This window comes from Ostrinia nubilalis, chromosome 12 (assembly GCF_963855985.1).
Source record: "Ostrinia nubilalis chromosome 12, ilOstNubi1.1, whole genome shotgun sequence".
NCBI classification, from domain to species: Eukaryota; Metazoa; Arthropoda; class Insecta; order Lepidoptera; family Crambidae; genus Ostrinia; species Ostrinia nubilalis.
The window spans coordinates 13,835,230-13,958,073 of NC_087099.1; the positions used below are offsets into that span (position 1 = coordinate 13,835,230).

Here is a 122,844-nt window from a genome sequence, read left to right on the forward strand (position 1 = left end):
AGTCGAATAGTGAAGGGTTCGGATTGGTCGAATCGTCATCCGAGGAACGCTCGACTATTAGGCTGGTTTTAGAATCGCGCTGACAGCTTGCTGATCTTCGGCGCTGACTGATCAATATGTGTAATTGAAGGGAACGTTCCTGAGTGACGCTGATCGCTCGGCGCCGACGCTTCATAGATTTCGGCTGTCAGCGCTGACGGTCAGCGTGACTCTAAAACCAGCCTTAGAGATTAGTAATTTTTGAATCCCTACTACTACAGTAACTTCCCGCCACCAGAAATATGATGTTCCAAAGTGTTGGTACGGCAAGGTATTATCAATTTGGTACGTCTATAAGTCCTAACATACCTACTTAAGAAATAGATGAGGTGACTCTTGTATATTCTTCCGTAGATTACGATTAACATTTAAAAACCAAAACAGAAGATTTGAATTTGATTAAGAGACTTGCAATAGTGATTGGTACGAGTACAAGAGATCAGAATGAGTAGTGTCAAGGACAGGAATTAAAAAGAAATAAAAAACAAAATAAAGATGTCAGACTTTCAAAAAACGCAATACGCGGCTTTTCATTTTTGCTCTCTTCGTAACAAATTATAAAGATAATCAAATAGTCCGTTTAGAACCTACTGTAATAAACTTTAGTTACGTATGATTCAAGTGCTCTACCACCTTGTTCGTTGATTAATTAACTACTGGATACCTTAATCTGGGTTCAGCATAATCCCAGTCGTTAGGAACTTGACTGAGCAGCCTCTCGCTCTGGCGCCTCCTGCGTGAGAGGGACGAGTGAACTCATCCAGAATCGCAGAAGTGATGACAAGTAAGTCCCGGCTATTAATCATGCAATTTGGTTGATGGATCGTATCGGGGTATGTGAGCTATTAGGGTCTAAAATGACCTTCTAACAGAAATTGTACATGACTAATGTAAAGGGAGCTAGTGACACTACTGATACCAAAAATTTTGAAATAGATTCAATAATTTTCTAGGAATGAAACTTCAATAAGTTAAATAGCTGACTGGGAGAAAATACAGGAGAAGGATGTCTACGTCGAGCAGATTCAAGTTAATGAAAGTGGTTGTGACACTACTGCCAAAAACTTGGAAGTAGATTCAAACTTTTATAGGAATGAAAGTTCAATAAATTAAACTGAGTGAAAATGCAGAAAGAAGTCTGATGAAGAAATGTCGAGCAGTGGACAACTGTACAGCAAGAGGCTCAAAATAATCATGATGGTGAAAACACCAATGATAACCAGGTTAAGATAGAGGAGTGGGTCCACTGCCATTGTTCTAATGTCTACACCGAGCTGCTAATTTTCGTCTTTCCTTACTCAATTTATTTCAATATTGCGAGTCTAAGAGAAAAATATTTTTGAGATGTTAAATATTTGTCCCCGAGGACTATTAGAGGGAATGGGAGGGAATTAAATTTTCCCGGCTAGGAGAGGTAAATAAGAAAAGTGGCTAAATTGTACCTACTTTCAATAAACCTGCTAAGGTTGATCTGTGTTGTTATTAATTTCGCAATACGTATTTGGACTTTTTCTTTTTTATATTTGGACATTTTGAAATTCAGAGAAAGCGCGGCGCTATCGGTTTAGGTACGCGTTGCTTTCGCCTACGTGATTTATGCCCGTTTTCACCATCAATCCCTAATTTTTAAGTGACCCCTATGGTAACACATAACAGGAATTTTGTTTTCATAGTGGTCACATAAAAATTTGGGATTGATGGTGAAAACGGGCATTAGATTTTTTTAGATTGCTAACTATGTTATTAATGTGGGTGGTAAATGTTGTTATGGACGTATTTGGACTTATTTCTTTTTAGTTTGCATTTTAAAATATGCTCCATATTTTCTTATAATCTTGTCTCTGATGCTATGTATTATTAATGATATTTACGTTCTGTACAAATGAAAATTGAGAGGGCACTTTAGAGTTAATATTTTAGCAAGCTATCTACTCAAAGTAAATAGAGTAGCACTTAAGAAAAAGTAACGAAAGTTACAAAATAAATATGTAAGTAATGTAAATTGGATTTCAAGTCTCATGATTTTTTTCCATTTACATTTATTACTATTGAAAAGAAGAATCCCTTTTAATATTAAGATTTATTTGTACAGTCTGCGTATGATACCTAATGTAGCCAAGAACAAGAAGTTCGCAACGCATTTTAAGGTTCCGTAGCCAAATGGGAAGAACAGAACCCTAATAATAGATTCGTCATGTCTATCTGTCTGTCTGTCCGTCCGTATGTCACGGACTAGAAATCTAGTAAGAAGAGTTTTTTAAAACAAATAAAAAAAAAAAAGTTACTACTCCTTTCTTCATGAACGCGTAGAGGTATTAAATTGAAATTCATATCTAATACTCAGGTCTATAGTACCTTCAAACTGTAACAATATCAAAGTTATAATATACGTACAGGTTTGTATGGAACCCTTGATGCGCGAGTCCGACTCGCACTTGGCCGGTTTTTTGCAATTGAAATAATGTGTTGTCAACTTTTTGGTAACTTTGGCTTTGAATATACTATACTAGCTTTTGCCCGCGGCTTCACCCGCGTGAAATTTAGTTTGTCACAGATCGTCTTAAATTATAGCCTATACTTATGTTCTTCTGGGTTATAAACATTAATACTGTAAAGTTTCGTCAAAATCCGTTCAGTAGTTTTTGCGAGAAAAAGTAACAAACATCTCCGGACATCCAAACTTTCGCATTTATAATATTAAATAGGATAAAATACATACTCGATTTAAAAGCCACATTTTTATGGATAGATAGAGGAGGTTTAACCCGAACTATTACTATGTATTTCCAATTCTAACCCTGCCTACAAGTCAATCTGTTCGCAGATCCCTTTGTACCCCGATTCATCCCATTGTCGGCTCCCACATGCAGCCTGACGCGATTGTTCGGCACCTGGGCCCATTGTACCTCAGATTGATTGGATCTAGATCTTAGTTAAGCGCAAATTCAAATTCAAATTCAAATAATTTATTTGTGAAACACAGGTAAGGAGTATGATGTACAAACAAAATATGTGTTCAAGCCGTGATCAGCCTTGTCGGCATACAAATGTTAAAGCGTGATTTTAAGTATAATATTATGTTAAAGAAAAGTAATAATGAGCAAATTAAATGTCAAAATCATAAATGTCAGTTAAATAAATTGCAAGATTAAAATAAATTAATGCAGGGCAGTCAATCGGATATTAGAGTCAATATTGTCAAGGAAGAAATGGTATGTAATGACATGCGATGCAGGTAAATAGGTACCTCTAGTACTCAATTATGGATTAGTGATGGGCATTTAATTTCATTTATAGGTTGGCAGTTAGTCTTCTTTTGTCTGTAGTGATGGTAGACCGTATTTATAGAAAGACTAGCGGCCGCCCGCGACTTCATACGCATGGATCCCGTTTTACGGGTGGAGTTTCGTAAAATCCTTTCTTAGCGGATGCCTACGTCATAACATTTAACTGCATGCCAAATTTCAGCCTAATCCGTCCAGTGGTTTGGGCTGTGCGTTGATAGATCACTATGTCAGTCAGTCTGTCAGTCACCTTTGAGATATACATAACATAATATATTTTGATAAAAAATAGTGGCCCAAATTATATCCATTTACACAGTTACAAATGGTTTCAACACTTTGTCATTAAATCAATACATTTTTACATTGATTTAAATGTTGTTGACTAAGGAAGTCAATAGAGACTTTCTGGACAAATTAAAAGACAAAAACTCACACTGACTACAAATGATTCTGGCTGCCTAACTACACAGTAACCACTACTCCCAACCATTGAGTTCCATCAGCAATCACTATTGACCTTCATCCAATGAGCTAGCTCTATATTTACGCAACCTTGACCATATCCCCCATATTTCAAAATTTCCATTCCCGGTTCAACCCTTCCCGTGCCGATAGCTAAACCCATACATAAACATATCCTTTTAAAATTCCGGCCCATGATCCGGGATGAATCCGGAAAAAATGTGAAATATCGGAGCAACTGATTTCTGATTATCTCCGGTTTTGGAGTCGGGGCACGCGCCGCCACGTATCGCGCCTGAACAAACATGCGCCATTCAAAAATAATATTTGACGTTATTGATATTAAAGCGACTATTGATAATCCGCTTTAGCGAACATGATAGTGCAGGTTTGAGTGAAAAATTCCAACTGATATTACAAAATTTTCAATTTAGCTTAGCTCAGGGTTTCGATATTCCTAAAATAGCTTATTAAATTATAGACTAGGTATTTGTTGTTCTGATTTAAAGTATCTCATCAAACTTTACCCCGAAGCAGTGTAGGGTTAACATTATTTTGGTCGGTAAATTGGAGCCTATATTAACTAATGTCTAAACCGAAATTCGGCAATAAATTCTCAGCTATTATTCGCATAAACGTAACAAACAGAGTTACTTTCGCATTTATAAGAACATGATTAGGGTTCAATATTATATGGGTGCCATGTGGTGCCATGCTCTGTGAATAAAAAGTACGTTCATTAGGCATCGTATCCCGCAGTCAAACTTGGCGAGGCTACGAAATCAGCTACGTCAGAAAAATACTTGTACGGTTGGCAGCTACAGTGGAGTAATTGATTTAACGCATTGAGAGCAAGATTTTTTAGTCTCAGACTGAATTGAATTGAAAGAGTCTAGGTTGGAAAAGAATTAATAATACTTTAGTGCTTTATTTTTGATTAGCTTTAAGGATGAAAAGCTTAATGACTGGGTTCAGACTTTGCTTCTGAGTGAAACAACTACAGATTATTCCCAGAAAGTTTAGTAAAAACATAACAAGTTCAATGTTTTCCTCACATTCGTATACTTTAAGAATAGCTTAAAAGTGATGATTTTCTCTCGTGACCTTTAACTGGATTTTTATAAAGCCAATGGTTGTGGATCGAATCACGCAAAGGACTTAGTATTATGAGCTCAAGGATCTGTATATTTGTCTCTATGATTTATGTTTATATTTTTTATGTACTCAGGACGGTTTTATGTAGTTTGATACAAAAAATATAGACTGTATTAGATTGTTTAAAATGATATTGCCTATTTTACTGACCGTACGAGTAACAGATAAAAGATTTGAAACAGATTTGGCACACAACCGAAGGCAACATTTTTCAGTCGTTATCTGTAAACTTATCATCGTTGTTCAGAGAGTTCTGTGAACTACTAGACAGGCTGTATTGCTCATGAACATCATTCATTCATCATCATCATTTCAGCCACAGGACGTTCACGCTGAACATAGGCCTTCCCAAATGATTTCCAGATTGGGTTTGATAGAACCTACCTAGGTACATAGATTGGCCCACTCGTAGAGCATCCTAGAGCATCCACTAGGATTTTGTTTGAGATACGTATCAAATTAAATTAATAACTCATAAAAGTAGATTGCGAGCAAGCGAACGGTGTACATGTGTTTTGTAAATATTCAACTAGAACACTTTTACGTTTAATGAGACTGTTATAACGTCATTATTTACGTTCACATATTTTTATCATTTAAATACGAATTAATTTTAGATGACCTGTGCAAGTATTTTCCATGCTACTTTATTTTGAAGAGTTTGTCTAGTAGTGTACTTAGAAGGCTATGTCGTAGCTATCAGGGAGCTTCCACGAAGAGAGATTGTATAGGAAAAGTTTTGCTCGACTGCAAATAAAACACAAGGTTGTGTTTTGTATGTGGATGTATGACTGTCATTGTATTTTGAAAGTCGTATCTTTAAATATTGAAAAGCTGATTTTTATAAGTCATCACACAACTAACATTTTAACAGTAGATTTATAATACTCTAGACATGCATCTCACCTGTGGAAAGTGATGATCAGGCCGAAGATGGAAGCGAGCTTCACCCGGAATCTGAAGATTCCTCTGTGTGTGGTTGAACCACACAGCAGCTGGCTATCTTACCTCCAACTGTTGAAACACAACAATGCTATTATAACATAGTATTTGTTATAGCAACCGACTTAGGTAAAAGAGTGGTAGCTAGTCAGATGGTCCAAGAATAATTATGCCCGTTTTCACCATCGATCCCTATTTTTAAGTGACGCCTATGGTAACATATAAACAAGAATTTTGTTTTCATAGGGGTCACTGGAAAATTAAGGATTGATGGTGAAAACGGGCATAAATCAGGTGAAACGCTTATTGCAATCAAAACTTATATCAACTCTTGACTTTTCTTAAAGAAAGGATGTGAAAATTCGAAAAGATAGTTCCAGAATTAGAATTTATTCGCTAGGTCTGCTCTTTTCAACTTATAAATTGGCGATATTAAAAAGTGCAGGAACAGTCTGGCGCTGCACTGGTACTTACACGTTTCCAATTAATATAATTAGTCCGTTAAGAGGGCCGGAGGTCTGGTTTCTGGGACCCAATTCCCTATTACTAATATTTTTTTAAGTTTTGTTATATTCTAGGTTAGACTGTTTTGACCTCTCGCCCATGATGAAAATGTTGTATTAGAAAAAGAGATGTATTTATTATGTTGTCCTTATTGCATACTTATTACTACGAGTAATATTTAATTATTAGAAAAAGAAGAACAGATGATTTAGTTAGTTTGTTACCTAAATTTTATTTCAAAACTCAGGAAGATTATTAATCAACTTTGAACCGAAAATGAGAGAATTGACTGGAAACTTTATTTTTTAATAAATACATTTTAGGAGCTAAATGACTGATTTAGTATTTACGAAGTCTTATGCCCGTTTTCACCATCAATACCTAATTTTAAGTGACCCCTACGCAAACAAAATTTCTGTTATTTGTCACCATAGGGGTCACTTAAAAATTAGTCCCAAATCCTCAGAATCAGACCTGTAAGTAAAAAGTAGTTCCATTCCTAGGTAGAAATAGACTCTAGGAAACACCGCCCAACTTTCAGATATCGGAAGCTCCTCGAACACCGAGTTTCTTTAGTGAAATAGTGAATCTTGAGCGCAGCTCTATAATTAGTGCGGTGGACTAAGTTAATTAATGAACTGCATTCCTTGATGTTTGTTGATTTAATTAAGGTTATCTGGTACCGAATGCTTAGTTTTAAGTCTGCCATCGTTGTTTTTGCTTTTACTATGCTTCGATAAATACGAGTAGAAGACAAATCAAATGTCTTTCGACCTTAACTGTTATTACAAAATTCCTGTCAAGTTTAGTAAGTTTTGTTTCAAGACGGTGCACGGTGGTATACAGTATGGTATTGGTTGAGATAAGCATCAAGTCTAGTTCAATTTTATTCTTTCCTAACACATGCAGCCGACAAGTTATAGGGCTTCTTAAAATAAGATCTAATAAGTTAATGTATTCATCAAGTCAAAATATTTGACGAGATAGAACAAAACAAAGCTTGACGAATTATAATAACGGGTATCTAAGATCTCCAAACTTGAACAATGGTTAGCCAAATTGCTTATAAGGTTTTACAAACTGTTGCATACCAATTTACTGCACTTTGGCGAAGCAAAGCACCATAAAATTGCTCAGCAGGATAAAACTGAAACTGCCCTACAATTTCAGGTCTCTAGTTGGAGCGGCCACAATATTGACTTGCAAATGCCTGTTATTAGCGCGAACTAAACGGAGTTGAACTACTGTTGGATGAAATAAACAGGTATTTGTGAAGATATAAATGCTAAGAAATTATCGGGAACATAGCTATTATTATTTGTGTTTTGAAATTTTTTTATGGGACTAAAAGAACATTGTCTTTATTACGTGCCCATTTGGTTTCGTTCGTTCGTTCGTTAAAGCCAAATGACATCCACTGCTGGACAAAACTAACAAGAAAAAATGATTTCTACAACGTAGACGAGGAGGAAAGGGGGAAATTTTTATAAAACTGTTTTTTATTGTGACCAGATTGTCACTCGACACATAGAAGTCTTTGATTTCTTTAAAATTTCCTTAGAGCAAGAAACCTATTATGTTTTTTTCTCATTTTTTTTATCAGCCATCCTATTTAAATTAGTCTATATAGGTAAGTCCAGTTTCTCTCTTATTCTTTCTTAGCTCACGTAGATCACGTATCCGTGACGTCATACATCACGCCATGCAATAACCGCGATGCTATTTCATTCGGCGTGCCCGGGCAGTTTTCCGTTTATGGACACATGACGTCAGAGGCAAGCGCTGCGTCATCGTCTACAGAAGAATTTAATAAGACGGGGATGTGTCCAATAAGATCAATGGGTCACGTAGTGTGTGGGTTTGACCCGGCGCATAATGAAAATTAATATTCCGGGTAACGTAACTGAAAGTAAAAGTATAAGCATGTGGATAAATATGGAGAACTACGCATGGATCCCGTTTTACCCCCTTAGGGGTGGAGTTTCGTAAAATCCTTTCTTAGAGGATGCCTACGTCTTAACATCTACCTGCATGCCAAATTTCAGCCCGATCCGTCCATTGGCTTGGGCTGTGCGTTGATAGATCACTATGTCAGTCAGTCAGTCACCTTTGAGTTATATCTATTTAAATTAACACGGCCAAGAAGTGCCACTATCATAGTATCACTGAACCATCATAGTTACATAAGTCATCATTATCATCATCAATAATTCATCATCTTTGAACTTTCTTCAAGCAATTTCGTGTATGCTTCCTTCAAACAATTCTATTTCGCTCTATTCGGGACAGCTGGTCTTTTACAAAATAATTAAATGGACGATAATATAATCACGAAGTAGTAGGGTTAATGAAAGTCTTAGGCTGAGTTGCACCATCTTACTTTAACTTTAACAAAGGTCAAAAATCTGTCAAACTCCATACAAAATACGCCGGTTATTGTTATAGTTACGGTCAAAGGAAGTTGGCGCAACTCAGCCTTCCATTTGCAAAATAAATAAAAATGACCTACAACGAGTCTGAAACGTATCATTATAAAAAGGTTTATCACTAGACTCTAAAAGCTTTTTTGCAAGTCTATGTTACGAATGAAAAGATTAATTCAGTTCAGTTTTCGGTCTTTTTTCGGTCCCGACCTTTAAAAACAATGACTTTCAGAATTACAGCTATGTCAATGCTTAAAAATGTCCCGGTATTGCTATAAAATGTCCTTTTTCCATCAGCCCATAACGAATTAGGCCCATTTGTCTTTCAGAAGGGTAGAAAGGGTACATTTGCAGAAGTGACTACCCACCGAGATAAATAAACCGTATAGCGATTGGAGTAAGGTCGAGAATACAATAATGAGACACGGGAATGGCTGTATGTCACACCGAATTGTAATGTCACACGGTGACGATGCAAAATGTTACTGGGTTAATTATAAGGTACATAATAACGGAATGCATGTAACTTGTTTGTGGCGCCGCAATTAGGGAAGCTGCTCGAGGGAGTGTGATATATTCCAAGCATTTGTAAGTAATTGTGTGTGGCATGTTCTTATTATTATGAAAGAGGAAGAGAGAGTTGAAAAGAGAGAAAAAAATGGATAAGAAATTGTATTGAATTCGTTTTGCAAATCTGATGAACTGTGGCAACGGCAAAGAAGATTATCGTGCTAAGACATTAATTGCCATTTTCTCTCAAAAATCTTTTGCTGAATTACACCACCTAACTTGAACTGTAAAGTTATAGTTACGGTTAAAGTTAAACACTGGTTATGTTAGATAACCAGTGTTTTTTGTATGAAATTTGACAGATTTTTGACGTTTGCTAAAGTTAAAGTAAGATGGTGCAACCCAGCCTTTATTTTTTATTTTTAGCCGTCCGTTCAAGGATACCAGCCGGGCTAGGATGCGCGCCGTGATATACTTTATCGACGTCAAAATGTATGGGCAAAGTCGATAAAATGGCGTGATAACCACTTATCGCGGCGCGCATCTTAGGCCTACAGGACCTATCAATTTTGTCTTTCAGGTAAGATTACCAGTGGGCTTAATGTGAGTTTACACCAAAGGTCCTCACTGGTGAGCGCGTTAAAAAAACGAATGAAAATTTTAGTTCTTGAAAGTTTCCGCTAGGGGCGCTGTACAATCCGTCATAAAGATAAACTACACTGAAATGTCCCTCCGACGACATTGACAGAAGGGCGACCATCTTCGTCAATCTTCGTTAAACTACATGGTTTCCACCGTGGCAAAAGTCGGAACCAGCGATCCGCTATTGACGGTGCCCCCACCCCCCTGTCAGTGTCAGTCAAAAAAAGGACATTTCAGTGTAGTTCATCTATACATTTAATTTTAATGTCACGCGCTCACTAGTGACGACGTTTGATGTAAACTCACACTACGCCCCCTGTACACTTCTATGTAACCGTGTTACTCGCTAACTGAAAAACTACGAAAGGAAACTTTCACAAATGTCACAGAGACTACTAATGAAACTTGTAACAATAGGTCACATGCATGAAAGCCTTCTGGATTAAACTTGTGTTTTCTTCAATTCTTTTACATTGAAAAGACTGGATGTTTGTCGCAAGAAAGGAAAAATGTTCTTTAATTGGACGCTAATGGATTTAAATTGAAATGTTGGTACAGACAATTAAATTACAAGAGTAATTAATCAGGACTTAATTCGTTTCTGTATTTTTTTATCACTTATATAGAAGAAGTCGTAGTCGTAGTACTAATATTATAATGTCACTGTTTAACATCCGAGTTACCAATTGAATAATGATATACTCGTAATCTAGTTGTAAATAATGACACTTATACACACTCGATCAAATTAATAAAAAAGTATACTAGTTACAGTTAAACAGCTGCTATGGAGAGGGCTAACTGAAACAAACTAAAGTCACTGACACAGCGCGACGGATTAGCAAGCTGAAGTAGTAATGGGCAGGGCACATAGTACGCAGAACTGACGGCCGATGGGGCAGTGGTTCTGGAGTGGAGGCCGCGCACGGGAAAACGCAGCGTGTGACGTCCACCCACAATTCAGGTGGACCGACGACATAATAAAGGTGGCAGGAAGGCGTTGGACGCAGGCCGCTACCAACCGGGCAACATGGAAAGCATTGGGGGAGGCCTATGTTCAGCAGTGGATGTTCTATGGCTGAGATGATGATGATGATGATGATGATGATGATGATGATGAAACAGCTGAACAATAATGGTCAAAATCCAACACAAATTGCAGTTAAGTTGCAGACTAAGATATCAGCCTTCTGTATATTCTTTCCTCTAGAACCATGGAATGAATTTACAAATCCCTATCCCAGAATACTAAACAAAATCGCAGATACGTCTACTAAACTAATCTCCCACCGAATGACGCGCTAAATACCCCGCATATTTCACAGCGAGAGAAGCTGCATGTTTCAATAAATCTAAATAAAACTAACACCAGGTAAGCCTTGACAAATGCCCGCGTTCCGTTCCACGGATAAGTAATGACATCTCCGAGTTATAAATTATATCTCGGTTTGTAAGGGCGGAAAGGAACGGCGAATCCATGTATGTATTGTATGGCTGATGGATGTATTTTGGGTTTAATATATGGTGATATTTGTCATTGCAGGGGTTGCGTTGTTTGTTCAATTGAAATTAAAGCGGTTGTGTAGAAACGATGTTAGTGGCTTTTTCCGTTCAAACGCTACTGTTATAAGTGCCTTTTTCCTGTGATGCGGATTTCTTTATTTCATACATGTTTTTTCTATTTCGCGGGATACAAGCTTGTGGATTGGCTGCGGGCACATAATACGAAATATTTGTCCTGCGTACAACCTGCAGCGTCATTTTACACGTACGTGGGCCAGATACGCACGCATGTCGAAATCCGCATCACAGAAAAAAGGCACTAATAGTAGAAAAAGATAAATATGAAGATTTAACTGGATGGTTAAAAGACATGAGGCTATAATAGAGGATTTGAAAATGAAAATCATAGCCAATATTTTGACCGTTTACTACGTATCAGACCATTATTACTTAGTAAACAGATAATACAAGCTTGGAACTGCTATCATTTTGTTAACCTACGGAAAAGAGATGTGTTTAACTTTAACTGTGTATATGCCTATACTAGCTTTTGCCCGCGGTTTCACCCGCGTGAAATTTAGTTTGTCACAGATCGTCATAAATTATATTCTATATGTTAATCTGGGTTATAAACAATAATACTGTAAAGTGTTATCAAAATCCGTTCAGTAGTTTATGCGTGAAAGAGTAACAAACATCCAGACATCCAAACATCCAAACTTTCACATTTATATAAAACCCGTGAGCTCCAAAGCGTACAAACATAATATAATATAATATTAGTAGGATACGTAATTTACAGCAAAAACAATTGCTATCTCCACATCAGAAAACTACAGAAAATACAGAGAATAAAACAAAATATTCAATGTTAACTTCATTGCTTCGTCCGAGCCTCGTTTGTGGACACTCACAAATAGCCCTTCAGTTTTCTCAGCTGTAGCGAATTTATACTTGCCGGAGCAGAATTTTATATTCGCCTGAGTGCATTGTAGTAGGTTTCAATGCGTTGGATTGGCCATGGAAAAAGCATAGACATTAAACTATAGCTGGGTCATTCCATGACAAATGTTACCGAGGGTGAAAAACTAAATATGTTCTTTTCGCATTAAATCTGACGAATTTTGAAAGTATACATTCCAAATTATAATGTGCAACAAAAAAATCTGAAAGAAACAAGTAATTTTTAAGTTATTAGTCTTCAAAGTCTATACTTAAGTCAACTGTCTGAATGATCATTTTCTCTCTAATTATTAGTAATACGATTTAAAAAAAACTATCAATCTGTGAAACGTTTTGCCACTATATAATTCGAGGGTATTTATCATAGTATTGGTAGATAGCGTCATAGTCCCAAAAAAATTGATAATCATCAAGTTTTAAGTGTGTTTTCTTGTTACTTCGGCGATGTAACACCCGAAACAGAAAAACAGGTATTTGTTTTATTATTGTACCTTACACATGGATTAGGGTAACAATATTTGGTAAAAGTAAGGTCATGGTAGTAATGATTTCAAATACTAACTAATATCTGAGCATGATACTAATTTAGTATGTTTCTTTCTTGATTAAAAACTGTAACACCCGAAACGATTCGGGTATTACATTTTTATTTATATGTCGATATTGTGTGTATATTGCTTGGAGAAGTGAAAAAGTATTACTGTGAGGGTCCTTTGACCTCCCACTAGCGCTGGCATCGGAAAAGGAGTCATATTTCTCAATTTAAGCCTTTTTTGAAATGTGGACTTAACACTAAAATTAAGGTATTGCTAAAAAGTGTCGATGTTTGACATTTCCAATAAATATCGTAATTAGAAATTAAAGTAATGCTATTTCAAGCCAAAAACAATAGAAAAAGCTATATTCTGAGGAAAAATTTAACTTGAACTTTGTATATTTTTTAAAAAAAGCTGCTTCGTAATTTCAAACCAGAATTCGCTCTATTTGTGTTTATTTGTTGTACTCCTTATTTTGTAGTACCTAGAGACTAATAAAACACCGATTTTATCGATAAAACGCGTTGCATTTTCGTACTCGTAACACCCGAAACAGAACCATTGTAACACCCGAAACAAAGAAAAAAATTATAAAAAAATAGTAAAACGTTTTATTTAACAGTGATTGTATGTTACATGGTTTGTAAATTTCATACTTTAGAAGTCCTGTAAGTTTTAGGTATGATTCCTTAATAAAATTCGCTAAATTTCGAGTAAATGCAGCAACAGTCAGAACATAGAGGCATAATCTCGTAACGCCCGAAACGCACACTTTTCGACTTATATTTTCGTTATCCTACATTCTACGCTGTACAAACTTTATTATTTAAATAAAACAACTAAAAACGGACAGATTAAGGCACTAACATTATTAAAATACTATTTCAAAATACATGAAATTGTTGAATATGTGTGTACGAACGTAACACCCGAAACGATGGAATGACCCAGCTCTAAAATGAAAAATGACATTATTATGAATTATGAATATTTATTACTTTTGGGCTGGGTGCCTGGGTTGTAAGTTGTAACATCTGACTTTAACTATAACAAACGTCAAAAGTCTGTCAAACGACAAAAACACCGGTTAAAGTTATAGTTACAGTAAAGTAACGCAACTCAGCCTAATTATTTGTTCTCTACCCTACCTACAAATCAATATACACACGACAGCACATCAGGCTACCCATTTTTGTTGCAAACTCGCCCCTATTACAACTGAACAAGAACCCACAGTGGTTACGTGACGTGCCATCGTCTGTATATAACAGTTAAATACTCTACCTAGAGCATTTTCTTGAACATTTCTATGTAATCTAACGATCTTACGAATGCAAATGGTACAATACAGAAAGTTTGTTCAGTTTCCAAAGCACGTTTGATTCGTGAAAGGGATACACTAGAACATAATAGAGCGGCGCGTTGTTCCGTTACAAGTAAATGCTCTAGTTTATACTCACCTTGAGACTACTGAGGTTTTAAATCAGTGGTTCTTAACCGGTGGTCCGCGGACCACTGGTGGTCCCTGAAGGCATTCCAAGTGGTCCACGAAGACATCGTAATATACAATGTGACGTGACGTGATGAGTCGAGTCAACACAACGCAAACGGCGCACAGTGGGCGAGAAATCGACCTCTCCTTTCATAGGATTTTGAAAAAAAAATAAGTGGTCCCTGACAAGACAGAAATTAGTTAAAATGGTCCCTCGTGACTTAAAGGTTAAGAACCACTGTTTTAAATAATAGTGAGGATATGATTCTATAACACTGAGATGGAAACTTCTGTGGTTTTTCTTTCACCAACTCGAACACACGAAGATGTTTTACAAAGCCGTGGAGTAAGGATCTTCAGCTGCTTGTTAAAAGTTCGATCGTGCACATGTCAGTGCATTCACAAATACGTATTCGACTTTAGGAAATTACAAATTGTGGTAAAAGTACGAAGATATAAAAAAAATGTTTACTTACTTACTTAAATAAGGGCTGATTTTTCAATCCTCAGATATTGTCATTTTGACATATTTCCCATACTGAAACTGTCAATGTGCCAAACTTATTCTCCAATTAAAAGTTATCTGACGATTGAAAAATCAGCCCTAAATGAACTATACGTAGGTGACTAAACACACGATGATATTCTGCGGTGAAAACTAAAAAAAATGTAATATATTTGCGAAAATAGGACGAGTGAAGAATACAACAGCCACGTTGTACCCTAAAAACTATTGAAACATAGCTGACAAAATAATGATATTAGTTACTTACTTGGTGCTTCAGAAGTCTTTGTACAGAATCCATAGTTGCACGTACACTTTCACAAGCACCCACAGGGTCTAGGAGTCAGATTGTTACAGTTAAATCACTAGATATTCACTCATTTTCACTTTTTATAATTTTAATGCAACACGAAACACAGTTTGACCAATGAAATACACAAAAGATCTGTGGGAGGATCGCGCGTCATTGACAGCGAAGTGACGCGTAATTCAAAATTCGAACTACGCCTAATAAGTAAAGCGTTCCAAAATCAAATGATTGTTTCGACAGTTTCGATTCAAAATTTCGGTACTAGAGTCTATAGTCAATTGACATACTTTTTTTAGCTGTCAAAACGCACTCTATCTGACGTCACATGTCTACCTACTCAATTGACTAATTATTTAAGATTTTAAAGCCATTAAATATCAAAATAAACAACAAATAGAAAGCCTACTCAGCTTCAGGGCTAGATTAAAGGGTTTTTTTTTAAGAAGTTGTGTCTTAGAATTATTTCTTTTAATTATTGTGTCTATTACTAATTTTCTTATTTGTGTATTAAGCTTTTTGCAAACTTGCGTGTGTTTGTAACTGATACAAACTAGCGTTGAGCCAGGTGCTAGCATTACGAGAGAGTTTGGCTGCTTCTGCTATAGCAAATTAATGTCTAAACTATGATTTACTGTACCGCAGCTTTCGCCGGGGCAGCTGGAAACTTGAGCTTCCAAAAGCTGTCCGTGGAACTTTTCTGGGAAAATTCGAAAATATATTTGTGTTAGAAAACCTAATTTATGTGTTCGTGCTTTTGACGTACAGGAATATATTAATTTTTATTTCAAACCGAAAGGTTTTACTAATGTACATTAGTAAAACCTGTAGTACCTTATAATAATTAGTACCTACTCAATGTACGAAAATAATTATTTGGTAAACTTATCAAATTAGGTACACGTAAGCGTATTATTTTTACTTTCATTTTCTACACCTACATTAAATGTTTGTTAACAATTAATTTATGAAATGTTTTTAAATTTTCATAACACCTATTTTGTTTCTTGTCATCATAGTGTAATCAATAAGTTTACATAACAAGTCTAGAAGGTTTAAAAAGTAAAATAAATACTGTACTATTTTCTAAAACTCTGTTTTCTTTTTTGGATAATGGAGTTTACTTGTTACACTCAGATAAAAGAAAAAAAGTTTAGCAAAACAAATAACATTATTGCAGTATTTATAAAGACCAGGCTAAAGGTCGAAGGAGGGTCGCGTTATCACGTAGACCCATCAGGGTTGGGATATCGCAGGAGTGACTATGAAAGATTTAAGGATCGCATTAGCTGAAAGTCCCCGGTACACAGACGACTGCATATCAAGCTTGACACTGGCATCTTATGTAGTTGGAATAGAGGATCTTTTGCAACAAAAATGTATGGCTTGATGTGCTGTGGACTGTGTAAAAAAACAGGGGCTGTTGTTTGTATTCGGGGGTAATAATGCAGGCTTGTGAGAAAAAATTTGATCAACAACTGTTTTCTTTTTGTAAATTATTTTATATTGTTTTACTTCTTTTGTATCCAAGCAGACGGATCACCAGATGGTAAGTGATTACCTCCGCCAACAGACACCCGCAGCCCCGGGGTAGTTACAGGTGCGTTAAGTTATTGTTGTTTTCAAATCCAACAAATTCTTCTTCTTCTTTTCTTAGCTTGCATCTCACCTGATGGAAAGGATGATCAGACCGTAGGTTGGATGGAAAATCTTACCTCCAACTGTCAAAACAACGATGCTGCTAACTTACATGGTTATGGCGACAGACTTAGGCTGCTTAGGCTGAGTTACACTACCTTGCGCTTTTAACGGTTACTATAACTTTAACCGGGGCTTTTGACGTCTTTTAGTAAGATGGTACAACCCAGGCTTAGATAAGATGGAGGTAGATAGCCCGGCGGACTTAGAAAAACCCCTACCATCAACTAAACTGAGCAAATTTTTTCCCCCACTGTTAATAAAGGTCATACTTACCCACTATTTTGATACTCGAGGTCAAAGCTTTTATGCAGTACTGAGGCCCTTGAGGGCGTTTATACACGTCCCAAATATAGCTTGTCCTATCACAACTTCGGGACAACATATGGGATGGTGCTGAGAAGAAGTGGCGAAAACTAAATTGTAGTCTGTATAACTGACATGCTGGCTGTACTAAAAGAAAATTCTACTGACAGATATATGAGATGCTCATACGGCACAAAGAGAATTGGAAACCTTTTTATGAACTGGCAAAAAACTTTGAAAGTTGCTCAAAGAAAGTTATTGCAGAGGAAATTGGTCAAGTCCGGTACCCCAGTCAACGGGGTTCCTTTCAAATATTGTGAACTAGTGAAATGTTGAGTTGTCTGTATTCTAAGAAAATCTTTCTAAAAAGTAAACATTTGGCATCAAAAACCTTTGGTAACAAAACCTATAATTACACTTTTGAATTCATCTTCATTGTATTATTTTTCCTTCCAAACCATAGTTGATTGCATTTTAGAACTTACCTTCCTGCAACTCTAATAACATACCTGCTGGAGCTGCAGTTCATAACAAGGTGTGATCTGAAAAATCCACAACATTCAGAATAAGTAGGTATAGGTAAGTTCACTGTAGTAAATCTTTCGTCATCAAATTATAAAGAACTTTATGTAAATATTAGGCAGATTGAATACTTAGTGGTACAAGACTTATTATTATTCTGTGGTATTACACAATTAAACAAATATTTTAATAACGAACGAACCCAGATCTCTGTTTCAAGAGAGTCTACACTTCAACCAACTAACAGTACACCATGGGGGCTCTTTTATGGTTAATTTCCTCACTACTTCTAAAATCATACCTTACAGCTTCTATAAATTCGTTGGACAGCACACAGCATCCTTTTTATTCGTTCCCCCCATTAGGCAATACGTCTCTTCCACCGAACGAACACATCTCGGCGAATCTTTGTCTCAGTATAAAGGCTTTCTAAATAAATTTAACAAAGCCTTTGTAACGTTTCTATGCGTAACGAGGCGAAAACCGTCGCGGATTATATTTTCTGTTGATCCCTTACGGCATTGGACACGTAATGAAAATTGGGACAGTATACTCTGGGACGCAGTAGGTAAGCGTCTTAGGTTCGAATCCTGTTGAGGGCAATTTCAGTACCATAGATAAATTGAATATTTTCCTTCTTTGTAAACATAAGCTCCTTCTGGCGCTGTCGGGATAAAAGAAACTTTAGAGGGAACTTGAAGTAAACTTTTACGAAAACAGTAATAAAAATCTACCGTTAATATTCGATTGAATAAATACATACAAATAAAATAAAATTGCTAAACATGACCCGTCACTTTTCCGCTAAGAAGTCAAACTTGAAGGTCTTTTCATATTTCGTGGATTAATGAAAAACAATTGACTCCGTTTTCCAGAGGCTTGACCTACTAGATTTTCTTGACACATGATTTTTCTTATTTGTTTGTTTTTTTGCTGCCAGTAGAAGAAGGAAGAAGGTTTGAACATTTTTGCAATACGTTTATTTGCAACGTATTTTACCTGTGTAGTCTTGCTGATTTAACTTGTATTATGGATCCAATTGAACTCTGAAATAATTTATGTAGGTACTTTGAACGGCAAAACATGGATGATATAATTTTCTCTTTTCAAAATCAAATTATTTACCTACTTTATTTCGAAAACCAAATGTTTTTCCTCTAAACATATTTGGGATAGGTATTATTTATCTTTTTGAGGTCTAATTGGGTCAACATAATATTGGGTGATATGACATTTATTGGTAAGTAGGTATATTTATTTTTTCTTACTTATTGGATCGTAACACGTATTATGATTTATTTATAGGTTTTGGTTACTTAGATTAGATAGAAATATATATTCAGTAAAATCAAGTCAAATTGAGTCAATTATTGCCCCAGTTATAAAAGTTAGACCTAGAACTAAATATCGATCTACCTTAGTCCAGGCTAATGTTAGCAAAACTAGTGACGGTTCAGACTTAATTGCAAATCGAACTGTGGCTTACTTCCATTATTAGAATAGCACCATTTCAACGACTAAGGCCTGGTTTCCTCCACGGTAGAGCGGAGTGGAGCGAAAAAGTGTTTTGAAAAACCAATCAGATTTCATTATTTTCACTTCTACTCTCTGCTCCGCACAGCTCCGTTTCCTCCCTAAGAACGACGAGTAAGAGTTCGCCTCGAAGGTATTAAGGTAAGGTTAGGATTTGGTTTTCATTGATGGTAGGCAGTAGGTACTTACGAAAATAGGTGCTTGATTTCAACAGGTAAGCAGTAGTAATTTGTGCAATAAATTAGCTCTATGTTCGTTAGTTCGTTTCAGCCAAATGACGTCCACTGCTGGATAAAGGTCTTCCCCAAGGCTTTAAATAACAACCGGTCCTGCGCTGCCCGCATTCAAGTTCTTTCCACGACCTTCGCTAGATCGTCGGTCCACCTAGTAGGAGGCCTGCCCACGCTACGGCTTCCGGCCCGGGCCGTGGTTGCCACTCAAGAACTTAAATTGATGTACCACGTAAAACATCTAAGTAAAGTCCAAAACAATGTAGTTAGGACGTTTTTAAGCCAACGGAATTATAATGTAAGACAAGAGGCAATTTCAGATTCTAGTAAAGTCAATTTGTTGTTTCGATGAAGAAATATTACTGTAAAGTTTCATTCAATTTCGAAAACCAAATGAAGCCCGCGGCTTCACCCCCCTGAAATTTAGTTTGTCACAGATCGTCATAAATTATAGCCTATATGTTATTCTGGGTTATAAACAATAACACTGTATATTTTCATCAAAATCCATTCAGTAGTTTTTGCGTGAAAGAGTAACAAACATCCAAACTTTCGCATTTATAATATTAGTAAGATTTAATTTTGTTATAATTCTGTAATGTTTTACAACTTTACTTTTTTTCTTAATTTTATAAAACTTGCTAGGGTACTTTTATTAGGTATTTAAATAAATCACAAATTAGTTGAAAGAGTAATATTATAGTTGTTCAACTTAAGTATTAAAAAATATTTCTTAAGTTTTAGATTTTAATTTACAATTTAATAAATACTTTTTAAACTGTTTGCTTTTAGTTGTTATTTTGCTAGAAGTTTGTGTTGTGGAATGGTTTAGTAGTTGAATCATTTCAGCCACATAGGCTGAACATAGACTTTCCTCAATGATATTCACATCAACCGGTTGATAGCGGCTTCCTGCTACCTTTATGAGGTCGTCGGTCCATCGTGTGGGAATAAAAAAAAGACGAAGTAAAATCCAATCCACAATTTTATTTTACTTATACACATTCATAGACTATTAAAAAATAAAATAAAATAAAAGGTATTTATTTTAGGCATAGCCCATAAAAGTGTTAGTAACAAAGGTCTTATAAACTATGATTAGTAAATCACACAATAACCTATACATAATTATAGCCCCACCAGTTAAACAATGTAAGTTCACTTTAGGTTACAAAACTATTTAAAAAAAAAAGATTTTAAACGTCGCGTTAAGACCCGTGTCTTAAGTACTATTTGAGTAAAAAAATGAGGTCATGATGATCGCGCTGACCAAAGTCTCTCTACGAGTGCATTCCTCTCCGATTCCCCAGCAGCTAATGGGTTGTTTCTTCTTGTGGTACTTTCCACATGTGTATGTGACATAATCTGTAACATAATTTTGTTTTGGTAATTATATCTTACTAAAATTATACCTATTGAAATAGTGAAATGAATACAAATTAATATTAATAATATTTTCTGGGAAAACTTGTTAACAAAAAGGAAGTTTTAAGAATAAATAAATGTAGTACAAAATTAAAATGTACATGTAAGATGTAACTTATAAAAAAAGTAGCTTGTTGTAACGCACCCACCTGTCGAGTTATTTCACGTTGCTCCTCTTGTGGCGATAAAGGCGAAAAGGGCAACCTAGTTGCATTACAAATGTTGTGTAAAACTACACACGAATTTGTAATTAACCCAGCTGTTATAGGGTGGTAATGTAATTTTCTATCAACTAATAGACATCGCCAGCGCGATTTGAGAACCCCTATACATCTCTCTACAGTATTCCGAGTCCGACAATGCAGCTCGGTGTAGTACTCTTGCGGAGAGTCAGGTTCGGTATTTATTATCGGAGTCATTAGGGTCGGTCGAAGGGGATAGCCTGAATCACCTGAAAGGATTTTCATTAACATAGGTTGTACTAAATAAAAGCTAACTCAATAATATTTGGGTGTATCAAATATTGTGTAGATGTAGATACATACCTAAAAACCACAACGTTTCATTTTGATCCCGATGAAGTTGTTCCAAGTGGTTTTTAAGTGGGTGGTGATTCCAAATAAACGCGTCATGGCTTGCGCCCTCATGGCTTGCATTGCGCTATACTTAGAATATTTAAATCGGAATCACATATCTAAAACAAATATTTTTAACAAGTTAGTAATTTGAATTAATAGTCAATGGTAGGCACAATTAAATGATGATTAGATATATTCTGAAATTATGACAATAAATTATATGTCTATTAACAATTAATAAAGCAAATAGGTACTTACTATTTGAGCATTTAAGGAGTGATACCTCTTCCTATTAAAATACCTCTCCTCAAATTCTGCAGGCTTAGTAATAGCGATGTGAGTGCCATCTATACATCCCACAACTCCCGGAAACCCAAACTTCTCGTAGAACCTGGAAAATATCATGTTATAATGTAGATAGAGTAATGTGTTCAGAGTTAGAGAAAATCACTTAGAACTTGTTTTTGTAACTACTGACTGACAACATTGATTTTACCCGTTTTTTATAATATTCCGTTCTTCCCGAGTTTGTGGGAAATTAATGTATTTCCGCCGAAAATGATTATTATTTAAAGCTTGCGTCACAGCCCTCACGCAGTTAGATACACTAACTTGGTGCATTCTGTGGTGCGCACTTGCTCCTATAAAGCGTTGGTACGAACCAGACGCGTAAAAGATTAGTGCACTTAGTACCTTAAACAAAAATAAAAGGATTAAACTAACAATAAATCCTTGAAGGATGGTTATAGCAAGGAATCGTACCTACATCTCCCTTTTTTCTAAAATTTTAATTATTAAGGGGTACTTACTTTGGAGACAGTACTCATTCCTCCACGTCGAGATGGTAAATACGGTTCCAGCTCTTGTATGAGGTCCAGACACACACTTTTATTTAGGCGAAACAACCCGACGAACTCGGGCTCCGGTATCTCGAAGGCTATTTCCATGTTCCGAAGAGCCATACTTCGCCGACGATGTAAAATAGCCTCCGTAACACGGGCATGCTCCAAAAAGTTTTCATAAAGGCCTAAATCTGCCATAATTAAATTATTTATATAAATTCCGAAGGAGCTGAATTGTTAGATGTTGCTCTCGAGTAACTTCTTATGATTCTGCTAATTGACACATTAGCAATTCCTATTTTGTGGACCATTTTACGATTTCTCATACAAAACTGTCAAATGAATGAATTGCCGAATATGAATTGTATCCGAATCATAATATGAATTGCCGACAAGTGGCCATTTTGTGTTTTTAAATCTGAATCATATTATGAATCTAATAAGAATTGCTCAAAGCGGCCTTTTTAGGCCCGCAGGTAGCTACTTAATGACGTCATCAGTCAACCTCAACTTTGATGTTGACACAGATTTAACTAAAGTAAACAAAAAGAAGTCAAAGTTAAACTTAATTTTAATTGCTTGAGCATTCCAGAGAGATTTTCATTAAGTTGTAAGAAGAAAGTAAACAGCTGAATAATTAAAAAGTTAAGTTGACTTTGGGGATGATTACATCCTAATTAAAATAAAGTTTTTAAAAATAAAGTTCTTGGTTAATTAGTATTAGGTGTACAATTTGAAAGTTTTCAAATTTTATTTTTCATAAGAATTTAAGTGAGTTTTACTTTTTTTCTATGGGACAGGAGGCAAACGAGCAGATGGATCACCTGATTTTGATGAATTTTGAAAATCTTTATTTATTTGGGGGCTTTTGTCTTCTAGGACACGACAGCCCCATCGAACCTTAAACTAAATTTACAATTTATGATTTTGATGATGAGTAAAGAGAGTTATGTTTTGTAGTAAATATTACCATTACCTTGAATAAAAAAAAGTTCAGTGTTTTTATTTAGGTAGGTACTGCACATTGAAACAGCTTTGTGCTGTTAATCTTTAATGTTGATAACAAATTAATAACTTTCTATTAGTACCGTTATTTATCTTGCTGTCAATCTCAAGCCCCTTTGCTAACGAGCCTGCGCCTCAAAATGTTCAGACCTTTAATTAAAACTTTGATAGCATATTTTTATGAACAAGTGAAGCAGTATCGTTAAATAATATTAAGGGTAACAAGAAGGAAAAAAATCACTTGAAGGCAAGGTAGACGTTCAGTTTTTTGTTTTATATTTCGACCAATAAAGCGACAATTTCAGTACTGGCATCAAAAAGCTAAGGCTGGGTTGCACCTTCTTACTTTAACTTTAAAACCCAATATGTTTGTTTTTGTAAATGTTTTCTTTTGTCATATTTTCAGATTTAATCGAAGGTGTGAAATTCTTTCTTTTACTACTAATACCTACCAACAACTGCTGCGTTTTTTCTTTATCTTGAAATAATTTCATCATTTACTGCTTCTTATGCGTTATAATAATATTTTTCATTCATCATCATTTCAGCCACATGTGACATGACGTACACTGCTGAACATAGGCCTCACCCAATGATAATTACCGATTGGTAGTGGCCTGCATACAGCGTCTTCCTGCTACCTTTAAGAGGTCGTCGGTCCACATTGTGGGTGAAAGTCATACGCTGCGCTTTCGGTACGTGTATATTTTTAATTGTTTACTAAAGCCTCCGCGTAATTATATTGCTGTCGCGACTGTGCGACGCGCGCTCGCAGTGAGTGTGCGAGCGCGACAGCAACATTTACTAGCAATTACGCGCGAGCGATAAGGATGGGTAGCTTGGGGTCATTGGACAAAATTCTACGTGCTCACGGACCACGCTTTAGTAGGAATTATATAACTGCTATTTAATGTTACAGCAAGCCAAGGCAGTATAATGACCTCGTGCGATATCGATTGTCTAGTAATACTGCAAAGTAATCAACCTGCAAAGGCTAGATTGACGCGATAAAGACGTGGCAAGAAGTATTAGAATAGCAAAGTAGAAAACGTACAGTTAACTGGTACAGTTTTGTTTGAACTATACGGGTGGGTGTTATTACCTATGTACCATCGGGTTAGATACTGTGGTATACTAATATGCCGGCGTACTGTGTACCTCTACTTAAATATGTAGTTTATTTATGAGCATCCAGAAAAAAAATTTATTCAAGAAGTAAATGGCATTAAGAACTATACATTATAAGTATGTCATTTTGTCGTTAACATCATCATCATCATTGGAACATAGGTTTCCTTAATGATTTTCACATTTCCCGGTTAGTTTAGCGTCTATTATTCGTATATCTATGTCATTACTATACAAAAACATACACTTTTGAACTTTTGATCCTTCATTGACTGTATTTAACTCAACGCATATGAAGGTATATTGTTGTAACCATCTATCTAGGAATCTATCTATCCATGAAAATAATATCACAATAAAATTTAATGCTAGTAAAGTACCTATCAATAGTATAAGTGAAAACAATACTTATACTAAGGTATCTCATTCGTGCTTATACTCGTAGCTATGCGAAAAGTCGACGATATTTATTATACACTGAAACCTTTTACGACCCATAATATCCGGGGTATTATTGCCCCAGGATATTATTCCTAGAATGGTAATAACCGTGTTGATATTCATATTATCAGGGTATTGATATAGGATTTTGATAGCTGGTTATAGTATATTTTTGGTCCATAAACGCGTGAACTCAATGGAAACATTATCTTTGCGAATTCGGTTGGAGAGAATTTGCTCGCGAGCACTTTTCAGGTTAAAAGAACATTCGCTCACGAACCGGAAAGAATTGAATATTAAAATTCTATGTATGATTTTTATTTCTTAATTTTATTTTCAGTGTTATTGTAGGCAAGATAAGGAGTAAGAACATAAACACAAGTAAATTATTTACATACATTTATTAATCTATTATGTAGATACATAAATTTCATAGCAACATAACAAGATAAAATTTCATAGCTTAAATTGAGTAAACATTAAATAATTAAAATTGAGACAAATTAACAATGTAAAATATAAAAACTTAACAATTTTGTATGTAAAATGTAAAGGTTGTTACACACACTGAAACTACGGCCATTTAACAGTAATTTTTGAAAAATCTAACTATTTCTAATACTAGACGATTAAAATACACACGAAAATTAAATTCTAATAGAATACTATTTGTGTAGTCTAACAACCTCTCATTTCGTACATCATGAGATCAGTTGGTACAATACTCTTGGTGGTATAGCTTAATACTTAACATAGTATTGAAATTATCATAAAATAAGGTTGCATACAAAAGAACGTCCATAATTCGGGTAGCAAGTGGCGGAACAATATTATAGTAATACGAGTAGAATTATCATTAGATATGACTACAAGATATGCTATTTAATGTCGAAATAGTGAATAATCGATTCGTTGTCACAAGAATCTAAGAATTCGAGAAACACTAGTAAATGCTTGAGCTTCGAGTTATTAAAAGTTGAGAGATTCAAATTCACTTCGATCCGCTATTAAGAGAAATATTAGGAATTACACTATTCTGAACACAGACACACGTAAAATCAAATTTAGATATTGACATTGTGAGGCCTGACAGTGGATTAAGCGTTCAAGGCATGATTTTGCAGCATTTCTTTTTTGTAGAGCCCGTCCACTTTGGCAAAGGAGTACTTTGTGTGCAGCCTACGTGACACGTGATGAAGGTAGACGCAAATTTTTTTGCTGTACTGACGGTGCTTTTTGCTCGTTCGCCAATGTGACCGCGCTCTAAGGCCTAAAAGCCGGAACTGCCTTATACGGCCTTACTCTAAGTGGTGGCTGTTGCCTTCACTGGCCCTCATCTCCCTGGTTTTGTCGTGGGTTTCAAAAGGGGTAGTATGTCAACATCGGGGTGGATGGTTGGCTGCCTAAAAGCTAGTTCGCCCGAATATGAAGTTGCCGGCGGCGTTGGTGTCCTCGGTGGAGAAGTACTCCTTCCAGAGCTCCTGGAATTCCTCCCAGGATACGCTGCTCTTGCCCTGCAGGGAAATAATTGAACTGAAGTATGTTTTTACTCGTATGATCACGGGCCGGAAGACGTAGCGTGGGCAGGTCTCCCACTAGGCGGACTGACGATCTGTGAAGGTCGTGGGAAGAGCCTGGATACGGGCAGCGTAGGACCAGTCGTTATGGAAATCCTTGGGGGAGGCCTTTGTCCAGCAGTGGACTTTATTTGGCTGAACGAACGATGTTTTTATTTGATTTTGTCATGGGATGAACTGTAGATGATAAGGTATAGAGATATAAAATTATCAATTGAATCGAAGGTGATTTGGAACAAGATACGTTCCAAGATACGCTGACGTCTTCCAGTTGGAATATGGACTGGCTGCAGTGTTGCTGATGAGCTTTTTACCTCAGCTATGCACTCTTGGTTGTCGATGCCGTAAGAGGAGTACAATAACTACACACGCTGTATGTACAGCTGCTGTCAAAATTATACAAAGATGGCCAATTGGCCACTTTGCACTACTGGGGTCGAAACCGTAGGAGAAGCAGCCGGTAGTAGAGTACTTAAGCTATCTGTACAGATCCTGCCGTGACTTGCAGCTTATGCTATTCTTACCTTAGCCATCTTGCTGAAGGCCACCTTGCACTCTTGGGGGTCGATGCCATAAGAGGAGCAGACGGTGGTGAACTCATCGCAGTCGATGGAGCCGTCAGCACTAGCGTCCTCCAGTTGGAACATGAACTGGCTGTAGAGCTGTTGCTATGAGATTCTTACCTTAGCCACCTTGAACTACTGGTGTTGATGCCGTAAGATGAGCAGACGGTAATAGTCAGCATAAGCTATCTGTGTCTTCCAGTTAGAACATGAACTTGTTGTAGACTTGCTGCTATGGGCTTATTACCTTGGCCATCTTGCTGAAGGCCACCTTGCACTCTTGAGGGTCGATGCCATAAGAGGAGCAGACGGTGGTGAACTCATCGCAGTCGATGGACCCGTCAGCACTGGCATCCTCCAGTTGGAACATGAACTGGCTGTAGAGCTGCTGCCACTTGAGGGCTGCGGACGGGTTCAGGGCGTAGTCGTTCCACATGGACACCCACTCTTCGACGGAGACCTGGATAGAGGGTTTTTATGAGTCTTGAATTGTAAGACAAGCCCGTAGCATATCCTGGTAGATCGCTATGTATAGTGTAGTGGTTTTTACTGGACTAATAAGGCAGAGGCCGCTGGTCATATTATCTATTTGTATTGGTATGGGTGTTTTTAAGTACCTATATTTACAAAAAAAAAGTATAAATGTATGTTTATAACCGTTGCCGCGTCGTATGGTACCCATAGTACAAGCTCTGCGTAATTTGGGACTGGACGGCGCAGTGCATAATGTCCAAGAATATTTATTTAACTATATTATTATATCAGAGAACGAATTTACTGTACTGAGAAAATAGATATTAATGTTTATACAACAGCATTTTATGACAGTTATTTTGTCAGAAAAGTTAGTATCATCTAATTAATGAAACTTGATTTTGGCTCGTTCACTTCACTCTACCATCATGACTTGAATAATATCATTAATGAAAAATATTCCTTTCAATAGACTGAAAGAAACTAAACAATAACCTTAGCAATTCATTGTTTTGCTATTGTGTCCCTTGTAGATTTTCAAAGTATTAAGACTGAAATACATTTAATAACCACCCCACGTACGTAATTATTTGGATATTTCCAACGATATCAAAGATTGGATGAATCTAAACAAGATGTCTGCCCGTAAACATTAAAAGACAATTAAAACAAGCCCAAGAACAAATTATTGTCCAATTTGTTCAAATAAATGAGACAATCTCAGATCGTAAGGAGATCTTGTTACAAGATTAAGCTGGTACCTGAAAATGAGGATTTGTAGCGTCTTATATTACTAAATCTGAACGACAATCAACATTTCACAAGGATTTACCTAGAAAGAGAAATTTAAGATCCAGTAAAGCTTTTAAAAGCTCTAACACATAGTCGTCATGAGCTTAACGTGACACCGGGGCTAGGTACATCACACAGCAAACAGTGAATACGCCGACTTATGTGTCTTTAACATTGTCAAAAACTATTATACCTATAGCTGATGATTTTTCAAAATGCTTATTAAAAATTAAAAGATATTAAAAATTCTTATTCTTAAAAAATCTCCATTATTTTTTTCTAAAGTCAAAGTCGGGGCATGATATAAATTATTTAATAATATTTTTTTTTAGTTCTAAAAGGTTTAAATTGACTCAATAAACATTATTTATCTAATCTTCTTAATCAAGGATTTTTTTAAACGAAAACTCTGATACTCTAACCCATTTCGTGGAAGATAAACAACTGCCGCCTACTTAAAGTAATCAAGACATTTTAATAAAAAGGCTTGAACAAGAAGATACTTTGAAACAAAAATGGAAAAAGTTTAGAAAATTTCAAAGTTTTCCAAACGAAGTGTTGGGGATGGGACGGCTAAACGAGCCTTATTGTTTGAACATTTAATAAACATAATACTTTAAATTGCGTAGACTAATGCCCGTTTTCACTATGAATCCCTAATTTTTAAGTGACCCCTATGGTAACACAGGCATTTTGTTTTCATAGGGGTCACTTAAAAATTAGGGATTGATGGTGAAAACGGGTATAAAACTAATATCATAAAGAGATATTGCATTAATTAAAACTAAGAGTACAAAAATAAGAAAAAAATTCCGAGTTTACGAGTAAGTTGCTGAGTCGAACAGACAAAGGGACTATTAAGGGTTAATTGTTGACTGTGGAACCCTAAAAATAAGCCTACGGATAAAAGTACAAAAGTTACTAAAAAAACTTAATTCGTTATCCTTTTCATAGCCACTGAACAAAATAAAAAGTCTGTAGTAAAAATTATGCCTCGATTCAGCTTGAAAAGTATACATTCCCAATTTATTTACATCGCGATTTACTGCCCTATTGGACTGTTCATAAAATCGAGTGGCCTTTGTACTCAATTTTAACAATGCTACCTACCTACGGTATAACAATAACCGAATTACCCCACAAAAATGGTAATAAATTCACCGACGGCGACCTAACAATGGAAGTACCCCGTGATTAAGTATGCCTTTGACATACGGCGTATGGTTTTGTTTCATCCGTACAAGGTTAGAATTAGATTTTTTGTGAGCATTCGTTAAGGGAAGGTAAATAGGATTTCTGAAAACGCAAATAAAAGAAAAGTAATAAAACTGCGCAATAAATTTTTCACCGAATCATTCGTTCGAAACCTTCTAATCTCTGTCCCTGAAACATTATTTAAATTTTAACAAAGTCTAACCATGTCTAAAGATAATAACAAAATATTGGCTGATGGATAAAAAAAACCTGCAAGAAACTCACTTTTGACTATCCATTTACTAGTAGCATTAAAACAATTGAAAATATTTCTGGATATAAGATTCAAGAAATACCTAAAGGCCATACCTACCCCTTTTGTGAACTTACTCGTACTTCTATACCAAAAGAGACTATATTCCTAGATCATTAGTGATAATAACAAAAAATCTTTCAAGTAAACCTGTAAAAGTAACAACCTAGCTGATAGTGTGGTTAGATATAATTGAAGCAAAGAGGTATACATTCAAGCAAGAGCTGAAAATCAGTGTTCTGCTCTTTTTTAGAGCAGTGTCTACACTGAGCTCTCTGCTTTTTGATATCGTTACGGCATACTTACACCTTAGCGCAGGGTTTTCTTTTTTATTGCTTGTAATGTAACTACATATTTTTCTGTAACTCTTATTTTTTGCTTATAGTGTGTCATTGTGTTTTGCAAATAAACCCTTTATCTACCTATCTACATTAAGGTATTTACCTCTCACCACAAAATCAGGCTGTATAGTGACATACCAAACACAGCTGCTAACTACCGTCCCGTCAGCAGGTAGACGGGAAACCGCATTTCCTGAGAATTTCCTGGCTTGTGTCTTGTGTACAAGGATTTAGACGTTTGTATTCAATTTAGGAGGTAAACATGAACTGAAGGTATTGTCTTGAGTAATTGCAAGTAAAGCTAGTTAATCCTGCCTGAGACTGACACAACTTATTCTATCCAAAATACAGGTGTTGATTTCAATCTACGCCATATTTATTTGGGTGATCTAATATAATAGTCATAATTATGACTTAATCAACTCCCTAAATATGGCGAGGATTGAAATCAACATCCTGTATAAGGTCCTATACTTTAGTGATTCCCGTAGATGTTTAAACTATGGATAAAGTTAAAATATTATGAAAATATGAATGGATTATTATCAATTTCTAACAAAATCCTAAGTAGGAATAGTAATATTTAGTAATGTTCTTTCTCTGCGTCCAACAAAAATGTCCTGTATAACTCGTAGAGATGTTTCTTAGAAAGTAGAGTAGAGCCTAGGTTGTTTCGTAGCTAACATTGTTGTTCTTACCTGGCCATCCTTATTGGAATCAGCCCTCTTCCTCAGTCCGTCCCAAATCTTGATCATGATTTCGTGTGTTTCAGTGTGCTTCGCATCTCCTGGCTTCCAGCCTCGGAGGCTGCATATTTTCTGCACAAAAATCTTCCTTATTACTTATACAATAACACCATAATGATTCTACATATTTAAAAGTTCAGTAAGTACTGCTATACCACTGGGATGATGTGGCTTCTCGAGCAAGAAGCTTGAAGCAGACGACTGGCATGAAATCTTACAAGACCGAAGTAAATGGCGACATCTCCTATCAGAGGCGAACACACACTTTGGGTCGCTGAGCCATAGGAGTAAAGGACGTAGCACACTTATCAACCCGGAAAGGAATCGTAACCGTATCAACTCGAGGCGGTCAGTATTCTTTGTATGAAACTCCATACTGCAACGCACACTTATCCGCACCGTAACGTAAACGCCTCGCCTCGGGGCTAACAGCGCCCGAAAGGCGATGACAGCTCGCAAAAAGCGATACGGTATTGATCCCTTTCCGAGTTGATAAGTCTGCTATGATCTTTAAGTATGTAAGTATTATTTTCATAAGGTTTCTAAAGTTTTTTATTTCCATCCTAATACAGCTGACACTGGCTGGTAAACTTACCCGAAAATCAAATAAGATATAGGTAATAGAGTCTTATGTTTATTTTTAGAAGCATCTCTATCCACTACAGATAGTGACTAAACACAAAGGCTAAAAGCAATGGTAATGTCCATGTGATTGTATTATTTCCACAAAGTAACTAATGTAGGCCCGCCTTCTCATTTGTTTGGGCCATTGTGTGTGACATAGCAAAGGGCGGAAATGGAATGTCAGCCACTCATGTAAATGTGCACACCAGCATTCAGACATTTTGTTGAAAAATAAGACAATATTACATGACATGGAATGCTATAGTGCTTAACTTGAAGTGATGTTGCCTATGCTTATAAGTTAACGAAGAAAGAATGATTTTCATTAAAATTATTTAAAACTAGCGGCTGCCCGCGACTTCGTACGCGTGGATCCCGTTTTACCCCCTTCATCTATCTTACGCGGTTTAGATTTTTTCATAAAATGCTTTTTCCCGCTAACTCCCGTTCACGTAGGAATTTTGCAATATCCTGTTGTAACTAAGCTTTAAGTTTACTAAGGTACCTGCATGCCTCAAGCGTCTAACTTAAGCGGTTTAGATTTTTCATACAAAAGGATTTTCCCGCGAATTCCCGTTCCCGTGGGAATTTGGGGAATTCCTTGTTGTAACTAAGCTTTAAGTTTATTAAGGTACCTACATGCCAAATTTCAAGCGTCTAACTTAAACGGTTTAGATTTTTCATACAAAAGGATTTTCCCGCTAATTCCTGTTCCCGTGGGTATTCTTAAGTATACTATAACCTGCCCAAGAGTATGAAGAATAATTGTACAAAGATTCGTTAAAATCCGTCGAGTAGTTTTTGTTTCTATATTATGGAACATACAGACGGACAGACGGACAGACAGACAGACAAAAATTTTACTGATTGCATTTTTGGCATTAGTATCGATCAGTAATCACCCCCTGATAGTTATTTTGAAAATATATTTCATGTACAGAATTGACCTCTCTACAGATTTATTATAAGTATAGATTAAAAGAATCTGTGTTAGACATGCATTTTGAGACTCAATTAAAAGGGTTTTAAACATTGAATGTGACAAAAACAAAAATGTTTTAAACCAAGTACTAACAATCAAAATCTTACTCGAAATTAAACAAGACAAGATCATTATAAAAATAAGATAAATTTGTCCACAAAATAGAAAATTCTTATTCGAACAGCGTACCTACTCGCAAAAAATCTAGATAATTGGACAAAAGAACTTTTATCTGATAAAATGATGATAATAATTTACATTTTCTTTTATTATTAGCATGTACAAGTATTTTACAGTAAAACAGGTATTTTGTATTCCAAGAAAACACTGGATTTACCTAAAGGTTTGGGAAAATTTCCATGTTTTGTTTAAGCCAAAACAACCTCGTTTTTGCTAGTACCAAAACGACCTTTGGAACTTGTTTACTTACAATGTTACTACATGGTACCTGTTTATTTACTCTTTATGTAGCTCTGTTTGCTTTGTAACGCTTTTACATAAGTTACTGAAATTAGTTAAATGGGTTTGGTGTAGGTAGAGATAGACTGGGACTGGTAGAAAACAACTTGGATCGCAAAAAATATGGAAATAACATGTTTAAGTATGTGTATTAAGAACGCCCGTATTCACAAATGATGCTTGCTAAGTGAAGCAGTAAATCGAACGCACAGCATTGAATAGAGCTCTGTGATTTTTTCGTTTGTCACCCTTTGCGTCCACGCGCACTGTGAGACCTCATAGTGATGTTTGTGAATACGGACGAAAAGTACAGATTTGACGACGTGTAGGTAAATGTAGTAAATAGTAAGTAGAAAAGTCTCTATGCCAGACTAAAATAAAGGAAATTAAAGAGCAAAGCCGCAGGTAGAGCTAATTTTTAATAAATAAGTTTACCTCTATTGCCAGTTCAAAGTCTTTCCTTTCAATGGTTCCACTCTGGTTGACATCTGAAAAAGAGGGATTGCTCAAACGACGCCATTTTGATCAAAAGTAGTCTTTGTCGGCACATAAGTTTCATAATCTTGGCACCGACTCCAAAATTGTCAATCATGGTATATTAATTCGTCCTAATAAATAAGTAATTATTTTCCTACTCTTTAGTGCATGTTTTTTGGAGTCGGTTTTATTATTTGTTATTACTTTTCTTTATTTTACACTTTTCTTCTTTTCTTTATGTTACAATGTTAGTTACTTTATAAAAACGTTATTTTTACATTCTTCCTGTTAACAAACCCCTCAAAGAACTATTTATAAAGCCTGCAATCATACATTTCTATCGATACAGTTTGATACAAAGTACAAGTCACGGAACAAACTTGGCTAATACTTTACCAAAGAACACGTTGAACACGTACAGAAGCTTTTTTCGTCTGAACTCGGAGACCGACATTGTTTTATCTGGAACAAAAGATAATAAAGGTTATACGAATGATAGAAACTACTTTATAAACATTGGCTGTATCAATATTTTTCTAGTGTTTGAAAGAGTCTTGCACTATTGTGAAAAGAGGTGTATTGAATTGAACCTAATAGCATACCTACCTCCATTTAAACAATTAGATATGAAATCGTTTTAACTGACTTCAAAAAAGAGGAAATTCTCGATTTGGTTGCATGTTTCTTGTATTTTGTTAATAAATATTTTGAGTACTACTATTTTTGCAAAAATTACAATAAACACACGGCAAATAACAGTAGTAATAAAGATTGCAATTACCTAAAATGAAAAAAATATCGTGATATTATTATATTGATATTCATCATTACATAAGTATAATTACAACCTACATTAACTATATCCCAATCCTCACGTTCACCACATACCCATAATTTATAAACATATCAGGGGAGAACGTTATCACGGTAGGTAATAAATACATCACTGGTAATCTTTTAAATCCAGTCACAGTCACAGGTGTGTTCAGATAAAAGTACGGTTTTGTTCAGGCGACAATAATTCAGCTTGCGGATCGTATTGTAATCAAGTTGATGGGTTCACAATACATCAGATTTTAAATTTTTGTTGCAAAATAACACCTGTTTGAACCAGGTTAGATGTCACAGTTATTTAATGTTATCTTGATGAACCGTGGTAAGTAACTATGTCCATGGAAAACCGATTGATGTTCGACGAGTAGGTAGGCTCGTATTTTTCTAGTATAAATTAAACTATTACTAATATTAAAAAGAGGATAGATTTGATTGTTTGTTACTCTGTATTAAATAGGCTCCGAAATTACTGGACCGATTTGAAAAAATATCAGAAATACGAACTTTGGTCGGTACGAACTTTGGTCGGTACGAAATTCGCCAGGTCAGCTAATTTCAAGTAATTTGAATTTTCATAGACTACGAGTTTCAGTCTGTAACTTTTCACTTCGTACTTTGGTTTTAGGTTAAGTTTTGAGACAGTCTTAAGTCGAAAAAGAAGAAAAAAGAGCACTTTCGAGTTACTAGTTGAAGTAGCCTGGAGCTTCACGTACCGGACTAACGCCCGTATTCACAAACATTACTATGAGGTCTCACAGTGCGCGTGGACGCACAGGGTGACACATGAACCAATCACACGCCCATTTTCACAAATGATGCTCGCTTAAGTGAAGCAGCAAATTGAACGCACAGCGTTGAAACGAGCTCTGTTATTGGTTCGTGTGGTATGTGAGACCTCATGTAATATTTGTGAATACGGGCGTAAGACCTCTATTCAACGCTGTGCGTTCCATTTGCTGCTTCACTTAAGCAAGCATCGTTTGTGAATGCGGGCGTATGTCAATCGAGGTTGAGGATTTGAATCCCGATGAGGGTAAATGTAATGCAGTCTACACACCAAACCCGCCGACCCGGCGACATGAGTCGTCGACTTTTGACATGTTCTCAAAAGTAATATTAGTATGTAGAGTTCAAGTGGTCGACATGTTCCTTTTGAAATAAAACCACCGAAAGTCCGACACCAAGCCGGACTTGGTGTGTAAAGTCCTTTAAAACGTGCTGTGAGTAGGAGTCATCATCATCATCATTTCAGCCATAGGACGTCCACTGCTGAACATAGGCCTCCCCCAATAATTTCCACAAAGGCCGGTTGGTATAGCGGCCTGCATCCAGTGCCTTCCTGCTACCTTTATGAGGTCGTCAGCCCACCTTGTTCAGGAGTATTTTTCAGTTATTTTATTTTTCAGTTAAGGATGGCAATTATGGCATACTATTATTTCTGCAAAAATATTTTAGGAGCGTAAATTTTTCATGAGTTGCATACCATACTGCCACCCAAACATAAACTTCCAATTTCGGTCCAAGTAACGTTTTCTTTAGAATTTAATTATCGCGTGGAAAAATGCTGGAACGTCAATAAAAGTTTATTCCATGTTTTATGCCATGGAATTTATTGCTTAAGGCTCGCTCCAAATTGTCGGCCGGAAGTATGAGTGAAACGGAGGTGCTATAAGTGAGAAGCGGATGGACGAATGGCCGTCACAGGGTTGGCAGTTATGGTATTTTTTTATAAAGAAAAATATGTCAATAAAATGTGAATTCCAATATAATCAATATGACGAAAAATATACAGTTTGTGTGGACATGTACGATAGTGGGTTTTATTGATGGCATTTATACTTGTTTGTATACTTACTTATGTATGTTCATACGCTATTATTTATTCTTAAGTTTATAAACAAAAACCAACATTTAAATGAAAAAATAAATATTTTTTTTGTCACCCATTGTTCAAGATATTTTATGGTACAGAGATGTTCAACTAAAATGATAAAAAGAAGAAGCTTTTATCGCCATTGCTTATCAAATTCCTTTTGTAAAGTGTTTGTTACTCACGATAATAATTAACCTAACGCTACATCAAAGGTTTGTTAATACAATTATAATTTTGTAAACCGAAATTAACCAATTAAAGGGAATTTAGTCTATGGGCACTATGGAAACAACAAACATCCATTGAAACGGTATTTGGCAGCCCTAATGAACGATCAGGCGCACCTGTCGTGTGCCGGCGATCAACTTAATAAGCTCTGCTTAACAAAGCTTTTGCTACGCGTGCTTCCGGGCCTAGCCACAGTTAGACTATAACAGCCTGCACAGTGCGCACTTAAGCATTACTCCAAAAGGTATAGTTGTTGCAAATCACGAAGGCGAGTGAGCTTTACATGTGTAGTGGCTCGCTACTGTTAGTTTTTTAAAAGTTTTGATAGAAATTACACTATCGTTATGTGGATGTACAGTTGTACACGTACACACACAAGTAAAGATTTGAATAATAGTAAAGAAGAAGAAGGGATATTTTCTTTAGATGGCCTATTTAGCTAAATCGGCCGTCTTACACCAAAGCGTAGACGAACTTATTAAGTCTGATAAAAACATCATCTTTGAGTTATAATAACAACACACGCTGCAATGCGGTTTTGTGAACACCGATGCTTAATTTATTTATTTATTTAAGACTCACAAAACAAGTTACAGTCAAATTAAAATTAATTACCTAAAATTCGAATATCAATTCAATCTAATTTCACCAACAACGTATAAAATTTATTGTTGAATGGCCGTTATTGTTTAGCTGTGACATATCGTCAGTATTGAATTTCGATTAAAGGGCGATCCCGTTAGTGGTTTGGTTGGAAAATCAAAGGTGTTCTTAGTAATTACACGTATTTATTTCCTACATATCGATCATTCGACCGAAACAAATTCAGGTGGTACTTAAAAGAAAGCTGTATTTAGGTAATTTTAAGGAAGTAAGTAATATATTTGATTTTCTTAATTTTTTTTTATCGATATAAAATTTACCTTTTCAAGTTAAAAAATGTTAATCACATCGTTAAAATTGACCAAAGGCTAGACTAGACTTTGTATGATGAAGTGCTTGAAACAATTTGGTTTAATTACCGAAGTTAAGCGACCTAGAAAATATAAATAAAGATATTAATCATTATTATGTATTTAAAAAAGTCCTTTTGGACGTAATATTATGTACTAGGTACGCACTAGATTTCAGTACTCGCTCTGTTCAACTGAATTTTATTGTACCTACTGCAATGTACGTCTTACTTTAGCGTGACTTTGATGTTTTGGTCACAAAAGACTATAGATACTCTGTAAGAAATCTAGTGCAATAGTTTGGTTATACGACAGAATGTAGTTCATTTCATCCACGAAGACGCGCTCCACCAATTTTTGTTCGAGGGACGCGCGAGGTGCGGGGAGTTTGAACCGAGCAATCCGAGTATCATTATTATAGTAAATAATAAATAAATAAATAAATCTTTGGACAATTTCACACAGCGCCAGCTAGCCCCAAAGTAAGCAACTTAATGCTTGTGTTATGGGTGCTAGCTTAACGAATATACTACTTATATACCTACTTTTTTTTTTAAATACATACATATTATACATAGTAACACCCAGACCCGTCACAGAAATTAAAATTCATCATTTCAATTTCTGCCCGGCCGGGAATCGAACCCGGGAACTCTCGGCATAGTAGTCCGTTCTGAACCACTACACCAAACGGCCGACAATAGTGTGCATGTGCACTCATGGATGATTTAGCGTGTACCGATAACACTCAAACATTAGCGGAAGAATGGTGGGGCGCTTCTTCGTGGATGAAACGATCTATGCAGCGAACTTTGTTTTAATTCTTTCAAGAATGGAGCAAGAATTTCGCTTACGATAGCTTTTCTACTATTTAACCGAAGCAGTTTTTTCTAAAGATTTGCATCTGAAATCGGCCGTTTGGGCCCGTTAGATGTTGGTTTGTTGTTCTTTTATCGCCACCTTCGCCGACAAATTGTTTCGTGATCAAAGGGGTGTTTGCGAGTTTTATCGTTCGGAATGTTCCGCACAAAGGCTTATCCTATCTAAGTTCGTTTTATGTGACATAAGACCGGAATGCTTAGTTTTAGGGTAGAAATAATAGTGGTAAATCTTTTTTGTACATTTAAAAGTACCTATGATACCTATCATCTATGGTCTTTTCTATTTTGAGGTCACAAGCTAGACTTCATGAGCCTCTATGGTCGTGTCGTTACAATTACAACAAAGTCCCTTAGTTCTTCACCGGTTATATTTATTTATTTATTTATTTGTAATAGGTATACAAACAGTTTACAGTCTGGGCTTCATAGTGTAATGATTTTAGAATTAATATTGTATTTTATACGATTATTAGTTGCTTATAAATAGTTATTGTAATAATTTTGGTAGAATTTAAAAACCCATTATTAAAATTAAATACTTTACTTGATTACTTCCTGGAAATTGTTGCAGATATTAGAGTGGTTTTAGAATTTATTCTATATTATATTCAATTACATATTTCATGTTTATTCAGTTTATTATTTAATGTAATTATTTTAGAATTTTTATTGTATACGATTTAGTAATTTAGAATAAATTGTTATTTAAGTATTGATTTTGACTACTTCCGGGGCATGCTGTCGATAAGTCGTTTCGAGCCGGTTGACTTTGACGAATGGAAGGGGAAGTTGCCTTATCGCGGGCATGCCGCCGGACAGGCAGTTCGATTGGAGCATTTAAAGCAAGAAGTACTAACTTTAAGGTGTTATAATGTTGGAAATGTATAAATTAGTATCCTGAATAAATAAGTAATTGATCAACAAGTAACTTTTTTTAATAAATCGGAAGCGGGAATGTGATCCACATCTTCAGCTCACAAACAAAGGTATGTAGCAATATATTTTTAAAAGAACATTTATTTCGTACAAAAGATTATGATAGTATTAAACATTTTTTTTACTACATGTTCGAATTTTGTGTGCTGTATTGCGTCTCGTATATGGTCGGGGCTATTCTCTGGCGGAACGGACGTAATACGGAGCACATTTGTATTCAAATTATTATGTTCGTATATGATGGGGTCTACCCTCTGATGATACTAGCATAATGAAGTGTGTACCTGTAATAATATTTTAAAACCTACCGAAGTGCATGTTCGAATCTTGTGTGCTGTATTGTGTCTCGTATATGGTCGGGGCTATTCTCTGGCGGAACGGACATAACACGGAGCACATTTGTATTCAAATTATTATGTTCGTATATGATGGGGTCTACCCTCTGATGATACTAGCATAATGAAGTTTAGTGTGTAGGGGAGAGGGGGGCAGCTTTGGACAGGGGCAGCTTAGAACAAATGAATTTAAAAATCACTGGTTTAGGCTACAATGGTATAAATCATAATTTATATTGCCAGCACTGATGCGCATAGCCGTCACATCTAATTTTTAATATCTAACTGTAGGTTAACCGGCAAAAGTGGTTTTTTGTTTTTGACTGCCAATTTCGCACTTTTTTATTTTGGTTCTAAGGTTTTTGTGGACCTAGTTTTATAAAATAGTGAGTGGTTTGTTTACTATATGGAAGTTTAAATAGTTTCAATGAAGATTTGATAAGAAATTGAGATATAAAAGTATGTTCCGTTATTAAATTTATGTTTTTTTCTGGAAATATACCCATGGGGCAGCTTTGAACGAAATGGTTGGGGCACCTTTGAACTTTATAAATTTTCTTTTTTAAGTGGTATTATGAAACCTTAAGTTTTCTAATACTTCGTAGAAGGTTTTTACATAAAAAATAAGCAGATTGCTTTACTGTGACAGATAAAATTTCAAGCTGGGTGAAGTCCGGGCAAAAGCTAGTTTTAGTAATTGATTGATATTTTTTAAATTATGCAGTTTTGTCTTTGATGTGTCATTAAACAGAAAGTTTATTATTATTTAGTTAATTGATATATCTTATATTTACTTTTTTTTTTAAATAATATCCCTAAGTTTTGTGTTACTTTGTACAGAGTGATGTAAAATAAAATAAACATGTTAAATTGATCCCAAATGACACTGATCATTTAAAATTTTGTTTATTAATTATTTTAAAAATACACATTCATAAATATTCAGTTTTATTTCATTGAAAAAAATACTAATTCAAAACTGCCCCAGGCGTGTTCAAGGCTGCCCCGACTTCGGGGCAGTTTTGAACGTTTACAGGTCTGTGCAAAAATCTAAATATCTTAATAAGCGTTCATGAATAATTAAGAAGAACATCATTATTTTGTTGTGTGATAACCATGACCTCTATCTAGGAAGAAAAAATTAATGAAATCGTTCAAGTTTGGAAGATATTTAATAAAGTATGAAAATTGTTCAAAGCTGCCCCCCTCTCCCCTACCTGTAATAATATTTTAAAACCTACTGAAGTGCATGTTCGAATCATGTGTGCTGTATTGTGTCTCGTATATGGTCGGGGCTATTCTCTGGCGGAACGGACATAATACGGAGCACATTTGTATTCAAATTATTATGTTCGTATATGATGGGGTCTACCCTCTGATGATACTAACTTAATAAAATTAAATTTTATTTTACTTTTGACCGATTTAGTGTGTAGTCTATTTTCGTTAAGAACTAGTTAAGTGTGCTATGTCCTGATGAAGATAATTCAAAGACTAGTATATAGTTAGAATAATATTAGATTAGTAGTTCGCATAATATTAGAAGTCCCCAATTAAGGTACTCTAAATCTTCATAAATTTACTTCATATATTATAATGCGAAAAGTTTGGATGTCTGGATGGATGTTTGTTACTCTTTCACGCAAAAATAACTGAACGGATTTTGATGAAACTTTCCAGTATTAATCTTTATAGCCCAGAATAACATGTAGACTATGATTTATGACGGATCTGTGACAAACTAAATTTCACGCGGGTGGAGCCGCGGGCAAAAGCTAGTGAAATATGGATTGTTAATTGGCTAATTGCTCCTTCAGTTTATCAGGCTAGATGCGCCTTCAGTTTATCAAGATGCGTCTACAAAGTACTCGTACGGTTAGATGCGCCTACAATTACTCGTACAAAGTTAGATACGTTTCTGGTATAAAGCTAGATGCCACTTTTTATATTGTTGTAGAATTGATAAGATCTATCATTAGTTTATGAAGCGATTCTTGGTACGCTTCTTTTACTAAATATTTGTCTCGAAGCACTAGGCTCCTTAAGAACATTTTGACATTTGTAAGTAACTAATTTAATTAGTCTACACGAATAAAGATAACTTTGATTTTACGAACCGACGACTGCTTGTGCTAGTGATAAATAAGGTTCATAATTATTGTAGTATGCAGACGACAGACTTGTGTAGTTTTATTAGACGCTATTTTTGCAATGAGTACTCGAGGTATGATGAAAAGACACTTCATTTGTAAAATTCATAAATGCTATGTAGGATTCATTGGAGCTATGTATGTTCCACAACTAGTAGCGACCAGGCGTGGCCAGGTGTCTGATTTTTAAGTTAGCGGCCAGGTGTGCCGAAGGGCCAGGTGTGTCCTTGATTTTATATTAACGGCCAGGTGTGCCGATGGGCCAGGTGTGTCCTTGATTTTAACTTTAGCGGCCAGGTGTGCCGATGGGCCAGGTGTGCCGATGGGCCAGGTGTGCCGATGGGCCAGGTGTGTCCATAATTTTTAAGTTAGCGGCCAGGTATGCCGATGGGCCAAGTGTGTCCTTGATTTTAGTTATGAAGCGTTAGCGTTGTGCCCATAGTGGATAATTGTTTTCATTTTTTTTTTTAGCTTGATAGCTAGCTTTTAGCCTTTCCAGTTTCTTTTTCATAATGTTTTACCCACCTAATATTGTAGGTTAAGAGACGCACTAGGTGTGCTTGCCGACTTCGGGCAGGATTTTGCTGGTATGTTAAGCGAGCCATCCAGTCGTCGCAGTTGTGTATGAGGGTTGCACTGACTAAAATACAAACTGAACATCTTTATTTATAAAGCATAAGTAAAATTGTTACATGTAACAGTGGCAAAGCAAAGAAGAGCATACAATATTTGTCAAGCAATATATTTTTAGATTTTATTTTTGGTTTTGAATAGGAAATAAATCAAGAGCTTAATATGATATAAAAATTGAACATAACCCCATAAAATTTTAAGTTGATGCTTGTCATACACAGTTTATTTCGTCGAGAACTTTATTTCACAGTTGAGGACAATGACGTCTGAATATGGAGCCGGTACACCACCGGGGACGCCCGTCAGCCAACGATCAAATAAGCGAGCTAAGCGGATGAATTTGTCTTCGTTGTCGAAGTAAGGAGGCGTCACCACGACGGTCTTCTATGGGGTGAAGTTGCAAGAAGAGAATGCAAAGGGGCTCATCTTCTTCCAGCTATACCGAAGAAGCAGGTTAGCAGCTTAGATTCGTAAATACTCTCTAGTAAAGAGATTTTTTGGAATTATTTTATGTCTAGTAGTTATCATTCTTTCAATTACAGCTTTAATAATGTAATCCCTGAATTCAACTCTGCAAATAATTAGAATGAGAAATAAGTAGTACAATTTTCATTGCAAAAGTTAGTTAACCTAGCCAAAAGATAGATTGAGGCTTTGTTGATTTGATGGTAATCTATGCCTGAAGTGAGTGGCAGTGACTTTTTCCTAGCTAAAAGAATTATGAACGGTTGAGGAAATGCTGAATCTTGCTCCTTGAAAGGATGAAAACTTACGTGATGATTTTTATGACGAACTAGGATGGTTAAATAGGCGTGAAATAACAAAACCCAAAGACTTGCCCAGACTTTTGTTCTCATTAAAGCCAGTTTATTTCGCAAATAATCGATCATAGGATCAGATTCATCCAGCCCCAAAGATAAACAACTCAGGTTCTGAAAATACTCTATGGTATGTTTTAACTGCCACTCGTTAAATGTAGCTTAAGCAATCATTTAGAATACAAAAACGATGCGTGTGAGTTTAACTCCTATTCCTTCAATTTCAAACACTACTTCTCGTATTGGGAATGACTCTGGAGAAAAACCATGATTTTGAAGTCATTTAGTAAGAGAAATTTTGGTAAATGGAAAATCCATAAACGCGGGTTTAGATTTTTATAATGAGAGCACTCTTTTACGCAAAACTGACGCTGATGTACTTAGTTTGGCGAAGCATTTTGACAATATTTCAGTTGCAAAAGATTTAGTCAATTATCATTCTTACTTATAGATAGAACTAACATATAAGCATGAATGTTGATAAGATTGACGTTGTTGTAATGTTAGTGATCAATGATGTATAGGTATGTAGACCACTGACAAATGGTCGGAACTTCTCGGAACTGTCATTTCTCACGGGTTTGAATAATAGTTCTACACTAACATTCTATTAAGGTCCTAATCAGAATATTTTTGAAAACCACGAAGACTTTTTGGCACTTTTTGTTACTGATACAATAGAAATCACAGATACAAGCGTACTAATTCTGGTTTTACCGAGGATAGTTACAAATTTCTTAGTCTCCTCTTGATCAAAATAATTTCGTGGGCTTAATTCCCACAGGCAGTTGCGATATCATTGATATTTATTTATTTAAGGTTCGCAAAACAAGTGATATAATAGTGATAGAGGAATATAATGTAACTAGCGCCCTTCTAAGAGGTGGTTTCGTAAAATCCTTTCTTAGTGGATGCCTACGTCATAACATCTACCTGCATGCCAAATTTCAGCCCGATCCGTTGAGTGGTTTGGGCTATGCGTTTATAGATCACTGTCAGTCAGTCAGTCAGTCACCTTTGAGTTATATATATTTAGATTAACCGGAGGCCGAGTACCGGATGTTAAGTCTTTTTAATCCACAACGGCATAGAAGTCGTTGTTATTTAATATGTCTCCTTGTCCAACAATACCTCAGGCAAATATTTTTATAGCTAGAATAATGCCATAACCAAACCACGTTAAAGTTAATAAGAAATTATTTTTAGTGATCCCACGTAATGCTAGATGAGACATTTGTGTGCTAATCGTGATGAAATCGAGCATTACGGATATTCAAACACTCGTAAGAATACAACAGTATTGGTTTCCAAAACAACAAAAAAAAAGGTTAGGGCATACTTAAAGTGCGCTTATAATGAAGATAATATCCAACAAAAAAAAGAAATGTTGAAGTACAGTTTCGCACTTGAATGGATTATTTGGATTCCTCTGTGAGGACGAAAGACGGTAACACAACAGAATTATATTTTAGGTAAAACACACATCGTTACTGTCGTAGATGCATTTTCTAAAATGTTTTTGTGAAGGCCGTTCGCTATAGAACTGAAAACAAAAAGTGCAAAGATTCTGTCAAAGTTTGTTGGTCCCTATAAATTGACAGAAATTTTAGGAAATACGATACATAGGATAGCTACTGGTGTTCTAAGTTTAAAAAAAAATCATTATGATCCATACAAGCTTAGATTCATGTTGAGGCCTTAGAAAAACATAATTCTGATGTAGTAAAGTGATAAATAAATAATGAACAGTATGCTCTTTAGGTAGGCATATTATCATGCTCTCTGTGGGCAATTTAAGTTAATATTATAAGCGATAGGTATTATCTAAGGAAAGTTATTGTGTATAGACTGCTGTACCCAACAGTGTGTGCAAACATAATTCTGATGTAGTAAAGTGATAAATAAATAATGAACAGTATGCTCTTTAGGTAGGCATATTATCATGCTCTCTGTGGGCAATTAAAGTTAATATTATAAGCAATAGGTATTATCTAAGGAAAGTTATTGTGTATAGAATGCTGTACCCAACAGTGTGTGCAAACATAATTCTGATGTAGTAAAGTGATAAATAAATAATGAACAGTATGCTCTTTAGGTAGGCATATTATTATGCTCTCTGTGGACAATTAAAGTAAATATTATAAGTAATAGGTATTAGGTATATCTAAGGAAAGTTATTGTGTAAAGACTGCTGTACCCAACAGTGTGTGCATAGTACCTAAGTTACGTGGATTAGTTTACAAGTTTCCTAATGTACTGTAAATAATGAACGCATTGAACTGATAAACTCTACTGTCTTTCTAGGTATTACCCTAGACTGTAAATTACAATGGGGCCCCCATATTGCTGCCTTGGCGGGAAGACTTAGTTCAGCTGCCTTTGCGGTGAGAAAGATCAGAAACTTGACTGATGTTGAAACAGCAAGGCTTGTATATTTTAGTTATTTTCATAGTATTATGTCTTATGGTCTTTTACTGTGGGGCTCAGCAGCAGACATAGAATCAATTTTCATTTTACAGAAAAGAGCTGTTCGGGCAATATACGGTCTTAAACCACGTGACTCGCTTAGAGAAGTTTTTAAAGAAATCAATATATTGACTGTGGCTTCGCAATACATATTTGATAACATTATGTATGTCCGTAAACATATACATTTATTTACTAAGAAAAGTGACGTCCACTCATTTAACACGAGACATAAGAATAAACTTGCTGTTCCATCATTTAGGTTGCATAAGATAGGTAATTCATTCTTGGGGAAATGTATTACCATATTTAACAAAATACCACACAACCTTGTCGAATTGCCAATAAACAAATTTAAGATACATATAAAAAATACCCTTATGTCCAAAGGGTACTACAAGGTTCGAGACTATATTGATGACAAGGATGCGTGGTCAGTTCAGTCTGCACATATTTGATGTACTTAAATTTGACTATTCTTACCGTTAGATAATTCCTGGCAATAAGTGGTGACTGAGTTTGTTCCGGCGTTTCTTCTCAGCACTTGCCATATGTTTGTCTCGAAGCGCTGGTAGGGCCCAAAAGATAAGGAGACATGTAAAGTGCCCCATAAGGGCTACCTTTTCTTTTTTTTATTATTTTCTATTGACGTTCATAAGTGCCACTTGTGGTCTAAACTGAATAAATATTTTTTGATTTTGATTTTGATTTTGATTTTGTACAATATTAAATAAAATTCAGGATCTTCTACCTTTTCTTAACAAAATTTGCACATGATAATAACACTTATTTACAAGTTGTATAAATAATAATATGATTCATGTTGTTTTGAAAATTAATACTAATGATTTTAGAATTATCTTTATTAAGACGGGAATACCAGGCCGAATGTAATGATTTTAATATCTTTATGAGACGTGAATGCCAGGAGGCATCACGGTGACGGATGGCCGAATGTAATGATTTTAGAATTAATATTGTATTTTATACGATTATTAGTTGCTTATAAATAGTTATTGTAATAATTTTGGTAGAATTTAAAAACCCATTATTAAAATTAAATACTTTACTTGATTACTTCCTGGAAATTGTTGCAGATATTAGAGTGGTTTTAGAATTTATTCTATATTATATTCAATTACATATTTCATGTTTATTATTTAATGTAATTATTTTAGAATTTTTATTGTATACGATTTAGTAATTTAGAATAAATTGTTATTTAAGTATTGATTTTGACTACTTCCGGGGCATGCTGTCGATAAGTCGTTTCGAGCCGGTTGACTTTGACGAATGGAAGGGGAAGTTGCCTTATCGCGGGCATGCCGCCGGACAGGCAGTTCGATTGGAGCATTTAAAGCAAGAAGTACTAACTTTAAGGTGTTATAATGTTGGAAATGTATAAATTAGTATCCTGAATAAATAAGTAATTGATCAACAAGTAACTTTTTTAATAATAGTAAAGAAAAAGTGTTAATAACATACTGGACCGAAAGCCAAAATTAGTATATACAGCATGATAAATTAAATTAAATTACAAGTACTATCCAAAAATAAATACAGTTCTAACTTAACTCCACAATATTAAATATGAAATTTTATTAGATATTTTATACTAATTGCGGTGATTACGACGGAAGCAAAAGATTACCCAGAAGACATTACCCACCGTTCCCACCGGGAGACGCTGTCGTTTCGTCATTTTTGAGCAAGTCGGATATAGCCTTTTTATACTGAGGTAATTTACTATTAAAATACATCTATGTCCTTGCCTGCACGAGCCAACTCATTATATGCGCGACATATTAGTGGTCTGGTCGTATTGTACATTCTGGTTACACGGAAATTGCTATGGTGAGAATAGGGGGTAAGAATAATATGCAAATGTAGATAGAGGAAGGTTTTAGAAACAATCTTATTTATTATTCAAAAATATAGAGTAAGAACTAGTAAACGCCTAGAGACTGTAATTCTACTAACTTTATACCATAAAATCTGATTTTTATGTATAATATTTGGGCAATAATTGGAAGTATTTTCCCCAACAGCCAGACAGTTCTGACAGTTCCAACTCCTTGCCAGACAGTTTTTTTAGGGTAGCTCCCAAAGCCACGATAACCCAAACTTCATAATTCACCAACATTATATCCTATATCGGGAGCATACGCTGACAAACTTTCAGCTTTTATAAAATGACGTAGGTCTGGCGTTCACTAACTCTTAGTCTAATACTCCCTATAAATCACAGAGCTAATGAAAATCTATGTTAAGATCCTATAACGGTTTTCATGTCATCTACTGAACTTTAGAACATGGTAACAAAATGTTCTCAGATACGGCAATAAAAGCTATCTCTGCTCCAATCACGAATAAATTACGACATTTGAGACGCGTAAAAGCTACGACCAATTACTTGTGCCAAAGAAAATTAAATTTTAATATCCTGTGCAAACAAAAGCTTACCCTATATAATAAACTAGCTTACTGCCTGATTTATTGGGGCGGTAAAAGCTTCAGAGTCAATCAACCAGTCAACTACGATTTAATACTTAATACTCAAATACTCAATCGTACTCAATGTAAAGCCTGGTCCGTGAGCACGTAGAATTTTGTCCAATGACCCCAAGCTACCCATCCTTATCGCTCGCGCGTAATTATGTTGCTGTCGCGCTCGCACCCTCAATCATCAAATAAATGGTCGAAGAGGATTGAACCTACGACCTTCTAATTTGTTTTGAAAAGTTATAATTAATTACGACTATTGTGGTGAGCTCACTCGTGACACAAGCATATTTAGCTTAGTACGAGGGGCTAACAGGAGTTTAACAAACTACTAATAATCTTTTAAAAAAAAAAAAAAAATATGCGATTCAAGTGCAATGGTAAACTATACATTTTAGAACATCTGCTCCACACGCTCGCTTACAATCGAATAAATGAGTTGTAGATACTTATCAGCCACTTATTGAAAGATGTCTCAGTTCAGTAAGTATAGCTAGTTTAGTAAAACATGGTACCTTAATTTAAAAATACTTTTCCAAAAACATTATATTTGAACTTCGGTCGTTTGGAACAACTTGAATTTGAGCAGTAAAATCAATAATTTTTGTTTGATCAAGTATAAAATAACACACTGTTTAAATCAAAACACTTCTAAAATCCTCAAAAAGCACTCCGCGTAATTTCCGGTGGGTAGGACCCAGTGGGCCAGATGATTGGGGACCACTCAAACCTCTAGCAAACGTTCGACACAATTGAATTGAGCGCTCAATTTATTGTTAGGTAAATGATTAGAATTGACGAAAAATAGAACTGGCATATAAAATCTGCACCAAACAAAAACTTGTTTTTATTAAACTTTTTCATACGTACGTTGAAACTCTCTCTCTACCTATTGCGAAATGAGACAATAAGGTCTTATTTCATTCGAAATGTTCTGTGCCTTAACTACAAAACTCTCATGATCGTATAGATAGTAGGTAAACGTAACTAATAAATATAATGAAGCCGTGGCGCTGTTTTGTTTTTCATACAAAATGAACGATTACCACAACAAGAATGGTATTTGTCCGTGCTCAGGGTTGTGATATTTTATCTATTAATTACTAATTAGCATGACAGAAAGTCTATGAAATTGACAAATTAGTGCACTTTAAAAACTACACTGTGACTTGATGTTTGTCTGTTGATATCTAATGTTAAATTTTAATCCAATATGAAACTACGACAAGCTATAGTTCAAGACAAATCTGGATGTTTTAAGTTATTCATGACTAAAGTTTCCAACCGCTATCTATATTGAAAACCGGTAATAACATTAGTCCCAAACACCGTAAGCACCGTACAGTGCTCATACATTGTTTTACGACGCACGTAAATTTCATTTCGTGCGTGCGAAGTGTGGTTTCCCTGTAGAATCATGTATTTACATATTAAATTACCTCCTACCCACTCGTGAGGGGAAACCCTCGAAATTTGAATCGTGCGAATGTCAAGAGATGGGTTTTTCTAGCGTTTATTAAAAACCGAAAACAAGTTTCGGTATTTTTCAAACGAATCGAAATGTTCCCAACTTTTTTGTGTAAAAGTTTTTATTGGAAAACGGATTTCGTTATTGGACGTGTACAAATATTTTAAACGGGTTTTATTGTTTTTATAAATGTTTTATTGATAGTCATAGTCCATTTCGAAGTATATTGCGAATTCATAGGGATTTTTATGTTTTCAGGGATTTGGATCCCGTCTATTGTATTATTCATTGTGTAAAATACTATTTCATGTTTTTACTAAAATGATATTTATCTACTTGAAATGCTCGTTACATGCGCATTTCAAGTCGTAATATCCGAGAGTAGATTGACATTGATGTTGTGTTTAAGGCAACCCTTTTTTACGAATCGTAAATATTTTATACACGTTCTTGAAGCTGCCATTTCATAACGTCGGAAAATAAAAACAAACTGTTTATTTCGTCCACAAGTAATATGCAAAAAGAAGTTAAGTATCCTAAAACTATATTGGTGCTTTTGAGAAGTCAAATGTTATCTTTAAAAGGCGACGTATAGGTTTAGTTGATCTGGGCACTTAGTTTTCTGATTCTGAATGGTATTTCTTAAATTCGTACATCTAAATATAATATAACTCAAAGGTGACTGACTGACTGACTGACTGACTGAATGACTGACATAGTGATCTACCAACGTACAGTCCAGACCACTGGACGGATCGAGCTGAAATTTGGCATGCAGGTAGATGTTATGACGTAGGCATCCGCTAAGAAAGGATTTGACAACTCCACCCCTAAGGGGGTAAAACGGGATCCACGCGTACGAAGTCGCTGGCGGCCGCTAGTATTTCATACATATATTCGTACATTCGTAGAAGTAAATATGAACTACATCGGTGCACTATTCAATTTGTCAGGCAATATCTAGTTAGTTCCCGGCGTTGCCCCAGTTAGATAAGTAAGAATATTTTCAATGGGGAGTTATATTTCTTATATTCGTACATTCGTAGAAATAAAAATGAACTAGGTAGGTACACTGGATCACTGGTACACTGGATCACTGGTACACTGGATCACTATCCAATTTGTCAGGCAGCTCTGTTAGTTCCCGGCGTTGCCCCAGTTAGATAAGTAAGAATGTGTCCGCCACACGACAGCAAGACGCTTGCTTTACGAGTTAATCCGTTTGAGTCAACATTCCTAGATTATGGGTTTTGAAAAATGGCAGACTGTTGTTAGAATGGCGAGAAATGATAGAGCGTAATTCACTGCATAAGTATATTGAAATTGCAACTTTGTATGTGTGTAAGTTTTTTCAGATCTATGTAGTATTTAGCTACAGCCATATAACTTTCCAAATATGTGTTAAACCTTCATTTTCATACAACCTTTAAGACAGGTTACACAGTTTATAGGTTAAACTTTATCCCAAGTTCTCAAATGTTAAGTTAGTAAGTACTGGTACCCTTTAAATATGTATGTCCAGCATGGATTAAATTAGTACTAGTCAAAGTAATGTAAAATTGTATTATAAGTACGTGTAGATAAATAGCAGGACTAAAATATGGTAGTTAAAACTTATATCATAAAGTTTCACAACCATAAGTGAATGCATCATGAACTTCGACAATATTGCATGAAATGCATTTAAACCTACAAAGTAAGTTTATAAAGTACGCAGATCTAGTGTTCATATTTGAGTCTCTTTTGAGCGTTTCTGAGAAATCCTATTTTAGCAAACGGTGTACACTTACCTACAGAAAATAACTTCCACTCGTATAACTTGGTATCAAAGCAAATGCTAAGGTTCCACCAAGTCATGCATACGGAGTAAGCGAAACTTATTTTGCGTCTATTTTGGAAATGTCGAGTTGAATACGAAATTTGAGGGTATTTGGAAGTTTTACGCGAGTACATTTGCACCACGTTGGGCGCCAAAGCCAAAGTGGCAATATCCAGTTTGAAGTAAACTTACATTTGTTTTATGAACGTGTTTGCGGTATTGAGGTAAAATGCAAGAACGGTTTGTGTGTCCAATTATTCCTTAGCAGACGTAACTAGAACAGACAGACATACAGACAGGACCGGCCTTGTTGGGAATCCTTGGGGCAGGCAATTGTCCAGCAGTGGACGTCTTTCGGCTGAATCGAACGAACGAACGAACGAACGAACGACACGTAACTAAACTTATTTAAGTAGCCATCTAGGTGCGAAATATATTGTACAAAAACATAACCCTCCTTCTGGCACAGTCGAGTAAAAATAGCCATTTTTATAATATATTGTACAAAAAATACCTACCCTAAATAAGTGACCGAACCATAGATTATTCCCTCAACGACGTTATAAGAATCATCACTGATTCCTTCTAACCAACATTCTTAATTTTTTTATTCTAAGCTATTTAAATTAGTAGACAAATTAAATTAAAAGGAACTTCGCAAATTCCTTGTCACTTCTTCCATTTGAATTCCAAAAGATCCCTCAGCCAGTGATGTAACACTTCTTTCCATCCATTCTGGACATCGCCGACTTCGTCTCGAATACGAAATGGGTACATTTATGTTTTGTTTGCGCATTCGAAACACGATTCACCAATTCTGGATTCCGAAAGTCAGCAAGGCAAGTTATTAATCGCAGTTTGACCTTCTTGAAAGCAATAAAGGTTTTATGTGTGTAGGAAAAAATGCTGAATAGTTTCTAAGCAAGTATTTTATAACAATGCCCATGGTTATATTTATAAACTAAACGATACAGAAAGGGATTCCTTGAGAATTGCGCATATTTTTGCAGTATTTTGTGGTGATTTAGTTTCAGGAATTACTAAGTTTCATTTTATGTGATTAGTATTATCAGAGTAAATACAAATTTTTCTATGGTATTAGTGTATTATGGGCTACTTCATAAAAATGACAGTTTTGTTTCCTCGTTATTGGAACTTAAGATTATTTTTCTGAAATTTTGATGTCTAACACTCAATTATACCTTGAACATAAACCTAATTTGTTCGAATTTGAGTAGAATTACGATCGTAGTTTCAGAATAAGAGCCTTTTCTTTATCTCCGACTTTCCAAATCGATAGAACAGTCCCCAAGGTCCATAGGCTCATTAGATTCTAAGCCTATGTGGTTAACTATGTTGGTTTCACAATTATCTAAGTTAGAATTGTATATAGCTCATAAGCATTCATTGTGTAAACTGTTTGTTGACCCCAATAAATGAAAAAAAAAAAAAAAAAAAAAGCCTACTTAATAGTAAAACCTACCATAAGACAATACATAAAACATACTAAATAACATTAAGGTACAGATACACATGCTCATTACTAGCACGTACACAAAGTATTGAGCAATTGCTACTTAGGGCTGATTTTTCAATCGTCGAATAATTTTAACTAAAGAATAAAATTGACATTTTGACATATTTCCCATACTGAAACTGTCAATGTGCCAAACTTATTCTTCAGTTAGAAGTTGAAAAATCAGCCCTTAGTAGCATAATATTTGTCGATACAATGTCTTCGTTCGAGCACGCTTGTTTTAAAATGCTAATATTAGTAGCATCACAGGTAGCATGACATTTCATGAGCATGTGTATCTGTACTTCAGGTTACCTGAATACAACATAAAAACTATTTTTAAGTCGTCCTACTAAGGTAACACTTAAAAAGGGGTACACAGTGGCGGACAGCAACAAAAAGCGACACCTGTCGGGTACTTTTGCTAAGGCACTGACCTAAAAACGAGGTACAGTCAGCCAAAAATATTCCAGGTTAAGGTTGGATTTCACTTGCATTACGTAAAACTAGCAAGTCCATTATTGCTGCTAATATCTTGATGGTTGTAACTAAGTAGAAAGCTTAGGCTAGGTTGCACCATCTTACTTTGACTTTTAAAAACGTCAAAAATCTGTCAAACTCACAAAAACACCGGTTATCGTCAAAGTTAGCTGGTGCAACTCAGCCTTAATGATATTTTATATTGTTTTTGTTCGGAGATTTTAGTAATAAAAACTAAATACCTATTTATATAGTAAATTAGTTTTAGTTAGCAGTAAAAGCAGACGTTTCAGAACAAGAAATAAAACTTGTCGGTTGTCCTCAGTTTCATCGCGATATGAAAGTTATCGGCACTAGAAAGTTTTGAACTAATCGTACCCTGAAACAACAGGTATCATAAACTTATTCCGTTATAAAAACAGATAAAGATGAGTATTAAAGTAGATAAAGCAAAGTTGTATTCTTGCTTTTTTATAATTTTATATATATGTAAAAAAATATATTTAAGCGATTCTAAGTTTTCTTCTTCTCTTAAACACGTCACTGAACTCACTGATCAAAGTTTCGCCAAAAGTATCAAGTATTTATATTTCATGAATAAAACTGTGCTTCTTTAAGGTAATTAATACCTACTTATTTCTATGCCACATAAAAATCCTTTTTCTAATGAAAAAATCGGCCATCTTCGCTGAAATATTTTCAAGCATGTAACTTTTTTTTTCTTTCAATTTGTATAATCCTAAATTATCCTTGATGAACATAGGCTATAGAATTAAGATAACTTCTTTCTGGCGGTACGAAGTTCGCCAAGTCAGCTAGTATTTAATAAACTTGTCTGACTGTACAGCGACCACTAATGTCGCCTTATTGCAAACAGAGAAACGTGTGCTCCACGACTTTTGGTAAAGTGTGTTTGTTTGTGGAACACACTAACTTATCTAGACCAGTTAGTGAAAATATGTACAAAGGAAAACTAGAACGAGTACACGCGACTGGACATCAAGCTAAGTATTGTGGAATCCTTTAAAATAGTAATTCGATTGCGCGAGAATAGAACTTTGGATACGGTAAGTAAAAATGATCAACGTCGGCTGAACAAACTACCATTGCAGTCCTTTCACAGAAACACACTATACTACACTACTAGTATCGAATGTATGTGGTTAGAAAGCTAAATTACGAACATGGATATGGACATTCTTGGACAGCTTAGTTTAAGACTCTGAAGGCACTCAATTAAAAAATTAACTTTTTATTTCCGTGAAATAAAATAGTTCACTTTAATCCAAGAACAAAAGGTAAGGCCTTACCTCTGAGAATTTTAAGCGCTTACTTTAGCTAGTTACTCCAAACAGTATTATTTGGCAGAAGTGTTTGACGGCCCCTAGACCTGAAACTAAACTAAATTAGACTCCAGGGACTGTGGGTTAGAGTTAGGATTATTGTACTTGCTCGGGGAAACGTTTAAGATGAATAAATAGCACTAACTAAGTTCTGGTTAAACCTAATGACGACTAATCCCAGGAGTCTACCTTTTAGATTAAACTAGGTAAAAAGTAATAGAACTGATAAGAACCACCTGAAGTAGGTATGACCTCAAGCTCTAACAAAAAGGAGAGCATATTTTATTTATTTATCGATATGGAGTAATAAAAAAACTAATAATAATATGTGCACAATTACATATTAAATAAGTTACACTAATAAGTTAAACAATCTTGAAAGATTGATTTTAGAATCATTGTGTAGGTACTTACTGAATTTAAAACAAAAAGTGTAACTTAGTTCTTGATATTTTAATTTTTACGCCATTTTCGTCAGTCCTCATCCATAATGACACTATCTAAATCTTTTATGCTTCACAAAGTGTCGCCATTCAAGTCATATTCAACCGCACATTATCGAGTGTCGAAGCTAGCGCTTGAAGCAAAAATATTCCGTCGCTAAGAACGTGAAAGAAAACGCATTAGTCAAACCCCTTTGTGAGGAAATTTACTACCAGGATATAACTTGAGAAGGCTAAAAACTAGATATGATTTATGTGTCAGAATCTTCTGTGTAGCTGAATAGATGGACGACTATAGTAAAGTTTTATGACGGCTTAAATAAAAGGTGCTCCAAAAAGGAATGCTTAGCTAGGAAGTTATTATACTTTAAGAGATTTTTTCATTTACTTATGTATAGGTATTGCTCATGATAATATCTTTAACAGTGGTAGAATTAAGTCCCAGCTGGGGCTTTATTTTATCTTTTCTGATGAAGAATAATCTTATTTTAGTCAATTGATTGCAACGATTTGGTGTTTTGTCTCGATTTTACGCCTCAAAAGTATTTAATCAATCTAAGCACTAAATTGCAAAAAGGCTCAGTCACAAAAGCCAATTCAACTCACAAAACTAGTTTGCAAACAAAACGGTCGCATCACCAAAACAATTTAGGGTCCAAGCTGTGATTTACAACCTAATACCTCTTGTCACAGTTCCGGGCATTGTCACTGTGATTTCTACAAATCTAAATTCGACTTAGTTACCCCTTACCGACTGTGATTAAGAGAAGGTCGCATTTGAAATTGTAATTGCCACCCTGTATTATGTGTAGTGATATACCCTGGCTTTGCGCTAGTCCGATAACACCTGCTTGAGTTAATAATAAAGGGTTATACTTATGTATTACCCTTATTTCTATCAAGATAACTAGATAATTTGAGATAGGAACGAAAAATAACAGCACAATCACGTACTTGTAATCTTCAAAATATGTATAAGGCCCAAAGTAGTACCTAGGCTACGTATGGAGAAAACTCCATAGTAAATTGTGAAACGTTTGTATCTGACAGGTTTCCAACTCGTTGCATCGCTTCATAGGTAGGTATTCAAATGAAACTCAAAAGTAATTGAAGTAGGTAGCAGTTTTGTTACTTATTTGTATTTTACCATATTATACCTATTTACATATTTTAGGCCCAATTGAATCACTGGACTGGAATCAGTTTTTAATTTTATTTAAGTAGACGTACAGCATTAAATAATATCTGGCATGAACAAAACAAAAGATTAAAATCCACTTAAGAAACAATCCCGGAGTAGACCCACGGGAGAGGGCTTCTTATAACCATAAATTAGCTCTGTCAAAAGATAACCTGTGGTACTTATTTCCCAAGTACAGCGGTTCATGCCCTAAAGCCATGTTCACACTAGCTAGTCGATTAATTTAGTCGAGTAACTCGCTTTTAACTAAACTACTCGCTACCGATCAATATACCGTTCCTACTTAGGTTGAATAGAATTTAATGTACCTAAATGATTAGTGATTTCTACAGTGATGCGATAATTTGAGGCGATGTTATTATGTCAATTTAATCGACAAAAATGCCCCCATATAATGTGGGCCTACCCCCCCTCTTCTTGGAATTTGGGGTAATTTATTTTTAAATTATTTTTATGTGTCTCTACACAAAAATGTTATTTATTTCTTATGTGCCCGTCAAAACTGATTTTTTTGACAAACTAAAATTCATTTGATTTTTAAGTTTTTGGGTCATTAGTTTTCATTTTTGTGGTTTTTTTTATTTAATGACACATATTATTGGTTTACAAATGCTTTATTTATCTGTAAGACGGGCACATAAGAAATACAATCAATTTTTATGTAGAGTCACATAAAGTAGCCCCTGCTAATTGCCTATCAAAACAGAACAAAAGAAATTGGCTCGACTAATTAGTAACCTACAGTATGGCTATTTTGGCATTCAGGCACGTTTAGACTAAATGACTCGCCACTCGGCTAAACTACTCGACGAGTACGAACAAAGCTTAAGATCCCTAGGGCATGTTGCCGTGTCATTCCTTATCTGATACCACGTGCCCGGCATTAATGGGGAGATATTGTTAAAGTTGTTAATATAAACAGGTGCGCGGCTCCGAATACGAAAGTGCGTGAAAATGAGGACGCGGTTCGCCTAAATATTATCTATCGCTTCAAGGGTTTAATTAACTTAATAAAGCTACGAGTGTGTCTAAATATTTAAAGGGAAAATACTACCTTAACGTGAATTTCGGGTATGAAGTGAATTTGTACTGTAATAACAGGAAATGAAGAAATAATAATACCTGTAGAGTTAATAATATGATTGGTCGAAAGTGACTTTTGTCTTCACCTTGAAATGCTTGCTTGCGTATGTAAAATGAGTGTATTTACTTTTATCAGTTGTTTTTCCTTTTTAGAAGTGACACAATTATATCATAGGATTGATTAAATTCTTGGGTTCTCTCATCTATACCTATTCTAGTATTTTTTTCCGAAATTCCAAAGGTTAGAAGTGAAATACATCACGAACTTCAGAACTAACCCTGAAAATGCTTTCACCGATACCAAAAGTCGGGGATATTATTATAGCTCCCATGAGGTACGCGTGTACAGACTACAGCAGAAAACGCTTAACACTGTAGCACCTTAAGTCTTTGAAATAAGACTTATTTTGCAACAAGAATTAACAGGTCTACTACTAACTGTACATATAATATACGAACGTACGCTATCATGAGACACGTCTTCGCGAAACTCTCACGCATCTGGCAACACATGGCTCTAGTAATTTCCGTTAGTTCCACAAAGAATATACAGGGTGTTTAAAAAATTACCCCATGCACGAACAGTTTATACTATTAGCGTTTCTTGAAACAGGAAAATGTTTCATCAAAGAAGGCTGGTTTTAGTGTCACGCGGACCGTCCGGTGCGGATCCGCTCCGCACGGCCGATCTGTCTGAACTTCTAGGGAGCGTTTTAGAGTAATGCGGTCCGAAGGAACCGCTCGCTCTCTAGCAGTTCATACAGATCGGCTGTGCGGAGCGGTCCGTCATGACGGTCCGCGTGACACTAAAACCAGCCTAAGAAGAACAGCATTACTAAGTAAGTACGAGTATATTGATCAATATTAAAATTAACCTGTCATATAACTAGAGATTTGAGTAAAGTAATATTTGATTAAATAGAGAAGTAAATTGAATGTTAAAGATACTGACAAAAACACAGTTTTTACTGTTGAGAACCTTACAAAGACCCTGATATTATTTCAAGCAACGCTCAGACAAGGGGTGTTGGGTCGATATGAGGCTCAAACGAACCTCATCAAAGTCTCAACTTTACCTATATGTGGTCACGATCCTCAACTTTGAAGGACTGTTTAGTAAATTGTACAAGATACAGACCCCTCCTTTTTTTTTTTTTTTTTACGGTGGTCGGAATGCGTTTGCGCACCGTCTCCCAGTCACGAGGGGTTGCTGGGAGGTGTGTGGGGCTCGTCCTATTTAGCGGACCCTACCCACTAAACCTATCCACCATGTACCGTGCATCGTGTATCAGGGAGGAATGGGAACCCGTTAAGATGACTTTAGCTCCTATTTCTACGAGAATATTGTGATGAAGCATTCGAATTTGGAAACTTTATTCACAAGATATCGGGTCGACCCAAAATAATTTAAGAAAGCTAGTTCTAAATGCTCCAGTTTCTTGCACACCCTGTATATGTTATATAACACTATAGCCATTGTATTTGCGTGCTTGCAGCGCTGGAAAATGGTGGGTATTTTGTATCGCTCACGTCTTGGCGTTAGAATGGCTTTGTTAGAACAACAAATAAAGTGTTTAGAAACTTTACGTTTAAAAACAAGTTGAAACTAAAACGTAGAGAAAATAGCAATAAGCGAATGTTTTGCAGAAATTCAATAAGAATTAAATTATAATAATGATATTGGCACCAACTTTCTGGGTCTCTCTCTAGAGAATAAAAATTCCTGGGCAATAAAGAAGAAATAAATAGAATACGGTCTGCTGATGTCCCCCGTACAATACTTATGCCTCAGGGTACATACTACCAGCACAAGGTGTGTGTCTGAAAAATTCCTGCTCAAAGATTAGTATGAAAATAACGCTATGGAATTATGATTGTTTTATCAACTGTGACAGTCATAATAATTTCGGTGGCTGAAATACAGAGGCGTCGGAAGTGGGTGTGCCATTCCACACTGCCGCTCAATAAAGCTGGCTTAACCTATAAAGGAAATAGCCCATTTAACTATAGGCCTGACTTAATAATTTTAGTCCATTTGATGGGACAAAACGAAGAAGCTACGACAACTCGACCTCGAGAACTCGACCCCATCGATTTGACCATGGAACAACTCAACCCTACCTACGACAACTGATAAACTTTACCATTCTCTTGTAATGTAAGTTGGACAGTTGAATGCTCTCAAAATATTACTATTTTTGTTCTAAATGTGGTACTAACGAACTCAATGCTTTATTGACTGTCTCCTCTCAATAAATTTTTGACATAAACAAATATTAAACTACCGTTTATGGTGGTATGTGATCAACGCCGTTCGTAAATATCCACAACTCTAGTAGTTTTGATTTTTTAGAGAATAACATGCTGTTTTACAAAGATTTAAACACTGCATTGGGTAGGGCTAGGGAATACAGTTGGTTAGATAGGTCAACTTCAACACCTAATCCCGGTTCATTTTGCAAACAAAGACTGACCCTAAGTAAATTATGACCTGATGCAGTACAAAGAAAGAGCAGTTTAATTTACCACTAAATAGAGCTGCAAAAGTAACGAGTATACCGCTGAAACTGGCTGAAACGTATCGGTCGTTTATCGCGATACATCCCTCCTATTGTTCCGAGTTGCCCAGTTGAACCTGCGTCAAGCAACAATACTGGAACGCGTGAAACTTTTATGGCGGCAATTGTGGGGCTGACTTATTGTAGCCGTTTGTTATGCGATTGCGGTTGCTAGTTTTAATTGTAGGATGAGGATATGAGGTTGGGATTTTCCAGTACTGTATGGTAAAGGTTACGGATAACCAACGGTGAAGGTTACGGATTGGCCGACTCATGAAACGAAACGCGGGTTCGAACCTGTTCGCTGCTGAACTATTGGTCTCGTAACCCAAGCACTTATTATTTAGCTCACCACGAGGGGTTAATAATAGTTTTTTCTTCAAATGTGTTCCTAATCCATATGCCCAAAAGCCCAAAGTGCTTACCTAAAAACTTATTATTGTAAATTAGTTTATTGAGACAGTCAAATCGAGAGATTCCTCAACTTAAGAATAAATATTTTAAAGTGTAGGTAATAAATGAGCATCATCTAAACAAATATCGTATTCACCATTTCTTATAACAAAAGGGCAAAATACTAGCCACTTATCATCAGCAACTCAAAATTAAAACACAAAGTTTGTTATTGTCCCCGAAACAAAGGCCAAACCATGAAAGGGTTCCCCAACAACACGAAAACTTTCATTCATAAAATCGCCTCTTAATAGTCAAAAGCAAATTGAATTAAATTCCAAAGATTTTTCTTCCATCCAAGATCCAATCAATATTAAAGAAGCAAAACAACTTGAAGCACTTTCGTTCTTTTAGCTGAAAATCGCTTGTTTCTCCGAGTAAATTAAATTCCGTGGAAATGTTTAGTTATTTTCTGAAATCTAGTTTGCGCATCGTTAACGATAGAATAACGGTGAGCTCGAAAGCGGGACAAGGCAGTTCTGTTAAAATATGAGTGGAAGCTGAGCTTGATTTTTTTCAAGCTAAAATCGCTGAAATCAAGTGGCAGTGGGCGAGGCACATAGCTCGTAGAGCTGATGGCCGCTGGGGCAGGAAAGTTCTTGAGTGGCGACCATGAGCCGGAAGACGTAGCGTGGGCAGGCCTTCCACTAGGTGGACCGACGATCTGGTGATACGATCGACGACGCGCGAGGTGCGAGCGGCGCTGGGCCGATCTTTGTGGAAATCCTTGGGCGAGGCCTTTGTCCAGCAGTAGACGTCTTTCGGCAAACGAACGAAGCGGAGCAGGTTTAAAAAGCTAATATTTAAAAAAGTGAAAGTCAAGATTAGGATCGTTTTAAATATGTAAATTCAATCACAAGTTTAATAAACCTTATATACTAGGGCAGAGAGGCCAAAATACGGCCCACGGACCATCATTAATCCGTTTTCGTTTCCAAATCCAATATCAGGCTCTTTACTGAACCGACCTATTCACATCACACCCGTGGGTCTAGTTGACCCACCACTTACTTTTATTTTGTCTACTGGTTCCGCTACAAATTGTGCAAATAAGTCCCTAATGTCTTTATAAGTTACAAACGGTTCCAAAAAGAAGAAAATGTTTTTAATTTGCATTCCATCGCCCACTTATTTCCTAGCTTGTTTAATACACAAATACCTCGCTCCGCTAGCTCCATTCCGCTAGAGATGCGCTGCTAAGGAGGCACTTATCCGCACTGTCTCTCCGCTTGTAGTAATCCTATTGGTGGATTCTCCACGCGTTTTAACTCAGCTATGTTAGAAGTGCAGGCTCTTGCTTATTTGGCCATAATGGACGTGGATTCAGCTGGTCATTTTTTGTACAAGGGACAAATGGATATGTGGGTCACAACACTAGAAAAGTTGCAAATACGTATCACGTACCCACCACTACAACAGTATCCAATTTTTTTTTTAACCTTATAATTTAGAGCTCCTTCAAGTAGGTATTAAGTCTTAATTTTGAGTATCTATGCTCTAAAGTACTGGGTACAAAAACTGTTGCATAAGGCAAGATGCAAAATACAAACCAACATAATTAAGTTAGAACGGAACTAAATCATAGTAAAAGACAATCTTCTGACCCGGGTCAAAATATGTAACAACATCAACATATAGGAAAAACTAGTTTCGAACTGACGATTGCCTGTCACGGCCTACGAGAAAACTTTGTGTGACCTACGTAACTTCCAATTACCGACTGTAGTAAACCAAAAATAATAATATTATGAACCGTATAGGTACCTAACCTACTTACACCTACAATAAATTACGACCTTTACATACTTCTTCTTTATAAATGTACATAACCCCAGCTTAATCAAACCCGGATATAGTTTGACAACATGCGTTTCATTTTCGTTTCACAAGGTGAGACTTCTGTTTCAATCTTCTTTATGGTATAACTAAAAATCGCTGGCATTGCAAATGTAGACCAAGATCCGATTACTAGAACAAAGGAAATGAATTGTGCTACCCATTGCTTGCGGCTGGCTGGAACGATCTGTGTGATTTAAAAATAATAAGATTATGGTGGTGTCGCCGTTTGCTCGTTCTTGAAAATTGAATTTTGAATGTGAAAAAAGTCTACAGAGACTTAAGACCTCCGTAGACACCTCAAAATCAAAGTGTGAAGAAATGGCGAGCAGATTAAACTCATTAAGTACCTATGTATTGATCATGAATATGTTCTTGAGTTTGAAATGAATTAAAGATTTTTTTTAATCTTAGAAAATTCCTTAATTATGATAGTCAAAACTGAACAGTCGACAGACATTAGAGGAGACTTAAGTTCACTGTAGTGGGCTAACAAGACATTATTTGTTCAGTGCTAGAAGCATCTGATTCAGCGACTAATCTTTGTAGAAATTAACAATTTGGGATTTTTATCGTTAGCATTTGAACTGTCCTAAAAGAGCCTATCTTTATATCACTGTTCTGTAGCTTAACATATTTCTTCATGAAAATATTCCCAATTTAGATAGTTTCGTAATATATAATAAAAACAGAAAACCTTGCCCCAAACTCTGTGTAACCAAACAAATTGTTTTTAGATCCGACATCAAATAGGAATCGGAAAATTTCCCGACTTGTATTGAATTTCTGTTTACCTAGGCGATTGCTTTTAAATAACTTTCCTATTTGATTCAATTCGAGGTATCGGAATGGAAATGATTTCTGTTTGTTGGCTTAATCTGTGGGAGTATCTCGTAAATTAACTGAAGAAATTACAGTTTATATAACGTAATGGAATCTACTTTTACGCATAATACCTACATAGCGATCGTTTACATCTTTTTATCAATCCAATATTTCGCTGTATTTTTTATAAAATTTCTTACCTAATAAAAATTCCCTAGAAGAAAACATTAAAAGTAACTTTAGATGCAGTAATTGCTTGCTTTTGAAATAAGTATGTATATTGTGATAACGACTGGCAACTACGGAACTCTACAATGCGCGTGGTACGACACGCACTTGGTTAAATAGTTCTTTTTTTTTCATAAAAGTCGAATGAACGACCTCGTCTTTGCCAGATAATATTGGGATTCAGCTCGAAATCACAAAAATATCGGTAAGAACTTAATTTTGTTGATTTTGTGCCAGAAAAGTAACATGCCGCTCAGTATTACAGTCAGAGTATACTACAATATGACAATACTAGTTTTTAGAGTACCAATCAAGCGGTTCAAAAATGTTTTCAAAACCATAATGTGGTCTGCTTCTAGCAGAATTTCTGACAATACTAAAAGAAAGAAGTCTACTTATTCCATCTCTATTCGTTTTCCAAAACATCTTTGATACAGAACTTTTTCTTTTATTGTCTAAATGCAACAGTTTTCCAGGATAACGATAGACTACTAAATCCTGGAGCATAGCAGCTGGTGGAGTAATGAGCCATTCCACACACCCCAGACGGATATAAATTACCCATAGAAAAACTATTACGCCCACAGTTTCGCTGCGTAATTCCGGAGGAGGGTTTATCACTCATCTGGGGTACTAAGAATTTGATGAGGATTAGGAGGAATAAGATGGGAAAATTAAGAAGCGATTTACTAATATGAGAGTTGATGGTAAGCATTATTTTAGATATAAATAATACCTGAGAGAACGGAATAAATATATTTTGTGGCAACGATTAGTATCACCTTTATAATGTGAATTTCAATGTGATTTGATACTAGGTTCTCGTATCTTACGGATTTTAGAATAAAATATAATGAGCAAAATTGGGGAGGCCTTTGTCCAGCAGTGGACGTCATTTGGCTGAAACAAAACGAAAACGAAACGCGCAAAATAGTAACTAACAGAAAATATGTATTTTTTAGGCCCGCACCCATTCTAATAAAATCTTTCATGCGCGTTAAAGACTAGTTTAAGTAAGCTACTACGTAACTTTTAACACACTTTAGGGGTATTTAAGAATACAATGTTAGAAGACATTCTTAAGAGGCCTCAGTAGAAACTTGAGGTTTAAATTATCCTTCTATTCTACCTAGCCACTTTTAAAACGTAGGTAAAGAATGCATGTTCAAGCCAAGTCTAAAATCGTGTGAGGCAAATTCAACGATGCAATACGGTGCATTATCTATAAGTAGGTATTCCTGCAGCTCGCTTCAGGTCAAATCCGTTTAGCTATCCAATTTTAGAGCTTAGCTAAAGCTGAAACCCGCGAGTAGCATACGTTGCTACGGAAAAGTATACTTGCGTAATTTCGAATATAGAGTTATTAAAATAATGCTATGAGTAGGTACAAATTATGCTTCCAAAAGTCAACATTTGGGTCAGCTCTATCAGAAAATTTTAGATTGCCCTACATGTTTATATTGATCTAATGTCATATCAAATAGGTTTTTAGATACATAAATATGTACGAGTATGTAGATTGTAGATAGGTACACCCTGTATCTGCGATTTAATATCATAAAGTATTATAAATCTTTTCTGCCTACACAACAACACACTGCCAATCGTGGCGATTAAGGCAAAACCCTCCAAAGGACTACAAATAAACCAAAAAACTGTAAGTAGGTAAAATCATATTTAATGCACCAACTACATTTAAACACTTTTGCCAAGTTAAACGGTTGCTTGCCAAATTATGGCACCATTCTGCCGTTACTACATTTTCATTTGATGCAGTTAAGATTTAGCTTAACACTTCACTTAATTCACTTAAATAGGCAATTTCCCAGATATGGTAGTGTCAAAGCTATCATAACCACGTCGTGTCTCGGCACGGAATATTGGCAACATAACCATCTTGTAACACATGTTAATATTACACCTTATAAATGTCACCCTTCGGCTTAGTAATATTTATTAAGTTAATTAAGTTGAACGCAACGAAACAATATACTTTGAATTACGACCTAACTTAGTTTAGCCTATTAACTTGCGGTTAACAACTTACTATAGGTTTTAGTTACTTATTGCTCGTAAAATCTGATGTCTGAGTTGTGAACTCAGTTTTTACAAGTCACACGAAAATCGAAGAACCAAACGACGGCGCATGATCGGGAAAGCAAGAAGAAAGGAAAGAATAAATGCAAGAAGAAGAGGTAGTAGAAGGTAAGTTATGTAACAATAATTATTTACGGGATTGCTACCATGTACCTTTTTATTTAGGAGCATCCGAGAACGAAATCTTAGATTAAATAGAATTTTTTAAAATAAATAAAAATATCCTTGGACATTTTATTATAGATTGGTATGCAATGAAAAAGGATATGGATATACTAGCTTTTATTGATAGTGAATAATCTCATTTAAACTAGGTATGTTTCCAATCTAACCCGTAGGTGGAAACTAACGGCCAAATTCAACATTGGGTCATTTTGGCCTCCCCTGTAGAAGGACTGTCTAATTTACCATAGTCAAATGGCGGACTTGGCATATACGCCCCAAGCTGGCCAGATGTTCGTCTATTTCTCTCTTAGCCTAGGCTCAAACCACCTACTTTTAGTTGGCCGATAGTTGGGTCGAGCTGTTAATAAACGGTACTATTCCCACCTCTCGTTCCCACCGCTGCAACTCCTGTTAGCCAGGATCTACGGCTTGACCGCCATAAAAACCTAACCAGTGAAGGTAGTTTGTCCCGGCACGGTTTTGGCGGGTTGTTAATCAGTATGGAAATGTATGAAACACATCACACCGATTTGGTATCGGCCGATTCTTCATATAAATTAGAATCGGGCTCAATTATCGGTCAACTAAAATTCGGTGGTCTGCGCCTAGGCTAAGTAGTTTTTTGCGTCATCCACGGAAAGCGTAACCAAGTGACAACTTTAACCACAGAAAAGTATAAGTTATCTCAAGTTACTTCAGCTTGATAAACGACCATAAGTAGACTTAGAACTTAGAAGTAACACTTGAAACTAATAGGAGCTAGGACATTAGCGGGCGACTAACGCGTCCCAGTAACGAGTTCTGGAGTGCGGTGATTCAGGACAGTTGTGGACTTGTTCTGTTTTTATTGTATACTTGGTCATGGATTCTGTGGAACAGTTGAGGAACGGACAACTTGAGATAAAATGGACTAAAGTCTCGACGTTACGGTATTTGGGATCAGCTGTCAGTAAGACATGCCCCAAACTTCTCAAATTGGGTTTTTATTGGGTCAAGCTGAAGATCATGGTAACACTAGAATTACTATTAATGTTACAGTATGGAAAGCTGCACCGCCCAGAACTTCACTAGATCTTCCATTTTATGAGTATGTGCGAAGTTCTTTCTTTGAAATAACTAGCTTTTCACCAGTGGGAAATTCCAATCATCATCTTTCTTTTCTGAAGACAGCTAGTTTATGGGGTGGCGCTTATACTTCATATTATTGAGTCAAGATAATTTGGTACTCTTGTATGGATTTATATTCGTAGCGTTCATGTCATAGTGGAGATTCAGATAATAAGACATAAACTAACGACTTATAAACCTGATACAAAGGTATGTGATCTCAGTTAGTTATGAGAATCCACATGATATGAGTATATAGAGAATAATGTAGAGAAAGCTACTTCAAATATTTGAAAACCCTGCATTCTAGGAAGCTTTTTCAAAAATGATTTCCACTGTAAGCGAATATTTAACTGGAGGGCAAAAACCAATATTTCCGGACTAATTACAATTTGGCGCCTAAATAAACGTGAACTGAAAATGTTGCTCGTTCCGTAAACACATCAGCGAAATGACTCGAATGCCTTCGGGACACTTCGAAGGCTTGCAAAGCTTTAAGTCTTAAAAGGCAAGGAATTTAATTATAAGAAAACGAGAAATAATATTATACAATCTCCTTGATTTAAAGTTGGAAAGACTATGCCTACGTCGCGTTCTGAATTTGAAAAATTGAAGCGTGACTTCAGTGGGTCTAGACAAAGTGCAAATTACAATCGCAAACCAGTCGAAAAGTGGTCGAAAAGCCCCTTTTTTGTATGGAGTTTTGACGGATTCGATTTTCGATTCGATCAAAAAGTGTGTTTTGTCTAGGGGGGCTGTTCTTTGTTTTTTTTTCTGAGTTGAGTTGAGATTTTGACACTTAATTTTCTTTCTTTTTTTTATTTACTCCATAGTGATGCTGGCAGTTTTTTTCCATTGCCTAATTTGAAATCTCTTTGCAAAAAGGTCTGGGCTGGGAACTTTAGTAAAATAGTATTTGCATCTGTTTAAAAAAATAGATAAGGAATCTGAACGAGAGAAAAATTTAAGTCAAGTAAGAAAAATTGGCAGAACGATAAAAATAGGTGTTATCGTTATTCAATAATAGCTTTGGATTTTTCGGAATTTTAAAAATATACTCCGAAGACTATACCTACGTTATCTGACTGAAAATTAATTATCTCGCGTGACATTTTTTTATTCAAGCTATTAACTTTAACACAGGCTGTTTCGTAAAAACACGCCCAGCGTCCATAAACGCCGGCATATTTTAATTTGTAAAACCGACAATCAATATGGCAGCCAAACACTTCTTGAATATTTAACACCTAAAATTAAATTTGGGTATAGAAGAGCCAACTAAATCAAGTGCCATCATAAAATAATAAATGTACCTTACTTTAATCGTTTAACTTTGTATTTGGAATGGATGTTTGTAGTTTTAAGGACCTTGTTATAAATCGATAAATAGCAAATCACATAAAATAGCCCATAGTTTTTCGGTTTGGTAAATAACGTTTTATTCCAATTTTAACATAATTTGAATCGGAGTGTATTGTGTTTAAAAAAAATAAAGGTACTTACATGAGGTTTTTGATTTGGTTTCAACAGCAAATAATCTGAAATAAACACAAAATTGTTAATTGATTTTAACTTGAACTTTGGAAACTCGATTTAGGTACCTACTCTATCTAAAGCACTATCTGAAAATAAGGTATCAAAACATAACTTTGAATTAATTGACGAAATAGAATTGCTCGTTAAATTGTGTTTAGTTTAATCGCACATACAGTTAAAACTAATCTAAATAATTTGAACCAAACAATCTACAGTTCAATTAATACAAACGTTTGTATGGATTTATTGAGCTAATGCGGCTAAATACATCGACAATACGCATCGGGCATAACTAACGATCCAATTAAGTCGATGAAATTATTACGAGTGGCACCGAGCACAACGGGTAGCGGAGCGGTAGCGGGAGCGAGAGCGGGATATGAGTATTCCTCTCTCGTGAATTCCCTAGACACTCAAAGCTTGAATTCTACTCAGATTTCAGACTTATTCCGGAGCGTGGTTGGTTAAATCTCAATATTGATGTAGCGGCTCGACTTTTAAAATTAATACTAATCACTGGCATGTCTATTTTTGAGAATTTTATTAATTGCCCCGATTCGAGTAAACACTTGTGATCAAAAATGGCAGTTCTTGAACGACGGCCTGATTGAACAAAGATTTGACAATATTACCCAGTAAAAAACAAATATCAATACTTAGCGGCCAAAAGATTTCAGATACGTTCCTATTTCCAAGAACTTTTGAGTAGGTATAATACAAACGAGCCGAGTGTGAGATCAAATAAGAAAGGAAACTTAAAATTATTAGAACTTTTCTGATAGCTTTTTGGCTTATGAATCCTGTCAACTGTTTTACTGTATTCCAATAGATTTTCACATTTACTTCTACTTGACTGAATACGAAGATAATTAATAGAGTAGTCGTAAATTAAAAGGTTTAAAGCCGCTTTAAATCCCGCGGTCATTGCGACCACGCCCTATTAAAGCTTAATTCACCAAAGTGGACATACAATTGGGCGCGAATTAATAATACTCGTACTTTTGTTAAATGACTACGTAGGTTAAAAAGTTTAGAATATCATTTCCATACCAAATGTCAATTTAAACTAGAGTTTAACCAGAGTCCAACTTTCCGGACAGCCGCTTGGGCGGGCGGAAGGAAATAACTAAAAATCCTTTGGTTTAAATAAAGGTGTATTTTTTCCAAAAATGCCCAGACGGCTATCAAAAACAAACTTCAAATGTTTAGTTTCAAAAAGAATAAAAAAAAGTATAAAAACATAGACAAAATATCAAAAATAGGTTGGTCCACCTATCGGTTCCCAACAGGGGTTGTAGTTTAATCACTGATGACCAAGACAGACGGACAGTCGGACAGTGGTCTTAGTAATAGGGTCCCGTTTCTATCCTTTGGGTAAAGAATCCTACTAACAATGTGACGGTAAATGGTAAGTATGGGGTTATTCAGGATCCACTGGAAGTTTTTCTACGACATAAAGGTTACATTAACGCTCCCCCACTTCTTATCACCACCATGATTCCGATCAACAAAACAATGTCTAATTGCTTCCCCTTCTGCTACTTTCGCTATATTTCTTTTACACCTACAATCATTACTAACGAATAAAAACATTCCAAGAAAAGGCAGCATGAAATACTGTCATTAACGTCAAATAAACGCTGATTTACAAAGGATTTGTATGACTTCGAACATGACGTAATAAGGCTTTATGCTTATGACGTATTGTTCTTTTATTGACCACGTTTGACCACAATGTAAGTAACTCAATTTTTTATGACTTAACCCCTGAATGTTAAATAAATCTTTACATAGAAAATAGGCTTATTGTTCTTTTATTTCGGCCATTTGGATTTAACCCCTGAATGTATGTTAAATAAATCTTTACATAGTAAAACAAAGTCGCTCCCTCAGGTTTAGATCTTTTATGCTACGCAATGTATTTTAAAATGTGGTTTTCATTAATGGATAGAGTGCGTGTGAGTGATTCAAAAGGAAGGTTTTATGTAAAATACTTCACCCGGACCCGTACGAAGTCGTAGTGGGTCGCTACTTCATTATAAGTAAGTAAAGTTATAATATAAAAGGTACCTTTAGACAAGGGTATGATATAAAGAAAATAAGATTTTGAAATGCGTAAAATTCGGTCATTTTCTTTAGTTAAATAGTTTATTTCCAAATAAAGTTGCCCAATGTAGAAAATGACCAGACCGTCACTAAAAATTGCAAAGTTTTTTGCCTTACTTTTGTTTTCAAAGCTTCTTACAGACAGACACACTAATAGGTAAGTTTCTTGATAAGTAATATCCCTCTAAAATATTCACAACTATTATTTTCAAACCAAAAAACTTATGTTACTTTTATGCGCATCATTTTTTTTAATACAGCAACTGGATAATTACCAGCCTAAAAAAAATCTTCTAAAACCGTAACTCTACCAATCGGAAATTAAGTATCTTCACCTAAAATAGGAAATCCTTGTCTCTATCTTTTACTAAAACAATATCTAATTTCATTTATAACCGTTTTATTCCCCACAAAAGACACATTAACAGACTCTCTCATTCAACTGCATTAAGGTCCCTTAAAAATAAATATAAAACGAGAACAAAAGCGGAAACCTTGCCCTTACCTAACAGGTTACGTAAGCCCGCCTTTAAATGCACCAGGCTTATCCCTAGAGCCCTCCAAATATTTATTTTACGGCGAACGAAACAACCCACGATCACGCAACATATAAAATCCCTTTTGGGAACAGTTAAAAATCAAGATAAAGCCAAAATTCTGTCACTGGTTTCAAAAGCGCGCTCTTCAACTTTTTTTAACCAAAAAAAGTTTCACACGCCCTTTTTGAAGCTACCACGCAAATCAAAATGTTATTAATTCGACAATTTTATGTTATAAGACACTTAAACCCGAAATTAAACGTCGTCAACTATTTCAAAAAGCGCGGGAACGCTCGCGTGCCTGCAAATTCAAATATGTTTGGACGCGAGAGGGCAACGTTTTTGTTCGCCAAGAAGATGGGAAGCCACGCCACAGACTGCGATCGGAAGAGGACCTAGAAAGGGTTTTTCCTTCAATTTGATGTTCGCGTTGTGTTCCGTTTTGTGGCTGACTCTTGATTTGTTTAATTCTTATTTTTCAAATTATCTTTGTTTTTTCCATTTAGTTGTTTATAAAAATTATCTATATAGTGCACTGTTTAAGTTAGTAATATACACTTTTTCATACTCACACACAAAACTACTTACACATTTACACAATTTACACACTTTTGGCGGATTCGTCAACACTTTAATTTGTATAAAATGTATGCAAATAGCTACCGATTATAATGGATGATAAAAGAGTTAAATGTTTGAGAGTGGGGCTACTTAATGCAAGATCACTGAACACGGGACAAGATGAACTAATAGTTACAATTTTAAAATACAAGTTAGACATATTAGCTATAAATGAAACCTGGATCCGTGATGGCGAAGAAGCGATTGCGCCTGTCATACCTAGGTACAAGTTTATACATAGAGCTCGTAGGGGTAGAACAGGCGGGGGGGTTGGTTTTTACGTAAGACAAGGAATAATAACTAAAGTGCGACAGCACCCTCAGTCCTTGTTAGAACAGTTATGGCTTGAGGTTCGGCTGCCAGGAGGAATCCTGGCGCTGGGCACAGCCTACAGACCAGAAAGCATTTGTGTTGGGGACGCCTTAGACTCTCTAAGTGAATCTTTAAATATTATGTCGCCGTGTGACTACATCTGTATATTGAGTGACCTAAATATCAATGTTAATCGTCCAGAATCCTCACAAACCAAAGAATTACTCTCCTTTTGTAACCAACATAACCTTGACCAACTAGTCAATGAACCAACCAGGATAACCGATAGTACAGAAACCACCCTAGACGTAGTTCTTACCAATGATTCGACACGCTGCAAAAATCTGAAAGTAGTACACAATAACTGCCTAAGTGACCACGCAACTGTTATGGTAGATCTCGATCTAAAGAAACCAAAATTCATTAAACAAGTAACATATCAACGAGTTTTACATAATATAATCCCAACCATTTTTGATAGGGACCTAGACTCTATACCTTGGCAATCTATTATGGAAGGAAAAACTGTCGATGAGATGGTCGCTATTTTTAATGACTATATATTAGCTCTCTTTGACCTTCATGCACCTATACGGAAAATAATTATTAAAGATAAACATAAACCATGGATCACCGATACAATAAAATTTATGATGACCTTAAGAGACGAAGCTTTAGTTAAATCTCACAAAACCAAAACGGACTCGGCTAAAAATTATTACCGCAGTTTAAAGAACTATACAACGACAGCAATTAAACATGAAAAAAAAGCCTATTTTAATTCGTTCATAAATAATAATCTAAAAAAGCCTAATATTTTATGGAAAAATATAAAGAATACCACCCTTCTCAACAACAGGCACGCGGACAATATACCTGACCATTTAAATGATCCGAATAAAATCAGTGATTATTTTCTTGCACTACCAACTTGCCAAGACGTCGATTTGAACGATGTCTCGACTAGTATTGGGAAACCTAAACAACAAAATACCTTTAACTTAGAGCCAACAACAGAAGCAGAAGTGTTTAACATTATCAACAGTATTACAACAAACTCGTCAGGACAGGATGGTTTGAACATAAAGATGATTAAGTCAACTCTGCACAAAACTCTTTCTGTTATAACAGCAATTATTAATAAATCTATAGAGACCCACACCTTCCCCGCGCAATGGAAAAAAGCACTAGTTAGGCCTATACCCAAAAAAGACTCCGCAGATGAACTGAAAGACCTGCGTCCTATATCAATTTTACCGGTTCTATCAAAAATACTGGAGAGGGTTGTGTTAAAACAAGTAGTAAACTATATGGACAGGAATGATATTGTGCCTAAATTCCAATCTGGATTTCGTCGAGGGCACGGAACTGAAACAGCCTTACTCCAAGTGACGGATGATCTCGCGGAGGCTTCAGATGGGGGATTGAGTAGCATATTGATTCTCTTGGATTATACACGAGCATTTGATTGTTTACATCCACAGCTTCTATTGGCAAAACTAAATCATTACGGTTTCTCAACTGGCGCATGTAAGTGGTTCGAATCTTTTTTAGTGAACAGAGAACAGACAGTAGTTACTGACGGAAATGATGGCAAAAAGTCACTCTCGTTTCCTGGAAAAATAGTACGAGGAGTTCCGCAGGGCTCTATATTGAGTCCTGTTCTGTTCACAATTTTTACTGCTGACCTTCCACAGTGCATAAAAACGTGTAAATACCATTTGTATGCGGACGACACACAGCTGTACTACTCTTTTGATAGCAAAGACACTAGGGATGCTGTAAGGAATATTAATGAGGATCTCCAAAATATTTACACCTGGTCTAATAAAAATTCTTTAGTACTGAATCCTAATAAATCGCAGGTCTTGATCTTGGGAACAAAAAATCAAATAAAAAGAGTTGTAGATTGCAATGAAGAAATTTCCATCAATAATGTCGTCTTACAGAGGGTAAACTCCGCGCGAAATTTGGGTTTACTCCTAGATGGGGAGCAAAAATACGAAGATCACGTAAACAGTAAAATTAGAAATGCTTTTTTCAAACTTAAGATATTATACAAAATTAGACCGTACTTACGTGAAGAATTGAGATTACTTTTGGCTGACGTACTTGTCCTTTCTCCTTTTAATTACTGCAGCGCGGTGATCGGACCCAAACTTAATACCCGGACCGAAAAGGCGATTCAACGCGTACAAAATGCCTGTATTCGTTTCTGCTACAATGTGCCATGGAGGGAATATATAACTCCTTACTTGAATAAGAAAGGTATCCTTAATATGAAGGCTCGCAGTGAACTCCATTTTGCCTGCACTGTACACAGAGTAATCTGGAATAAAAAACCGGAGTACCTATTTGAAAAACTTACCTGGGTTAAAAACAACACACAGAGGAGCCTGCGATCTGTATTGCAAAACTCACTTAGAATACCTAAACACAATTCTACGCGTTATAGAGGATCTTTCAAGTTCTATGCAGCCAGTATATGGAACGATCTACCCCCGCCTATGAAACAAAAAATGAGCATTCAGGGTTTCAAAAGTAAATATAAAGCTGCCTTACTTAAGAAACAGATAGATGCAGAAGATCTTCGCCGTGGGTACTGGAAACTACTGCCCCTAAGAGATTATTTCGCGTAGCATACAGTACAAAACACAAAAACACACACACACCACACACACACTACACACTTACACTACACAGGCAGAAAAAGTGTATTTTTTCTATTTTTTTAGTCAGTTTAAATGTTTATTTATTTTTTTTTACTCATTTTTTTTTTCGAAGCCCCCGTGACCATTTTCTCGACCAACACCTTAAGAGAAATGGTGGTGGCTGAAAACCAGCGCTGTCTAGGGCAGGTAGTCCTTGGCGGCACATGCTGAGCCACCTCCATTTGCTTTTTCTTTTAGCATAAGTTATTTTAAGCTTATAATGTAATTTTGTTTCTTGTAATTCCTTTTATGTATAAAAAGCAATAAACGTTTTTTATTATTATTATTATTATTATTCGATACGAAAATTAAACTTCGTACCATAAAATACGGGTGCGGATCGTAAAAGTTGTAATACATAAACGTGCGGGCGAAGGCACTAAAGTTCTCCAACTCGATGCAGACTAACTTCCTAACTCGAAACCGAAGCACACACTCGACAAAACTTAACCCTTAAAGTACAGGGGTTAAAAGAATAAAAAAATAAAACCGAGCACTTAAAGAATTACGAATACGAGATAGGAAAACTTTTTAGTACTTTGTTCCAAATTCAAAACTGTTACCAGCAAATGATTAAAAAATGGATAAAATATTTCAAAATTCGAAATACATTCGAATTGTGTTCTCTTTTTAATTTAAAAATAAAACATCTAAAATTCGAAAAAACTGTTCCAATTTTGAATTTGGTCTTTGGACTAGTGACGTACCTGTGGCGGCGGCTGCTCTCGGCAGTGGAGCGTCGACAAGTGCCGCGCGGCGGGCTCGGAGCGAGCGTATTGCATCTGCAAGACCTCAGGCCGATTGATCGTTCGGATTCCTGGGCAGTGCTGCTGAGTAGGTTCGCTTTTTTACCCCTTTTTGTTTATTTAGTTTTGGCGGTGATACAAAAGATCAAAGATACCTCCTACTTGTATCTGAAAATAGCAAATGTAACATGATGTTCAGTAAACAGGAAACGGTAAGGTAAGAAGATAATTGCGATGATATGGTAAATCAAATAATACATTTAGAACACAAAGTATTTTTATTTTCCCTTTAATTTAAAAAGTTTTAATATAACTGTTTCTGAATAATTTAATAAATTATAATGAGATTTTCTACATTCAGGCTTTGTTCTTCATTTTGTGATTTATGGGTAAAGTTTTATTCAGACGTTTCCCATTTGGATAAAAATACTTATGATTTCTTTAATGACATTTGTGTTACAATTTTTAGGCTTCATTTGTTAACAACTGCAATTTTAAATAGAGCTTTTTAAGCTCTATAAAATTAGTTTCAAATAACTTCATTTTCTATTTGCAAATGAATTCAGAAAAATATATTTACAAAGGTTTTTTTTTATTTTTTTGTAAATGAGAAGGGATATACAGGATGAGTCTGTGGTAGGTGCTCAAAAAGCTGCTTCTTAGGCTGGATTGCACCATCTTACTTTAACGGTAATTATAACAATAACCGGTGTTTTTTGTATGGAACTTGAAACATTTTTGACGTTTGTTAAAGTCAAAGTAAGATGGTGCAAGTGTGCAACCCAGCCTTAGACTTCGACCGATTTAATCGATATTTTTCGAATCACACGTAAGTGATGCCAAGTTCCCATCACTATCCCGAGATTGGTACGATTGGTCGTGTATCACTTTCAATTTAGCAAGCAAATTGACTCTTTCAGATTCGGGGATCTTCTCGCCTGATATACGTGGGAACACCCGCCTGAAATATGGCGGAGATTTGGCAGTTTACAAACCGACGGCATTATTTATGAGGTCTTTGCACGTTTAATAACGCTAAGTGAAATGGTTAAGGAAATAATGTGTAGAAGGAATCTGATATTAATTATTGTTTTTGTGGCGTATCTACACCCACATCTTGGATGCAAGGGCATTATAAAAAGCTTCTTAGCTCACAGCATACTGTTGAACCTATCCAAATAACTGTTCTTTAGTCAATATTTTTAACATAATGCTGGCTTATCCAAAGGTCACAACAAAATAATACCTATACCTACCTAATTACTGTTTATCCATAACAAATATGACTATGAATACGCCAATCCTAGCTTCGTAGATAAAATACATTCAAAAATAAAGTTATTCTAAAATAATACCTAACCTACTTTCCGTCTATTAAAGTTCATATTTTAATACGCATACTTGCATACCTTTTTATATTATATTCTACATATCTACTAGACTTTGGAGAGAAAACACACTGTACTACCTACTTCAATTAAGAAGAATTAATAATAAGAAGTGAATAAGCATGAATGTTACATATTTTAAACTCACTTTAACATAAATCTTTCAATTTAATTTCATCATACTAAACTGCCTCGTATACTCTGATTATCACATTATATCCGAACGTTCTAATATCCGGGCGTAATTAGGCCCGGGCCGTAAAGTCCGGATTGTATAATATCCGGAACGCACTGTTCCGGATAATTGGTGCGTTATGGACTTTTGCGCCTCAGCCTTAACTATGTTATTTCAGTGTAGGGATGTGCATTTCTTTTAATAATACACTTAGTTTAAAATACAGTACATTTTGCTTAGAACCAGTTTTTGTTTCAATATTTTTTGTAGTTAAAATATTTTGTTTCAAACCGACTATGTCGTCGCTAAAAATACTTATTTCATGATTTATCTCAAACATAAATAAGACCGAAAATGGACATTGTTCTAAAAAAACAATTAAATCCGATAGGTTCTTAAGACAGTGATGGGAAAATGAATGTTATCGGTATTTTCGGCAGATTTTTAAGTTTATTCTTCGTTGTTAAAGACAAGAAATTTTTAATTTAAATCTTAGGAGGGCACAAAAATGCGATTCAATACAAACGCCCTGGTGTCGGACCAGGTCTGACACCAAGGTTAATTGAAACCTTCGAGAAGGCTACCGTATTTGAACTCAATAAGTTCCTGTCATTCGCTAGTGACCAAGACAGTGACGCCAACTGGTGATTGCTAAAGTTATAGGAGGCACTCAGGAATGTAGAGTAAGGTTCTGTCATATCACCAGCAGCGCCAACTAGCTGAGCGCAAATGCTAAGACCATGTCGCGTTTTAAATCGCGCGAGTGCGTGTGGACAGAATGTATGAACCTCTAGTATCTCTATTTCGCGCGATTCGAAACTCGCGAGTAAAAATGCAGGACAGTCATCTGGACAGGATCTAAGACATTGTCGCGATCCACGGTAGAAGAAGCAGTTATTGATATGACATATTGAAGAGACCTCGTTTCGTGTCTAGTCATAAATATGTGTTGTTTATTTTGAATACGGCATGCGTGATGTCACAGTTACGTTCCTCTTCAATTGCGCCGATAATTTTAATATTTGATGGTTTAGATTTCGTGCCGTGTGTTTTGTACAGTCGCGAGCAGTTCAACCTACCATGAGGACTTCCCCAATTGATTTGAAGCTTTATAACGTCCGTGTAAAGTTCAAAATTGATTGATGTAATGTAAATTTTTAGGATACTGCCAAAAAATGTTGCGTGTGAATGTGGGGAGCATTCAAATAACTCGAAATAAATACCTTTAGCATACTTATGCCAAGGCAATAAAGTTGAAGAAGTATGCACATTGTGTTCGTGACTGTACAACGCATTTCAGATTTAAGGGAAAATGCTGACGTAATTATTGATGCTATTTCTGATATGGGAACAGTGTAATTAACACATTTTAATTACTTTTATCAAGTTTATGTTAATTTTTATAGGTTTTTTGCTGGTAGCTGTGACTTGAAAGGAAATTGTTTAACTAAACAACTCGTAAAAGATTTTATAGGCAAGATATTTCAATACATATTAAATTACTTACTGTAAAAATAGTTAAGCTTCATTATCTTTAGCAAATAGTGATTGTTTTCTAATGTTTTAAAAGGAAACGAATATTTTGTATCAGTATAGATCATCATTATCATTTTCAGCCACAGGAACGTCGACTGCTGACCATAGGACTCCCCCTATGATTTTTGAACCGGCAGACAGTGGTGACTGAGTTTGTTGCGGCGCTTCTTCTCAGCACTTGCCAAATGTTGGTCTCGAAGCGCTGGTAGGGTAAAAAGATTATGAGACATGTAGAGGCTCCTTAAGAGCAAAATGACGATTTGTAAGAACTATTTATTAGTCTAAACAAATAAAGAAATTTTGACTTTGACTTTTGATTTCCACATCGCCCGGTTAGTAGCGGCCTGCATCCAGCGCCTTCCTGCTACCTATGACCCATACCCATATAATAAGTCGTCGGTCCACCTTGTGGGTGGAACTGGACGTCCAACGCCTTATCAATATAGAGAGAAATGTCACAACTGATTATTTTGGGTTAAAAAAAAAATTAAAATGCAAATTCTAGTACCTATTGCAAATGTGGGTAGATAATAATAAATATTAAAGTCCATTTACAAAGCACACACGGCAAGCAGGAAACGTTTTTGTTCACACGACACGGCATGACTCAATTATGAATGTGAATCGTCATTTGCCGAATATCGATTGACGGAATATCCGCAACACAATCGACTAAACATCGGTCACTTACAACTATCATTTCAATTCAATTATCGATGGAAAATTTGAGGAATATTGCAGGTTTTTAGTCGTGAAGGTTTTAATTTGACGTTTTTATACTAATTGACAGTTCCCGCTACGGGTCGATAACGACTACGACTTTCGATTGATTTAATTATCATACCGCGCTCAGGTCAGAACTTAAATGTAGGTAAGGGTCTAAAAGAAGATTAGTAATTTTTTATCGAAAAAATATCGATAATAATCAAACATCACTAAACTGCGCGTAGTTAGAGTGTCGATGAAGAGGCAATTAGTGGTGCGAACGCTTCCCGGGACGTTACGGCGATGTAAATCTCCCGGAATTATAGTTGTTCCTGCGAATATAAATCCCGAAGAAAGTTAGCGCGTCTGTTCAAACATTTGCTGAGCACTCGCGAGGAATTCTGACTCCGTGTAATGCTCTTTGTTTAATTCTCTCATTTATGAAATTTCAAATCACTAAATTATAAAGTACGAGTTTATTAATCTGTGTTGAACTCTCTTGATGGCAGGCTTGAATCAAACAAAAGTTGAAAAAAAAAAATTGGTTTCATCATGTCAAACGCATGAAAGTATTTATGTTGTTGTGTTGCAATTTCTCTAGTCTTTAGGGGTTCCTACAATATTATACGAGTAGGTATGCAAGTATTCCGCATCTAAAACTAAAGTCCATTAGGTACATAAAAAACATCTAAATGCCATAAATTGTGCTGAAACGCTTATTCAACTTATACCCTGCTATTATAGTAGTTTCCTGAAGGATAAAACCCGGAGAAACTTAGCGCAGTGTTCAAACATTCGGTGAATTCCGTTCCCGTCTCGGGATCCCCGGGATTAAGCTCGGGAACAGTGGACGGGACGCTTCAACAAACATCGCTAAAGACTTAAGTGCATTGAGCGTCAGTTTGAGGGAATGCTACGAAAATTTAAATGAGTTTGTGTGTTCGTTACGCCGTATTGAAAATAGAAGTTTTGGTTTAAATAAAACTTTCGTTGGAGAAAAAGGAAAAGTCGCTGTAAAATTTAAGGAAAGGTTGCGTATAATGATGCCAGAACTGATAATTAAGGTGAAATCTTAATAAATATGACGTGACGTCAATTTACAGGTTATACCTACTCAATTTCTTCAGTTACATTACTTCATAGTCCATCTTTTCGGCCCCAATCTCGGGGCATTACATTTTAATATCCTCCTTCATTTTAAAAACGTTGGAACTTTTCGTTCTGTTTGTCTTCGAAATGAAAAATATCAGGATTGCGACTTCTGAATTCAATTTTCTCTTCGAAACAAACTCGCTGCAGTGCACAACTAAATCCAACTGCAGTATTAAGTTTGCCGCGACTTATGTTTAGCAGTTGACCTTTGGAAAGACTGATTGATAAAATATTAACGTAGAGGAAACCTCTCCTTATAAATAAAATCGATTATTGTTAAAAGAACATGCAATTTTTGGGGAATTGAGTTACTACAAAATGAGTAGAAATACAAGATATTGCACAAGACAAAAGTACATCCGTGTGCAATGATATGAGAACCAATGCAAGTTGGAGTAAATGGTATTCAGATGACAACCGATAACAAGCAGATGGGTTCAGGGTGAAGACACTGTTTTCATAATGGTAAAAATTCTCAGTCTTTATAAATTAGCGAATTCACTAGACTCTGAGGCTGCGTTGCACCACCCAATTTAGACAGTAACTATAATGATAACCGGTGCTTTTTGTATGGAGTTTGACAGATTTTTGACGTTTGTTAGTTAAAATATGATGGTGCAACCCAGCCTAAGACATCATACGCCTTTTCATATCAAACATCAACGGCCAAGCCCTGTACAAGGAATCATGAAATCAAATCTTTTGTCAAGCATGCTATGTCACCAAGAACAATTGTTCCTGTACATTATTTACCACTGTACAGATTTACTTGGTACATAAAGCGGCCAGTTCCAGTGCTCGCAAGCAGTAACTCCAGCAACCACAAGCACTAGTTCAGCGCAACACATGCACACTAGCCAAGTGTGTAGTATTGACGCGCGAGATAAATGCGTCTTAGCTCTGAGATCCGACATGTTTCTCGAGGACCACAAAGCAGGAAGGGACAGTAGGTAAACTACTTTTGTTCTATAGAACTAAACAAGAGTGCTTTCACATTTAGGCGATTTAGCAGCGCGACAAACGCGCGACAGACGGGCAGCCTAAAATTTCAAGATAATTTATGAAACTAAGTAACCAGGTTCAACGTTGACTCGGTCAGTGCCTGAGGTATGGAAGCGGCACGGGAGTGGTGACATTGACATATTATGACGTGACAGGACATACAAATCTAGTCTCGCTGACATTTGAAGTCTCAACAACACCCTCCCGTGCCGCTCCTTAATGCCTTGATCACACGTACCGAGCAAACGGGCGAGACAGTGCTCTCTGCCGAGTACTCGGTGTGTATGAACATTACGCCGAGTGCTCGGCTGAGCGCTCGAGTATGTGACTCGCTCACCCAACTGTCTCGACCGAGTAAACATTTTACTGTCTCGCCCGTTTACTCGGTACGTGTGATCAAGGCTTTTTACCTCAGGCACTGACTGATTTAAGCCCTATAACAAAAGGCATTAAAAAACTGAGTTTTAAAATCAAGGCTTGTTGTTTTATTATACACGAAGGTATTTAAAATATGTCATTAACTGTTTTGGAGTTCTTAATCTGGATTTTACGATGACTGTACATAAAATAATTTATTAATTCATTTACGATGCGAATCTCGTTAATGTTGCATTTAACTAATAAATTTTAGTATTTATTTTCAAACAAACAACTACCTTTAAATTTATTATGGTATAAATTATTAACAGCCGTTTCTGAATTGAGATGTTAAACTTGAGCATGCTCATTCTCTATTTAAGTATCAACAGAGAGGCTTAAGTTCATTCTTAAGTAGAGAACATTCTCGAACTTAAAATAGGTCCTATCAGAAACCAGCTGTAAGTGATTAATCGAAAAAAAAATATTTAAAAAAATCATACACAATCAGCAAGATAGTAGCATAAATTCATAGATTTAAAACGGATCACCTGCTGATAAATGATTACCGCCGCCCACAGACAACCGTAACCGTTGTGTGTTCTGTGTTACGGTAGTTAGAGGTAAGATAGCCAGTTCCTCCGTGGTTGAGGATTCCGGGTGAAGCTCGCTTCCACCTTCGGCCTGATCATCACTTACCATCAGGTGAGATACAGGCCAAGAGCTTCCTCGTTGTGGATAAAAAAAAACCCACAGGGAATTACAAGTGCATTGCAGGCCTTTGAGATATGAGTACGCTCTCTTTTTTCAGTGCAAGTATTATAAATATTTGCGAAGAAAATCTCTATTTGGAGCGCACTCGTATGAACTGAACCTACTCTTTTACCTACTTTGTGGCACAAAAAGTTTCAGACGTTGCAGCCATGGATCTATATTAGGGTGCACGACAAGCCTTAACTGGTTGGAATCTGTCAACGATAAACTTTGTTTGTATCGATGACTTTTGTTTAACTGAAGTTGATTAAAAATGAACTGAAAATGTAATCGATGAGGTTTTAAGGTAAAACAGCGAACTCATAAGTTTGTCTCAGAAATGATCAAAGAAATTAGAAAGTCTACCAAGTTTTTAAGTCTCTAGGTTGGTGAAAGAATTAATTCAGTCTCGATAGAGCAGTTGTTTTCTTTATTTTATACTTTTTAAAAGTAAAAAATATAGAACTTTGTGCAGACAAAAATTATCAACAATCAGTAAGTTTAAGAAAATAAATAATATGAATTTATCTGTTTTATATTAATAGGAGTGTACGTATAATAAAGAAGTCATCATAACATTAAGTAATATGGTTTAGTGTACCAGTTAAGCCTTTCCTAACGTTCAGTGAATCATTTTTATCGTCTTACTTTGCTTTGATTGTTTTTAAGGGGAAGTCGACTGAGTAGCTATTCAGAGTTTAACATAAAATAATAAATATTACCTAGTTTTACTTGTCTACTGGCCAAATTTTTAAAATGTGTTTGTTTTTTTGGACTTCTGAAAAAGAAATTCTTGATGCCCATTTAGAATGTAGCAAAGGTCGCAGTCTCTCAAAAATCTTAGGCCATCTCAAAAATATGAAACATTCACTTGTATAATATTACGTGTTTTCTTCTCAGTGACATGTCCTTAACCAGACAGCATAGGTAGGAATCTTAATAAAGCCTTGCGTACACCCCGAAACAAGAACTCTTATTACACTGCCAGCTGGACGGAATAGTACGGAACTTATGATCTTGCGCTGTTCCACATACTGGGCTTTAGTAATCTAGGTTTGTCTTCAGTAATATTACATACTACCCGTTCGCACTAAGTTTGCCGGTCCATGGAATGCGCGTCCCCTCCCCCAACCGCGATTAAACGCAATTAGTTAGTGATTAAACGCAATTAATGTGTTTTATTTTACGCAAATACACACAAATTTTATCAATAATAATGAATTAAAAATATTTTAGATATCCTAGTTTGTTCTAGTTATAGACGCTTCCCTTCGAGTGACGTCATATCGCCAGCGGCAAACTTAAGCGAACGGATAGTACATCGCCGTCATTGATAGAATAATGTTACCAGCCTTGAAATAGTTTACGTATTATTACAACATTATTATGATAAATTTTTGGGGTTGGTTAGGTTGTAGTGGTTCGATGGGCCTTAATGTTTGTTGTGTTATGTATGCTTTGAGGCCTCGTGATTAAATTTTAATACTCGATTTACGGGTAAAAAGTTAATACAATAATTTACAATCCTATGTAGGTAGTTACAAAATCAAGTCGTGGAAGAATGAATTCGAGATTTGAGCGAGAAAAAAAAAACAAAAGAGTCTCGTCGATTTTGGTCGTCGAGAAATAATTAAGTTTTTTTTCTTAGTGGCCAGTGTCGCGCAGAGAAACATCGGTAGAGCTGTACAATACTGTAGTCCCATGATTCTGAAACATCAAGTGGCAAAATTTTAAAACTAACAACCCAGTAAGCGTCCTCTGACCGTACATACACTGATTTTTAAACTACGCAACGGATTTTAATCAGTTTTCATCAATAGACTCAAAATACTTTGCACCTGTGCGAAGCCGGGGCGGGTTGCTAATATAAAAAATATAAGATGTCCCCAAGATCACGTGATGTCTAACCCACATTACAACTACTTTTCTACACGTAACCTTGCTTTTTTTGCCTTACAGAACACAGTCAGGATGGACCAACATTTTTTACAAATAGCAGTTACACAAAAAGCACGCTGTTGTCCCGTGAAATGCTCCATGGTGACTAAAATTCATGAAAATATGCATAGTTTCACATCACTCACGCGTCCCTACCTCGAACCGTTTTCAAAAAATCAAGCGTTGCTCTTTGGAAATATTTTTGGCCCACCCTGTATAAGGCGACACGAGAAAGTTTTTACAGCAGTTGTCAGAAGTAATACGGAACCTTGCAACTTGTTGGTGGCATTGCAGCATACGAGGGTTGATGTTAAACACTTGTTAAAATTGTTTTGGGGTAACGAGAACTTTAATAAAGAAACAAAAGTATTCGAAACATTTTGGATTACAAAACTTATAGACTCAAGACTCAAGTTGTGACTCAAGTCTGTGATTTCTTGAATCTATTTCTTTGTAATTCGAATCGCGTGTTCATCGCCATTTCAAAACTATTTTTTACAAATAAAGTGATTTGATTTGATTTGGTTTGATTTGATTTGAAAATAAAATGTTATTCTTAATTACTTAGAGTAAAAAGATTATAATCTAATATAATTAGTGTAAAAACATCATGATGTAATAGAACTCCCAGAACTTGCCTGGTTTTTTCTTTGGATTCTATACCACATTATCATGCAATTTAAGCAGAGACTCTTTATGGATAAAACTGCCAAAAGACGGTTCGAAGCTACGAATTAGTGTAAAATAGTTATGCTTAGTCAAAAAATTCAAAAGAATTAATATTCCATACAATATTTTTAATCAACTGTACGGTTTAATTACAAAGGAAAATCTACTGCACAACAATGCGAATGATCTCAATACAGCCGGCGAAATGAACATGCGTGTCATGTCGAGGCAATATTTATCCCGCACAAAGAAACTATACATGTGACCATCACTAGATGTGACTACTTTTATAACTAGGGCTAAGTATTGAATATTACAGTAAACTATCTTGTTTTTTAACTAGTTAAACAGGTAGATATTCTTGAGCATTTTCATCATCTTCATACGCTCCTAACCAAGCAAAGCCTGTAAGGGAGGGTTTCATTACGAAAACAGTTGTACATTATTTTATCGCCCCCATTGCTTACTTGCCCAGTGGTAATAATGTTAGATTATTATGATTTTAGTCCTTACTGTCACGATAGAAAAAGACAAAGAGCCAAAGCACACACGGCGCCGCCGCACTGAAATGATTTCGCCGTATCGCACGCCGCGGCACCACACCGCCCGCCACAGATATTTCTATGTAAGACGGACGCAGCGACACCGCTCAGTAGCCTTTATCACGTAACAAAACTTCAACGACAATAAAACACTGAGTTGCGATCCTATCGAGTAATCGTTCTATCAAGATGACTCTTGTGAATACGGATTTAGAACTGTTTTTCAATGGGACGACTTCTGAACGTCAGCGAGATCTTGACTGTCAAAATACGTGAATTAGGCCACATTTTGCACCGCCGCCGCAACGCACCGTATTCTTTAGCTCAAACCCAGATACTAAAAAGCGAAGCTAGAGTTATAAATAATTAATAATCAAATAAATTTAAGCCATATCCAGTACTTCTTTTACAAATTGTCAACATGAATAGCGTTCCGCGCCGCAATAATACCATTAATTGTAGCTCGAACATTTCGCTCCTTTGAAAACTTGCTAATTGGATTTTCTTTGGCTCCATTAATTTCAAAAGCATTGTAAAGGCTTGCACCGATCTGATAATGGCTTTGATTCGGGTTTTTAATGACGATGATAATCAAGCCATTGTTACTGAAAGGTGTAATTTTAATTAGCAATTTAAGTTGCCACGCATTTACCCAAATATAGACGGTCTTAGAGCTAAATCACACGATACGTTGCGGCGTCGTAACGCAAAGATTTCGCCGTATCGCACGGCGTGGTGCCGCACTGCTCGTGTGCCCGCTATAGATTTTCTATGTTAGACGACGCAGCGACACCGCTCCGGCGTTTTACCGCCGCCGCAACGCATCGTGTGCTTTGGCTCTTACTGGCATTGGCTAAAACTTTGAGCCACTACCTACGTCAACGAAACGTCGATACAATAACAAATGATATTTCCCAAGAGATGTCAGAACAAAAAACTTATATTCAGATGAAACCTTATTGTATTTCTTGTAGTCACCAGTTTTTGTGTAGTAAAATACTACAGGTAAAGAGTACCTAAATTCAAATTATAAATTCAAATTCAAATTTATTTATTTGCCAGAAACAGGTAACATAATGATGGTCAAATATACATAAAATAAAGTCCATGTTTCGCTAAATACATCTTAGCATGCAATAAAGAAAACAAGATTACAATCAATTACAGTCATGATTTTCATATTCAGTTACAGAGTAAAAGGTTTTTTGTAACAACCAGGTATGTAACTCCTTCTTAAAGTCTTTTAGTGGAAGGAGTTTAATGTTCGATGGCAACCTATTATATATTTTGATGCCCATAGAGTAACAATTTTTTTGGAACAATGTTGTTCTCGGCGCAAAAGCATGCACCAGCCTATCAGGATCTCTAGTGTTCCTGGGGTATATCTCTGCAGCCCTTTTAAAATAATGCATATGTTGTTTCCTCAGATCATAGAAGGGAATAGATGTGAAACGGGGGCGTGGCGCGTGTCTCCGCGATATGCCCAGAAACGAACATCGCCCGCGACGCCAGGTTAGTCGCGATTCAGTCGTACTGAGGAAATGTTCTCCGATATTGTTGGATAATGCGTCGTAACGTGCAATAACATAAGTGAAACAAAGAACTACAGGAACAATGAAGTCATTTACCACATGTAAGTATTACAAATCCATTGGTATTTTGCTTATAAATAAAAAAAACTAAACATTTTTACGAACGAATTCAGTGCCGTGACATTTACTGCGATATCGAAATTAGTGGTGATAAAAATTCAAACACGTTGTACATTGACGATTTAGTTAGCAACCACTTTATGTCATGCGTAACTACTGCGCAATGTATTTTATTTCTTCCGATATCCACTGACGCGTGAAAATACACAGTACGGCCGCATGTGCCGGTCGTAACATAGTGCAGGGCTCGTGTTCTAATACGGTTTCCTATTATCGATAAATAGAAGTAAATTATTATTTTCTATTTTCTAATTTTGAATGAAAAAATCATGAGTTGCTTGCGATTTTTAAGTTTTTACAAAAACAATAACAATAGTAGAAGGGATTAGTAACTGTCAACTATGTAATTACTATAAGAGCTAGTTGAAAGCCTAATATAGGCATTATTTTTGATAAACATAGGCGGTACGAATTTCGCCATAATTAAAAAGTTAATGCGCGATAGTAGTTAATAATAATTACAGTGATCCTGTTATTATTATTAAAGTAAATTGTCCAGCAGTGGACGTCATTTGGCTGAAAACGAAATAATAATATATTACCAATATTGTAAATACTGGTAAAAATCGCAAGTACCTACTTAACCCATGACTTTTCATACAAACTTTGTCAGTCTATAACTTCTATACTCCATCGATAACGACATTGAGCTTTGGTTGGGGTAAATTAATATAAGGTAACTTCATTTAGTCCCAATAATTGATTCTGAGTTTTTCGTCCATACAAAATGGAACTGACTCCTTTATGCAAAAATCGTTAAAGAACATAATAATAACGTATAATAATAAAAAAGTTTTCATACAAGCATTTTTTAAACCAATTTCGAGCCTTGCCCCCAGGATTTAAAGTATCGATATCTTATCGACTCCATTTTATCTTTCTTCTCTCTAATTGCTTTTTTCAAAGTGTGCGTCACGTCACGCGGCCATTGATTGGCCATAAGGCACGCCTTCTGGCCAATCACAGCACTTTTAAGCCGGTTGCACATGTTGTCGTAGACTCTCAGTCGCTTTGTTTTTACACAGTTGAATGTGTGTGTGGGAGCTGTGGTGGGGGAAATGTGGGGACACTGGTTCTCGTTGTAGTTACGCGCGACTTCATATCTATTCTCTTTCTATGATCTAAGGTTGTTTCACAAAACAAGACATTTCATAAATGTATAAAGATGGCAAAGGCAGAACATTCAATTTTTTAAACAAGGTTCTACAGCTTTGCAATGGATGTGCCAAACAGATCGACCTGATGCATTTCTTTTGTGTAACAAAAACCTTATTCAATTCGACACCATGACCCCATATAATAATGCCGTATCTAAGAACAGAGCCAACATACCCATGGTAGGCTAGTAAGGCAGTGTGCTGCGACGTTGTTCTTCTAAGCCGACTAAGGGCATATACAAATTTGTTTATTTTTTTACATAATTCCTCGATATGAATTTTCCAGTTTAGGTTGCTATCTATTGTTATACCTAAGAATTTTATATTTTTTACCTCGTCAATAATATTATTACAAAAATTTATATTCAAGTCATTTAATTTATTAAAATTCATTATTTTTGTTTTGGTCAAGTTAACATTCAAATTATTGGCATTAAGCCATGTCACTATTACATCAATTGTGTCATGTATGTCACGTAAATGATTTATTAATGAATATTTTTCAGTCTTTACTGTTATAGATATGTCATCTGCATACAAAATTGTCTGATGTGGTGTTACTTCTGTAATGTCATTTATGTATATCAGAAACAATAGAGGACCCAAAACGCTACCTTGAGGTACTCCGTACTTATTTATTTTATAATCAGATTTGAAATTAGTGACTACCTGTTTACTATTTAACTTGGTGACCTCTACACACTGTTCTCTGTCAGACAAGTACGATTTAATCCAATCTAAAGCCCTACCTCTAATGCCACTGTGTTCCATTTTATACAGTGTGTCCGGGCTTGTAGTGATCAAACTTTAAGGGCAAAATCTAGGGACAATTTTATCGATAAAAATACTTCAAATTTGGGGCCTGACCCATTTCTCGAAAATTACATCGATTTAAGTTTTTAATTTTTAGTTTACACCTCTTCTTTAAAAAACAAGTGAACGCGTGGGAGCTTAACATTAATATGCAAATATTTTATATCATGCGATAGCCAATAAAATTATCTACTAGTAGAAGTAGAAAACAGACACAAGTTTCATACATTTTAAGGGAGAAAGAATGGATTTAATTAGAAATAAACATGATTTTTTTCACATCTTTTTCGATTATTTCCCAACACAAGAAAAACCAGGTCGTTAAGGTATGTTTTATTTGCATTCTATTATTAGTATTTGAGCCATTCTACAAAACGAATGTAAATTTATTAGTCTACGTCTATTAGTTTCGACGTAATTGTTGAACAAAGATACCCCTTCCCAGCGGTTTCCTTAGCGCACGCGACGTGCGAAATGGCACTGCCTGAAATAATCACACAACCGATTCCGATTACTATGGAAATCGCTGGGAATGAGTATCTCTGTTCAACAATTACGTCGAAACTAATAGACGTAGACTAATAAATTTACATTCGTTTTGTAGAATGGCTCAAATACTAATAATACAATGCAAATAAAACATACCTCAACGACCTGGTTTTTCTTGTGTTGGGAAATAACTGAAAAAGATGTGAAAAAAATCATGTTTATTTCTAATTTAATCCATTCTTACTCCCTTAAAATGTATGAAACTTGTGTCTGTTATCTACTTCTACTAGTAGATAATTTTATTGGCTATCGCATGATATAAAATTTTTGCTTATTAATGTTAAACTACCCATGCTATCACTTGTTTTTGAAGGAAGAGGTGAAAACTTAAAATTAAAAACTTAAATCCTTGTAAATATGCGAGAAATGGGTCAAGCCCCAAATTTAAAGTTTTTTCACCGATAAAATTGTCCATAGATTACGCCCATAAAGTTTGATCACTTCATGCCCGGACACACTGTATAGTAAAATATTATGAGACACAAAATCAAACGCTTTAGTCATGTCAAAATATAAGACTGATGTTAAATGTTTTTTGTCTATGCTTAGTAAGATATTGTGTACAAGAGTAAAACCGGCTAGAGTGGTAGACTTATATTTTTGAAAACCAAATTGTTGTTCTTTAATTATACAATTCTTAACGAAGAAATCGTTTAGTCGCTTATGCATTGCTTTTTCATAAACCTTTGAAAAAACTGAAATGATGGCAATTGGTCTGTAATTTCCTATAATACTCTTGTCACCCTTTTTATACAGAGGCTTCACTATAGACCTTTTGAGCTGCGCTGGAAACACTCCTGATTCGAGAGAGAGGTTTATGAGATATGTTAGTATATCGCTTAACTCGTCCCTACACGCTTTCACAACTTTTGTCGATATCTCATCGTCACCTTCAGCGTTGGTGTTATTAAGCGATAAGATGATGTTTTTTACCTCTGTGACGGAAACTGGCTTTAAAAAAATTGTATTATTACAACTATTGGTGAGTGTAGATTTGGGTTCGGTCATCGCAGCTTTATCTGTCAGATCTAAGAGATATTCATTAAAGGCTTTAGCTATTACGGTTGGGTCCTACTTATTTATCTAGGCTAATATTATAAAGAGGAAAACTTTCATTATTTGTTTGTATTGAATAGGCTTCGAAACTGCTGGACCGATTTGAAAAATTCTTTCACCGTTAGAATTCTACATTATTTCGAATGAACATTCGCCGGGACAGCTAGTCTATCTAAAAGATGCAAAGAAAAAGGCACAAGCATAACGAAAGTGTCGCCATCGTCAACGTTTAAAATAAAGTTGTTAAAAAGCAAACATAACCATCAATTGCTCTCGACCCCACTCGAGGCGAGATCGAGGTGTGAAGAGGTCGTTATGAGGAGAGCTCCTCAGCCGTCTTTAGGGCTTGAGGACATGTGAGATACCCGAGCTTTAGAACGTCATATGAGCTACCTTAGACACCTACCCGTCTTTAAAGCTTGAGGACATGTGAGAGCCGAGCTCTAGGGCGTGATGTGAGCTACCTTAAATACTTACTAAATATTAATATTTGGGGACAGTTTAGCAGTGGACTTCCTGTTGCTGATATGATGATGATGATAATGTATAAGTTGGTGTGTAGTGGTGACATAGCCCGTAGAATCGCTAAAATCAAGTAGCAGTGGGCGGGGCGCACGTAGAGTTGGCAAGCCTCCCACTAGGTGGACCGACGATCTGGTGAAGGTCGCGGGAGGTGCCTGGATGTGGGCAGTGTAGGACCGGTCTTTGTGAAAAACCTTGGGGGAGGCCTTTGTCCAAGTTTACGTCTTTCGGCTGAAACGAACAAACTTGTTGATGCTCGTGACATGGACAAACTACTTATGCTTATACCACGACTATAATTATTACTGGCAGAAAAGTTAACAGCTCATGACAGTCCACTTGATGAAACCCTCCAAAGAGGTCGTCGGTCCATCGAGTAGGAGCTTCCTACTCTACGTCTTCTGAGATATTTTTATTCAGAAAGCTGTTAAATTTAACTTTTTCGATGGACTGCCGGCCGGTGCCCTAAATGCATTTCATTCTATGCTTATTGACGCGTCAAAACCTTATGTTAATTGTAATAAGTTATATTTTGCAATGAAAAATATTATACTATTCTGTTGTCTGTACAAAACATTAATCACTTACCTACAATGTTCATAAAGAAAAACCTAATGACTGCTTATTGATTAACGGTCTTATTCATAATAAAATGCTAATATAGGTTTAAAACCTACATTAGCTAAAACGTTTGATAGGCTTAAAACACTCTTATAAACCTCTGATAAAAAACGTTATTCATAATCGTTTATAAACCTTTGATAGCTAAAACAGAGTTTAATATTTTCTTTCCACAGACTATACAAAAAGAATGAACGAAAACAGCTTTTTTGGTGATTTAACTTGATGGACCATGTAAAATCATAGACAAATCGCAGAAAAAAAAAACAAAAAATTGGCAGCTGTGACGTTTTACTTACTGACATTGACATTTGGCACGAAAATTTAATAAAGTTTTCGGTTTTTTCGATCAACTCCCAAGTTTTATCAAACTTTTATAAAACTTGGGATTGTATGTTCTGGATTCTGTACCTCTTACCCTGTACTCTGCAATAAGCTTAAGAGCGTCGTAAGCGACGACCCGGCTAGTTACATCGGATACTAATTATGTCCATGACGAAGGAGAACAGACCGCCTAAAAGGCAACGATCAGAAAACTGGTTGGAGGAAGATAAGGTAGTACTTATTTTTAGCCTGATAAAGTGCCTACTAATTTTTGTAGCATGGTTTTATTTATGTTTGACGCCTAGTGTTTGCTTTTCAGTATTTGCTGAAAGAGTTGGTGAAAGAAAGAGTAAATGAACCGCTCCATTACCCAGTTAAAATCGCAATGGAGCCTCATAAAAATCAGTGCGAAGAAAGACAAGACCATTGCTAGGCAGGCTCAAATTAAAACTGGCGGTGGTCCACCATTATTAGTGCCTGACGATAGGGCTGATGATATAGCATCTTGGTTGCCCAATGAATTTGTAGTCGATGTTAACAGATTTGACTCGGACTCAAATAAAAGTGAATTAATTAACATTCAAGAGGAGGAATCAACTCAAAATACGCAAGATCAGGAATTGATAAATAATGAAGAAATCCAATATGAATTGGTGGTACTTGATGAAGAAATAGAAGATACACATGCTTGTACTACTAGAGGCATATTGGAAGATAAAGAAAATAAAAAAGTAGAGGCAAAAGAAAATAAAGCAAAACCTAATTTTAAAGCACCAGCAATCAAAAAAAAAAGGAAACTGTTAAACAAAGAAGGCTTAATTGATTTAAGCAAAGTTAGGATTTCCGAAATTGCAGAAACAGAATCAAAATGCCGGATTGAACTGCATGAAGTTCAAATGGAAAACGAACGGAAGAAAGGGAGAAACTTGGATCTTGAGCATCAATTATTACAGGAAAAACTTAAATATTACACTCACATTAATAAAGAATAATAAGTCTTTTGATGTTAAAGTTTTTCAAGTACTAACAGATTCTAAATAATAAGTTAGTTCCTCCCTTACTTCTGTTTGTTTTTAATTTGTATTTTATGCAGTTCCAATCCGCATTTTGATTGTGTTTCTGCAATATATTTAGACGGCTATGAATATGTTTACTAGTCATAACTTAATAAGAGTTTGAGATTACTATTAACTAGCTGTTGCCCACGACTCCGCCTGCGTAGACTACTATTTCTGTAACCTACAGGATCTGTGCATTTTTCCAGGATAAAAAGAAGCCTATATGTTATTCGAGACTATATAATCTATCTGTTTTAGCAATTTATTTGTTTATAAGAATTGAACTGTGATTTTTAGTAAGTAAGTTTAATAATTGTACTTAAATTAGTGATATAAAGTAAATACACATATGCCTAGTCACAAACATTCGCCTTTATAATAATAGTGTAAATTATGGTTATTTTGTTTTAAATGTAGAAGGTTGATAACCTCCGAATAGAAACGTTTATACTTAAGCAATTTCTTTGTTTTAAAGAATTGAACTGTGATTTTTAATAAGTAAGTTTGTTGAAACTAATTGTACTTAAATTAGTGATATAAAATAATTTGTTTTGAATTTTTGCAGAATAATTGCTTTTTTAAAGAGAACTACAGGTTTTGTTTTTGTGATAGTAACAAATTGGACTGAAAATTGAAATACAGGTATTTTTCAATCAAATATTCTTTTTATTTTCATTAAGATGCCAGGAACAGTATCTGAAAAATTAAAATACAACATTTTCATGAACTCAAATGACATTACATAAAAGTAAATCGTTGGAATTTATCAAAATGTATTTTAGTACCATTCAAAAATGTTGATTTATAAAATTTTGTAGTATCAACTGCGACCTACGCCTCAACAATGAAGGTCGGTTGTCGTGAACACTGTTCTCCGTCGAAAGTTGCGGAGTTACAGGGACCTGCTCCATATGTTGTTCTGAAAAATATTATGAATTTGTCAACATTTTGTCATAAAGATTTGTATTCCTTATGTACAGTCAAATTGATAACATTTACCTAACAATGTGTCATTCATATCAATGGCTATATTATGTAATACAGCCAATGCTATGATCACAGCTTTTCCATTTTGGAGGCTTACTGGTAAGCCATGGAGTAGGCATTGGAACCGCTGCTTCCACACCCCAAAACACCTTTCAACAGTGTTCCTAGTTGAGATGTGAGCATTATTGTATGCTTCTTCTTCTGGACGACTAGGCCTTAAAATAGGTGTAAATAGATATGGCAGAAGAGGGTAGCCCGAATCGCCAATAAGGCGTCCTCTAAACTGCCTATCCTCAAATCGTTGTTTTATATTGCTCTCCATAAAAATTCGACTGTCATGTGTACTGCCTCGCCATCTAGCCACTATATCCATTATTTTGAGGTCAGCATCACAGACAACCTAAAATAAAAAAAACAGTATCCTGTAGGTAATCCATCCAATAATATAGTGTTGAATGTTGCTAAAATTTAGATCATACAAAGTAAAAATTATAGACATTATTAAAACAAATCTTTCTCTGTTGTAAACTGTATAAAATCAAAATATATTTTACCTGAACATTCAGGGAATAATAGCCTTTTCTATTAATATAGTACTGGGCCATGTCACCTCCGGTTTTTTTAATTTTAATGTGGGTGCAATCTATGGCTCCTATCACCCCAGGAAAATTTTTAATTGCTCTAAATTTGGCACTAATTCTTTCCTGCTCTCCTATAGTGATAGGCATTTTGATGAAGGAATTTGCCTTATTCGCGATTGCATGCGCGACTCTGGCGCATATCCGGCTCACTGTCGGCTGACTTAGGCCATGGAGGTCACCAGCATCATCTTGTACCTGAAAATGTATGAAAATAATTATAGCAGCCACGACAAAGGGATAAAATAAAACACTTTTTTGTGCTTACCTCACGACGTCCCCAACATCTTATGGCCACTAAAACTTGCAGTTCAGGACACGTGCCACCACCTCTAGCGCTCTGAACCAGATCATCTTCCACCAAATCTATGATGGTGCGCACTGTGTCCTTATTGAACCTATATTTTATTTTAAAATTTAGGTCCCGCAAATCGAATGGGTTGCTTCGTTGGCGGTAGAGCTTTCTACGTCGCGCTGGGTCGGCATTATTGGCTAAATGCACAATTGCATTTATAGCATTCATTTTCACAAGCAAGGATCACAGCAAGGATATTTTGAATAAATAAACCAACGAAGTGACATTCATATGAAATGACATTTATAAAAGTTAGGTTAAAATAGGTTTATTAGAGCTTTAAACAAGGCCCGAGCTCTCGATAACTTATCACACAGTTATAAGAGGATTTTAGCGCTAAATGACGATTATGAATAACAATTTTTATCAAACGTTTTATAAACCTCTAATAAGCATTTGATAAAATGTGAAAAATGATTATGAATAAGACCGTAAATGACAAGTACGTAATATAAATTATTGTTTATGATCGACATCAAAGAAATAGAGTGAGAGTGATAACTTATTCATACCAGTAGTATACTTTCTGTCCCTATGTATGCTTGTAGGTATAGTTAAGACCGACTATAGGCAAAATCATGATAATCACACAAAAAAGACAAATAATGGTAAAAGCTTTAGAACTAGATATTATCACGTTACAAAAAATTTGTAATTTTAATTGGTAAATACCTATACTTACATATTTAGTATTGTATTAAGACGATGTAGGTATTTAAGTTTTTATGTAACTAACTGTTTCTACTACGTAGCACAATGCCATAAGACTTACATAAAATAATACATAATAGTATCACGCCAATCGTTTCATTTTACAGAATCTATTCCAACTAAAGCAAATAAGCTGTATTTAATTCAAAGTAGAAGAACTACGTTACAAAAAGCAGTACAAAGCATTTCCTTTTAGCTTTTAAGCTAAAGGCTCCTTTTACATTGAAATTTACAACTAATTTGAGAGGCTTGGTACTGCAGCCAGCGCTGCAGCGCCTTACAAGGGTGCTTGTGAAGCGGGTGCCTTGATCAAGGAAAATTGAATAACAGCGCTTTACGATGTTAGGTCATTATTTCACTTTGCTGTTATTTTTTAATTGGTACGTTTTCTGTTATGTGTATTATGGTGCTTACCATGAGTTTACGTTAGGTGTGTTCGCTAGCGACTGCGTAAAAAAATGACATTAAATGTATGACATATTGCGCAGCGCCCCTAGCGGCTACTTTCAAGTAATAAAATCTTCATAGATTTTTTTGACGTACTCGCTAGCGAGCACACCTAACGTAAACTCATGGTAGGCACACTGTATGACATATTATTATTCGAAACATTAATGTGTATAAATCGCGTTTTTAAATAACTTAGACTATAATTACTAGGAAAGATTTGACTGCCTCAGACCCCATGGGATCTGTAATCATAGTGGTTAAAATAGCGTTGCGTTTTACTGAAAAAATCTACAATCAGAAATTGTTGGTTAGCTTCTCGGCAAGAAAAGTCGCGGGCTTTTAGACTTGTTACGAGATGCTAATTTTCAAGTGTAAAATGATTAGCGAAAAATAATTACAATTAAATAGCAGACTTTGTTTATAATATTGAGGGGACCAATGTAACCAAGGTCTGCTCATTAGCGTGCCTTTATGTTTTGCTCGTTAGCGTACTTTATGTATAAAATACTGATACTAAAACTGGTTACATGGAATTGTAACTGAAAACTTTGTCATCCGAATCAGTGCTTCAAGATAACTTTTAAATGAAAAGAGGAACATGCAAAGTAAAACAAAAAAAATCATTATATTAGAATCCATTCTTTTAGCAAAACCAACGAAATAACATAATAAAGGAAGTTCGACATAAATTATGGGAAATTTAAAATTCTAAAAGCCATAACCGACTTTATGTTGCCCGCTTTTTATCTCCGAAAAGGCCGTTTATGTCATCGCTGAGTCGATGCAATGGGGATAGTGACGTCGTGACGTCAAGAAGAAATATTTTATCGATATCGAAAAAATATATTTTGAAAATATGCTATTTTCGGAATGCAGTTGTATGCAGTATTCTGAAAATGTTCTGTTGTTCTATACTTTCTTTGTAATGACCGTTTTAAATACCTAATTTTTTCTCAACTTGATTATCACTTCGTTTTAATGGTAACATCTTTTTATTTATCCAAGCTTAAGTTTGCAGTTGAGGTCAATTCAATTGGAGACCGCACTTAGTTAAAGCACAGAATAGAAAAGTAGTTAAAGTGAAAAATCACTTTGTGTACATTCATCCCCAGACGCCTATTATTACTTAAATGTTAGAACAAGAAGAATGATTAATTTATCCATTCTAGGTACATAACGATGCGATGGTTTGTAGAGTGACTTAGCTTTCAAACAATTATAAAATAAATTCATACAAACAATATCGATATTGTTGACCAATGAGCATACATCCAGCTTTTTATATTCCTTCAGCTTTATAGCCTGGTCCCTCTCGATGATATTGCTATAAAACCTGTGTGTTAATTTATCGATATTTTGATATTCGAACTTCCCTTTATTGTTATTGCAAATATGTAATGCCATTATGTTATAAAAACTTTTTCCATACCGGATCATCTGTAAGATGTACCAATGATTTTTGATCATCTTTAAGATGTAACAAAATTAGATTTTTTATTAGAATGTATATTACGTACCTACTCATATTATGAAGGATTTTGGCGGTAGAAGCACAGAATAATAATAAGTACTGTAGAAATTAGTTTTAGACATCAATCGGACATCATTCCAAGACCTGTTACAATAATATGTGTAGTGCTGAAATATTCCAGTTACATCCTTACGTATTATTGCTATTCCAAAACCCTCCACTTTTGTGGAGGAGGCTCATAGTCCAGCAGTGGACTGTAAAGTGCTGTTGATGATAATGATGATGATTATTTGATTCTGGCAATAAATATTTTCATTTTCTTTCATTTTCAAAGCGCTGCCACCACAGCGTTAGATGTTCTATTTTGCCGCTAATTAACTACAATAAATAATTATACAAGTCAGTTCAGCCTGAGTGATCGTGTGTACTTACCAGAGTAAATACAAATGAGTAGGTCATCTTCATAGAAACGCACCGAGCGCAGTTTGTATGTGAACGCGCCAATATACCTACGTATGCGGCGCGCACGCAAACACTGAAAAAAATCGGCGCAACCACGACTGGCTCCCCGCTAATCCCCGCTAAATTTATGTCAGTGTGTGCGTGCGCGCCGCATACGTGTTGGCGCGCTTACACACAAACCGCGCCCGTGCGTTTCTATGAAGATGACCTACTCATTTGTATTTACTCTGTACTTACATAAGCCCCAATTATAAACAACATCACTCAAACCCGTACTCAACCCGTCTCAAGGGTATGTAGTATTAATGCCTTAATAACATGTTAGCTTATTTACTAAAATCAAAGACGTTGTACATACAACAATCTTACTCCAACATCAATTAATAAGCCTAATAAGCCTCCGCAAATGAATTTCAATTAATCAAGACATGATTTAATATTATCAGTACCTATTGTTGTATTTTGTAGACTTATGGCTTCCAAAATAAGCATTGAATCAGAACATTGGTGGATAATTTACCCAACATTGGATCCACAAAAATTAACATTTAAAATAACTGGGCCATAAGCATCAAAATTACCCTAATAAATAAAAAATCATCCGAAAGGTAAACAAAATACGGCCAAGTTAATAAAAAACCCTTTTATTTTATCTTTTACGTTAAAATGAGACGTCTGGATTAAAATTTCAAATCTGACGTCACTTTTGTAATGATTTTAGAATTCATATTGTATTTTATACGATTATTGGTTACTTTTAAATAGTTATTGTAACAATTTTAGTATTTGTATTGTATTTTAGAAGAACCCAAAAACCCATTATTATATTAAAATACTTTATTTGATTACTTCCTAGGCATTTTGCAGACATTAGAATGATTTTAGAATTTATTTTGTATTAAATCCAATTATTTCATATTTATTATTTAATTTAATTATTTTAGATTTTATTGAATACATTTTAGTATTTTAAAAATTAAGAAAACAGCTAATTATGAAATAAGTATTGCATTTGACTAGTTCCGGAGCATGCCGTCGATAAGTCGTTTTGAACCGGTTGACTTTCACTGATGGAAGGGGAAGTTACCTTATCGCTGGCATGCCGCTGGACAGTCAGTTCGATTTGAGCGTTCAAAGCAAGAGGTACTATTAAGATGACGTCATAATGTCGGAATTGTGTAAATCAGTGGTGCTGAAATACAAGTTAGAACAACCTACAAGAGTGTTTCATTTCAATTCAGAAGTGGTACGTGATCTACAGCTCATAAGGTACGTTTTTATTTATTTGGTTAAAAAGTAATTGATTTTAAAAGTTCAAGTAGAAAAACGTATGAATATTTCGTTTAATGCATGAAATAGTTATTTTTAAAACGAGGCTAGACGCGCCTCCAGTTTATCAGGCTAGATGCGCCTTAGACTATGACTAAGACTATGACTATGACCATGACTATGACCATGACTAAGACTTAGTATAACGATGTTAGACGCACCTCTAGTTTATCAGGCTGGATGCGCTTTTGACTATGACTAAGTATATCAAGGCTAGATGCGCCTTTGACTATGACTAAGTATAACAAGGCTAGATGCGCCTTTGACTATGACTCAGTACAACGAGGCTAGACGCGCCTCCAGTTTGATCGGCTAGATGCGCCTTAGACTATGACTATGACTATGACTTTAACCATGACTAAGACTTAGTATAACAAGGCTAGATGCGCCTTTGACTATACTAAGTATAACAAGGCTAGATGCGCCTTTGACTATGACTCAGTACGAGGCTAGATGCGCCTTAGACTATGACTATGACTTTGACCATGACTAAGACTTAGTATAACGAGGCTAGACGCGCCTCCAGTATAATAGGCTAGATGCGCCTTAGACTATGACTATGACTTTGACTATGACTAAGTATAACAAGGCTAGATGCGCCTTTGACTATACTAAGTATAACAAGGCTAGATGCGCCTTTGACTATGACTAAGTATTACAAGGCTAGATGCGCCTTTGACTATGACTCAGTACGAGGCTAGACGCGCCTCTCCAGTTTGATAGGCTAGATGCGCCTTAGACTATGACTATGACTTTGACCATGACTAAGACTTAGTATAACGAGGCTAGACGCGCCTCCAGTATAATAGGCTAGATGCGCCTTAGACTATGACTATGACTTTGACTATGACTAAGTATAACAAGGCTAGATGCGCCTTTGACTATGACTAAGTATAACAAGGCTAGATGCGCCTTTGACTACGACTAAGTATAACAAGGCTAGATGCGCCTTTGACTATGACTAAGTAAAACAAGGCTAGATGCGCCTTTGACTATGACTATGACTATGACTATGACTGTGACTGACTTAGTATATCGAGGCTAGACGCGCCTCCAGTTTATAAGGCTAGATGCGCCTTTGACTATGACTAAGTATAACAAGGCTAGATGCGCCTTTGACTATAACTAAGTATTACAAGGCTAGATGCGCCTTTGACTACGACTAAGTATAACGAGGCTAGATGCGCCTGTGACTATGACTTAAGTATAACGAGGCTAGATGCGCCTTGACTATGACTAAGTATAACAAGGCTAGATGCGCCTTTGACTATGACTATGACCATGACTATGACTGTGACTGACTTAGTATATCGAGGCTAGACGCGCCTCCAGTTTATAAGGCTAGATGCGCCTTTGACTATGACTAAGTATAACAAGGCTAGATGCGCCTTTGACTACGACTAAGTATAACAAGGCTAGATGCGCCTTAGACTATGACTATGACTATGACCATGACCATGACTATGACTGTGACTGACTTAGTATATCGAGGCTAAATGCTCCTCCAGTTTATTAGGCTAGATGCGCCTTAGACTATGACTAAGTATGAGATGTAGAGGCTCCTTAAGAACAAAATATTCGACCATTTGTAAGTACTATTATTAGTCTAAACGAATAAAGATATTTTGACTTTTGGCTTTGACTATAACTATGACTGTGACCATGACTATGACTTAGTATGAGGCTAGACACTCCTCCAGTTTATCAGGATAGATGCGCTTTTGAATATGACTAAATATAACGAGGCTAGACGCGCCTCCAGTTTAATAGGCTAGATGTGCCTTGGACTATGACTATGACTTAGTATGACGAGGCTAGACGTGCCTCCAGTTTATCAGGCTAGATGCGCCTTAAGGGCCCCATTGTTTAGGATGTCTCTAGAATAAAAAGCCTTCTATTGCTGACATAACAAGGAAGCCGTCCAATTGTCACATGAGTTGTGTGTGTAGGTCGTACTGAATAAAATACAAATATAAATACAAAATCTTTATTTGTGATGCATAAGTATAATAGAAACATGTCACAATGGTATTTTACTACACTTTGCTCAGGGAGCATAATATTATTTGTCAAACTTTTGCTTAATATAACATGAACATAGCTTCCATATGATGTTGAGTTGATGCTGGTCAGACACAGTTTATTTCGTCGAGTACTTTATTTCACAGTTGAGTACAACGACTACTGAAGATGGAGCTCGTATACCGCCAGGGACACCCGTCAGCTGACGATGAAATAAGCGTGCTAAGCGAACGAAGTTGTCGTCGACGTCCAGTAAGAAGGCGCCACCACGATCGTCTTCTATGGGGCCAAGGTTGAAGAAAAATACGCGAAGGAGCTCATCTTCTTCCAGCTCTACTGAAAGAGCAGTGCCACATGAGCTTCGTAAAATTTCTGGTAGACTCTAGTGAAGAAAAGTGCCTATTTTTTTATTGGTAGTTTTTATTTATTGCGCACACATTATGAAATATTACGCATACCTACAGTAAAATGGAAATATTAGCTTATGTAGTAAATCTTTAATAGTAATAATTAAAGGTAATAATAAAGTATTCGATTATAACGTTTAAATTAAAACGTTAAAGTAAATGTAAAAAAAGGTTCTTTTGCCAAGTACAATATCTTGTCTATAGATCTATAATTCCACTTCAAAAATATATTTCGAATATGAAACGTCAAGGTTCCATGATGAGCAGAAGTTTAAAGTTTTTCTTTTAGTAGTCTTTTATTTTTGACAATTTTGTGAGCGCTATTATAATAGCTAATGCAAGTAAGAGAATTTTGTCTTTGACTTAGACATTGCAAAAGTTAATTGGCTTAGCTAAAGGAACTACGGACGTCTGTTAGAGGAAATTTTGAATCCTGCTACTTGAAAGGATGAACAGTTTACGTAATTATTTTTATGACAAAAAAAATCTATGAGACTGTTTTGGTAAATGAAAAATCCTTTTAAGTGTTGGTAGTGAGTGCAATTGTTGACGCAAAACCGATGCTGAAACTAAGTATAGTTTGGCGGATCATTTCAATATCAATTCCAATTGTAAAAGTTGTGGTCAATCATCAGTCATACCTCTATAGAGCTAATATAAACAAAAATGTTGATGAGATTGACGCCGTTATAGAAGTGTTAGTGATTGATGATGTATAGCAGACTTCACTGACAATGGACGATTTGACACCGATATTGATTCGATATTACAATTTATTAAAGACATTCTAATCTTGAAAGCTTAATTAATCTGAAATGACCTGTAAATTACCATTTTTGGTCGGATTGTAATTAAGAAAAGTAGTTTGATTAAATTCACAAAATAGCGACGTCACTTGCTTGTCGTGCCATACGAAATCTATGGGAGTTTGATTTAACAGTTTTTAAAAGTACGTCAATTGACTGGCGGTGTCAACACGTCTATTGGTCAAAACTTCACGCAACTGCAATTTCTCACGGTTTTGAATACTGACATTCTATAAAATTCCTGGTCAGAATATTTTCGAGAGCCACGAAAATGACGGACACAAGTAAATACCAGTTAACATAAATTTCTAGTTTTACAGAGGATAGTTTCTGGCGTTTACAGTTGCCTTTCGATTTAAAATTTTAAAATAACTTGACACCTGGCGAGCTTAAGGCCGTGGGTTCGATTCCCGCCTTAGGCGGTTCTATATTTTCAAGTGATATTTTATAATGCGAATAGCTTTCCGCCGAGGGTTCTTCCGCGTGGAATTTTGTTTGTCACAGTTGTTTGTTTTGTATGTTATGTATGTAAATTAAACAGGGGGCCAAGTACCGGGTGTTTAAGAGCCTTTTTAATTCACAACGGCAAAGGTGAAATCGTTTTTGGTAATTTGTCGCCTAGTCCAATAACACTTAAAGCAAATATTTTAATAGCTACTTCAATGCTTTTTGGAGCATGTCCAATATGTCATGTAAATCGAATTGTAAAAGACCTCTCAGCTATGGATACTCTCGATAGAGCTGATATTATGACTAAGCCCGGACTTAGTTCCGACATGTTCTGGTTAGTTAGATAAGCTTTATACTCTTTTGTGAAATTATCGCGATTGTATTGCTATAAATCTGACTGAGATAGGACGTACACGTGCAGTCTTTGATGTCAGGATGAAAAATAATGTGCAAATACCACCATTACCACTTATCTCATTACAAAAGGGAAAAGGGTTCAGAAAACCATAGATGACTAACTTGATCCAATGCTATGATTATCAATATTATTCAGGACTCTAAATCATATTTAAGTCAGATCTTGATGATAAAGAGAAAAGTCTTCAAAGTTCTGTAGCAGTCACTTACTTTAGTCGACCCACAGACAGGCGACCCCTGAGGAAAGACATCTTCAATGAAAGACAACTTCTATGAGTTAGAGACACTAGCTGTGGTGTGTGTGCTAAAAAAAAGGTATATCTTTTAAGACTTAAAAGTTTCTACTGGTTATGCTGCCTTAAGAACCACGTTAAAAAAAAAGAAGAAATTTAGTTCCGCGAATAGTCCAAATACCAAAAGTTAGTCATAGAATCTGACGACAACCCATCCAAACATCGTAATCTCTTCAAATAGCAGATACAGTAAGGTTGATATCAAATTATTTTTAGTGGTCCCACGTACAGCTAGATGGCAAATATGTTGCGCTTATCGTGATGAAATCGAGCATCACAGACATTCAGAAACACATAATATAAGGACACTGTAATTGTACCTATTGGTTTCAAACACTTGGAAAATTTGTAAAGAAGAAAATTATGTTAAGGCCTTAGAAATACATAATTCTGACGAAAGTACCTTTAGTGTTAATCATAAATCGTGACCATAATTCATTATTTGCCAGATTACGGTTACAAATGGATATAATTGGATATAATATTAACGTTTTGACATGTTCTTATAAACTTAATAACTTTCACATGGCAGTCATGGCAAGATACACTGTAATTAAATTGATTATGTACTAACATCTAATGGACGTGTATTTATGTGAAATAAAAATTTGGATTTAAAAAGAGTAGTTTCCAATATATTCGATATGGTAGTTTTGAGAAAATTATAAAGTAAAACGATTAATATCTGAATTTCATGCAAATATCCGTTATTGGTTATAAAATAAGTCATTACGAATAATATAGATTAGGTGAAAATGTATAGTGTGTATAAGTGCCTACAAGATTTTTCTCCCTTTCTTAACATTTGTTACTGGTTTAATATGAAGAATATAGTTTCTAAAATGCATTATTAATGTTAAAACACTTGTTAACAAGTTGTCATAGAATTATTTATCATTCTACTATATATGCTTCATATTGTAATATTGTTTGAAAAGTAATATTAATGATTTTAGAATAAATCCTTATTAGACGTGAATGCCGGGAGGCATCACGGTGTCGGATGGCCGAATGTAATGATTTTAGAATTCATATTGTATTTTATACGATTATTGGTTACTTTTAAATAGTTATTGTAACAATTTTAGTATTTGTATTGTATTTTAGAAGAACCCAAAAACCCATTATTATATTAAAATACTTTATTTGATTACTTCCTAGGCATTTTGCAGACATTAGAATGATTTTAGAATTTATTTTGTATTAAATCCAATTATTTCATATTTATTATTTAATTTAATTATTTTAGATTTTATTGAATACATTTTAGTATTTTAAAAATTAAGAAAACAGCTAATTATGAAATAAGTATTGCATTTGACTAGTTCCGGAGCATGCCGTCGATAAGTCGTTTTGAACCGGTTGACTTTCACTGATGGAAGGGGAAGTTACCTTATCGCTGGCATGCCGCTGGACAGTCAGTTCGATTTGAGCGTTCAAAGCAAGAGGTACTATTAAGATGACGTCATAATGTCGGAATTGTGTAAATCAGTGGTGCTGAAATACAAGTTAGAACAACCTACAAGAGTGTTTCATTTCACTTTAAAAACAATTAGGTCTAAAATGACAAATGAATATTCATACAAAGGATTAAAAACGGAGCGGGCAAAGTAAGCACTTGATTTGAAAAAGGGTGAATGAAGAACGAAAGATACAATATTGACGGCACCTCAACCTACTTACCTACCAAAAAACCATTTAGTTAACTTTCCTTAATGGGTTTTAACTTAAGTATATTTTTAGACATAAATACACACATGCTGAAGAGGTAATGTGAGTTTGAAAGAGTTATTAATCACTGAACAGATTTTGAAAATTCTTCATCTGATGAAAGTTACCTGAGTGATTTAGGCTACTTATAATGCGGACTAAACCGGGGAAAAAAGATAATTTTCGGGGTTAAAACAAGTCGACAGGACCTCAAGTCTGCTAATTTGCAAATGGCTCAATTGAATCGTAATTGAATCTCAATGGAATTATTTGACACATTTGGTATTCTGCTAATAAGAATACCAAATGATTTTTCAATGGCATTCCATTGAACTGCCATTGGACTATTTGCTCAGGTGGTTGATGCTGCGGGCATAAGCTGTATAGTAGCAGAACTGACTTGGAATCACAACTTTTTTCTCGCTTGTTCAAATAGAACAAAATCATATTCCCGGATATTACCATCCAGGAAGAGAATATGCATTCCCGAAAACGCGAAATGTACACTCGACAGCAAATAAATCGAACCACCCGCGACGCGAACTTTAAAGATTTATTTTGACACAATAATGGTGCCCCAACAATATTGGTGTTATTTGAAAGCCCAATAAATATCCTTAAAGAAAAACACATTTAATTTCTTAATAAATGATTAACATATACCATAAATGTGACTTGAAAAAAGACCTCACTTTGGGCTCACCTCTGGGATCAATTAGACCAAATTTTATGGTTATAAAACCAAATAAAGATCACACAATGTCCTCTTTAACAGATGGATAGCGATTAATCCCAACTTAACAGCCTAACAGCTTAACAGCTTTATAGCCATAAAAGTTGGCTCAAGCGTAACTATCTATTTTTTGAAGAAGTGACTCTAGATCCTTCTAAAAAAACATTTTTGGGGTAAAAACCTTTCCTATAATGAAATGAAGTTTAGAACTAGGCTTTTGAATGGTACCAATATTGGTGTGAAGTGGGGATGCATACGTTTGAAAGTGCTTGTCGCGGGTGGTGCGATTTATTTGCTGTCGAGTGTAGTTCTGGAAAGTCGGGAATCAAATCAACTGAGTTGTGCTCGCTTTTTATTCGCAACTTGTGCACGAAATGTTCAATTTTCAGTTTCAGTTTAGGTAGTTTTACCACACGTTTTGCACAAAAATTCATCCTTATATCATATTAGTAGTTCAAAGAGCGAAAGGTCACTGACTGACTCACTCATCACGAAATCTCAGAAACTACAACACCTCAACACCTACAAACTTGAAAGGCAGGTAGGTTCCTTATAGGGTGTAGACATTCGCTAAGAACAGAATTTACGAAACTCTACCCCTAAGGGGGTAAATGGGGATTAACTAACTCCACGCGTACGAAGTCGGAAGGTAGGACGGGTCGTTCTAGAAATCCTTGGAGAGACCTTTGTCTAGCAGTAAACGTCGTAAGATCCTAAATCGTACCGACCTATTACATTACTTCCCTCATTAGGTAAACTGTTAGAGCGATTAGTAGTGCCGCGTTTGCTACCGGGTGGTCCAATTTTTCACGAGCAGCAGTTTGGCTTCACTGCCGGGAAGTCTACTGCAGATGCAGTAATATCTGTTAGACAAAAAGTGACGTCCTCGGTGGCAAAGTACGTTGTAGGAATATTCCTCGATATTTCAGGTGCCTTCGACAATGCTTGGTCAATCCTGCTCTTAAAACTGAAAGTTCGTGGATGCTATAGTAATATATATTCACTACTGCACTCGTACTTTTGTAACGGTACAACTAAATTAAAACTCGGCCATCATGCTGAATCAAAGGTGCTCACGCGCGGCTGTCCCCAAGGATCGGTCCTAGGGCCCTACCTTTGGAATTTGGGTTTCGATGATTTTCTAGCATTACCATTACCCGAAGGCTGTTCGTTAACCGGGTACGCTGATGACGGTCTCCTTTTAATAGAGGCTGACACTAGATCAAAGCTTGAAAATCTAGCGGATACATGCTTGAATTTAATATCTCAATGGGGAGACAGGAATCGTTTGCAGTTTGCCCCTCACAAAACTTATCAGCTTCTATTAAAAGGTAATCTTAAAGTTTTGCCTCGCATTAAATTCAATGAAATAACTGTTAAAAAACGGGAATCTGTTTACTATCTCGGACTAATTTTAGAGAAAAACTTTAGTTTTGTCGAGCACATTAAACAGATCGGTGAAAAAGCTAAAAAGAACTTTTATGCCTTAAGTCACATTTCAACCTCGACGTGGGGTCTAACGTTTAAAATCCTCCGAGTAATATATTCGGCCACTTATTTAAGCTCCATTTGCTATGGTGCACCAGTTTGGGCTGACAGAGCTACTATAGGAGCCGCTCGACGGAAACTACTCCAAAGTCAACGCCTTGCATTGATTTTTCTTTGCAAAGCTTACAGAACTGTGAGCACGGAGGCTCTGCCAGTCCTGGCTGGTGTACTGCCGGTCGACTTAGAGGTACAAAAGCGTGCGGCTATGTACTTCGCATCAAGGGAAAATATAACCTCCGATTTCTTAAATAGCCGCGATCGTTCTAAAATAAGTCGATTATTTGATTCCCGAGAAGTCGTTGAAGAAGATTTACTTAATGAATGGCAAAAAAGATGGGATACGTCAGTCAAAGGACGTCACTTATATAAATTCTTCCCGAATGTACGCGAACGTCTAACTAGGCGATGGTTAGAAATCGACCATTGCTCGTCGCAGTTCCTCACGGGACATGGCAACTTTAAACATAAACTTCACGAATTCAAACTAGTTCCGTCTCCTTTTTGCGAGTGTTCCACTGATGATGTCAGTCATGAGCAGTCTGCCCATCATATCTTGTGGGAGTGTGATCTTTGGAAACATGAACGTGATATAATGCTTAATTCAATACAACATACATCTGTTTCCGCAATTTATTACACCGATCTTGTCGCGACAAGGAAAAATTTCCGTGCTTTTAAGCGATTTTGTGAAAAATATTATTGGCAGGTAGTTGCTAATTGCTCATAAGATAGGCCCCCTTAATTTAATTTATTGTCCGTGGTGCATAATCTTTTTCTTAAAGGTTTTAAACCTTTGTTTGTCACCTGTCATCCGCTTTGCAATGGAGGGAAGTCGAACCCTAATTTCGAACTCCTCCTATGTTCTTCTGATTAATTTCGTTGCGGGTCCAATGACAGTTTAACTTTCCCCCGGGACAAACTTGACCTTCATTGGTTGGGTTTTTGTGGCGGTCAAGCTGTAGATCCTGGCTACACAGGAGTTGCAGTGGTGGGAACAAGAGGTGGGAATAGTCCCGTTTTTTTTTAGCAGTAAACGTCCCTTAGTTAATACGAACGAACAAATAATTACCACTATAATCCGGCCCTCTTCAAGGCGAGACTGAATAAAACACTTTATAGGTCAAGTATGTACCATTCCTGTCAAATACCTGCTCTGTTCTGCGTTAAAAAAAACCTTAGCTGAAGGGGTTAATGGGAACTGATCTGGACACAAAGCCATACAGTATCAAAACAGATTTATTGTTAGAATACACAAAAATACACAATCCAGTTGACGTTCAGGTAACGAGGGTCGCGCCTGTGTCACGGGGGATTTGGGTGTGCACTGCCTCGGTTGCTACCGAATCAGTCAAATTTTGGTAGCATTTGGTAGGTACTGGTGGCAGATCAAGGTAACCACTGTGGCTTCTAATAAAAGCGATTTTGCAATAAAAATGTTCTGTCCACGAAAATATGTCACTTGTTGTAGTGTGGTGTGTTTTTATAAGAGTAGTAGGTATTGGCAAGTTTAACAACCGCAATGATAGAGATAATAAAATAGAAGTTCTACTCATTAAAAAAATAAGAAGAATGAATATGTTACGGTTAAAGTGATAAATGTGAAAATTATGAATAATCGCCGGTTATTATGAATAAATACCACATGATTTGGTAAATGTGATTAATATAAGATCATTTATGTGTGTATAAAACTAAATAGGCGGCTTAGGGGTGGCCCAAGGGCCACCCCCGCCGCACCTTAACCTATTTTTCACTTAAAATCAAAACAATGTATTATAGGCATTATGGTAAAGTAATGTTACTCAAGAAACAGTCCAAACTCATTTTGCCAAATTATATTAATATATGATATCAAAACGTTTAAAGTGTGAGGCTGTACTACATGAGCGCTGTACACGAGCCGGTGTTCTCTTTTATGATATTCGTTAGCACTAAGGATACATTATGAAATAATCACTGATAAATGTGATTAATTTATCACTTTTACCTCGCCTGTCGGTAATTATTCATAATAACCGGCGATTATTCATAATTTTCAATTTATCACATTAACCGTAACATATATAAAAGAGTGTCGTGTTAGTTACACCACTTATAACTCAAGAACGGCTGAACCGATTTAGCTGAAAATTGTCAGGGAGGTAGTTTAGAGCCAGGAGAAGGACATTGGATACTTTTTATCCCGTTCGAAATAAAAAAAAAGTCTGCTTATTTATTGCCATTAAGGCGGAACAAAGTTCGCCGGGTCAGCTAGTTTTTTATAAAAGAAACAGCGGATGCCTTTTTCCACAAAATCCTGTTAAAGTTTTGATTGAAAACTGCGGTCGCTGCGCACAAAAATAATAATTGAATCTCGATCTAGTTTCGTAGAGAAACCACAGCAAAGGTTTTTGTTCTATTTTATTATATCGTTTAGATGAATCCTCTCTTATCTTGAGTAGATTCTCATTTAAAGTTCTATCAACATTTTTCATGTCTAATAGCTCGTAATTTTCAATTTTATTTCATTGACTAGGGTTACCCTTAATTTAAAATTGCTTAATTTAAGTTATAGATATGCCACGACAGTGATTTTCGGCAGGGACCTATTTTTTTTAGAGGTCCTTGGGGTAAAATCTGTTATTATTGCGAAAATTCTTTACTATGCTATATTTATTTATAGGGTCTCGTTGAAACCTTTGGGTAAGAAACCCTAAAATATACCTAAAGATAGTGTGCCTCATGCAAAATAAATGAAAGCACACGTTGCATTTCTTTTGAAAAGACCTAATTAATGAGACCACGTGACGAGCGGGTTTCCTTTGATAAAAGGTATCCAATATAACTGTACCCTTAATTTTAATATGAGATCCTAGGCCGCAGGGTCACAGTTATATTGGAAGTTCAGTGAAGTTTTATTCCTTCTGATGTTATATAACTTTTGTATCTTTAATTAACGTTTATTGTTTTGTTATGATATTAAGCGCTCTTTATTTACCTGAAATGAAAATAAAGAAACTACATGACCATTCCAATTGTTATCAATCTATTGTTATGTAATTTCCTAGCTTTTTGTACATTTTTCATTTCATGTAATTATTATCGGTGTAGAGTATATTCGTAAATAACTAGCGACCAGCCCCGGCTTCGCACGGTTGCATTGGAATTTCCCGGCTTTTCTCTTCCATAATATGCATGTTTTATACCTACAAACCTTCCTCTTGAGACATTCTATCTATTAACAAAAACATATCAAAATCCGTTACGTAGTTCTAAAGATCTAAGCAATGACCTACATACTTACCTATAGTGTTAAAATAAGACCATTTCATTCGAACGTAATAATATTTAAACTAATCCACATATGATAGAACGGTAAACTCCAACGATCATCCGTGAATAAAAAGCTCGTATCTCCTAAAACGCCGTTTTCGGGCAGTTCCCCAGATGGGCCATAGCGAATAATTTTCCGCTCAGCGGTTGCTCAGTTCACGTTTATTAGCATGCGAGCCGCGACTGAGTTGTTTCGGTGATATTGATCTAAAGAAACAGTGACTTTTTGCTTTATGGCAGTTCGCAAGTTGGCATTCGTTTTGTACGGTTTATTGGTTTTGGTATTGAAGGGAAAGAAAAATGTTTTAAGTGTCATTTAGCCTAGGCGCAGACAACCGATTTTTTATCGACAGATAGTTTAGTCGGGCATTTAATCAGTATGGGCATGTATGGAAGTACGCACATTACACCGATTGATTCTTCATACAAATTAGAATCGGGCCCAATATCGGCCGACTAAAAAACGGTGGTCTGCGCCTAGGCTTAAAAACTGTGAGCCTGAAAGCATACAATGGCTGTAATAAGCTACTTGCTACGCTTACTTATTAGAAAACTATAATATAATCCAAAAGTAAATACCTAATAAAGTATATAGGACACTTTGTAATAAATATTTTGATTTTTTGTGGCGACAGAAATTGGGATTTTTTCAATAAATTCATTCTGAATTTCTCTTAATATAGCCCGACCAGGAACATAAAAACCCTCGCCATGTTGCGGAAAACTAATGGTACTAATTTCTTTTAATGGCAACAGTAACTGAAAACTTCATTGACATGTCACCTTGCATGTCAGTCTATTGCTGTCAAAGTGTAAACAAACTTTATTTTAAATGTGCGCAATTGATTTTGTGAATTAAATTGCTAAAATCTTTTTATAGTCGTGAAAGAAAAGTGGTTCGCAATGTGTTAAAGTATTTGTCGAAGAGAAATACTAAGGGTTCGGACAATATTTTCATTGAATAATGTTTCCGACAAAGGTTGTCAAATTGATTGACATGTTTATCGTATAGTACAGTCCACTATGAAAATTTGCTGTGGTTTGTTTCAACTACCTATTTTAAAGGTTTTTGTCACTTTCTAAGTGTTGAATTTTATGGAATTGGGAAAGAAGTACCGAGTTTGAAGCGTTCATGAGCAGACATTGCAGTTGAATATTCAAGTTCTGAATTTGATTATTGATGAATAATAAAATAAATCCTACTAGCTCGATTGATGGTTTCATTTAATTTATTTAAACCAGGTTACCTATAATAATATTTTTTCGTTAATTTATGAAAATAACAAATTAGCCCGTAATCCTGAATCCTGATACATAAAGTTAGCCTATTAATTTAAGACAGGTACGACTGTACTCAGTGTTGCACTATCAAATGCAATTGACGCGCCTCTATGCCAGGGTTTTTATGTTCCTGGTCAGGCTATAATTACAGTTAAATTGTTGTAGTCTATCTTAAAGTTAAGTTTGGTGTAATTGATCAAGAAAAGTGTCTTACTAAATGCTATCATTTTCTCTAATTTGTTGCTTCGGAAATAGAAGTAAAAGACGTTTCAAACGAAGCAATTACCGGTGATTGCGCTATGTTGCGTCTTTGCTTTTTAATTGCAGCAAGATAGCACTTGAAAATATCTCGCTTGCAAGCATTTTATGTCTAACTAGCGGCCGCCCGCGACTTCGTACGCGTGGATCCCGTTTTACCCCCTTAGGGGTGGAGTTTCGTAAATCTTTCTTAGCGGATGCCTACGTCATAACATCTACCTGCATGCCAAAGTTCAGCCCGATCCGTCTAGTAGTTTGGGATGTGCGTTGATAGATCACTATGTCAGTCAGTCAGTCACCTTTGAGTTATATATACATATATTTAGATAAATAAACAGTCAATTATTTTAGTAGCTGACAAAATAGACAAGTATTCAGTAAATTATGAAGCAGTCTTTTGTCCTATGTAACAAATGACAGGCTGACAAAAATAACTGAGTTTCTTCGGCCACTTCTCAACAATCAAATTATGTGGTCCTGAAACGTGAAGAGTGCCTTGAAAAGGGCCTATAAATAACTTGTGGAAGCTTTCGAGCCACTTTACCAGTGCTAAAATGAAAAACAATCAAAACGAATACAACGGGACTATTCCCACTTCTCGTTCCCACCGCTGCAACTCTGTGTAGCCAGGATCTACAGCTTGACCGCCAATAAAAACCCAAGTAGTCACGTCCAAATTTTTATTTATTGCTGTATTTGTTATGCAACATTATGAACCCACAAAGGCCTCTGGGTCTTTTATTCTAATGACTACCTCTGGGTAGTTATTAGAATTCCCATGTCATGCCATCAAGCTCTCAACCATCCTCTTTCAACCGCTATTTCATCGCTAGTCAATAAGTCTTCACTGCAGTAGCACGACCCTCTCTAATTTACCAGACGCAAATGGAGGATTTCGCCTACACTCCCCACGCTGGCCAGACGGGTTGGGGCTACTTGTTTCTGAGTATATCCTCGCTCTGCCTTTCTATTACAACGTAATACTGCTCAAGTAAATATCAATATATCACAACTTCAACAATATTTATTGTAAATAAAAATCAGCGCACGATATATGAGCCAAACGTGCTCCTCATCAAATCCGGACAAATGGCAGCTTTTTAAATTTGGCAGGGTCCGTGAGCTGGCTCCGAGCCAGGTAAATGTCCTGTTGAGTCTACTCTACGAAGCGATTTCGATTATGATCGAATTTATCCGTCTCTGTCACTCACCAAGCTTTTATTACATATGAGCCAAAATGAAGAATGCTTTTCGATTTTCAGAGTAAAAGAATGGATAAAATAGGACAATGTCTCTAAAAGCGAATGATCCCAGTTTTTTATATTCATGTATGTCACCTTCATATGCTATACATTCCCAAATACAGCTTGCCCTACACTACTCTAGGACAATATATTGGCCGGTATAGATAAAGATGGCATGCAGGTGTTCTCGCTACACCACTAGTAACTCTCTTAAAAGCATGAACATATATAAGTAAAGTGTTTGTGATACCTAGTTTTAAACGTATGAGCGAATAGATGTCATTTGAAAAAAGATAAATTACAAAATGTTTGAATAGAACTTCAACAAAATGTATTGTGCTCTTTTATTTCCCCGTGAACGAAAGATGTTTCAGTATATAAATTATTTTACAGAGTAGACCCTCGTTGCTGGCGCTCTCATTAGAGACCACATTACTGGCAAATTGTTGCAAAGCGATACACTATCTCTGACTCTGAGATTTTTCACTTTAAACCTCATTTGGTCAAAATCCGTTCAATTTTGAAGTAATTTACCTGCATTTTATTAACACGTTGAGTGCGAAACCAGGTCTATAGACCTTGTGTACGTCTCGCTTACCGTGCGGCTAAGAAAATTATAGTCTTACTTGTCGTGCGAAAGGCATAACTTCAATTGGGTCCGGTGTAGGAAAGTGATGAATATATATCTATGATGTATTCTTAAATTAGAATCCAATGATGTACCTACCTTAATACCAGGTTTTTAGACCTGGTACCGCACGGAAGTAATAAAATGTCTTCACAATGCGAAACCAGGTCGAAACACCTTGTACCCTGCGCACCTGGTACCGCACCCCACACTAGCTTCGTGCAGCCAGTGTTGCCTCGCATTCGTAAGAAACGCACATGTCGACATGGCGTCAAGAGAAACAAACAAAATTGATTATAATTTAATTTGCTACACGATTTATTGCGAATTTAAATAATATTTTTCGTGACAAACATTTGAAGTTGTGACTAAATGTTATTAAATAATATGTTTTCTTTAAATATAGCTTATTTAAGTATTTATGCACGTACCTATGTCTTATTTGTAAAATATTTAGACTAAATTATTAAAACATCTTTGTTTGTTACTTTTTTAAATTTTTATTAAAACTTAATTTAAACTATCGACATTTGTATTTCACATCCCTAGAATACCCACCAGACTTCCCTACTTCAGTGCGGCACAGGGTGCATAAGCCTTGTATTTTGAATATAGCTATAATTTTTATACTAAACAAGTTATTCACGAACGCCTTCAGGTGTATGTCAATAAATGCATTATTATTAATATTCAAAGAAAAAAAACACAATATCTATTAACATGAAGCCAAAAATAAAATAAATATATCTTAAATATTACAAGGTCTTTAAGCCTTGTGCCGCCACAATGTAAGTTTTAATACCAGGTTTACTGACCTTGTACCGAAGGAATGGAAAGTATTAGAAAGTTACTGCCGCAGCAAAGGTGTTAAGATGGGAAAAAAAGTTTAGAAATACAGTCGGAGTATTTTTACCAGACGCTACTGTCTGCTAATTAATTGTCTAATAATATTCTATTTTCGGCAGGCCGCCCACTAGTTGGACCGACGATCTGGTGAAAGTCGCAAGAAAAACCTGGAGTGCGGGCAATGCAGGACTGATTATGGAAATCCTTGGGGGAGACCTTTGTCAGCGGTGACGTCATTTGGCTGAAATGAACACACGAACCAACGATTCTATTTTCAATTTTATAAAAGTTCGTTAAAATATACATACGAGTATATTCATCTTCCCTACAAAGATATTCATGACTATCTCACTCAGTTTGAGTTCCGCGACTAAAAATTAGAAGCAAAACCGTCATTTGCAAGTTAAACTTAAATTATCATTTAACGCGGTTCATGCTTTGCACTTTGAAAAGCCACAGGGAGTATAAGTTGAACAATATTATAGAATTGTTATTTAAATCAGGCTAAATGTGGTCCAAAATCTAGAGAATAGATTGTTTTTCAACTCGTATTTGTGAATTTCAATACTCAATCGTTTATTGCATAACCACATTAGCACATTCACATTAGCCGGGCTAGGATGCGCGCCGTGATATACTTTATCGACGTCAAAATGTATGAGCAAAATCGATAAAATGGCGTGATAACCGCTTATTGAGACGCGCATATTAGACATATAGGTCTTACAATTTAGGCAATTATACAATGTGGACCCAGTCAGGGCACAGAAACTTTAGAAAGGAGACAGAACGACGATCTTATTTTAAAAGAAATTAATATACAGAGTTTGGTGGAAATGTCATTATTTCCGAATTTTGTTTGAATGTTTTGTAGGCCAGTAGAATTAAACACAAAAATTGATTAAATCGGAAATAATTCCTACAAAAGATTTTTTTGCTTTAATGGCTTCATTGGTTGCCCATTAAGACTCTCCTAGGTTTTCGACTTCGACGGAGTTGTGCTTAAGTGGTGGGGGCCCCCGAAAGGGGCGTTTTTTCGGTTTTCCGGTTATACCGCGTAAAGGACTTACCCTATCGAAAAGTGGTCTTCAAGACGGTTGAAGGGCACTTAATCCTGCATTGAATAAGACCAAATTCAAATGTTTTGGACAAACCGTTCCCGCGCTAAAGTTCGGAAAAGTAGAAAATATACGTATAATTAATGACCCTCTCCACGTCCAATATGGCTTGTTACCCACAGGCTTCCAAGTCTTGAAAAGGGCCACCTCAACCAGTGTAACCCTATCAAGGCTTACGAGCTTGATGCGCCTATCCTTGTGCGTCCCAGCCGTTCCTTAACTGCGGTTGGTGCACCTCTTCCTTGCACTCTCCTGAACGACCCTGTGTTACCTACTGTGGCTGCCCCTCTTCCTTGTATCCTCCTGCACGACTACGTTGCCTAGCCGTATGCCTGGTCTAAGGTTTGACGCCAAAAATCAACAACAACTAGTTCATATTAAAACGCTGAAGAGTTTTGTGATTGTTTGTTTGAACGCGCTAATCTCAAGAATTACTACTTTGATTGAAATAATAATTTTTGTGTTGAATAACTCATAAATTGAGGAAGGCTATAGGATATATACAATCACTCTACGACTAATAGAGCCGAAGCAGTAAAGAAAAATGTTGCAAGCACGGAAAATAGTATTTAAACTATTTTCACGCGTGCGAAGTTGATTTTGTGGCGTCAAACCTTAGACCAGGCATACGGCTAGGCAACGTAGTCGTGCAGGAGGATACAAGGAAGAGGGGCAGCCACAGTAGGTAACACAGAGTCGTTCAGGTGAGTGCCAGGAAGAGGTGCAGCAACCGCAGTTAAGGAACGGGTGGGACGAACAAGGATCGGCGAATCCAGCTCGTATGCCTTGATAGGGTTACACTGGTTGAGGCGCTCCTTTTCAAGACTTGGAAGCTTGCGGGTAACGAGCCATTGGACGTGGAGAGGGTCATTAATTATACACATATTTTCTACTTTGCCGAACATTTGCACGAGAAAGGTTTGTTCAAAACATATGAATTTGGTCTTATTTAATGCAGAATTAAATGGCCTTCAACCATCAGGAAGACCACTTTTCGATAGGGTAAGTCCTTTACGCGGTATAACTGGAAAACCGAAAAAGCGCCCCTTTCTGGGACCCCCACCACTTAAGCACAACTCCGTCTAAGTCGAAAACTTAGGAGAGTCTTAATGGGCAACCAATGAAGCCATTAAAGCAATAAAATCTTTTGTAGGAATTATTTCCGATTTAAAAGCTAATTCTACTGGACTATTGTGTATATTTGCCAAATAAGTAGACGTTTTCCTTTCTTCTATCAACCACTTAAACAATATTTATGATATTACAGAACAGTATTGTTCATTTATGGATTATAAATGAACAATATTAACCATGTCAAACAATACAGACTAACGGAAATATGAAACAGTTTTATTCCAGTTAATCGTATACGAGTACCTAGTTCGCCAGCCCTCGGTAGTTGGACAAGTGCCTAAGGGGTCTCGTTAAAAATGCATCAGCCGCCGTGACACGTGCACTAAAAGGAGAAATGTTTTAAAGGTCTGTATTTAACCCTAAACTGGCAGAACTAGTTAAAATTTTGCATTTCATTGGACTTTGAAACAAGGCTGTGAGGTTCGGAATATGGTATGATAGTAACTATGTTTTCATAGGACATAAATGACTGTGTTCTGGCAGTTAGAGGTCAGATAGTCAGTTCCTCCGTGGTTGAGGATTCCGGGTGAAGCTCGCTTCCACCTTCGGCCTGATCATCACTTACCATCAGGTGAGATACAGGCCAAGAGCTTCCACGATGTGAATAAAAAAATTGATGCAATATTTTTCGAAATATCACCCCAATGTTATACTTACATACTATGAGTATTGTATTGAATCAAAGAAGTTATAAACGCGTTGTAAATAGTAAAGAAAAATAAGGACAATTTTAAATTATTCGTCATCGTTATTTCAGCCACAGGACGTCCACTGCTGAACATAGGCCTCCCTCAATAATTTCCATAATGACCGGTTGGAATTTAAAATACCTAACTAACCTTGTGTAACTAGCTACATACTAACAATCGATTCGTTTCAGCCGAAAGACGTCCACTGCTGGACAATCGATTGTCATAAATAAAATACAATAATATAAAATTTTATAGGTAAAGATCTGGTGATATGTATGAACGTTCAAGACTGTACAAGTATTCGTGATCATTATGCAAACTCGATAGACTCTAAATTAAAAACACGTCAAGAATCTGGTGAACTTGGTGTTGATAGAGGAAATAGGAAGGGAATATTTCACAGAATAATGATACTTGCCTTATACACTCATTATACACATGATAAGAAGTAGGTCACATGTATAAAAAGCATGTATTTAGTTCAAAATAAATACAACAGATGGTGTTGTACCAAACAAGAACTACGAACCTGCTACGAAACGCACTACGCGCTACGAACCACGTAGGCCGTAGTCCTCGTAGCCACGCGTAGCTACGAAACTTGTGATGTAGCTACGAGGAAATAGATGGCGCGGTTGTGAATAAAATTTTACAGTGAACAGTGGTACAAAACATTGTGATTTAGCTACGACAAAATAGATGGCGCGGTTGTGAATTTGTACAGTGCACAGTGGTTTATGTAGTAAAGAAATCGGATGCTATTTGTGATTAAAAATACAGTCCGACATTAACAGATGGCGTTTCAGTTCTTAAATATGGGCTTGCGTACATGGCACTGAATAAAACAAGCTTTTCTTACGACTTTGTCCGCGTGGATTTTAAAACCTAGCCTATTTATAGCTTAATTGGTCTGATGCATAGCTATTGTACAGGATAGCTGTAAGTTTTAGACGAAAAAAATTATACACGGTGCAGTTGGGCACAACTATAGTAAAATTTTGTTAAAAACCGAATGATACTGTTCCATTACTGTTAAAATAATGTAATCAAAAATGACGTCCAATTAAATCCGTTTTATTTCTTTGGAATCGAGCGGCTTTTCGATCTTGTACCAACATTTCAATAGCTCATCACTTTCAACGCTGTCCACCGCTCGTCAAAGCTAGTGTCTGCGTAAAGCCGTGGCTTTTTGGCAGCGGTTCGTTGGATATATTTCTTTTTTTTCTTTTCTCAAAAAGTTTTATTTATTATACCAATAGTCAATACCAAGCACGTTTTTTCCCCAATCAACTTTGTTTGCTTGTTTGTGTACCCAAAAATGTATGAACTAGTATACTCATGGTCGCTCAAGGGGTTAATTGTTTTTCGAAGGTAAAACATGTCTAATTCCTTTTTTTTGAGGCGATTCGTACCCACAAATTTCAAAAAGTAATGCAGTGAGGAGAATACATAATATCGTGCCACTACTAGTCAGCGATCTTCTGTCTTACGTTACGGATACCTACTGTCTCTCTCGCTAGCATTTATATCAACACAATTAGATATCAATGGCGTTGGTTCAGTCTGTCAATGTCAGATAGACTTTTTGATTTTTTACTAATCCTCCAAAGCACCTTACAAAGTAGTTTACTAAAATTCACATAGGTACTATCGGGGACTCTGACGCCTTGACACCTTAAGGGCCTAAATTGTTTGCACACACACGCTCGATTATGCTCCGCCCCCGTTCATTCATGTTTCGGGTCTAAGCAGCGTCGGCGCACCACTGTAGATGTTTGCCCTAGCAAACCAAGCTCTATGTAAAGCGTTTAGGATTGAGTATTGCTTATTACCCGCATCCGTAGCGCTCGTTTGGCAACGTCGCATTTTAGTCAATTTGAAACCCAATAAAGAATCGCTACAAAATATTATATGAGGCTTCGTGTAAAATTTGAACTAGCGATTGCCCGCTCGGGTCACAAAATTGGTATCGCACATTCCGAGGTAACTGTGCAATTCCCCGAGAAAAAAGTAGCCTTTTCTATAATTATTCTTGATATTAAGAGTGTAAATCTCATGATATTAGTTTAGCTAGTTAAGGCGAGAAATACAAAATCATACAGTTACTTTCGAATTTTACTTATTACAATATGTTATTGAATTAATTAGTAAAGAGTTAAAAAATATTTGTGCCTTAAAAACAATTATTGTAAGATCTGGCTACATAATAACTTTCTTAAATCCTTGAATGTAAATAAAACCTTAATAGGTTTCTATTTATTTTTAATACATTAGCAACTTTTGTTTTCCGTTTTAAAGAAACACTTATCTACGTTATTACAATTTAATACAAATATTGCACTAGGTAGCAATGATCCAGGTAATTGGTTATCGTAAATATTATAATATTAAGTTAGTTTTATTTCAAATTCATTTTTTTATTGCACATTAAGTGTCTTTACACAAGGTCTTAAATCAATAACAATTAAACTTCAAACTAAATAATACTTAAACAGTTAACAATGTATAGATAAGTTTGTAAGTAAATATAAGAATTAAGAATTATTTTGAGAGGCATGGTTCAGTAATCGCGCGGAGGTCAATAAAAAGGCAATCAAACAGTCCAATTACTAGCACGGGTCAACACAAAACAAAATCAATCGGTTATTGATCACAAAACTTCACAAAAAAACAAAGGAGAGAATATGTCGACAGTTCGCCAAAGCAAAAAGCAGACAGACCTCGTATAAAAACACAATATTAAAAAAATACATATCTATTTGTTTGTAACCGAATTCTATTATTAAAATTCTAAGGCTGAGTTGCACCATCTTACTTTAACTTTGACAAACGTCAAAAATCTGTCAAACTCCATACAAAAAGCACCGGTTACCGTTTATAGTTACGGTCAAAGTTAGGAGGTGCAACTCGGCCTAAAACTAAGAAAGATTGAAGAAAAAGAAACATTTCGTTTTAAACCTTAACCGTATGACAATAAAGTGCACAATGGTATTTCGTATTGCAACCTAAGCCCTGATTGTCTCTTATTGGTCGTAGTAAAAATATAGTAAAATGCGTAACCAATTAGAGACGGGGTGAGCACGTGACCGGAGCGATGCGCTTACGCTAAAATTTCTACAAAGTGGTCAGGCGGAAGAGTCCCCGATAGTACGTTCATCGCTACCCAAAAGACCCCAGCCGAAAAGTAAATGAAGTCTGGTGACGCCCACTCGCGGCACTCGTAAACGCTGTATGTCGAAGGCCAGCTCATTAAGCGTGTTAGCTGACAGTTTGGAGGCTTTAACAGCTTTGGGCGACATAGTGGCTGGATAGAGCTATCTTTTTTTGATGGGGCTCTTACTATTATCTTGTATGCCTTTTTTAGATCAAGAGCTTTAGTAAAGAACATAAAGGAGTTAAAACTAATTACCTACGTCTTTTTAGATCAAGAGCTTTGGTAGAGAAATTAAATGAGTTAAAACTAAAATGGATGTTGTGTGAAGGAGAATGACCAGCAAAATTTAAATATTTTAATCTTAGCTTTTATATTAGATTAAATTGAAAAGTAAATGTAAATTGTAAAGTTAAAAAAAATATTTTAATATTATTAATTATTATCAATTAAGATTAGAGTGATACCGGATTATAAAATAGTTATTATTTTAATAATGGACTAACATAAAAGCTAGATAGAAAAGGTTGATAACATTCTATATTTGCTAGTGCGATTTTTGAGAATGGTTTCTTGCCCAGCATGTTTAAAGCTGAAATGATAGCGATTTTTTTTTCTTTCCGCTTCTTACTGTAAATCATTTCAACAAAGAATAAGCTTTAATACATATGTTTATACAAACCTTGTTGTTGAACAGCTTGCTTATTCCCTGCAATTTGTATCCGAAACCACCTATGAAACAAACTTTGATGACATATGGATGTTATTTGTCTCGTCGGTTATACGAATAAATGCCTTTGCAATGACTTTAGTAGAGTTTAAGTTTACGAAGTACGCTTTTCTCGTGGTTTCGTTTCATATGCGTAGGTTTTATTGTCTTATCTAGCTTTTTCCCACGACTTCGCCCGCGTGGAATTAAACTTGTGATTGATAATTATAAATTAAAGTCTATAATTAGGTAATTATGTTATTCTGATGTATAATTAATAATACTGCAAAATTTCATCATTATCCGTTCAGTAGTTTTTGCGTAAGACAGT

At 35.9% G+C, this 122,844-nt stretch overlaps 2 protein-coding genes and 1 long non-coding RNA gene across 4 annotated transcripts; all 3 read right to left on the reverse strand.

The window, feature by feature from the left end:
• Window positions 1–20,646: 20,646 nt before the first annotated feature.
• Window positions 20,647–21,625, reverse strand: LOC135076572 (uncharacterized). The gene is made up of 3 exons (XR_010258310.1): window positions 21,530–21,625; window positions 21,134–21,435; window positions 20,647–20,924 (listed from the first exon to the last, which is right to left on the reverse strand). It is a non-coding gene; the product is annotated as an uncharacterized LOC135076572 (long non-coding RNA).
• Window positions 21,626–25,363: 3,738 nt separating this feature from the next.
• On the reverse strand, window positions 25,364–75,312 carry LOC135076573 (calexcitin-1). Of its 2 annotated transcripts, XM_063971005.1 has the most exons (7): window positions 75,284–75,312; window positions 68,255–68,289; window positions 33,917–33,982; window positions 33,479–33,531; window positions 30,931–31,050; window positions 27,366–27,578; window positions 25,364–26,492 (listed from the first exon to the last, which is right to left on the reverse strand). In XM_063971005.1, exons 3-7 carry the CDS (start codon window positions 33,972–33,974, stop codon window positions 26,382–26,384), a joined length of 555 nt encoding a protein of 184 aa, XP_063827075.1. In that variant the 5' UTR covers window positions 33,975–33,982; window positions 68,255–68,289; window positions 75,284–75,312; the 3' UTR covers window positions 25,364–26,381. The 2 variants fall into 2 exon arrangements, with proteins under 2 accessions (XP_063827075.1, XP_063827076.1); XM_063971006.1 differs by lacking the exons at window positions 68,255–68,289; window positions 75,284–75,312 and adding an exon at window positions 49,626–49,629.
• Window positions 75,313–94,033: 18,721 nt separating this feature from the next.
• Window positions 94,034–95,762, reverse strand: LOC135076574 (putative nuclease HARBI1). The gene is made up of 5 exons (XM_063971008.1): window positions 95,245–95,762; window positions 94,893–95,174; window positions 94,351–94,738; window positions 94,137–94,270; window positions 94,034–94,047 (listed from the first exon to the last, which is right to left on the reverse strand). The coding sequence occupies exons 1-4, from the start codon at window positions 95,497–95,499 to the stop codon at window positions 94,140–94,142; spliced, it is 1,056 nt and encodes a 351-aa protein (XP_063827078.1). The 5' UTR covers window positions 95,500–95,762; the 3' UTR covers window positions 94,034–94,047; window positions 94,137–94,139.
• Between the last annotated feature and the right edge of the window lie 27,082 nt (window positions 95,763–122,844).

Coding starts and splice junctions, on each gene's coding strand:
- LOC135076573 (XM_063971005.1), bottom strand. CDS start 33,974: ATGTCGGTCTCCGAGTTCAGACGAAAAAAGCTTCTGTACGTGTTCAAC. Junction 27,579..30,930: donor ATTCCAATAAGGATGGCCAG/GTAAGAACAACA, acceptor CCCTCTATCCAG/GTCTCCGTCGAAGAGTGGGT. Junction 26,493..27,365: donor CCTTCAGCAAGATGGCCAAG/GTAATAAGCCCA, acceptor ATTTCCCTGCAG/GGCAAGAGCAGCGTATCCTG.
- LOC135076574 (XM_063971008.1), bottom strand. CDS start 95,499: ATGAATGCTATAAATGCAATTGTGCATTTAGCCAATAATGCCGACCCA. Junction 95,175..95,244: donor GATGTTGGGGACGTCGTGAG/GTAAGCACAAAA, acceptor ATACATTTTCAG/GTACAAGATGATGCTGGTGA. Junction 94,739..94,892: donor ATTATTCCCTGAATGTTCAG/GTAAAATATATT, acceptor TTTTTATTTTAG/GTTGTCTGTGATGCTGACCT.